The 129057-nt window shown below is 42.3% G+C and overlaps 9 protein-coding genes across 17 annotated transcripts in view; 2 read left to right on the forward strand and 7 right to left on the reverse strand.

Annotated features, from left to right (window-relative positions):
* Positions 1-9631: 9631 nt before the first annotated feature.
* Positions 9632-15339, reverse strand: LOC139537620 (protein phosphatase 1 regulatory subunit 14A-like). The gene is made up of 4 exons (XM_071339150.1): positions 15026-15339; positions 12681-12761; positions 12525-12557; positions 9632-11713 (listed from the first exon to the last, which is right to left on the reverse strand). The coding sequence occupies exons 1-4, from the start codon at positions 15221-15223 to the stop codon at positions 11537-11539; spliced, it is 489 nt and encodes a 162-aa protein (XP_071195251.1). The 5' UTR covers positions 15224-15339; the 3' UTR covers positions 9632-11536.
* Positions 15340-18354: 3015 nt separating this feature from the next.
* LOC139537619 (delta-like protein B) lies at positions 18355-25040 on the reverse strand. The gene is made up of 7 exons (XM_071339149.1): positions 24778-25040; positions 24450-24689; positions 24289-24346; positions 23919-24176; positions 22304-22665; positions 21722-21938; positions 18355-20147 (listed from the first exon to the last, which is right to left on the reverse strand). The coding sequence occupies exons 1-7, from the start codon at positions 24826-24828 to the stop codon at positions 19426-19428; spliced, it is 1908 nt and encodes a 635-aa protein (XP_071195250.1). The 5' UTR covers positions 24829-25040; the 3' UTR covers positions 18355-19425.
* Positions 25041-41495: 16455 nt separating this feature from the next.
* adad2 (adenosine deaminase domain containing 2) lies at positions 41496-49190 on the forward strand. Of its 3 annotated transcripts, none has more exons than XM_071339153.1 (9): positions 41496-41734; positions 42176-42655; positions 43136-43276; positions 43459-43609; positions 43857-44024; positions 47602-47816; positions 47917-48154; positions 48394-48526; positions 48739-49190. In XM_071339153.1, exons 2-9 carry the CDS (start codon positions 42196-42198, stop codon positions 48847-48849), a joined length of 1617 nt encoding a protein of 538 aa, XP_071195254.1. In that variant the 5' UTR covers positions 41496-41734; positions 42176-42195; the 3' UTR covers positions 48850-49190. The 3 variants fall into 3 exon arrangements, with proteins under 3 accessions (XP_071195254.1, XP_071195255.1, XP_071195252.1); XM_071339154.1 differs by having other exon boundaries at positions 41596-41734; positions 43148-43276; XM_071339151.1 differs by lacking the exon at positions 41496-41734 and adding an exon at positions 41799-41919 and having other exon boundaries at positions 48394-48528; positions 48739-49123.
* Positions 49191-53070: 3880 nt separating this feature from the next.
* LOC139537622 (putative nuclease HARBI1) lies at positions 53071-56846 on the reverse strand. Of its 3 annotated transcripts, XM_071339156.1 has the most exons (10): positions 56055-56846; positions 55791-55967; positions 55639-55700; positions 55470-55556; positions 55099-55382; positions 54984-55019; positions 54331-54885; positions 54146-54261; positions 53938-54049; positions 53071-53843 (listed from the first exon to the last, which is right to left on the reverse strand). In XM_071339156.1, the coding sequence occupies exons 7-10, from the start codon at positions 54800-54802 to the stop codon at positions 53473-53475; spliced, it is 1071 nt and encodes a 356-aa protein (XP_071195257.1). In that variant the 5' UTR covers positions 54803-54885; positions 54984-55019; positions 55099-55382; positions 55470-55556; positions 55639-55700; positions 55791-55967; positions 56055-56846; the 3' UTR covers positions 53071-53472. The 3 variants fall into 3 exon arrangements, with proteins under 3 accessions (XP_071195257.1, XP_071195258.1, XP_071195256.1); XM_071339157.1 differs by having other exon boundaries at positions 54331-55272; positions 55341-55382; XM_071339155.1 differs by having other exon boundaries at positions 54331-55382.
* Positions 56847-62509: 5663 nt separating this feature from the next.
* Positions 62510-69628, reverse strand: LOC139537656 (myb-related transcription factor, partner of profilin). Its single transcript, XM_071339226.1, has 4 exons — positions 67448-69628; positions 66663-67190; positions 66490-66543; positions 62510-63578 (listed from the first exon to the last, which is right to left on the reverse strand). Exons 1-4 carry the CDS (start codon positions 67572-67574, stop codon positions 63136-63138), a joined length of 1152 nt encoding a protein of 383 aa, XP_071195327.1. The 5' UTR covers positions 67575-69628; the 3' UTR covers positions 62510-63135.
* Positions 69472-73707, reverse strand: LOC139537662 (calpain small subunit 1-like). Of its 2 annotated transcripts, XM_071339240.1 has the most exons (11): positions 73557-73707; positions 72814-72889; positions 72319-72355; positions 72119-72211; positions 71802-71859; positions 71513-71578; positions 71302-71369; positions 71047-71125; positions 70690-70806; positions 70195-70244; positions 69472-70017 (listed from the first exon to the last, which is right to left on the reverse strand). In XM_071339240.1, the coding sequence occupies exons 2-11, from the start codon at positions 72858-72860 to the stop codon at positions 69991-69993; spliced, it is 642 nt and encodes a 213-aa protein (XP_071195341.1). In that variant the 5' UTR covers positions 72861-72889; positions 73557-73707; the 3' UTR covers positions 69472-69990. The 2 variants fall into 2 exon arrangements, with proteins under 2 accessions (XP_071195341.1, XP_071195340.1); XM_071339239.1 differs by lacking the exons at positions 72319-72355; positions 72814-72889; positions 73557-73707 and having other exon boundaries at positions 69472-69923; positions 71302-71370; positions 71486-71578; positions 72115-72211.
* A 4804-nt stretch (positions 73708-78511) lies between these two features.
* LOC139537654 (RNA-binding protein Nova-1-like) lies at positions 78512-103667 on the reverse strand. 2 transcript variants are annotated; one of them, XM_071339221.1, is made up of 4 exons: positions 102909-103667; positions 96229-96372; positions 88296-88462; positions 78512-87055 (listed from the first exon to the last, which is right to left on the reverse strand). In XM_071339221.1, exons 1-4 carry the CDS (start codon positions 103063-103065, stop codon positions 86039-86041), a joined length of 1485 nt encoding a protein of 494 aa, XP_071195322.1. In that variant the 5' UTR covers positions 103066-103667; the 3' UTR covers positions 78512-86038. The 2 variants fall into 2 exon arrangements, with proteins under 2 accessions (XP_071195322.1, XP_071195323.1); XM_071339222.1 differs by lacking the exon at positions 102909-103667 and adding an exon at positions 99388-99734.
* Positions 103668-104554: 887 nt separating this feature from the next.
* On the reverse strand, positions 104555-116732 carry kptn (kaptin (actin binding protein)). Of its 2 annotated transcripts, none has more exons than XM_071339224.1 (12): positions 116370-116732; positions 116126-116208; positions 114610-114694; positions 114307-114361; positions 112226-112304; positions 112067-112140; positions 111882-111988; positions 111507-111626; positions 110450-110513; positions 110015-110150; positions 107937-108110; positions 104555-105064 (listed from the first exon to the last, which is right to left on the reverse strand). In XM_071339224.1, the coding sequence occupies exons 1-12, from the start codon at positions 116578-116580 to the stop codon at positions 105047-105049; spliced, it is 1206 nt and encodes a 401-aa protein (XP_071195325.1). In that variant the 5' UTR covers positions 116581-116732; the 3' UTR covers positions 104555-105046. The 2 variants fall into 2 exon arrangements, with proteins under 2 accessions (XP_071195325.1, XP_071195324.1); XM_071339223.1 differs by having other exon boundaries at positions 104555-105069; positions 116370-116711.
* A 12176-nt stretch (positions 116733-128908) lies between these two features.
* LOC139537657 (homeobox protein otx5-like) overlaps positions 128909-129057 on the forward strand; it is a 3200-nt gene continuing 3051 nt past the window's right edge. For both annotated transcript variants that reach the window (XM_071339227.1, XM_071339228.1), the window contains exon 1: positions 128909-129057. This exon is cut by the window's right edge and continues 364 nt beyond it. The gene's annotated coding sequence lies outside the window, so the exon portion shown is untranslated.

Consider the following 129057-nt stretch of genomic DNA (forward strand, 5'->3'; position numbering starts at 1 on the left):
GCATCCTCTACTGACGGGATGAGGTCAATATCCTTCCAGGATACCCGGGTCAGGTTGATTAGAAAGGACTGCTCGCTGAAGTGTTTTAGGGAGCGTTTGACAGTGATGAGGGGTGGTTGTTTGATCGCGGACCCATTACACACGCAGGCAATGAGGCAGTGATTGCTGAGATCCTGGTTGAAGACAGCAGAGGTGTCAGGATGAAGGCAAGTTGGTCAGGATGATATCTAAGAGGGTGCCCATGGTTACGGATTTAGGGTTGTACCTGGTAGGTTCCTTAATAATTTGTGTGAGATTGAGGACATCTAGCTTAGATTGTAGTACGGCCGGGGTGTTAAGCATATCCCAGTTTAAGTCACCTAACAGTACAAACTTTGAAGATAGATGGGGGGCAATCAATTCACATATGGTGTCCAGGGCACAGCTGGGGGTCTATAACAAGCGGCAACGGTGTGAGACTTGTTTCTGGAAAGGTGGATTTTCGAATTGTTTGGGCACAGACCTGGATAGTACAGTCGTGGCCAAAAGTTTTGAGAATGACACAAATATTAATTTTCACAAAGTCAGCTGCCTCAGTTTGTATGATGGAAATTTGCATATACTCCAGAATGTTATGAAGAGTGATCAGATGAATTGCAATTAATTGCAAAGTCCCTCTTTGCCATGCAAATTAACTGAATCCCCCAAACATATTTCCACTGCATTTCAGTCCTGCCACAAAAGGACCAGCTGACATCATGTCAGTGATTCTCTCGTTAACACAGGTGTGAGTGTTGACGAGGACAAGGCTGGAGATCACTCTGTCATGCTGATTGAGTTCGAATAACAGACTGGAAGCTTCAAAAGGAGGGTGGTGCTTGGAATCATTGTTCTTCCTCTGTCAACCATGGTTACCTGCAAGGAAACACGTGCCGTCATCATTGCTTTGCACAAAAAGGGCTTCACAGGCAAGGATATTGCTGCCAGTAAATCAACCATTTATCGGATCATCAAGAACTTCAAGGAGAGCGGATCAATTGTTGTGAAAAAGGCTTCAGGGCTCCCAAGAATGTCCAGCAAGTGCCAGGACCGTCTCCTAAAGTTGATTCAGCTGCGGGATTGGGGCACCACCAGTACAGAGCTTGCTCAGGAATGGCAGCAGGCAGGTGTGAGTGCATCTGCACACACAGTGAGGTGAAGACTTTTGGAGGATGGCCTGGTGTCAAGAAGGGCAGCAAAGAAGCCACTTCTCTCCAGGAAAAACATCAGGGACAGACTGATATTCTGCAAAAGTTACAGGGATTGGACTGCTGAGGACTGGGGTAAAGTCATTTTCTCTGATGAATCCCCTTTCCGATTGTTTGGGGCATCCGGAAAAAAGATTGTCCGGAGAAGACAAGGTGAGCGCTAGCATCAGTCCTGTGTCATGCCAACAGTAAAGCATCCTGAGACCATTCATGTGTGGGGTTGCTTCTCAGCCAAGGGAGTGGACTTACTCACAATTTTGCCTAAGAACACAGCCATGAAAAAAGAATGGTTCCAACACATCCTCCGAGAGCAACTTCTCCCAACCATACAGGAACAGTTTGGTGATGAACAATGCCTTTTCCAGCATGATGAAGCACCTTGCCATGAGGCAAAAGTGATAACTAAGTGGCTCGGGGAACAAAACATTGATATTTTGGGTCCATGGCCAGGAAACTCCCCAGACCTTAATCCCATTGAGAACTTGTGGTCAATCCTCAAGAGGCGGGTAGACAAACAAAAACCCACAAATTCTGACAAACTCCAAGCATTGATTATGCAAGAATGGGCTGCCATCAGTCAGGATGTGGCCCAGAAGTGAATTGACAGCATGCCAGGGCGGATTGCAGAGGTCTTAAAAAAGAAGGGTCAACACTGCAAATATTGACTCTTTGCATCAACTTCATGTAATTGTCAATAAAAGCCTTTGACACTTATGAAATGCTTGTAATTATACTTCAGTATTCCATAGTAACATCTGACAAAAATATCTAAAGACACTGAAGCAGGAAACTTTGTGGAAATTAATATTTGTGTCATTCTCAAAACTTTTGGCCACAACTGTATGACAGAACTCTGCAGGCTATCTCTGCAGTAGATTGCAACTCCGCCCCCTTTGGCAGTTGGCTAAAATACATACAGATCTCCAGGCCCGTATTCATAAACTGTCCAAGAGTAGGAGTGTTGATCTAGGATCAGGTCCCTCTGTCAATGTAATCTTATTCATTATGATCTAAAAGGCTAAACTGATCCAAGATCAGCACTACTACTCTGAGATGCTTTATGAATACTAGGACCAGGCTAGGCATGATGTTCCTTTAAAACCTTGTCTAAGCAGTCTATCTACAGTACCTTTGTGAATAACAACAACGACAACACAGGTCCTATAGCGATTTACATATTTTATTTACTTATATTTTTTATATATTTTAAAATCACTCAAAAATCAAGTTGGCAGTGCAAACCAAGAGGACAAACAGTTAAACACTAAATACATTAATGAAGGTATTTGATGACAATTCATCTCACTGTAGTTGACGTATGTGTATATTCACTGCATAATATTTAGGCAAAAAAACGAGGAACAGGTAAACAAACTCAAAACTGTTATAATTATAGTAGCTTGGTTACAGGAATAATCAGTGTTACTCTGAGAGGGATACCTCAGAGACAGAGCTGGATTAAGAAATCTTCGGCCCCGGGGGAGGTAGCTAGTATGTACATATCTGTAGGGGTAAAGTGACTAGGCAACAAGATAGATAATAGACAGTAGCAGCAGCATTTGTGGTGTGTGTTTGTGTGTGTCTCATCAGTATGAGTGTGTGTTCATGTTATGTGTGTGTGGGCATATGTAGTGTGTGTTGGGGTGTTAGTGTAAGTATGTATGAGTACAGGAGGGGACAAAGCACACACCCCTGAGGGGCCCCTTTGTTTATGGTCAGCATGGCAGATGTGTTGTTGCCAACCCGCACCGGCTGGGTGTGGCACATCAGGATGTCCAGAATCCAGTTGCAGAGACATTACATGAATAAAATATTGTTTAATACCACACAAATGACCAAAATGAGTGGTTACTCTGACACTGACAAACTGAGATCAATAAAAATGATCTGGTCTTGAATTCAAACAATAGCCTAGGCCAATGAAGCGACACACAGATTGTAAAATATTAGGAGGATATATAGTGCCTTCGAAAAGTATTCAGACCTTTTTTCACATTTTGTTACATTACAGCCTTATTCTAAAATTGATTAAATGTTTTTTTCTCCCTCAGCAATCTACACACAATACCCCATAATGACAAAGCGAAAACATATTTTTAGAAATGTTTGCAATGTATAAAAAACAGAAATACCTTATTTACACAAGTATTCAGACAGTTTGCTATGAGACTACAAATTGAGCTCAGGTGCATCCTGTTTCCATTGATCATCCTTGAGATGTTTCTACAACTTGATTGGAGTCCACCTGTGGTAAATTCAATTGATTGGACATGATTTGGAAAAGGCAAACACCTGTCAATATAAGGTCCCATTGTTGACAGTGCATGTCAGAGCAAAAACCAAGCCATAAGGTCAAAGGAATTGTCCGTAGAGCTCAGAGACTGGATTGTGTTGAGGTACAGATCTGGGGAAGGGAACCAAAACATTTCTGCAGCATTGAAGATCCCCAAGAACACAGTGGCCTCCATCATTCTTAAATGGAAGAAGTTTAGAACCACCAAGACTCTTCCTAGAGCTCGCTGCCTGGCAAAACTGAAAAATAGGGGGAGAAGGGCCTTGGTCAAGGAGGTGACCAAGAACCCGATGGTCACTCTTGAGAGAGCTCTAGAGTTACTCTGTGGAAATGGTAGAACCTTCCAGAAGGACAACCATCTCTGCAGCACTCCACCAATCAGGCCTTTATGGTAGAGTGGCCAGACGGAAGCCACTCCTCAGTAAAAGGCACATGACAGCCCGCTTGGAGTTTATCAAAAGGCACCTAAAGACTCTCAGACCATGAGAAACAAGATTCTCTGGTCTGATGAAACCAAGATTGAACTCTTTGGCCTGAATGCCAAGCGGCATGTCTAGAGAAAACCTGGCACCATCCCTACAGTGAAGCATGATGGTGGCAGCATCATGCTGTGGGGATGTTTTTCAGTGGCAGGGACTGGGATACTAGTCAGGATCAAGGCAAAGATGAACGGAGCAAAGTACAGAGATCCTTGATGAAAACCTGCTCCAGAGCGAAGGTTCACCTTCCAACAGGACAATGACCCTAAGCACACAGCCAAGGCAACACAGGAGTGGCTTCGGGACAAGTCCCTGAATGTCCTTGAGTGGCCCAATCATAGCCCGGACTTGAACCCGATCGAACATCTCTGGAAAAACCTGAAAATAGCTGTGCAGCAACGCTCCCCATCCAACCTCACAGAGCATGAGAGGAATGGGATAAACTCCCCAAATACAGGTGTACCAACTTTGTAGCGTCATACCCAAGAATACTCAAGGCTGTTATTGCTGCCAAAGGTGCCTCAACAAAGTACTGAGTAAAGGGTCTGAATACTTATGTAAATGTAATTTCTATTTTTTATGAATACATTTTCAAAAAATTCTACACCTTCTTTTGCTTTGTCATTATGGGGTATTGTGTGTAGATTGAGGGGAAAAAACGATTTTATCAATTTTAGAATAAGGCTGTAACCTAACACAATGTGTAAAGAGTCAAGGGGTCTGAATACTTTCCAAATGCACTGTGTGTATATATATATATATATATATATATATATATATATATGCACACAGTACAAGTCAAAAGTTTGGACACACCTGCTCATTCTTTATTTTGACTATTTTCTACATTGTAGAATAATAGTGAAGACATCAAAACTATGAAATAACACATACGGAATCATTTAGTAACCAAAAAAAGTGTTAAACAAATCAAAATATATTCTTAAAAGTAGCCACCCTTTGCCTTGACAGCTTTGCACACCCTTGGCATTCTCTCAACCAGCTTCATGAGGTAGTCACCTGGAATCCCTTTCAATTAAGGTGTGCCTCGTTAAAAGTTAATTTGTGGAATTTCTTTCCTTCTTAATGCGTTTGAGCCAATCAGTTGTGTTGTGACAAGGTAGGGGTGGTATACAGAAGATGTCTATTTGGTAAATGACCAAGTCCATATTATGTCAAGAACAGCTCAAATAAGCAAAGAGAAACGACAGTCCATCATTACTTTAAAACACCTCTACAGGATCGCCCCCCCCCCCCACCCCGCGGTTGAGATAATGTAGGCTAATGTGATTAGCATGAGGTTGTAAGCAACAAGAACATTTCCCAGGACATAGACATATCTGATATGGGTAGAAAGCTTCAATTCTTGTTAATCTAACTGCACTGTCTAATTTACAGTAGCTATTTCAGTGACGGAATACCATGCTATTGTTTGAGGAGAGTGCACAGTTATGAACATAAATGTATTAATAAAACAATTAGGCACATTTGGGCAGTCTTGATACATTTTGAACAGAAATTCAATGGTTCATTGAATCAAACTTTGCACATACACTGCTGCCATCTAGTGGCCAAAATCAAAATGGCACCTAACCTGGAATAGTACATCATGGCCTTTCTCTTGCGTTTCAAAGATTATGAGAAAAAACCCCACAATAAAGCATGTTTTTTCCTTTGTATTATCTTTTACCAGATCTAATGTGTTATATCCTCCTACATTAATTTCACATTTCCACAAACTTCAAAGTGTTTCCATTCAAATGGTATCAAGAATATGCATATCCTTGCTTCAGGTCCTGAGCTACAGGCAGTGACATTTGGGTGTGTCATTTTAGATGAAAATTTTAAAAAAGGGTCCCATCCTTAAGAGGTACTTTAAGACATGAAGGTCAGTCAATACGGAAAACTTCAAGAACTTTGAAAGTTTCTTCAAGCGCTATGATGAAACTGGCTCTCATTTAGACCGCCACATTAAAGGAATAACCAGAATTACCTCTGCTGCAGAGGTTCATTAGAGTTACAAGTCTCAGAAATTGCAGACCGAATAAAAGCTTCAGAGTAACAAACACATCACAACATCAACTGTTCAGAGGAGACGGCATGAAATCATGGTCGAATTGCTGCAAAGAAACTACTACTAAATGACAACAATAAGAAGAAGAGACTAGCTTCGGCCAAGAAACACCAGCAATGGACATTAGACCGATGGAAATCTGTCCTTTTGTCTGAAGAGTGCAAATTTGAGATTTCTGGTTCCAACCGCCGTGTCTTTGTGAGACGCAGAATAGGTGGCTACCACAGAATTCTGCAGCGATACGCCATCCCATCTGGTTTGCACTTAGTGGGACTATCAATTGTTTTTCAACAGGACAATGACCCAAAACACACCTCCAGGCTGTGTAAGGGGTATTTGACCAAGGAGAGTGATTGAGTGCTGCATCGAATTACCTGGTCTCCACAATCACCCAACCTCAACCCAATTGAGATGGTATAGGATGAGTTGGACCACAGAGTGAAGGAAAAGCAGCCAACAAGTGCTCAGCATACGTGGAAACTCTTTCTCAAGACTGTTGGAAAAGCATTCCAGGTGAAGCTGGTTGAGAGAATGCCAAGTGTCCAAAGCTGTCATCATGGCAAAGGGTGGCTACTTAGAAGAAACTTAAATATATTTTGATTTGTTAAACACTTGTTTGACTACTACACAATTCCATGTGTTATTTCATAGTTTTGATGTCTTCACTATTATTCTACAATGTAGAAAATAGTCAAAATAAATATTAAACCCCTTGAATGAGTAGGTGTGTCCAAACTTTTGACTGGTACTGTGTATGTATATATAAAAACAAATATATTAATATTAGTTTTTAATAGGCTACAGTAGGCCAGTGGCGGAAAAAGTACCCAATTGTAATACTTGAGTAACAGTAAAGATACCTTAACAGAAAATGACTCAAGTAAAAGTGAAAGTCAGTAATACTACTTGAGTAAAAGTTAAAGTATTTGGTTTTAAATATATTTAAGTATCAAAAGTAAATGTAATTGCTCAAATATACCTCAGTATCAAAAGTATATAAAACAAACCAGATGGCATACTTTTCTTGTTTTTATACATTTATGGATAGCCTGGGCACACTCAGACATAATTTATAAACAAAGCATGTTTGTTTAGTGAGTCTTCCAGATCAGAGGCAGACCAGGGACAAGTGCGTGAATAGAACCATTTTCCTGTCTAGCTAAGCATTCAAAATGTAACGAGTACTTTTAGGTGTCAGGGGAAATGTATGGAGTAAAAAGTACATAATTTTCTTTAGGAATGTAGTAAAGTAAAAGTAAAAGCAGTAAAAAAATATATAAATAGTAAAGTACAGATACCCCCAAAAAGACTTAAGTACTTTACACCACTGCAGTCGGCTACTAAACAAACTTTCCAGTGGTAAACTGACTCACCCAATCACTCCATAGGCTACTCACCGGTGATGGCTCATAGGAGGCAATATCTCATAGGAGGCAATATCTCAAGATGAGCTACTTCGAAAAACAGTGCTGCTGTTCTCTCAAAAAGGGAGTTTAGGGGGAAAAAAGTATATTGGTTCCACAGACAGATGTGTTTTCTTTTCAGCAGTCGTTATTTGCTTTCCAAACTATTGTATTTTGAAAAGGTGCATTGAAGCTGTTCTGGCAGCTCGTGGTGGCCCAACAACCTATTAAGACGCTTTATGTTGGCATTTCCTTTTATTCTGGCAGTTACCTATATGTGCTTGTGATATAACTGTTGTTATTTTTTTTTAAGAAACTATTGATCCTTTGTGGCAAAATTATGCTCTTTGGTGTATTTTGAACATTGAGAGCAGCCTCCTGTGGTAAAAAAATAAAGCTGATGAATGTTTTTCTCTGCCTCTCTGGCCCCCTAAGGGCTTGGTGGGCCATTAAGCCAGGCCTTCTCAGAGATACAGTTGAAGTCGGAAGTTTACGTACACCTTAGCCAAATACATTTAAACTCAGTTTTTCACAATTCCTGACATTTAATCCGAGTAAAAAGTCCCTGTCTTAGGTCAGTTAGGATCACCACTTTATTTTAAGAATGTGAAATGTCAGAATAATAGTGGAGAGAATGATTTATTTCAGCTTTCATTTCTTTCATCACATTCCCAGTGGGTCAGAAGTTACATACACTCAATTAGTATTTGGTAGCATTGCCTTTAAATTGTCTAACTTGGTTCAAACGTTTCGGGTAGCCTTTCACAAGCTTCCCACAAAAAGTTGGGTGAATTTTGGCCCATTCCTAGTGACAGAGCTTGTGTAACGGAGTCAGATTTGTAGGCCTCCATGCTCGCACACGCTTTTTCAGTTCTGCCCACATATTTTCTATGGGATTGAGGTCAGGGATTTGTGATGGCCACTCCAATACCTTGACTTTGTTGTCCTTAAGCCATTTTGCCACAAATTTGGAAGTATGCTTGGGGGTCTTTGTCCATTTGGAAGACCCATTTGCGACCAAGATTTAACTTCCTGACTGATGTCTTGAGATTTTGCTTCAATATATCCACATAATTTTACTTCCTCATGATGCCATCTATTTTGTGAAGTGCCCCTGCAGCAAAGCACCCCCACAACATGATACTGCCACCCCCGTGCTTCACGGTTGGGATGGTGTTCTTTGGCTTGCAAACCTCCCCCTTTTTCCTCCAAACATAACAATGGTCATTATAGTCAAACAGTTCTATTTTTGTTTCATCAGACCATCAGGACATTTCTCCAAAAAGTACGATCTTTGTCTCCATGTGCAGATGCAAACCGTAGTCTGCCTTTTTTTATGGCGGTTTTGGAGCAGTGGTTTCTTCCTTGCTGAGCAGCCTTTCAGGTTATGTCGATATAGGACTCATTTTACTGTGGATATAGATACTTTTGTACCTGTTTCCTCCTTCACAATGTCCTTTGCTGTTGTTCTGGGATTGATTTGCACTTTTCACACCAAAATACGTTCATCTCTAGGAGACAGAACATGTCTCCTTCCTGAGCGGTATGTCGGCTGCGTGGTCCCATGGTGTTTATACTTGCGTACTATTATTTGTACAAATTAACGTGGTATCTTCAGGTGTCTGGAAATTGCTCCCAAAGATGAACCAGACTTGTGGAGGTCTACAATTTTTTTTCTGAGGTCTTGGCTGATTTCTTTTGATTTTCCCATGATGTCAAGCAAAGAGGCACTGATTTTGAAGGTAGACCTTGAAATACATCCACAGGTACACCTCCAATTGACTCAAATGATGTCAATTAGCCTATCAGAAGCTTCTCAAGCCATGACATCATTTTCTGGAATTTACCAAGCTGTTTAAAAGCCATAGTCAACTTAGTGTATGTAAACTTCTGACCCACTGGAATTGTGATACAGTGAATTAATTATAAGTGAAATAATCTGTCTGTAAACAGTTGTTGGAGAAATTACTTGTGTCATGCACAACGTAGATGTCCTAACCGACTTACCAAAACTATAGTTTGTTTTAACAAGAAATTTGTGGAGTGGTTGAAAACGAGTTTTAATGACTCCAACCTAAGTGTATATAAACTTCCGACTTCAACTGTATATATACACACACATACGTACACACATACGTCAACCACGTACACACATACGTGGTTGAAAAACAAGTTTTAATGACTCCAACCTAAATGTATGTAAACTTCCGACTTCAACTGTACATCAAATCCCATCCTCATTTCTTGTCCTGACAACAACAAATAATAATGAAGTACTCAAGAATCGCTTTACTTGGTGGATGCAACTCGGACATACATTACTCAAAAGTGACCTGATCGATATCCCACTGGGCACAAACTGCTTAAATCAACATTGTTTCAATGTAATTTGTCAACGTATTGTGAAGTGGAATCTATGTGGAAAAAACATAGCATTTCTTTCGAGGGTAACATTTCAACCACAGGATTTCAACATAGAGAAACCTTGAATAAAATATGTTGAATTTGTACCTTTGAAACAACAACAGATCTTCAATGTAATATCCACTATAAGAAAAAAACTAATCGGCTGGACAGCACCTCCTACAGTACTAGAGTTGATCAGTCTACAGCTTTTATGTTTTTTATTCTAGATATCATTTTCTTTGGAAAAATGCACCAAAAATGTCTTTAGTATTTTACAAATAGAAAGATGAAAAAGTTATTTATCTACTCTGGACAAGTCCAGTCCTGGAATGTCTTAAAGTGATACTTTGGGATTTTGGCAATGAGGCCCTTATCTACAGTACTTCCCCAGAGTCAGATGAACTCGTGGATATCATGAAGGAAGTTCCTAACTACCTTCAAACTGCCCGCAGAGACATAAAAATGGTATCCACAAGTTCATCTGTCTCTGGGAAAGTACTGTAGATAAAAGGGCCTCATTGCCTAAATAAAGTCTCTCTTTAACAAAATGAAAAATAAATATTTAGGCCTACTTCATCCGGTGTGCAGAAAAATTGATTTGCGCGACATGCAAGTGTGTCATATTTAATGCGATATTGCCTCATTTGCACATTTTAATAAAATATTTCAGAAACATTATATTGTGTGTACATTCAACTGGTAAAAGTTGATTGTAATATGATTAAGTGGGGAAAACTACCCTATGAGGGTGTGGTGCCTGGCCTTAATAGATTCACTGTTGCTATTGAAGTCATTCCAAAGGGTGGTTCAACAGAGCAAACGAAATGTGACCATACTTTATCAATCATATATCATCAATGAGGCTATTTAGGCCTGTATAGCATTTGGGAAGTGATCAAGAGCTATTATTTAAATTCAGCCCAGGATTCAACTAAAAATAGACAATCTTCACAATTACTATAATAATCTGCACAGAATCTCAAATGGCATTTATCACTTGCAACGTGTACTTTAATGTAATCAACTGGAAATCAGGTAATTTGGTTGAGCTATTAGATGAAGCACAATGATAACACATTAAGTTGTTTTATAAATAAACTATTTTAGCTTTGTTGTGCTTTTAAATGGTTAAAAAGGAAGTGATAACACATTTAGGTGACAAATAAACTAAAATAAATACATTTGGTTGTGCTTTTAGATGGGAATTCAAACTTTTGGCTGTCTTTTTCAAAATAGTTTGAAAGCTCATTGATCAACATATCTAGCAAATACCCAATTCTCCATGTTGAAATGACGAAGTGTGCCCAGTGGGATGTGATCCAAAGTGCTGTGACAACATGGCAACAGATGTTGTTCATGTGGCATGTTAAGATCAGTGTGTGAATAGAGTCCGAGGGTGGTCCGAGGGTGTGTGTGTTGGGGGAGGGGGGAATGGATGAAATGGGGTTGCTGGGAAACAAAATTCCAGAAACGTTCCCCAAATTCCCAGGTTTTTCAGCAATCCCGATTGGAAGATTCCCGGGAACAGTTGGAGGATTTCCTCCCTGCTTATTCCCTCCTGATTCCAGAAATATTCCAACAGGAATTGATGGAAAACCAGTTAATTTAGGGAAAGAATTTTACGCCCCTAGTCAGAGGTCAGCTGTGTGGTGAGGTCAGAGGGTCTGGTGGGTGTGGGTGTGGGTGCGGGGGCAGTGGGGGTCGTTGAAGTGGTACGGCTCATGGCGGTGCTGGGGGTGGTTGCAAAGGGAGGGGTGTTCGATGCCCTCTGTAGCCAGCTCCTCTTGCTTGTGAAGGCCTTCCAGCTTGACCAACAGCTCGCCGATGAAGGTCTGGCAGGGAGGGACACACAGTAGCATCATATAGCTAATGTTTTGTATTTTTCCCCTTCACATTAGATACTACATAGACAGAAATAAGTGGGGGAGACTGAAAATGGAGGACTCTGAAGCCTCAACCCCAGTCGCTCTAGGTTTGGTCTCTAGAACACCTGGATTTAAGCCCAGTCCTAGACTAAAAAGCATGTTCATTGGGACATTTCGGCTTAATCCGTGTCCAGGAAACCAGCACTTAGTGTTCTTCAATCTTTTGTGATATTGATTTGAAACCAACATGTGTCCAACATGTGTGTGTATGTGTGTCTCAGTGGAGGCTGGTGGGAGGAGTTATAGGAGGATAGGCTCATTGTAATGGCATAAAGGAACAGAGTCAATCATGTGGTTTCCATATGTGTGATGTGTTTAATAGCATTCCCTCAATTCCATTCCAGGCATTACAATGAGCCCGTCCTCCTATAGCTCCTCCCACTAGCCTCCTCGTTCGTTCGTTCGTCCGTCCGTCCGTCCGTCCGTCCGTCTGTGTGTGTGTCTGTCTAAGCAAGCCACTGTGGGCCCTGTCCTTTGTCAAAAGAGGTCCTGCAGCAGGGAACAGAGGGAAAGAGAAGAGAAAGGAGAGGGAGGAGAGAAGAACGAGAGAAGGCCAGGACAGACGGCCATTGTAGGGCATGTGGCGTGACAATGGAAGGTGTCAGACACCGCTGCCTCCTATTGGAGGCCAATACAGTGTGTGTGTGTGTGTGTGTACAGCGACTAAATAAAAATGTATGACTTAATATGCATCATTATAAATTATGGTAAAACATACCTCAGTGTTGATGCTGCATGTCTGAAGGATCTCCTGATGATGAACAGAGTTTAGAGAAGAGAAATCATTGTATCAAAATTCCAGTAGTTAAATTCTCTGGCAAAGTCAGGTTGGTCTGAGTACATGTTCAGAACAACTTGGGTGGGCGAGGCCTACCTGTAACTTTTTCACTCGCTCCCCATTGCTAGGCAGATCTATCAGGTCATCAATGTTTACCTCGTCTGGCACGTCTTCCTCCTGAAAAACACAAACACAGTAAAAACACACACGTATACTGTATATTATTAGAGTGGAAAAGCTTGTGCAAATCTCAATACATGACTTATACAAAAGTTTGAGTTATGTCTGTACATATTAAGTTGAGCTTTGAGTCCTAATACATGTCATTTCCAAATGGAACAGTTGACAGGATTCATTCAGAGGGCTTATGGTTGGATAATAACAACACTGGCCATGTATTCAACTGGATCAGTTGCCTGGCAAGTCAGAACCGAGCTCCAGACCAGTAGAAGATCAGCCTCCTCCTCTCTCTGTCGTCTGAAGAATCACACTGCCTGCCTGGCACACATTCAACTTCTGGTGGGTTGGATTTTGAAGACAGTTCCTAAAATGATCGGACTGGTTCCCCTGTCGTTGGTGACGGTTATTGATCTTCTGATCAAATGCTCAGCTGAGATCCGCCACAGGTGGCACAGGCCACCATGGTGCATTTGTCGCCCTATAGGGTTGAGTCTCCTGCTTTACACTGGTACTGTACTACAGTATATCAATGCAGTATTGTTACAAAGGTGTATCCAAAATGGCACTCTTTTCCCTACATAGTGCACTACTTTTGACCATAGGGCTAGGGTGTCATTTCAGATGCAGACAAGAATTGGAAGCAGTATGTGTTCCCAAAGATCCCAGGAGAGCAGAACATCTAGCTAGTGATATCACATGGACAGCTGCAGTATGTTTACCCCCCTCAGGGAGTATTAACCCCATCACCCATTAGCCCCACCCTGGGCCCTGGAGTACTCTCCCTTCTCTGCACACATCACCCATTAGCCCCACCCTGGGCCCTGGAGTACTCTCCCTTCTCTGCACATCTTCCTTCCTGTTTCTCATCCTTCATTCTTGTTCCATTCCCTTTTTCCAAGTGGCCATGTAAGGCAGTGAGTTAGTATTCCCCAGCCACCATGTCTCTGTCAGGAGGTTGCTGCAGTGGCTGAAGACTTAGGCTACATCCGGAATGGCACGTTATTCCCTAGTGCACTACCCATAGAGCCCTGGTCAAAAGTAGTGCACTATATAGGGAATAGGGTGTCATTTCGGATGGAGCCTAAGTCCACAGTGTACCTCACACCTTCTCCAGTCCTTTAACGGACACTGTGCACTCTCATAACATCCATATTGTATACACCTTTTATATAAATCTCATCGCACACTGTCTGTTTAGTCCTGTTAAGGAGGACTACGCAGAAGAGTTGGTTTAGAAATCCCTCTGTAATTTCGACAGAGTGCAAGTTATTGTGTTGATATACACTACAGTATTTATTCTACATTGTTTGTGTCTCACAGGTGTTCATCTGTAATGTTAAGATCCATGTATCATGTACAGTGTCTTAACAGGCCTTTTCTACATGAATATCCAACTCAAAGCTTAAGCCTCTTTTTTTCTTTTTTTACATAAAGTTAAGCCTTTCCCCAATTCTATTGATTCAGGCAAAGGTTAAAGAGCAAAGTTCTCATTCTTAAAGGAAAGGAAACTTTCAGATAGTATTGCCTGATTAAAAAGTTAAGAACTTGCCATATACCTAAAATCTCTTTACTATCTGAAGCCTATTGCCTGAGCACATGCACAACACTTTAGCCTTGTTTACACTTTGCGCTAACATGCGCGTTTCATGATCTGATCGATATGATCCAATCAGTATCTGATCAAGGTATGTCACGTCTACACATTGTATTAAAAAGTCTCTTTTACCCATCCACATTGTGTCCAGATTAGCTAGTGTCTCCCTGTATGCAATTTATTTAACAGATATTCCTTCAAAATAATATGAATTTATTTATTTTAGGACAATTACTGATGCCATAATTGAATGGTGCTACCTGGGGCCGTTATGAGTATGATTAAATGGTTTGACCATCCAGATCTGTTTGATATCCAGACAATGTGTGCCTGACTACCTCCGGATGTGTTCAGGAAGATCTAATAATACTAATAATTCATTATTAAAAACGTTTATAGCGCATTTCATTAGACATAATCTCAAAGCACTTGTTAAGCAAAATAAAAATTAATTTAAAGATAAATTGAGCCTACAACAATAGATAGATCAGCTAGATCAAGTATGTTTGAGTGCTTCTTGAGTGTATTCTTCAGTATATTTTAATTGTCTAGACCGGTTTAATAAAAATGTGGGCACAATCGGAATACGGAAAAATACAGGACACAGGTATAAACGGGGCTTTTGTGTGGCCCTCGTTATGGTCCAAGAGGATACGACGGCACTTACCTTGCCCAAGTACAGCTCGTTCAAACAGTCATCTATCCATTTCTCCACGTCTAGTCGTCTCTGCAGCTCTTTTCTGTTGTATTTCACAGTAACTCGAGCTTGTCTCTTCTGAAGGTTGCCTCCGTGTTCCGGAGACGTTCCCAAATCTGACGAGTGGACTTTATCTGTGTGCGTCCTTCCGACCCTGTTGGCAGCCATGTCTGGTTCTGACTGGTTCACAAGCTAAATGGAGTCCGACTCACTATGTCAATCCCAGCTCGCTCAGAGCGCCCTCCGTTGTCACGTGTTGCTGACTAAACTCGGAGGGTGACTTCCAGAGATCGACTTCCCACCCAACACATGACAATATGTGATTGTCTGTAAACAATCCAATGAGGTGCAGACGTTTGTATGCGATGGGACAAGACTGTAACAACCAATTGGATATCACGAAATTGGGGAGAAAAGGGGGTAAAAAGTACCCCAAAAATTATTTGTTAAATGAATGTTGGTATGATGTATTAATTGGGTCGGGGGCCTTCTTTCAGGAAGCAGAGCAACTTGAGCACATGGTAAGAGCATGGTGTGAGCTTAGGGTGAGATACATGTCATTATTTTGCATGTTTAAATATATAACTTTTTATATATACTACATGACCAAAAGTATGTTGGATGCCTGCTCATTGAACATCTCATTCCAAAATCATGGGCATTAATATGGAGTTGGTCCCCCCTTTTGCTGCTATCACAGCCCCCACTCTTCTGGGAAGGCTTTCCACTTATGGAACGCCGTTTGGGTCTTTGCGTGTCAAAAAGATACACGTCAAATAACACTATTTGACACGTCAAATAAGCTTCTTTACCAATCAGGACCTGAATATGACTCCACGTCACACAATAATTTAACACGTTCATTAATTTTGTACGTAGTTATTACACATTGATTACACTCTGACTCGTATTTCATATGTCACAACGATTCACCGATACGTATGCTAGTGGAGGAATTCGATGGTCGTGGTGTCCTCAAACCCAAGGGGTGGCACCATCGTTGCCACAGTAGCAAACTCCAACACCATCGCCACTGTTAGAGGACATTCTCCATCTGAGGAGTACACAGTAAAACATTTAAAATACATATTTAAATCACAAAATGGAATAATATGCAGTTACTGATAAACTTGAACATTTACTATTTTACCTTGCACCTCAGCCAGCCAGTTGAACCAGTTAATGGTTCAGTTTAAAAAAATTGGAGTCTTTTAATACTAAAATCAGTTCTTTAAAATCCATTTTCAAATGTTCCGAGCTAGCCCTTCTGATGTCGTTTGACCCCAAATGGACTACGACAGTGTCAGCTCCCAGCATCTGTGGTAGAACACTCGGAAGCAGCCTTGTTATGTCCCGAACTCTTACTCCTGGGTAGCACAGGGTTTTTGCCTTGGGGACCGAGATGTTTCTCACCATAGAGCTGCCTATAATGACAGCTGGTGATGTTGAATGGGCCGGTCTCTCACGGTCTGGTGAGGCTGGGAGCTCCGAGGATCTGAACCCGAGGTAGCAGCCACTGGAGAGGGAGACAGAGCCAAGGACGAAGACGCAGGTACCTCCGGATCCGATCTTGATTGGGAAGCCACAAAGGACGAAGGTGCCGGAACCTCTGGATCCAGGGCGGCAAAGCTGTTTCTGGTCTGTGTCAGTTCCGGGCTCAACATCTCCATGGAGACCCCTGTTGCCAGAGGACGACTGCTTTGACTTCCACGGCAGGTGACGTACCTCCATGGCTGGTTGGTTGGGTCGAGATCAGCTCTGTTCTCCAGGGAAGTGGGAGACCCTGTCGGGGATGGAACCCTGCCTAGCACTGGCCAGTCGGCTGTGGAGAGCCGACACGGCGGCGAAACCTCCACCAGACCAGAGCGGCATCCGGCTACTGGGGTGGAAGAAAAAGGAAAAGTAGGTGGGCGTGGGTTCCCCAGTAGCTTATGTAGGTTTTCTTCTTGCTTGCTAAGAGTAGCTACTTCGCTCCTGTAGTCCTCCGCCTAGCAAGCAGTTGCTACATTGAAAGTCAACGTGGTCCACATTGTCCCAGAACAAAGCAAAGTAAACACAGCTCCTGCAACGCTGGAAACATTCAATAGCGGCCTCCATTTGAGACTAGGCTAGCTGGGCTTTCGCATCTCTTCCCCTATACGGAATCTGGCAGGATCCCAGGACAGATAGCAGCGCTCACAGCAATTTAGCCCAACAGAGCCGCAGGATTCAAAATAAAATAAAAAGTATATTAAAACACTGTCAGCTTTTAAATTGAGGTCTTTAGTTCAGGTTTCAGCTTTCGACAGGTTTCAGTTTCGGCGTTCAACAGCTTTCAACAACAAACATACGTCGCGCTCTGATTCATCACTCCAGAGCGTTTCCACTGCTCCAGAGTCCAATGGCGGCGAGCTTTACACCACTGTGTGTGGCTGCTTGGCCATGGAAACCATTTCATAAAGCTCCCGAACAGTTCTTGTGCTGATGTTGCCTCCAGAGGCAGTTTGGAACACGATTTTTATGCGCTTCAGCACTGGGTGGTCCCGTTCTGTGAGCTTGTGTGGCCTACCCCTTCGCGACTGAGCTGTTGTTGCTCCTAGATGTTTCCACTTCACAATAACAGCACTTACAGTTGACCGGGGCAGCTCTAGCAAGGCAGAAATGTAACGAACTGACTTGTTGGAAAGGTGGCATCCTATGATGGTGCCACGTTGAAAGTCACTGAGCTCTTCAGTAAGGCAATTATACTGCCAATGTTTTTTCATGGAGATTGCATGGCTGTGTGTTTGATTTTATACACTTGTCAGCAACGGGTGTGACTGAAATAGCCAAATCCACTAATTTGAAGGGGTGTCCACATACTTTTGTATATATAGTGTATACCAAAAAAATGATATATTTTTGTTGCCTCAGGGCAACGTTGTGCAGTTAGGTTACTTTACAGGGCAATATCATGCTAAATGGAAGACATGTAAAATGATGGCCATGATCAATGTTTTTGCCAACATATCCACTAACATTCTCAGGCAAATGGACACAGGGAGATTCTATGGTTGAAAGTAGCCTAATGTGGCAGTTAGGATCATACCCTCTGATAGTGAGGACAGCAAGGAAGAATGGGGCCACAGATTCAGGTTTGAGAGGCGGTGAAATACTAGTTCATGCCCAATTTGTATTTTCTTATGAAAATAGTGCTCGTTTCTACTATATTGTCTTACGTAAACCCCTATGAAAACAACCATTTTAACTGAATAACATTTAATCCTATATCATATGGCCAACGTACTGTATGTTGATAATCGATAGGCTAGAAAAGCTGATGATATTATAGTCTTTATTCAACACATTACAAACACAACATTTTTTTGAGAGCAAATGCCAGACTAAACACAAACTTTGGCATGAACATAAAATTACACTGGCTGTTCTTCAGAAACAGCAATACTTATGTCATGATCTGTGTATCAAAGTTACATGTTCATTGATTTCAGGTCATAAATCAATTTTGTGTTTCTTCCTGGAGTATTCATGGGCTATTTAGAATACACAGCAACACACAAAGATGCAGAACATCCATTACAGGTTGTTCATTTAGGATCACATAAATATATCTCTGGATTTGTGGCAAAAAAGGTGAAGATTTGACAAACATTTTACACATAATAAATAAATAAATAACAAATAAAATGATGGTATACCAACTGATGTATGTACTACTGTATGTTAGAAGAAATCACAGTACATTTTTCAATGAAAAAAATATATGTTTTATCTTTTGGAATTGCTCAAAATTGAGTTCTGGTGAAATGTGCAAACAAACAAAAACACAGTGAAGTCAATCCAGAAAATATATCCTCTCCTTGAAGGTCATTGATAAGTCTTTATTGTGCGCTGGTCTTCCAAAAACATACAGGTCAGAGAATTAGGTCTTCCTGTATTTGGTTTAAATGGTTCTTCGAGTCATTTGGTGAATATGACTATGTTGAAGCAAGGGCAATGATAGATCAGTGTCAGTGTCCAACGCAAGTGGTCATGTGGTATTGGTAGTCGTCTCTTTGGGTTATTTGACGTTGAAGACCTTTCTCTGAGGAGATTTCCTAAAGTTCCTGAACTTCATGAGGTCACTTACTGTTGTTCTTCATGATGAGAGGTTGTTTTCCAACATGTTTTTTTCTTTGTTTGTTTAAATTTGCAACGTAAAAATTATGACAGGAATCCAAACATTCATAGCATTTGTCCTTTTCTTCATTCACTTATCATTTCATAAAAAGAGAAAAAAGAAGTGCTAACGATCCCCTGTTCTTCCTCCCCATTTCTGTCCCGCCCTCCCTTCTCAGGTGCGTGGCTGTCCTGTATCCTCTTTCTGTCCTTCTTGAGTCCAGACCAGTGGCTCATCTTAGCCCAGCCCCACTCTCCCCCCTCCAGAGGTAGTCCTGTCCAGGGGAGAGAGAATGGTGCTCCCCCCCAAGTCCCCGGCCTGTCCTGTCGTCTGGGGGGCTCAGCGATACAAGCGATGCCAAACTGAGGCGCGGGTCGCTATTGCTGATCTTAAACAGGCCACTGGGCCCCAGGAAAGCCTCTCTCTCGCTGGGGAAATGGTTGATCACCGTCTCCAGGTCGTTAAACACCGCTGTGTCGCTCAGTTGCTTCCTACTACGCAGCCGGTGCCGCCGCAGCACCACGATGCCCGCCGCTAGGCCAAGGGCAAGTAACGCCAGGATGCAAGAGGCGGTGAGGGTGGCGGAGGAAGGCTTATTTGTCAGTCGGGATGCAGGCTGGAAGCTGAGCTGCAGCGTGAACTCACAGCTAGGTCCCATGAAACCTGTCGGACACTGACACACAGGACCCGTGAAGTGGGTGAAGCAGGTGCCGCCATTCTGGCAGGGCTGGGCGCTGGCACCGCGGCCACAGGCGTCCGAACGCACACTGCAGTTCTTGCCGGCGTAGCCCAATGTGCACGAGCATGTGTAGTCGTCCACGCTGTCCTGGCAGGTGCCAGCATTCTGGCAGGGTACTGAGGCACAGTCGTCGATGTTGATCTGGCAGTTGGCACCGGTAAACCCGGAGCGGCAGCGGCATAGCACGCTCTGACCCAGGTCTAGACACTCACCACCTATAAGACAACATATGACATGGCTCCACTTAGTACAGTGCAGCCTACCACATTCTGAAGTAGTACAAGATGGGGTACATGGGATATCGCGCTGTTGCCACTTCTTAAGTCTTCATGACTTCTGTCTTTATCAAAATAACATGATTCTGTCAACAGATTGGGATGCGATGACTAACGAGGAACTTTTGTTCCCATGTCACTAATAATTTGGACAAATCACAATTTCGCAGGTGCTCGCATCTTTCAAATTTCAGAAGGGGAGGGAACATTTGGCCCATAGACTTTCCCCGAACATGTAGAGAGCGAGTGGAGCTTACGCTCCTCGCTCTAGTAACACATCTCCCCCCAGAACTTAATCAACCATCTGATGAAATTACACAAGATTTTAGTTCTGTGTTTCCGAGAATAACATTTGATTGACTTTCTCTAGGAAGATGTGCTTAGGTTGTGTGCATTGATATACTTTGAAAACATGTATTCATTCATTGTTCAACCAGCCAAGTCCAGTACTTCATTAGCAAGTACTACCAGCAGGTGCATACTTGAACCAATAGAGGTCATCAGAACCAAGACAAGCTCCTCTCCATCCACTTTCACCTGCTTCCACATTTTTTTGGAGCAGGTGAACTGTTTTAAGTTCCTGAGCCTAATCATCTCGTCCGATCTGACATGGTCAGCCAACACAAATGCCTCTATTTCCTGAGGCGCCTGAGGAAGTTTGGCATGAGCACACGCACTCTAGTCAACTTCTACAGAGTCACGGTAGAGAGCATCCTGGCTGGATCCATCACCGTGTGGTATGGTAAAACCAACACACAAGACCACAAAAGGCTTCAGAGGGTAGTGTTCAATGCAGAGAGACTCATTGGCACTACCCTCCCCTCCATCGAGGCCATCTATGCTGACAGATTCCGCACTAGAGCCCAAAAGACAGTATGGTACCCCAGCCACCCAGCCAGTGCACTGTTCTCCCAGCTACCATCTATTCTAGGCGGAGATAGGAGCATCAAGACCTCCACTGCCAGGTTCAAGAATAGATTTTATCCCGGTGCAATCCGCCTGTTAAAACAAGGAACCTGCCTGCTGTTTGTATCCTACTTTTGGCACTTGAGCACATATGACTGGACTGTTTATGATCTTACCACGTTTAAAAAATGTGTGACGTTTTGTTTTATGTAAACAAAGTCAGATCCGCTGCGTTGATAGGCAGGTCTGTCTCACCGTCTGTGTTCTGCTGTAGAATTGAATAGAGCGCAATCACCGCTGCTTTGTATCCTTTGTTAGTGGTCAAGAGAGCATTGTCGAAATCAAAACCCAACCCTTAAGTGAGTCATGACGAACTCACTTACAAAACTCTGTTTTAGACAAGACTGACTTTATGAACAAAATTATACTATTTACACTTTGTAGTCAATTTAGACACTGGAATAAATGTTTCTGAATAACATCGATGCCACAGGCTTTTTTTTCAGATAAGTTGTTTATTGCCTTCAGTTGCACTTTAATACTTGCAAATGTAAAAAAAAAAATAATAATAATAATACTTGAACTTGATACACTACAGTCAGACTCACCATTCAGACATGGGCTGTTGCTGCAGCGGTCCAGTTTCTTCTCGCAGTTGGAGCCGGTGTATGTGGGAGGGCAACGGCAGGTATAGCCCCCCGTTAGCGTCTCAATGCAGGTACCCCCGTTGAAGCAAGGCCCGTCGGCACACGTCATGGCAATGATCTCACAATTCTTCCCATAGAAGCCCTGGGGGCAGGTGCACGAGTAGTCGTTCTCCAGGTCCTAAAGAGAGAGAGTATTGTCATTAGAGTATTTTCGAGTACTGTCGAGAGTATTGTTGTTAGAGAGACACCTAGACTGGGCGTTTGGCTTTTTACAATCCATAGATGATCCATGATTACTGATCATGTTTCTGACATTGTCTTATTTTAACATATTTATTACTAGAATGTGTTTGTTACACTGTGTTTGTGTCAAGGACACATTTCCATTTTACCCTCAAATGGACAATTAAGTTAAGTAAAAAAATTAAACATGGCATTCCAAGTTAATTAAAATAAAAGTTTGTTTAACACACAATTAAACATTCAATTAAACTAGCCAATATTGAACAACCTCTATTTCCTGCAAGCAGAAATATTACTCACATTGCAGCTGCCTCCGTTCTTGCAGGGGTTGCTGTCACACTCGTTGGTCTCCAGCTCACAGTTGGTGCCGCTGTAGCCCGAGCGGCAGGTACAGGTGTAGCTGCCCTGGCCTGTGTTGGTGCAGGTGGCATCGTTGGCACATGGCCGGTGGTTGGTGCAGTAGTTGAGGTCCTGGTCACAGAAGAGGCCGCCCCAACCCTCCTTGCAGTCACACTGCCATGGCTGGCCGCAGGTGCCATGGAGGCAGCCTGGGTAACGCACACACTCATTGCATGAGGGCCCCTGCCAGCCCATCCTGCACTTGCAGTCCCCAGGGGCCTCGCAGTAGCCGTGCCTCTCGCTGCAGTCCGCCGAGCAGATGGCTGGAGGGAGGAGGGGAGAGATGGGAGGGTGATTACAATGAATGGGCAGATTGGGCACCCCCCCTGCGCTTTACATCACAGAACATACACACACACAACCCTGTCTGCCCCCCCCCCCCAGCCCCGTCTCAGACTTCAACTGTTTAAGTATTAAACCAAGCAGCTGGTGAGCACACAACCGCAGGAACAGAAGCCAGTTCTTTATTTTCTCCCTCTGCCTCACGCACACCCGCAACACACAGACACACAGCATCTCCAACATGTGTCCCTGGCAGTCACGGTTCTTTCTCCCTTTGTTAAAGGGGAACAAAAGGCAGATTGAACTCCACAAGCATTCGAACTCCACAAGCAGTCAGCAGTTAAAACAATAACAAAGCCACTCCCTGCCACTGTTTCACCAAAATGGAGCACTCTCAAATCCATAGACAGAGCTATAAATGCAAGGACTGACCATCCATGGTATTACAATTATAGGTTACATTTTTTTAGGCTATACAGTGTTTGTTTACATTTACTTTGTTTGCAAACATTGGAGTAAAACAAAGGTGATATTTTGGTTTCTGATGGGACACAATAGTTGATCTAAGCTCATGGGGCATTTATAAGTTATATTCTTCAAGAATCAATGGGTACAAAATGGATGTAGTTACTGCAGATTGCCCCTTTAAGACTCCTGCAATTATGCCTGTCTAAAATAATAGAATGGCTGGTTAAAGGATTAAAGTGAAATTCTTTAGGGAGACGTAATCTTAATTTAGAAATAACTTGACACAAACATTTTCATAAAACAAGGGTGAATTAATGTGTTGCACATGCTTCATTGTTGGTGTGATTGTGTAGGCCTGTATGTAATAATTATTGTGATTAGGCCTGTATGTAATAATTATTGTGATTAGGCCTGTATGTAATAGTTATTGTGATTAGGTCTGTATGTAATAATTATTGTGATTAGGCCTGTATGTAATAATTATTGTGATTAGGTCTGTATGTAATAATTATTGTCACCAATCATTCAGGTCTAAATGCTGCCTATATGCTGTCCTTGTGATACCTTTAAAAAGTATTAATTGTGTTTTCACCAAGGAGAATGCCAATTATAACATCAGCCTCATTGATCAATTAATAATTGCGTGCACTGTGCAGTCTATCCACAATAGGCCTATACAGTGCAGTCCGTCCAAACTGGTTGACAACATCTGAGTCTGGACAGTAACGTAGCCTAAAGTCATTGACGTTAACTCGATTGTACTTACGATCAGAACAGTAGTTGCCCTTCCAGCCCTCCAGACAGTGTTTGTTCCCCTCCTCGTCACAGGTGTAGTGGCCCAAAGTGTCGTCGCGGGGTCTGCAGTACTCCGCGCAGCTATCGCCAAAGTAGTACTCGTCACAGAATACGTGGTAGGAGTAGCGCAGCTCGCTCTGCTCTCCGAAGTGGACGTCTTGAGACCAGTCCTCGCCGATGGCCAGTCTTCTTCTGGTTGCCAAGCGGCTGACAAGGTTGTTTTGGTTGTCTGAAATATACAATAACATGTGTATTTTAGTAGCCTATTGACATACTGAATGTTTGAACTTAGGTAGGCTGTTAAGAAAGGCTATAATATGTCTACTGCAACAACACCTTACCTGTGTATTCTGTAGGGGTTTCTGCGTTCCATGCTTCAATTATCAGCGAAAATGTTCCCTGGAATAGAGGTAAATCCTGGGTTAAAGTTTACGCAATAATGATATACAGTAACATCATTTATATTTCCATGTCTAACATTTATGTATAAAGGGTTATTTACCGGCCACTTGAAATGGAACGGTATTCTAATTGGAGCGCTGCTGGAAATCGAGGTCTGATCTGCGCGGATGACGTTGGTGTGTCCCGTTCCAAACGTGCATGGTGGCTCCGCATGGATAACGTCCTCCGAGTGTTTTAGACAAATTCGGAAAAATATGTGGCAGTCTCTATGCCTTCTGCATATGCGGTGGGCAGTGTTGAACGAATGGACTTTCAGCTCGAACACACCAGAGGACGATACCTACCAAGAGAAGAACGAAATCATATTTAAGCTGTGTGTAAAGCAAGGCAATATTGAATGGTTCCTTATTGTTACGTTTCGTACTTACCACTTGCATTACAACCAAAGCCAAGACACATCTAAAAGGTAGTGAGGCCATTTATGGCAGTTGTTTGGTTGGTAGCTATACAACAATCCGCAGGTGTATGCATTCGTTGTGTCCAATAGAAGTGACACGCGCTTATTCCCAAAAAATCTAATAGCTAAAGCTGTAGAAACATATCCTTGCAGTCACACCATAAAATAAGTGTGAAAAGGCATTAAAAAGTCCTCACTCGTTCCTTTTCCCTGGTCTTCACTTGTTTTGGTTCTGGTGCTTAATGAGATTGATTGGGTTTTATACCCCTGATGCGCCCCCTTCACGCGTTAGGAGGCGGGAGAGGGAAAGACCCAAGGGACAACCAGTAGATGTGGGATGCGTGTGGATTTGGTGCTAATTAAATTTGTCAGCAAAATTTTTTAAATAGTATGAAACCTGCATCTAAAACGGCATGTTTAAACCTACATATTTAATTATTCAACTCCTATCAGACATAAAAAATAAATACAAAATTGGAAACATGTAAAGAGAAAGTTGTTCATTTAAGAACTTTAGCCTACCGGTATTAAATAAATTGTTTATTAATTGATAGACAGTATCACCTGACGGACTAGGCTACATTTGTGGTTATAGGTGGTTATAACCTATTATTTGATACAGCCTATATACTTAGGCTTATAATTTATATTCCAAATAAATTGTTTTCACAAAACGTTGGCATAATAATTAATTGCCCTTATTGTTTTTTTGGTAGGCTAAATATCGATCTGAAGGCAGTAGGGAAGAATTGCATGGTCTGTCCTTTCTTCCGTCCAAAAATAATTGCTCAGACGCGTGGTAGCCGACAAAAGCAGACAGGTTACGGATAAGACCTTTCATTGTGCGCCTCGGGGATATTCGGGGGTCTATTGTTAAGTGGTTGAATTGGAGTTTTGGATATCATGGCAGTTGCCTTTGTGTGAACTCCATGCGAACAGCTGTATGGTAATCAATGGCACATGGTCTACGGTGCGGTGTCCCCACACACTATTGTTTCCTCGAACCATCCTTCCCAACTGCGCACTACTTTCTTAATGCATATTGATTTAGGGGGCACCAACAGTGGTATTTCCAGCATCTGTCGTGCATGGGCCTTTTGCCAGTATAGCCTATAGGCCTACATCATTATTTCATAAACTGTATTAGAGGGGTGAATGAATCAAATGCATACCACAGGCTATCAATAATGATCATCTGCCCAATAGCGTCTATTAACATTGGACATTTGCAAAATATTGAGTGGCAGTAGCCTGCCACTGGGCAAAAACAGGTTGAATCAATGTAATTTCAACAAAACAATTAAATGTGATGACGTTCAATCAACGTGGAAAACTGATTTAGCAAAAAGTCCTCAAAGTAAGGGAATTTCGTATTTTTGTCATGCAACTTTTAACCTAAATCCAATGACAGGGTGACATTTTTGGTTGATTTCAAGTTGTTTGACAACTCAACCAAATAAAAAAAACAGACGTCTGTGCCCAGTGGGCTAGTTAAGCTATACGTTACTTTAGACCATGCACTTCAATAACCTTAATATTCAAACAGTTACTATGGGATGTTGTACTATATAGTCCATTTAACTGTTAGCCTACTATATAATCTCCTACCAATAATATGGGTAGCCGAGTGCGTTTTATACAGAGAATAGATTCATTATTTGTTCTTATAAATTGCGCAGAGATGTTGAAGTAACCAGTTTATTGAGAACAAACCCTTCTTTCAAGCAGAGTCATAAAAATTGCTTCACTCCAAAGTGTGTGATTTAGAGGGGGAAGGGCCACTGCTGTTCGCTCGTACATTCATATTCTAACGAGCGAGGGGCGCGTGGCGTCAATGAACCACACATTATCCCTGGCACACTTCTATGCTACAACACTAATTCACGTCAATCCGTGAAGTTGGGCACAGATCAGTCAACAGATGTAGCATAATGAAAGGAGTTCTCAACGGCATAGAAATATAAAGAAATGTTCAACAGAAATAAATATGAAAAGCTTAAAAAGGCCATTTGTCGCTCAGTTGGTAGAGCATGGCACTTGCAACGCCAGGATAGTGGGTTCGATTCCCGGGCCGTAAAATGTATGCACGCATGACTAAGTCGCTTTGAATAAAAGCGTCTGCTAAATGGTATACACTGAGTGTACAAAACTTTAGGAAGACACATTTCAGTTGAAGGCGTTCAGTTGTACAACTGACTAGGTATCCTCCTTTCAAATCAATCAAATAAAATGTTATTGATCACATACACATGGTTAGCAGATGATATTGCGAGTGTAGCGAAATGCTTATGCTTCTAGATCTGACAGTGCAGCAGTATCTAACAGGTAATATCTAACAAATTCCACAACAAAACTTAATACCCACAATCTAGTAAAGGAATGGGATAAGAATATAGAAATATAAAATATATGGATGAGCAGTGACAGAGCGGCTCAGATGCAATAGATAGTGTAGGATACAGTATATACATGAGAAAAGTAATGCGAGATATGTAAACATTCTTGAAGTGGCATTATTAAAGTGACTAGTGTTCCATTTATTAAAGTGGCCAATGATATCAAGTCTGTAGATAGGCAGCTGCCTCTCTGTGCTTGTTTATACAATCTGATGGCCTTGAGATTGATAAACAGCTTCTATCTCTCTGTCCCAGCTTTGATGCACCTGTACTGACCCTTGCCTTCTGGATGGAAGCGGGGTGAACAGGCAGTGGCTCGGGTGGTTATTGTCCTTGATGATCTTTTTTGCCTTCCTGTGACATCGGGTGTTGTAGATGTCCTGGAGGGCAGGTAGTTTTCCCCCGGTGATTCGTTGTGCAGACCACCCTCTGGGTTGTGCAGACCACATCTGACACCAGTCCCTCCTGCAGCAAAGCACCCCCACAACATGATTCTGCCACCCCCGTGCTTCACGGTTGGGATGGTGTTCTTCGGCTTGCAAGCGTCTCCCTTTTTCATCCAAACATAACGATGGCCATTATGGCCAAACAGTTCTATTTTTGTTTCATCAGACCAGAGGACATTTCTCCAAAAAGTACGATCTTTGTCCCCATGTGCAGTTGCAAACCATAGTCTGGCTTTTTTATGGCGGTTTTTGAGCAGTGGCTTCTTCATTGTTGTGCAGCCTATCAGGTTATGTCGATATAGGACTTGTTTTACTGTGGATATACAGTGGGGCAAAAAAGTATTTAGTCAGCCACCAATTGTGCAAGTTCTCCCACTTAAAAAGATGAGAGAGGCCTGTAATTTTCATCATAGGTACACTTCAACTTCAACAAAAAAATAAATAAATAAATCACATTGTAGGATTTTTAATGAATTTATTTGCAAATTATGGTGGAAAATAAGTATTTGGTCACCTACAAACAAGCAAGATTTCTGGCTCTCACAGACCTGTAACTTCTTCTTTAAGAGGCTCCTCTGTCCTCCACTCGTTACCTGTATTAATGGCACCTGTTTGAACTTGTTATCAGTATAAAAGACACCTGTCCACAACCTCAAACAGTCACACTCCAAACTCCACTATGGCCAAGACCAAAGAGCTGTCAAAGGACACCAGAAACAAAATTGTAGACCTGCACCAGGCTGGGAAGACTGAATCTGCAATAGGTAAGCAGCTTGGTTTGAAGAAATCAACTGTGGGAGCAATTATTAGGAAATGGAAGACATACTGGGGCTCGATCTGGGGCTCCACGCAAGATCTCACCCCGTGGGGTCAAAATGATCACAAGAACGGTGAGCAAAAATCCCAGAACCACACGGGGGGACCTAGTGAATGACCTGCAGAGAGCTGGGACCAAAGTAACAAAGCCTACCATCAGTAACACACTACGCCGCCAGGGACTCAAATCCTGCAGTGCCAGACGTGTCCCCCTGCTTAAGCCAGTACATGTCCAGGCCCGTCTGAAGTTTGCTAGAGAGCATTTGGATGATCCAGAAGAAGATTGGGAGAATGTCATATGGTCAGATGAAACCAAAATAGAACTTTTTGGTAAAAACTCAACTCGTCGTGTTTGGAGGACAAAGAATGCTGAGTTGCATCCAAAGAACACCATACCTACTGTGAAGCATGGGGGGTGGAAACATCATGCTTTGGGGCTGTTTTTCTGCAAAGGGACCAGGACGACTGATCCGTGTAAAGGAAAGAATGAATGGGGCCATGTATCGTGAGATTTTGAGTGAAAACCTCCTTCCATCAGCAAGGGCATTGAAGATGAAACGTGGCTGGGTCTTTCAGCATGACAATGATCCCAAACACACAGCCCGGGCAACGAAGGAGTGGCTTCGTAAGAAGCATTTCAAGGTCCTGGAGTGGCCTAGCCAGTCTCCAGATCTCAACCCCATAGAAAATCTTTGGAGGGAGTTGAAAGTCCGTGTTGCCCAGCAACAGCCCCAAAACATCACTGCTCTAGAGGAGATCTGCATGGAGGAATGGGCCAAAATACCAGCAACAGTGTGTGAAAACCCTGTGAAGACTTACAGAAAACGTTTGACCTCTGTCATTGCCAACAAAGGGTATATAACAAAGTATTGAGATAAACTTTCGTTATTGACCAAATACTTATTTTCCACCATAATTTGCAAATAAATTCATTAAAAATCCTACAATGTGATTTTCTGGATTTTTTTTCTTATTTTGTTTGTCATAGTTGAACTGTACCTATGATGAAAATTACAGGCCTCTCTCATCTTTTTTAAGTGGGAGAACTTGCACAATTGGTGGCTGACTAAATACTTTTTTGCCCCACTGTAGATACTTTTGTACCTGTTTCCTCCAGCGTCTTCACAATGTCCTTTGCTGTTGTTCTGGGATTGATTTGCACTTTTCACACCAAAATACGTTCATCTCTAGGGAGACAGAACGTGTCTCCTTCCTGAGCGGTATGTCGGCTGCGTGGTCCCATGGTGTTTATACTTGCGTACTATTATTTGTACAGATTAACGTGGTACCTTCAGGTGTTTGGAAATTGCTCCCAAAGATGAACCAGACTTGTGGAGGTCTACAATTTCTTGGCTGATTTCCTTTGACTTTCCCATGATGTCAAGCAAAGAGGCACTGAGTTTGAAGGTAGGCCTTGAAATACATCCACAGGTGCACCTCCAATTGACTCAAATTATGTCAATTAGCCTATCAGAAGCTTCTCAAGCCATCATTTTCTGGAATTTTCCAAGCTGTTTAAAGTCAATTTAGTGTATGTAAACTTCTGACCCACTGGAATTGTGATACAGTGAATTATAAGTGAAATAATCTGTCTGTAAACAATTGTTGGAAAAATTACTTGTGTCATGCACAAAGTAGATGTCCTAACCGACTTGCCAAAACTATAGTTTGTGAACAAGAAATTTGTGGAGTGGTTGAAAAACTAGTTTTAATGACTCCAACCTAAGTGTATGTAAAACTTCCAACTTCAACTGTACATACCCCAACCAGAAGCCATGGATTACGGGCAACATCCGCTAAAGGGTAGAGCTGCCACTTTCAAGAAGTGGGACTCTAACCCGGAAGCTTATAAGAAACCCGCTATGCCCTCCGACGAACCATCAAACAGTCAAAGCATCAATACAGGACTAAGATCGAATCGTACTACACCAGCACCAACGCTCGTTGGATGTGGCAAGGCTTGCAAACTATTACAGACTGCTAAGGGAAGCACAGCCAAGAGCTGCCCAGTGACACAAGCCTACCAGACGACCTAAATTACTTCTATGCTCGCTTTGAGGCAAGTAACACTGAAATATGCATGAGAGCATCAGCTGTTCCGGACGACTGTGTGATCACTCTCTCTGCAGCCAATGTTTTTTTATTTTACCGTTATTTAACTAGGCAAGTCGGTTAAGAACAAATTCTTATTTTCAATGATGGCCTAGGAACTGCCTTGTTCAAGGGCAGAATGACAGAGTTTTACCTTGTCAGCTTTAAACAGGTCAACATTCACAAGGCCGCAGGGCCAGACGGATTACCAGGACGTATACTCCGAGCATGCGCTGATCAACTGGCCAGTGTCTTCACTAACATTTTCAACCTTTCCCTATCGGAGTGTAATACCAACATGTTTCAAGCAGACCACCATAGTCCCTGTGCCCAAGAACACTAAGGTATCCTGCCTAAATGACTATTGACCCATAATACTCACGTCTGTAGCCATGAAGTGCTTTGAAAGGCTGCTCATGGCTCACATCAACACCATTATCCCAGAAACCCTAGACCCACTCCAATTTGCATACCGCCCCAACAGATCCACAGATGATGCAATCTCTATTGCACTCCATACTGCCCTTTCACACCTGGACAAAAGGAACACCTATGTGAGAATGCTATTCATTGACTACAGCTCAAGCTCAACACCATAGTGCCCTCAAAGCTCATCACTAAGCTAAGGACCATGGGACTAAACACCTCCCTCTGCAACTGGATCCTGGACTTCCTGACGGGCCACCCCCCAGGTGGTAAGGGTAGGTAACAACACATCCTCCATGCTGATCCTCAACACGGGGGCCCTTCAGGGGTGCATGCTCAATCCTCTCCTGTACTCCCTGTTCACTCCTGACTGCATGGCCAGGCACGACTCCAACACCATCATTAAGTTTGCCAATGACACAACAGTGGTAGGCCTGATCCCCGACAATGACGAGACAGCCTATAGGAAGCAGGTCACAGACCTGACCGTGTGGTGCAAGAACAAAAACCTCTCCCCCAAAGTGATGAAGACAAAGGAGATAATTGTGGACTACAGGAAAAGGAGTACCGAGCACACCCCCATTCTTGGCATCCACATAACCAACAAACTAGTGTAGCAGTGTGATGTTGTTCCCCTAGATTATGCACCAAGTTGCACACAAGGACCAATTCAAATAGGCCAGGTCAAGAGGGGATGTTAATAATTTGATAATAAAAATAATAATAATTCAGTGTATTTTTTTATTTAATTACAGCTGCATAGCTAATGTTTTTATTTGGTGTACAAACACTTTTTCATATCAATATTGTACATACATGTGATTGTAAAAGTTTTGTATATTTTGGTTTGGCCCATCGCGGGTTATCTGTATTTCCGTACCCCCTTATTGTTTTCTTTTGCCTGACCTTCGGCTAGCAAGGTATGTTGTCCTTGGCTCCGAAATTGTTTAATATAAAACCGTCATAATGTTACACAATGTACTGTTATGCAACCATAAGTTTGTTACAATGTGGATAATATAAAGATTTATGTTAACAAGTTTCACAAAGCTCGCTAACTAGGGTATCTATTGTAACTTGTCAGTACTTGGGACAGTGTTTGAGTGAGTGTTCATGTGCTTGCGCAGGTGCCTGAGAGCTAGGACTGCACCAAGGGTTAACATAATGTGTGTTGTCTCTTCGTGTGCAGGTATGTTTTTTATTTTGTCCAAATTATGTTCTGTATCATTTTACTTGTATTGTATGGTGTGCTGTTGTGCATTGAATGTGTGCACGCAGCACCTGTTATTTCCTTTTGCCGCTCTTTTGCCTGACCTTCGGCTAGCAAGGTGCCTGAGAGATGTGACTGCGCCAAGGGTTAACATAATGTGTGTTGTCTCTTCGTGTGCAGGGCAAATAAAAAGATTTAAACTAGCAGACCGTCAGTTGTGGCAGCGTCCTAATTAAAAGTACACAACGCAGAATGAACCACGCTACACTAGCATGGTCCAAGCACACCAAGACAGTCGTGAAGAGGGTATGACAAAACCTATTCCCCCTCAGGAGACTGAAAATATTTGGCATGGATCCTCAGATCCTCAAAAGGTTGTACAGCTGCACCATCGAGAGCATCCTGACGGGTTGCATCACTGCCTGGTATGGCAACTACTCGGCCTCCGACCGCAAGGCACTACAGAGGGCAGTTGCGTACGGCCCAGTACATCACTGGGGCCAAGCTTCCTGCCATCCAGGATCTCTATACCAGGCGGTGTCAGAGGAAGGCCCTAAATTGTCAAAAAGACTCCAGCCACCCTAGTCATAGACTGTTCTCTCTGCTACCGCACGGCAAGCAGTACCGGAGCGCCAAGTCCTGGTCCAAGAGGCTTCTACCCCCAAGCCATAAGACTCCTGAACATCTAATCAAATGGCTACCCAGACTATTTGCATTGCCCTCCCCTCTTTTACACTGCTGATACTCTCTTATCTATGCATAGTCACTTTAATACCTCTACCTACATGCACATATTACCTCGACTAACCGGTGCCCTCGCACATTTACTCTGTACCGGTACCCCCTGTATATAGCCTCGCTATTGTTATTTTACTGCTGCTCTTGAATGATTTGTTACTTTTATTTATTTATTTTATTTTTTAGGCATTTTTCTTAAAACTGCATTGTTGGTTAAGGGCTTGTAAGTAAGCATTTCACTGCAAGGTCTACATCTGTTGTATTCGGCGCATGTGACAAATAAAATTAGATTTGATTTACACAACCTGAAGTGTATTTAACAATGACATCAATAAGAGATCATAGCTTTCACCTGGATTAACCTGGTCAGTCTATGACATGGAAAGAGCAGGTGTTGCTAATGTTTTGTACAGTAAGTGTATGTCAAATTTGATGGTTCTTTAATAAAGATTAGCTGCCAATGCCTTAAAACATAGCAACTACCTCCTAAAAAAGCCCCAAAACTAGTGCTGGATATTAAAACCAGATAAGACTAGCCTACTTTGATCTATGCTATAGATATCTGAACATCATTGATACTGAACATTGCCAATCAGGTGCATCCCTTCATGGCAGTAGTATATCCATCTGCAAATTGATTTCTTCAGCAGGATAATGTCCAATGCCACAAGGATAGGATTTTGTCCAGGAATGGATCCACTTACATGACAGTAAATTCAGCTTACTGCAGTGGCCTGCCCAGTCACCAGATCTCAAACCAACTGAACATCTGTGGGATGAGATGGAACGAGCTATTCGGAGTAGAGATCCACTACCAGCCAACTTGACACAACTGTGGGAAGCATTATAGTCAACATGGGCCAGCATCTCTGTGGAATGCTTTTAACACCTTGCAGAGTCCTTGCCCCAATGAATTGAAGCTGTTCTGAGGGCAAAAAAGGAAGGTGTTCCTATTGTTTTGTAGTTCCTGGAATACAAGTTAGGCTTCCAGTTAGTGTCTTTAACTCCAGCTTTTAATACATTACCATAACCATTTCTATATCGTTTTCTCTGGTTATTATTTCTCTGGTTATTACATAGTCCTATTGTCTTCACATACAGTAATGATGGTTGTATTTTACTCTTTCTCATACCATGTTTTATAGCTACCTTTTCATCATATACAGTAGTAGTAGGTCAAATAATCTTATCTCAATATCGCACTCTGTTCCTCAGTAAGTTAGCATACCTGTTGTCTTTGTATGTGGACCAATGCTGTGCATATCTATAGGTATATCTGAGAGGTCTTTGTGTCAAGGAGCAGATGGACTGTGTGCCTGGTCTCGCTCCCTCTCTGGTGCTGTTTCATTTGTATCCCCTCGAGGGGTGTGACACAAGCCTGCCATGGGGCATGGGAACCTGGGAAGAGGATTCACAGAGTTACCCCTGCCCTCCCATCAAAAGGACAAGCATCTGCCTGGTTCACAATACAGCTGCCCAGAGACCCTTTCCCTAAAGGGAGAAAGGGAGAGTTGGGGGAGAATCAGGCCAAGTTCCCCAGACCCTCAGGGGAAAAGCCAGGCTGTTCTGGCCACTACTCCTACCTCCCTTCCCCAGACTGCAGTCTGACTGTGGGACGGGACAGAAGGAGGGTTGGGGGTTGTGCTGGAGCATGTGGCTGGGTGTGGTAGGTTGTGTTCATTGATATGCTGCTCATGTGCAAGCATGTGGGATAAGTGTATGTAGGGTAAGTATGTGTGTGTCTATGTGATGTTATAGCTATTTTTCATGTGTGTGTGTAAGGACATGGTACTTGTCTTATGATACTGTAATACAAGGTCCCTTGCGGGCCACAAACTCTTATTGCTTGGCCCAAAGACGAACACCCCAACCACAAACCCAATAAGAATATCTCTATTGTCAGATATTGTAAGGTGTGTATCAACAAGGGTAATTTGTGTGTTTGAGGCAGGGATGTGCAAGTCTCTCGTCTTTTCATTTTGCATCTGCCATGTCCAAGAAAACAATGGCTAAATACATTGATATCCCTCCCCGTCTTTAAATATTTTTATCCTAAACTATCCGTTTCCAAAAAGTCTAAACTTCCACAAACAAATCACTTCCTGGATATAATTGTTATCATAAACAAATGAGGTGAAATACATAACATTAAATGGTTTATCAGCTTGAGGAAGAGATGTCAATTTTACAATGTGACTCACAATCCTCTTTGTCTCATGTGGTAGCATGATGATAATTCAATACAGGATAAGCCTATAGCGAGATCTGCCAGTCTTCACTCCTACCTCTCCTCCTGTCCCTCGCTCCCCATATCCCTCACTCTCTCCTCCTGTCCCTCGCTCTCCCCATATCCCTCCCTCGCTCCTCCTGTCCCTCACTCCCCATATCACTGCCTCTATCCTACTGTCCCTCGCTACCCATATCCCTCCCTCTATCCTCCTGTCCCTCGCTCCCTATATCCCTGCCTCTCTCCTCCTGTCCCTCGCTCCCCATATCCCTCCCTCGCTCCCCATATCCCTCCCTCGCTCCTCCTGTCCCTCGCTCCCCATATCCCTCCCTCGCTCCTCCTGTCCCTCGCTCCCCATATCCCTGCCTCTATCCTCCTGTCCCTCACTACCCATATCCCTCCCTCTATCCTCCTGTCCCTCGCTCCCTATATCCCTGCCTCTATCCTCCTGTCCATCACTCTTCCCATATCCCTCCCTCTCTCCTCCTGTCCCTCTCTCCTCCTGTCCCTTGCTCGCTCACTATATCCCTCCCTCGCTCCTCCTGTCCCTCGCTCCTCCTGTCCCTCGCTCCCCATATCCCTGCCTCGCTCCTCCTGTCCCTCGCTCCTCCTGTCCCTCGCTCCTCCTGTCCCTGCCTCGCTCCTCCTGTCCCTCGCTCCCCATATCCCTGCCTCTATCCTCCTGTCCCTCGCTCCCCATATCCCTGCCGCTATCCTTCTGTCTCTCGCTCCCCATATCCCTGCCTCTATCCTCCTGTCCCTCGCTACGCATATCCCTCCCTCTATCCACCTGTCCCTCGCTCCCTATAACCCTGCCTCTATCCTCCTGTCCCTCCCTCCCTCCTCCTGTCCCTCGCTCCCCCTATCCCTCCCTCGCTCTCCATATCCCTGCCTCTATCCTCCTGTCCCTCGCTCCCCATATCCCTGCCTCTATCCTCCTGTCCCTCGCTCCCCATATCCCTGCCTCTATTCTCCTGTCCCTCGCTCCCCATATCCCTGCCTCTATCCTCCTGTCCCTCGCTCCCATATCCCTGCCTCTATCCTCCTGTCCCTCGCTCCCTATATCCCTGCCTCTATCCTCCTGTCTCTCGCTCCCTATATCCCTGCCTCTATCCTCCTGTCCCTCGCTCCCATATCCCTCCCTCTCTCCTCCTGTCCCTCGCACTCCCATATCCCTCCCTCTCCTTCTGTCCCTCGCTCTCCCCATAACCCTCCCTCTCTCCTCCTGTCCCTCGCTCCCCATATCCCTCCCTCGCTCCTCCTGTCCCTCACTCCCCATATCCCTCCTTCGCTCCTCATATCCCTCTCTTTCCCCATATCCCTCCCTCTCTCCTCCTGTCCCTCGCTCCCCATATCCCTCCCTCGCTCCTCCTGTCCCTCGCTCTCCCCATATCCCTCCCTCTCTCCTCCTGTCCCTCACTCCCCATATCCCTCCCTCTCTCCTCCATATCCCTTCCTCGCTCTTCCTGCCCCTCGCTCCCCATATCCCTGCCTCTATCCTCCTGTCCCTCGCTACCCATATCCCTGCCTCTATCCTCCTGTCCCCCGCTCCCATATCCCTCCCTCTATCCTCCTGTCCCTCCCTCTCTCCTCCTGTCCCTCGCTCCTCATATCCCTCCCTCTCCTCCTGTTCCTCGCTCCTCATATCCCTCCCTCTCTCCTCATATCCTTCCCTCTCCTCCTGTCCCTCGCTCCTCATATCCTTCCCTCCCCATATCCCTCGCTCTCCTCCTGGAGCTACTCTGGCAGATGGGAGATGAAAGGCAGGGCAGGAGGGACGAGGGAACAGGAACAGGTGGGGGTGAAATGAGAAGAGAGAAAAGGGCAGAGGTCAACAGGGGCTAAAAGAAACGGGGGAGGGTACTTGCGGAGGAAGAGAGATCGATCGGTCAATTTTACTTTTCTTTTGGCCTCTCTAAATCCACAACTCCTTTCACCAGATGTCAGTTAGGTCTATAGCCCAGTGGCGAACTTCTTTTGAGAGGTCAACTGGAAATCTACGAGCACACACACAACGTTGTCTTGGAATGGTAAAGTTAATGTAACATATCTTAGGTTCAGGTTGCAATGGCCCTCACCAATGTTTTTTGATTCTTCCTGTGACTATAAAGGTTGTACATTTGTTATGCCAGTGCAGACATTACCTCCTGCTGCATGTTTGACTTGGCTGAATAGGGACATCATTTAATCCCTTCATTTGAATGAGGTTCGGCCCCATAATGCTATCAGCAAGACCAGAGTAGTGAATTTTTTCAGGGAAATTTCTTGGCAGGAAGGAAGCATCCATTTGGAACCCATAACATGTTCAAAGTAAATAAGTATTGAACATATTTTCTCAATCCAGTTTAGGAGAACAAGTCATGAATCTCCGTTTCACTACTCTGATCGGATGTCTAAACAAATAGCCAGGAGGAGAGATGTAAAAAGGCTAGAATACCGATGCCAAGGTTGACAAGCTGTATTTCATCAGTGTATTGCTTTATAAACATGCCATCCAGGGACAGACATGTTTACCACTCTGGCTTGAGTTATCTTACTAAAATTAAAGGAGAAGGGATCCAACAACAGTGATGAATACAGCTGCACATTCAGAGGCCCCTGTCAGCCCCCCAGCAGACTCCCCCTCCCCTCAGCTATTAGAAATAGAAACCCCCACCACCACATCCTCCAGACCGGACCATCCATACTATACTACTCCTCCCTCCCCCCCATAAGCCAGCCCCAGCAGCTGTTTACTAGCCCACTGAGACAGACAAGAGCTGTAGAACAAGGCAATGCTGTGTTAACTGCCGCTGTGTGTGGGGGGGGGGGCCTCCTATTTCTAATAGTTAAAACTAATTGACTGACTTGAAGTTGATAATTAACTTAAGGAACAAATTACAAAAATGATTTCCAGGAATTTAGCATGAGGCCTGGTTGTTCGACACAAAGGCAAGCTGTGAGCTAGAGTTGGATATAACAGTGAACCTGTTTATGTAGGTTGCATTTTTTGGGGGGGGGGGGGCAATGTGTGTTAAAATGCTCGTGTACAGGCTGCAACATTCAGCACCATTTTCGAATTGTTTATATAGTTTCTTAATCTTTTGATGGGGTGATTGCTGAAATGAAAACCTACACTCTTGCAGAAGAGCCTACACTGCAGCTCAGGCCTCTAATTTACGTAGTATCTTTGCTGCCCTCTAGTGTGCAGACGGTGTTATGTCATCTTCACCCCTGCCTTGACAGCAGTATGGCAGTGGGCCACAAAATCACATGCTACCTCTAAACAAACAATGTATCTACTGCTTAAATACAAATCTTAAGACACATTCACAACGTAGAATAAGAGGTTAACTGTCTGGGTGATTAAAATATCGACTGGCCTTCATCAGGCTGCCCACTCAAGATAAAGCTTCAAACTGTAACTAGTGCCTGCAACCTGGTTCAGGTTATCAATCAACCTACCAGTGTAGTTACAAACAGTACAGGAATGAAATCATCAACACGTATTTATCATATCTTTACTAATGCTGCAGAGATTTGTTTGAAAGCAGTATCCAAATCCATCAGATGTAGTGATCACAATATAGTAGCCATATCTAGGAAAACCAAAGTTCCAAAGGCTGGGCCTAATATAGTGTATAAGAGGTCATACAATAAGTTTTGTAGTGATTTCTATGTTGTTTATGTAAAGAATATTTGTTGGTCCGTGGTGTGTAAAGAGGAGCAAAGAGACACTGCACTTGACACATTTATGAAATTGCTTATTCCAGTTACTAATAAGCATGCACCCATTAAGAAAATGACTTTAAAAACTTAAATCCCCATGGATTTATGAGGAATTAAAAAAAAAATGTATGGTTGAGAGGGATGAGGCAAAAGGAATGGCAAATAAGTCTTGCTGCACAACCGATTGGCAAACATACTACAAATTGAGAAATCATGTGACTAAACTGAATAAAAAGAAGAAAATACACTATGAAACAAAGATAAATTACAAAGAATGATAGTAAAAAGCTTGAGCACCTTAAATGAAATTTTGGGAAAAAAGGCAAACTCATTGAATCAGATGGCTCATTCATCACAGAACCCACTGATATTGCAAACTACTTTCATGATTTTTTCATTGGCAAGATTAGCAAACTGAGCCATGCCATGCCAGCAACAAATGCTGACACTACACATCCATGTATATCTGACCGAATTATGAAAGACAAGCATTGTAATTTTGCATTCCGTAAACTGAGTGTGGAAGAGGTGAGAAAATTATTAGTGTCTATCAACAATGACAAGCAACCGAGGTCTAACAACTTGGATGGAAAATTACTGAGGATAATTGCGGATGATATTGCCACTCCTATTTGCCATATTTTAAATTTAAGCCTACTAGAATGTGTGAACCCTCAGGCTTGGAGGGAAGCAAAAGTAATTCCGCTACCCGAGAATAGTAAAGCCTACTTTACTGGCTCATATAGCCGACCAATCAGCCTGTTACCAACCCTTAGTACACTTCTGGGGAAAAATGGTGTTTGACCAGATACAATGCTATTTCAAGTAAACAAATTGACAACAGAATTTCAGGATGGACACTCAACAAGCACAGCACTTACACAAATTACTGATAATTGGCTTAGAGAAGTTGATGATAAAAAGATTGTGGAGGCTGTTTTGCTCGAATTTAGTGCAGCTTTTGACATTATCGATCATAGTCTGCTGCTGGAAAAACTTGTGTGTTATGGCTTTAAACTCCTGCTATATTGTGAATAAAGAGTTACCGGTCTAACAGAACACAGAGGGTGTTCTTTAATAGAAGCCTTTCCAACATAATCCAGGTAGAATCAGGAATTTCCCAGGGCAGCTGTCTAGGCCCATTAATTTTTCAATCTTTACTAATGACATGCCACACTGGTTGAGTAAAGCCAGAGTTTCTATATATGTGTATGACTCAACTCTATACATGTCAGCTACTACAGCGACTGAAATGACTGCAACACTTAACAAAGAGTTGCAGTTAGTTTCAGAGTGGGTGGCAAGGAATAAGTTAGTACTAAATATTTATACAACTAAAAGCATTGTATTTGGGACAAATCATTGACTAAACCCTAAACCTCAACTAAATCCTGTAATAAATAATGTGGAAATTGAGCAAGTTGAGATTACTAAACTGCTTGGAGTAACCCTGGATTTTAAACTGTCATGGTCAAAACATATTGATACAACAGTAGCTAAGATGGGGGGAAGTATATCAATAATAAAATGCTGCTCTACCTTCTCAACAGCACTATCAACAAGGCAGGTCCTACAGACCCTAGTTTCGTTGCACCTGGACTACTGTTCAGTCGTGTGGTCAGGTGCCACAAAAAAGGACTTAGGAAAGTTGCAATTGGCTCAGAACAGGGCAGCACGGCTGGCCCTTGGATGTACACAGAGAGCTAATATTAATAATATGCATTTCAATCTCTCCTGGCTCAAAGTGGAGGAGATATTGACTTCATCACTACTTGTATTTATGAGAGGTATTGACATGTTGAATGCACCGAGCTGTCTGTTTGAACTGCTGGCGCACAGCTCGGACACCCATGCATACACCACAAGACATGCCACAAGAGGTCTACACAGTCCCCAAGTCCAGAACAGACTATGGGAGGCGCACAGTACTACATAGAGCCATGACTACATGGAACTCCATTCATATCAAGTAACTGATGCAAGCAGTAAAATTAAATAAAAATAAAAACATAAAAATAGACCTTATGAAACAGCAGGGACTATGAAGCAACACAAACATAGGCACAGACACATGCATACACACACGATAACATGCACACTATACACACACATACATACACATGGATTTAGTACTGTAGATATGTGGTAGTGATGGAGTAGGGGCCTGAAGGCACACAGTGTGTTGTGAAATCTGTGAATGTATTGTGATGTGCCTTCATTTTGCTGGACCCCAGGAAGAGTAGCTGCTGAATGGGGATCCATAATAAATACAAATATAACCATAATCAATAAATGAACCAATCAATGTATTTGCATCGGCATGCATTTAGATTTTGTACACCACTTGCATGCAAATTCAAACACATGCCAGAGATGCCACTCCCTGCAGGCCAGCCTCAATGATGGGCATGGGATACATCTTATGTCAGAATTCACAACTTGTAGCAGGTTAGGAGAATTAACGTAATAGGTGAGGAGAATTAGGTTAATGTTAGGAAAATAGTTGAGGTTAGCTAAAATGCAAAACAATTCAACTTGACAAGATGTACGCCATCTAGCAATAGCCCAGCTCCAACGCATGCAGGAGCCTACATTTCTAGACAAACACAAAACGAGAAGAAGAAAAAAGTTATTGTATTGAACATAGAAACGCGCAATTTTCATATGTTGATGGGGTGGAGATTATGAATATGAAGTAGAACATTTTTGACATTTCCCTTTCAACGACGACTCACCATCAAGATTGTAGATGTGTGTAACGTTAGCTAAACAGCAACACTATTGTTTTATCCCAAACACGTCATAAGCTTCTGCTCGTGTCCAAATCCATCGAGGGAACGTCAACCTTCAATTGACATTTCGGGGTGACGGTAACAATTTAAGTTTTATGTTCACAGCTAGAACCTTTAATGTGAAAGTAACGCTATGTGACTAAATAATTGAAAGATTCACGGTTGCTATGTATTAGGAAGCCAAACGAGGCTTGTTACAACTTGTCATTGCAAAACTCTTGTGCATATAACGAAAGTGAGTTTATCCTGCTGGATAAGGACAGGTAAATGGTTTAGCTTGCAAATTCAGTATAGAGAACATTTCGACCTATCTTGCTTCACAAACTTAACTGAGTTACTAGTTAGTTTTTTTGCTGTGGTTCCTGTAATGTCCAAGGACGATTATTAACAGTTCCGACCTAGGTCACTTTCGTTATATGGGCATTCATCATGCATTGATCATACATGGTAGGGCTGTAGTCAGAGAAATCCTGCCCTAACTTGGCTGATGTGTGAAATATTTTTGGCGTTACCTTTCAGTCTACAGCAGGTCTCATACAATGGTGGACCATAACGTTGTGAACAAGCGGCTGCCGAGAATGGCGGCCTCTCTGCTGAATCGTTTTCCCTCAGAGGGCGAGCCCGGGATGGAGATGCACCACCGGATCAGCAGCAGTGGTGGGGCCATGGGGCGAGATTTCGACTGTGATGTCGGTGACCCTCTGGGCTTCGACAAAACCCTATGTATTGATGGTGGTGGTTCCAGGACCCCAAACCTGCTGGGGCCGTTGCTGACAGAAGACTGCATGCCTGTCCAGAGGTCATCTTCCCCCAGGCTCCCTCTGCAGAGCCACATGCTGATGCCAGCTGACCTGGAGGATTTTAGCGATGACTGTGACGGGTACTCTCTCCCAGGCACACCGCCCCGGTCCGAGGGGGACATCAGCTTCCTCAAACAAGGGGTCCTGGACCAGTTGGACAACCTGGAGAGCAGCCCAAAGAGAGGCAAGCGGGTTGGAGGTGGGTGAGGGGCCAGGTGTCCCTTGTAAAAGAGGTCTTCTGACCTCAATGGGACTTCCTGGATAAATAAAATTGAGGGAACAGGCTACTTTCCCTGTAAAGGCACACATACTTAGATACTTCAGGATTTTGGAAATGAGGCCCTTTATCTACTTCCCCATAGTCAGATGAAATTGTGGATACCGTTTTTATGTATCTGTGTCCAGTATGAAGGATGTTAGAGGTAGTTGCGCTAACACTGGAAGTCTATGGGTATCTGTATATCAGATACCCATAGACTTCCAGCGATTGCGCTAACGCTAGTTAGCATTGGCTCGTGAAATCTCTAACTTCCTTCATACTGGACACAGAGACATATAAATGGTATCCACGAGTTCATCTGACTCTAGGCAAGTAGCTAGATAAAGGGCCTCATTGCCAAAATCCAGAAGTATTCCTTTAAGCACACTTTAGAAAGATCTTAATGAACATCTCCTCTAGCTGTGTTTCCAGTGGGTTACACAGACTGGCATAAACATCGAATGGCAGCAGTATGCAGCGAGAGGTTTGAGCGCCTCCTGAGGGAGTGTCCAGAGTTCCATAACTGCAAAAGCCACCTGGCTGCCTTTGTCTTAGAGAGAGGTGAGTTCTCCCATACTGCTCACTATAGGTCTCATTCCAGACCCAAAATAAGAATTCACCCCAAAATAGGACCCACTGCATTTTTCACATTGGGTAAACGTATGCTCAGTGTGAAACACTGTTCAGCCTAATCTTACATCGACAGTGTGTGTCTATGGGGTGTATTGTTGGTGTATCCTCAGAGGTGATTGACACCGGGGGCCAGTCCTGTGAGCGCTATGAGGTGGTGGCATTGGGCACAGGCCAGTCGAGCTACAGCGGCTGGCTTTGCTTCAGTGGCACCGTGGTGCATGACTGTCATGCCATCGTCATCGCCAGACGCGCTCTCCAAAGGTAGACTACATCCTGGTCGTGTTCATTTGGCACCAAATGGAATAAACAAACTGAAACAGGGAGGGATTACCTGGACTTGTCCAATTCGAAATGCTAATTTTTCTTTTCTGTTTTCCATTGTGCCCAAATGAACACAACCTTAATAGGATCCTTCTGATAATCCATTGTCTTCTCTTTTTGAGTTCAGCGTTGCCATTATTACTGGATATCAGGAAATAATGTGTAATATTCCTTTTTTTATGTACAGGTATTTGTTCAAGCAGCTGCTGCTGTTCTTCAGCCACGACCCCAAGCACAAGGAACGCTCCATCTACCAGAGCACCTCCGACAGCCACCTGCTCCAGCTCAAGCCCCAGATTTACCTGCACCTCTACACCAACCAGACCCCGAAAGGCGCCGCTCAGTGCATCCTCATGTAAGTGTGTTGTTCACGTCAAAGTGCGTGTATACATTTTTGGGTACTGTATGTGGGTCTTTTTATAAGCTAGGGTACCAGTGACAATTTCCTACACAGTACAACTTGTTACAGCTGCTGATAAGTCATTGATAATAATCTGCCAATTTTTTCATGTCATTACATTAAGATATAAAGGGGATCATAGCTATATTCAATCAAATTCACGAGTTTAACCTGTTATCATGGTTGGTGTCTTGAAGGATTTGTTCAAAATTGTGACATAAAACAACTTTTCTGTCCTTGCGTTTAATCATTAATCAGCTAAATTAGACATTGAACTTGAACCTTGTAAGAATCCTGGATCTAGCTGTCAGACAGTTTTTTTTGTATGGAGATCTCAGAAATGCAGTGTAACTACCTAACACAGGGGTAGGCAACCCTGGCCCTGATGTTTTTGGTTTAACAGACCTGGAAGACCAGGTGTGTTGAATTTAAGGCAATCACTGAACTGATCAATTATCTCAGTTGGTCAGGTGTGGTACCTAGTTGGAACAAAATCCTGCGGCTATCCAGGAACAGGGTTTCCTTCCCACTGACCTAACATTTTGTGTCTCCTTATGTTACGGGGTGAAAACAGTTTTCATGGGCACACAAATACAAAATTATAAATGTGATTACAAAATCGAATGCTTCTAACCGAAAGAGTCACCGTACCTTGATACTTAAATTGATACTGTCATTATTAACGTGGCTCAATTATGCATAATACTTGTTGGATGTGCAGGCACTTGATTCCAGCTGGTTAGTTATGCCTTGATATTTTCACACATCATCTGCTCCAGGAAGGAATTTTCTTAATGACAGTCAAGTGACGAACAGCTGTTGTGATAGCGCATGCGATGCAACAACAGCCAATGTGCTGCAAAAAAGGTATTCACCAGGAATGTCCAGAATATTTGTGTATCATTCATTACTCCGGTGAAGACAGTTGTGATTGGATCCACGTTGATCTATATCCCTAGCGAATTGATGTTGATCATCTGTAGTCTGCTTGATTTACAGCAGGATCTCATTAAATTTAACAGGAAAGCATTAAGGTAACAAATTCATATTTTCATATGTATTTGTGCCTCGGATTGGACAGTCTGCAGTGCTTAATTTTGTAGGATAGGCTATCGCGCAACACCCAATGCTATTCCTATACATTATTCAGGATATAATGACAAATTACATGGCCTAGTGGGCTTATTCACAATATGAATAAGTCCACTAGGCCATGTAATTTGTTGTCATTTATATATGATCAATATGATCTTATTCACAATACAAGGGCCTTAAAGTAGCCTACTTGAATTTGGAGCTCAGAAAATCAAGTACTGGAATAGGCTGACCTTGAAAATCAGACATTTCCTCAATTTGGTGCTTGAAAAGTCCTTGTAGTTATTGTAGCCAATTTATAAGTTCTCCTGCTCCCTTCATTTTTTTATCAGATTTTGTGAGAGATGTGGCCCCTTCACATCAATTGGAGGGCGGTGTGGTTATTTTGAGGACGACAACTTCTAATGTTGGCGTCAACTTGGCTTTCCAATACAAATCCTTCTATTAAAAAATTTACCTGGGTTTTGGTCACTTTCCCATTATAAAAACAACGATGGTGAGATTAATGCTACTGCTATTCTTGGCTTTATTACTTGTGCCTGCGTTGGCCACATAGGCTAGAGAAAAATCTATTTAGTCAGGCAATGTCCACATTATTCTCATATTTTAGAATGTAATAATAAATTGAATATCAATGTTTTGGCAAAAAAAAGTGGTAATGGCCTACTTTTTTTTACACTTTGGGGGCGGGGGGGGTTCTATATTAGGCCCTATATGTACAATTATATAAATGACACAATTGTATAATCTTGAGGTCCTTGAAAATTACAATTAAGTTCTTGAAAAAGTACCCATTGACATATTCCCCATGTTGTTACAGCCTGAACTCAATGTATTAAATGTTTTTTTCTCACCCATCTATACACAATACTCCATAATGACAAAGTGAAAACATGTTTTTAGACATTTTTGCAAATGTATTGAAGTGAAATACAGAAATATATAATTTACATAAGTATTCCCACCCCTGATTCAATACATGTTACAATCACCTTTGGCAGCGATTACAGCTGTGAGTCTTTCTGGGTAAGTGTCACGTTCGTTATAGCGATGAGACCAAAGCGCAGCGTGATTTGAATGCATCTTCTTTTAATAAAGAAAGAACACGGAATGAACTATACAAAAACAACAAAACGAACGTGAAGCTATATAATCATAGTGCTGACACAAGCAACTAAACATAGACATAGATAATTACCCACAAAATACTCAAGGAATATGGCTGCCTAAATATGGTTCCCAATCAGAGACAACGATAAACAGCTGCCTCTAATTGAGAACCAATCTAGGCAACCATAGACATACAAAACCCCTAGACTGGTGACAAACCCATAAACATACAAAAACCCTAGACAGGACAAAAACATATAATCACCCATGTCACACCCTGACCGAACCAAAATAATAAAGAAAACAAAGAATACTAAGGTCAGGGCGTGACAGTAAGTCTCTTAGAGCTTTGTACACCTGGATTTTACAATATTCACACATTATTCTTAAAAAAAATATTCAAGCTCTGTCAAGTTGTTTGTTGATCATTGCTAGACAGCCATTTTCAAGACTTGCCATTGATTTTTCAATCTGATTTAAATCAAAACTAACTAGGCCACTCAAAAACATTCAATGTTGGTAAGCAACTCCAGTGTATATTTGGCCTGGTGTCAATGTCTGCTTTTTATTTTTACCCATCTACCAATAGGTGACCTTTGCGTGGGATTGGGAAGCCTCTGGTTGAATCTGTGTTTGAAATTCACTGCTTGACGGAGGAACCGTACAAATAATTGTATATGCGGGGTACAGAGATGAGGTAGTCATTCAAAAATCATGTTAAACACTATTATTGCACACAGAGTGAGTCCATGGAACTTATGTTACTTGTTAAGCTAATTTTTACTCCTGAATTTATTTAGGCTTGCCATAACAAAGGGTTTGAATAATTATTGACTCAAGACATTTCAGCTTTTCATTTTTAATTAATTTGTAAACATTTCTAAAAACATATTTCCGCTATGACATTAGGGATATTGTTTGTAGGCAAGTGACACACAATCTACATTTAATCCATTTTAAATTCAAGCGGTAACACAACAAAATGTGGAAAAAGTCAAGGGGTGTGAATACTTTCTGAAGGATCTGTATAGTCCTAGGCCTATATTGTTGTATAGGTGGAGTCCTGGGTCAATTTGCATATTCACTTTTATTTCTCTAAGTATACATGTGGAACTGCATGAAAATAATTTTTTGTTTCAAACCATTTAGAATTTTTAATCCAAATGTCACACGTCGGCCCCATTATTTATAGGAAGACATAAGATGATCGTTACTTGGAGTAATATTATTTGACAATATATCAATACTCTCTTGATACTCTAATGTATCGATTCCCCCCATCTCTATTAACTATGTCCTGTACATACTCCTATCTGTCTCTCCACAGGAAGTCTCTGAGCAGCAGCTACTCCTCTCTGAAGCTGCAGTGCCACGCCAAGGGCTCCCTGATTCCTGTGGCCTTCCTCCAACCCAGTGTGTGGGGCGCCCGCGTCTGCTGCATGTCCGACAGCGACAAGTTGTGCCGCTGGACTGTCACTGGGATTCAGGGCGCGCTGCTTAGCCACTTCGTCCAGCCACTGTACATCACCAGTGTGGTGCTGGGTAAACATTTCGCTACTGAACAAAGCCAATGGCTTTAAAATTGAAAAAAGAAAGACCCACAGAAATGAAAAACTTAGATATACTGGTCTCTATTATTCAGGTGACTCCAGCCAGTACTCTGAGAAGGTGTCGGAGACCATCAACAAGCGCCTGGGCGAGGGGGGCTGGGAGGAGCTGCTGGCCCCGCCATTCAGCAAGAAGAGGATTTTCTTCCTCAGCAGTGAGGGGGTGGGGCCTCCACTCAGCACTGCCCACTGCACAGACCTCAGCATCAACTGGTGCCTCGGGGACGCCAGCATCGAGGTCCTAGACAGCACCAAAGGCTTCACTGTGGACGGGTAAGTCAGAGCAGAGCAGGTCCTGGGGCCTGGGATGTTGGTTATATCAGGGCAAAGGACACAGAAATGGGGCTTGTTCAGTAGGGTGCAATCTTACAGAATACATCCCCTTGGCTTGTATATTTACATTCTACTACTTACTAGATATAGATTAGTACTTTAGACATCGGCATTGTGGTGAGAGTTTTCTTTGGTGCCTCAGGGATGGTAATGTTTTTAGACTTCTCTCTGTCCCTCAGTTCCCCATTTGTGAGTGGCTCTGGCTTCTCCAGCAGGCTGTGCAAGAGGGCCCTCTACAGCAACTTCCGCAAAATTGCAACTCTGGGAGGATACCGCTGCCTACAGGATCTCCCCACGTACCACAGTGCCAAAGTGTGTGTGTGTTAATTGCTAATCATTGAAAATGTAACCTGAATTGTGTAAGCTACTCTGTCAGTTTGAATGAACAGATTTATAATTGGCAGGGATGTGTCATTTATCATGTAATGCTGGATTATTTGAGTTTTTCTTTTGAAGGTATGAATGTGAGCCATTGATATGTATGTAGTCTGTGGTGAATGATTTGTGTAACCTTGTTGTTGCAGGTCGAGGCTCACTCCTACCAGAATGCCAAGACCGTGGTCAACCAGCAGTTCCTGTCCAACAACGCAGGTCCATGGAACTCTAAACACCTCGTGGACAGCTTCAGTCCCTGAGCCGCTCAGAGTGGAGGGTAGCACGGGGGTTCATTAGTAAGGGTTTCTTTGGAAGGACATAAGCGGTTGGAGTCTGTTACTTTCTGCATTAAAGGTATTCCCCCTGAGTTTTCCTATGTTCAAATAAGCAGTATTGCACGCTCTGTGTGCCAAGTTTGACAGGTATGTCTACCCGTTCTGTTTTCATCAAGTATTCAATAATGTGCAAAATAAAGAGAACTCTGAAGTTAATCAGATTTAAATCTTGAATTAAAGGTGAGCATGAAAACTAAAACTAGGCCCTGTGATTGACTAAAGTCCTGTCCAGGGTGTGTACTTGTGCATTAAGCTGCTTCATGCTACAGAATCAGGGAAATCGCAACTGCCCTATGAGCCGTTCTGGCTCGGACAAGACTTACTTACAGGTCCCATGAATTTAAGACCTTTTTAATGCCTCTTTGAGTGCAATTGAATACCAATTTTGGGTCTCCGCGTACCACACACCTGCTAATATTCCTCTCCAAGAATGAGCCCGTGTTGGCAAAAAGTTGGATTTTTAGGGCTATAGCCTAGATGGCTCATATTATCAGGCAGGTGTGCTATTTTAGCAATGAGCATAATCCTGTAGCCTTACGGATGTTGTAGGATAGTGGCTAGGCTATAGATGGCTGAAGCATGGGGTTGCCCATCTTCATTTGTTTAGGCTACCCCAATGGGCTGATCAATAGCTAGATCAAACTCAAGTGTTCAGAATTTTGGCTTCGATACCAATACCAGCTTAGTGTAATGATACTCCATACCATATCAGTACCACTGTCGGAAAAATGCCTTAGTAAAATATACAGCAGTGTTCCTGTATAAAACATGTGGTCAACTCTATTTGGAGAGCTAGGCCACTGGGTATGCAGCCTTTTGATCCAGCACTACTCAAACACATCGGAGTCCGCTTAACAAAGTCCTGTTGAGTTGTAGAATCTGGTGTGTTGGCGTAGGGCTGGAACAAAAGTCTGCACACCCAGTAGCTCTCCTGGAGTTATTATGCTGTAACATTAGAACATTAGCATACAACAAACAAGTCTAATAAAATAATTCCCTCATTCAATGAATCAGGTATAAAATGGCTATACTTCAAAGCAAGGTAGCTAAACAGGAGGGCTCGACTGACTTTATCCAGTCCAAAGTAAGACATTAAAATACACAAAACAAAAATATAAACACTATGTAAAGTGTTGGTTTCATGAGCTGAAATAAAATGTCCCATAAATGTTCCATATGCACAAAAAGCTTATTTGTCAAATTCTGTGCACAAATTTGTTTACATCCCTGTTGGTGAGCATTTCTCATTTGCTAAAATAATCCATCTACCTAACAGGTGTGGCATATCAAGAAGCTGATTAAATAGCATGATCATTACACTGGTGCACATTGTGCTGGGTAAAATAAAATGCCACTTTGAAATGTTGTCACACAATGCCACAAAATTACTTCGGTAAGAGGATGGCAAAGTCACTGTCGGGAATTTTCTGTTTATCAACCCAGCTCTAGTTAGTGTTGTCGTCAATCAAAATGTATAGGCAGGGTTGGGTAGGTTTCTTTCTAAATGTAATCCGTTAGTTACCTGTCCGAAATTGTAATCAGTAATGTAACTTTTGGATTACCCAAACTCATTAACGTAATCAGATTACATTCCATTACTTTTAGATTACTTTCCCCTTAAGAGGCATTAGAAAAAGACAAAACTGTATGCTATCAATTGAATGACATCTATTGCAGGATAAATCAATGTTAAAGTTTACATAGCTGGCCATACACTACCGTTCAAAAGTTTGGGGTCACTTAGAAATGTCCATGTTTTTGAAATGAAAGCACATTTTTTGTCCATTTTAAAATAACATCAAATTGATCAGAAATACAGTGTAGACATTGTTAATGTTGTAAATGACTATTGTAGCTGGAAATTGCTTTTTTAAAATGTAATATCTACATAGGAGTACAGAGGCCCATTATCAGCAACCATCACTCCTGTGTTCCAATGGCACGTTGTGGTAGCTAATCCAAGTTTATCGTTTTAAAAAGCTAATTGATCATTAGAAAACCCTTTTGCAATTATGTTAACACAGCTGAAAACTGTTGTCCTGATTAAAGAAGCAATAAAACTGGCCTTCAGACTAGTTGAGTATCTGGAGCATCAGCTTTTGTGGGTTTGATTACAGGCTCAAAATGGCCAGAAACTAAGAACTTCGTTTCTGGCAAAATAGCCAGAAGCTAAGTGACCCCAAACTTTTGAACAGTAGTGTTTATGGATGTAAACTTTTACTTCATGGGGTGGTTTTTATTTATTTAACCTTTATTTAACTAGGCAAGTCAGTTAATAACAAATTCTTATTTACAATGACAGCCTACCAAAAGGCAAAAGACCTCCTGCGGGGATGGGATACATTTTTTTATTTTTTATAAAACGCATCACAACAAGAGAGACCTAAGACAACAACACAGCATGGCAGCAACACATGACAACACAGCATGGTAGCAACACAACATGGCAGCAGCACAAAACATGGTACAAACATTGTTGGGCACAGACAACAGCAAAAAGGTAGACAACAATGCATCATGCAAAGCAGCCACAACGGTCAGTAAGAGTGTCAATGATTGAGTCTTTGAATGAAGAGATTGAGATAACTGTTCAGTTTGAGTGTTTGTTGCAGCTCGTTCCAGTCACTAGCTGCAGCAAACTGAAAATACGAGTGACCCAGGGATGTGTGTGCTTTGGGGACCTTTAACAGAATGTGACTTGCAGAACGGGTGTTATATGTGGAGGATGAGGGCTGCAGTTGATATCTCAGGTAGGGGGGAGTGGGTCTTGCGACGGGTATACAGAGATGGCCAGTTTACAGAGGAGTATAGCGTGCAGTGATGTGTCCTATAAGGAGTATTGGTGGCAAATCTGATGGCCAAATGGTAGAGAACATCTAGCTTCTCGAGAGCATACCTACCAATCTATAAATTATGTCTCCGTAATCTAGCATGGGTAGGATGGTTATTTGAATCAGCTTTGATATGTGCTTAGAGAAGGACAGTGTACCGTCTACCCATACTCCCATGTACTTGTATGAGGTGACTACCTCAAGCTCTAAACCCTCAGAGGTAGTAATCACACCTGTAGGGAGAGTGAGTAATGTTTGGTCTAATGCTATTTTGAAAGTCAAGAAGCAGAAAAATAAAGTACATTACAATGATATATTTTACTTTATGGGGACTGAATGCTAAATGAAGGCTGCCAAGCTTCTTCTAACCCATCGCTTTCTACATATAATAATACGATTAAATTATACCTTTACATTAAAAACCGAAGTCTATCAGAATTCCAGTCATTCCAATACACGTTATACCCCTTGATCTTCAAGAATAGGACTTGGAAATATGGAAGTATAGATTAGCAAAATTGTTTTACCTGAGCATGACTGCAAAACTAAGGACTTATTAGCCACTGTTGTTTATGATTTTGGAGGACTGGGGCCTGTTGCACAAAACTAGGATAAGGGATTAAGCCAGGATATCTTGGTGATCCTGGCTCAATTGATCCGTAATCCGGTTGCACTAAAGATGGATAGGGGGCAGGAGGATATGTTATGGTATAAATTACCATGGAGATTTATTCTGTGGAGCTAGCCTGCTCCAGACCAGGCTAAATTCCAGGATCTATTTAATCTCATCCCTAATGTCAGTCAGCAGTCACCACAAATGGAAACCAATAGTTATTTCACTGCTCACTATACATTGTTATCACATATAACTAGACCCACTGTTATTATTTAAACGTTTGTGATCATTAATTTCAATGATTTTGGATAAAAAATGATTTTTAGATGATGTTGCTATCATTAGATAATTTACAGTTTCCCATAGACTATAAGGCTATATATAAAATGATAGAATATTAGGGCCACAGAGGGGAAAAAAACACAAGTCATAATATTGTAACCAGTTGTTTTAAAGGAGGACAGTTGTTAAAATGACAGATGTGGGGCATTTCGTGAAATTGTACTTCAGTATGGTTTCATAAACAAAGACATGCTGATGTGCCAGAATATTAAGTATCACATTGTCATAAGTATCAAAACTGTAAAAACAATATGTAGCTTTTCTGCAGAAAGAACCAGCCTCATAAATTTATGACTTTATCCTTTTTCTTCAGTGTGGGCCTAGTACTCTGTCATATAAACAAATACACATTCCATATGAATATAAAAACACAATGTGTAACATTATGTTCCTTTATTGAATAAGGACAAAACAAAGCAGGTAAACCATCAGCTCCTTTCGAAACTGAAGTCACAGTGACTCTACAAGATGGAAAGCACAGAATCCAAGCATATTATACAAAATGATACATACACATTCAAAGGTCTGTATATAACACACCCTGCATGTCTGCACACTAAAATAAATGCAGGACAAATCCATACACATCAACTGAACAGACAAATGAATGGATGCAGTAGCCTCCCTGCAGCCTTGTATTACACACAGTATACCGCACAAACATCATAAGAGGCCAAATTCGTCAAAAAACGAACCCAAAAAAACCCAAATTCCTCTGCCACCGCAGGACATATTTAACCAAAATTGAAAGCACACATACTAACTAAAATAATTCAACACATATTGGTCCCTCAGCAGCCGACCACTGTCGTCATCAGGGAAGATTGCCAGATTGTCCCAGTCCATGGCTGGTGGCACTCTGGGGGCCCTCTCCTTCCTCAGGCAGGCCACATTGTGGAGGACAGCACAAGCCACAGTAATATCACATGCCCTAACAGGGCTGACCCTTAATTTGTGAAGGCAGTGAAAGCGTGCCTTCAGGAGGCCAAAGGTCATTTCAACTCTGGCCCTGGTCCTGGCATGGGCATGGTTGTAGGCCTGCTGTGCTTCCTGGGGGTCTGTGAAAGGTGTCAGGAGAAAAGGCTGGCAGCCATACCCCCTGTCTCCCAGCAACACACCAGAGAATTCACCTGTCAACACAAAATCTCATCATTACTACCTCATAAACACAGTGATATTCTTGACACAGCCATGATGGTTATAAATAGGGGTTGTGTGGCTTACCTTGTGATAGGCACTGATAGATTTCAGAGGCCCGAAAGATTCTGGAGTCATGGACTGAGCCAGGCCATTTTGCCACAACATTGCTGATCACACAGTCAGCATTGCAGACCATCTGAAATCATAAGATGAGGAATATTACACCAATCAATGCACATCACTGGCAATGCAGAGTGTTCGTCAATGGACAATATCAAAAAGTTATGTTCACCTGAACATTAATGCTGTGAAAGGATTTCCTATTCACAAAATCGGCCTCATGGGCACCTGAGGGGGCTTTTATCCTTATGTGTGTGCAGTCCACTGCACCAATGACATTGGGGAAACCTGTCACACAAAGTAATGAGTATCCTACTATGTGTTAACAGTTGTCCTGTAATTTGTAGATCCTCTTACCTGCAATCCTATAGAACTCCTCTTTGATGTCACAGAGTCTTCTGTGGCCAGGGAAGGAGATGAAGACATCTGCTAATGCTTTGATAGCCAGACACACACTCCTTATTGTGCGGCAAATTGTGGCCTTGTTCAGCTGTTCTGCATCCCCCACTGAGTACAGGAAGGCTCCACTAGCAAAAAAGCGCAAGGCCACACAAACCATTTGCTCCACACTCAGTGCATGGCTCCGTGCAGTGCGGTGCTTAATCCTGGGACCCAGTAGTCTGCATAGATACCTGATGCCATCTGCAGAAAACCTGTATCTTTCATATAGATGGTCATCAGGGAAGGCCAGTGGGTCCAACCGGTCCCTGAAGACCCTTTCTCGCCTGAAGGCTCTCCTCAGCACAAGTGCTTCTTCATCCACCACATCTCGCACGAATGGGCATGCCATTGTCAGAGCAGAAAGGAACACACAATTTTGGGCCTTCATATAGGCTAGTGGCCACACCTGGTGCTGGGGGGGTGGGCAAAAGAGGGCGATGCCTTATAACGATGACTTGGTTGTACTGATTGCTGGGAAAATAAAAAAAACCTTAGAAAGATGCCACCGTCCTGTGTGCTCACAATAAGAGCTCATATGTCATGGCTCACTTGACTTTACGAGAATATACCTAATTTTTATTTTGAGCTGTGTCATCTTCTTGGAGCTGGGGGAGGAAAGAAAAATAATGATTAATACATTTGTGTTACAGTTAGCATACAGTGTACATTGAAGGCATATCTCACCTCCCTCTCAAGTTTTTTTATTTCAAGGTCCAGTTTCCTAATTGTCCTCTTTTTTATTTCGGACTCCAGTGCAAGATTTTCCATCTTTTTCTTCTTGTACTGAATGTCTATGTCTGCCAGTTCTATTTGGCGCCGGAGGTGGTTGCCATACAACTTTCTGATAGCTTGTGAGCTCTGTGAACACAATACAATTAGCGCAGCTGGAATTTGGCAGGATGTGGTGTCCTTTTATTAATACGCACTATGTTGCCAGGCTGGTTTTCCCACTGTATAGCATCTGGGTCCTGTAAAAGAAATTAGATTTTTTGATTTTGATGAGGACTCCTCACCATTGTAGAGTAAATAGTACTTTCACAGTCTTAACATGATACCTCATGCCTTCTGGAATCCAGAGAGATGGTCTCCTCCTCATCATCGTCTCCATCATGTGCTGTTGCTGCTGCACTGGGGCCTTCACCCTATCACATTTAATCGGATTCATATTGAAGCTAGTAGACAAGACATGCCAGGCCTACAGTATGCCTTTGATGGAGTACTCACTGGATCAGCATCGTCTGGTGCTTGTGCTGGTGGCTCTAACAGGAACACAGTGCTGCCAGACACTGCAAGGCAATAGGTAAACCAAAGTCAGACAGTCCAAATTGATTCAATATGAATGTGGTTGTATCCCATGTAGAGATGGAAGGACATACCTTGAATGAAGCGGGTGGCATCTTGGGAGGAACCTATGCTCGTCTCTTTCCCCCCAGGGATCCCCTCTAAGACGGGCCTGCCTTTATTTAGCTCCAAGGCCATGTCCTCTGCTGGGGTAAGGTCAGCCTTTGGTGACCCACCACCCGTGCCTTGTCTGTGGGTATTCTTTTTCACTGCTAAAACAGTACAGACAATGTGTGAGCAGGCACCTTCTGGGTACAATATATGCTTGTGCTTTGTTAAATATTAGTCAGGGACCATACCATTCTGCAGAATGTTCTTGTATTTGATTTTGACCTGCTGCCATGTCCGTTTTGGCCCGTTCATGTTTAATCTACACACACACACACACACACACACACACACACACACACACACACACACATTTAATGGAGTCACACTGCAAAAAATTACTTGGTATTTTTGTCTTGTTTTCAGTAAAAATATCAAAAAATGTATCATAGCTTTATACAGTGTGATGGAGTTACTTTACACAATTTCACTCATATCTGCAGTGCATTTCAATTAAAAATTTAACCGTTTCATAATTACAGTACAACTGCATTTTTGGAGATGTGAATTAAATATTTGAATTGTAATTGTGATGTTTCAGCGGAGCGGTGAGTGTGTAATTGTGCACTACTTACGCATTCAGGCGGTCTGCAATACTTTGCCACGCTTTTTCTCTTTGCTTTATCACTGTGGCGGTGTTGCCTTTCTTCTTAATTATATCTTTTACCTCCTCGTATGCCTCCATGAGGATTTGTGCTTCCGACGGGGAAAAGTACGCGGCTCTAGTTGCCATGGTAAATCAGTTAATCTGTGATCTGTGGCGGGGTCTATTTGAGTGAGCCGTGAGCGCGCACCTATCCAGGATTGGTTTCACCTGGCTTAATGAATCCGTGTCTGCTCATCCTGGCTTGGTCTTTGTGCAACCAATTAAGCCTGGACGCACATGTTTTGGCTTCATTGAGCTCAGCTGAGTCATTTATCCCGGATGTCTTAATTCTACTTTTGTGCAACAGGCCCCTGATTGGGCTCATTGATTCGAGTTGAAAAATAAATGATGCGCTCATGGAATGGCATGCTTTGAGCACTACTGAAAAGTGCTATTTACATGTGAAAAATTAATGCCATATGCTGCATTTGCTATAGGCCTATTATTTACTTTTTTGTTGGTGATACTTTATCTTGATGATATGCAGCTGTTTAAAGGGCACATTTTACAGATGAAACAATAAAACGGTCACCCCGCCTCTGTTTTGGTAAAAAGCTGAGGGATGTAACCACTGTCAGATTAATAGACAGAGCTATGGATGCAAGGACTGACCATCCATGATATTAACATTATTGTTTTAACCATGTTATGAGGCTATACAGTGTTTGTTTACATTTACAATGTTTATAAACATTGAAGAAAAACAAGCTTATATTTTGGGTTCTCATGGTGTGTGACTGACAGTTGAACTAAACTCATGAGGCATTTAAGTTATATTCTTCAAGAATCAATGGAGATAAGTCCAATGGATGTAGCAACTACAGATTGCCCCTTTAACTCTATCAAAAGTGTGCAAGTTTGAGCATGTATCCATTAGGCCTATGGAATAAAACAATTATCAGCATGAATTAAATTGAGCAATAAAAGCCCCACTTTTATTCCATAGGCTTGGATCCGCAATATGCAGCTGTTGCAAGAGCACGTTTTTCACTGGCTGTCCACTGGTTTCAAAAACAATGATTGATAGGCAGCTTAAACTTTATTGAATTCAACCATTATTGGTTTGAAATGCATATTTAGATTTGTGAACAGCCATCCACAACAACCACAATCCGTAAAGAGCAAATAGCTAAATGAGAGAGTAGCAGTGTGATTCACATCAATGCGCAATGTAGAAAACAATTATAAGTGATATCCGTATCGCCGTAGACTACACGACTACTGTCAGTTTACCAAGCGTTTATTCAAATTGGATAATCTTTGGATGCCGACAGCAATAGCACAATTGGAAGACATAGCTTGGACTGTGGCCTAAAAAAGTATATTCCTGCTCTTTTCCTGCTGTCCATCAAACACATGTGGTGTATCATCATAGTGGTCCCTGTATATAGTCTATTTTGCGCTCTCCTCTCCCAGTGTTGCTAATTTCTCAGTAAGGAAAGTAGCTAGAATCGCTAAATGACGTCATCGCCTAATTTGCATAATTGGCCATGTGCAGGTAATTGTGATGGACACTGTAGGAGAGAGGAATAACGTAGTGGGAGAGACCAAAAGTGAGTAAAAAAAACACCCTAAATATGTTTAGAACTACAAATGAACTTTCTTCTGTCGATTCTTGTTGTTGTTTTTTTATGTCACAATTACAACCCTCCTCCTTTATCCGGGCTTGGAACTGGCAAAAGTGACCCAAAAGAGACACTCTGGGCGGAGTTACTTAGTTTTTAATGTAATAATTTTTTTTTTTATTAGTTTCGTTTTCTTAATTTGGTTTGGTTTTTAACCTTATGGTCCACTTAGGAGCCTACAACAAGTCACAGTTAAACATTAACATTTTTAACCATTATTATTTTTTATTTTTTTGTATACAATCTAAATGGACCAAAAAGAGACAATAGAAAAAACTGTCAATGGCAATGTGAGAAAATTATGGTAACTAGTCTGGCCTTAATTCAGTTTTTTTTCTTTCTTTTTTTCTCCAGACCCCCCCTCCACACACACACAGGCTGTGCTGGCTCACAGAAAGAGTGGGTCATTGTCGTTTTGGTCAAGGCTCTCTATGGCAGGTTCAGCAACTGAGGGAGCTGACTTAAATGAGTAAGCAGCTGATGTGCCAAAAAGCTGCAAAACATTATCAGGCAGCTGGTGCTTATAGCAAGCCTCACCAGACAGCTTCAGTCCATATCGAATGTACAGGATGGAGTTAAGGGTCTGCAAGGATATCTGATTTCTAAGTTAGATTTTTACCACACCCATCTGGCTGAATAATCTCTCGACTTCAGCATTTGAGTGTGGCAAGGACAACACAGACACAGCAGCCATGGCAAGTTCTTGAAACGGGTTGATATCAGCTGCATCCCTGAACTTCCAAATCTCACTCCAGAAGCCCAGTGTGTTTTTTGTCTCATTCCATTTACTAAGATGGATGGCACGCCATTGCTGGACAATCTTGTCTATCCCTGCAGGAGCTTGGCAATTTTTTCTATTTCTCCAGGGTTCTTATTGTGCTTTAGAGTTTCCTCCACATTGAAAACTGACATGTACTGCAATGCTTCGATGTTGTCCAGCAGTCTCACCCTCAACTCATTAGTGAGGGAGATGGTGAAGGCTAGACACCGCTTTCGGACATTGTTTTCATCCTCAGGCGCAAGGTGGAGCTCAGCTGCCTTTGACTCAAAAAGGTAACCAAGGTACGGTTTGGGACTGATGTATCCATCTATTGGCCCTTTGAGTACATCAACATTTGCCAGTGGATTCAGCACCTTGCTGCTCACAGACTTGATCAGGCTAGCCAAGCTGTCAAGTAGCTTAAGAGGATCTACTTGCTCTCCCTCAAAAGCCTTGATGGCCAACTGTACCTCACCCAGCACTGACTTCAAAAAAGTCAGATACAATATGTTTTGAGGATCACTATACATGGAGTATAAAACCTCAGCCATGTAGCAGTGTTCACTGGACTTGGTGACTGCGAAATGCAGCCTCCCACTGGTCCAAAATGCATGAACCACTGGTTCAATGGAGAGCCAACGTGCGGCACACATCTTGGTTATCTGTAAAGGTTTCTCCCCACAGTTGATGGTCTCATATATGGCCTTGTAGGCCTCCCTGTGCTTTGGAGACACTGAAAACCAGTTATAAGTCTCTCGTACCAAGTACTCCACACTACGGGGGATGGTGTCATTGGAAGCATGACTTACAGCAAGCTGCAGAGAGTGGCACACACAGCGAATAAGAACCAGATATTTGAGGCCATACTCCTCCTTCAGCACTTTATGGACCCCATTGTTAATCCCCGTCATAACAGAGGCATTGTCAGTCCCTATCCCCAGGAGTTTCTCTTTTTTTAAGACAACATTTCTCGACGAAAGCCACAACAGCACGGGCTATAGATTTGGCATCTCCTCCCTCCAACTCAACAAGCCCCAGAAATGTTGATACAATTGTCTGCTTGGTGTCACTAAAGTACCTTATCACAACCCCCAGGTACTTAACACTTACATCCGTGGACTCATTGAGGGGGCTGAAACGCTGGTCACCCACATCTGCGACCAACCTTTTCAGAAAGTATGGTGCTAGAACACCATTAATCATTTCTGTGCATTTTGAAGTGGGTAGCAGCAGTGGAGTCTGAGAAAGCAGCTCTACATGCTTCTCCAATGTGATCACATGCCAGCATGGAACAGTGTTCAGCGATAGCTAATGCCATGGTGGCATCAGCCTTTTTTGCTGAGTAAATTTTTTTAACCATAAATTTTAGGCTTGTTTTGGGTGGAACTGTTATAAGGCTTTGCCTTTTGAGTATGTTTTTGAGTTGTCATGTGTTTTTTTACATCACTAAGTTTGGCATAGAAATCAGCCTTTACAATACAGGCAGTATGCCCGTGTATCATCTCCAATAAACAGCTTAAACCAGCCTTTGAATTCAGGGTTTGATTCCCACTCCTTTCTGTATTTTTGAGTGTACAGTTTAGACTGAGACATGATGAGCTAGCCAGCTAGATGTTTAGCTTATGTCACAGAGAGGCACACACACACAATGGACAAGGTGAGTAAGTGACTGAGGCTGTGTGAGTCAAATGCAGTGAATTATTTTAGACAAAGAACATTTTAAATTTACATCCCGCCCTGAATGTAAGCCAGGGCGGGATCAGCCAGCGGTGGCTTCCCGCATGTGCGATTCATTTGCAGTCTGGACGCAGAGGGGTGAACATCTCCTGCTCTGACTGCAGCTGGGAGGGACTGGGCCGCCTGTGAGTCCTTTGGGACATGGGTGGGGCCCACGGCAGCACCCGCTGCTCGCTGAGAAGTGTAAGAACGATACATGCTTTCACGTCAGTCTCCAAAAGTCTCCAATAATACCAGAAAAAGTCGGTAGATTTGTCGCTAGTCGATTTTTTGAAAATGTGTCGCAAGAGGGGTCTGCTAAATATAGCAACAAAGTCGCTAAGTTGGCAACACTGCTCACTCCCTTGGCAACAGTCCGACTCACACTGGCACATGACGTGTACACACAAAGGCGCACGTGGTTGGATTTTATGTACAGTAGAATGTCAAAGATACGAACCTAAGAGTTAGACTGACCGGAGTTACGGACTGACCGTTCAATCGAACGGGCAATATCAAACCAGGATATGCAATAAAGTAAATGAATTTTGCCTTTTAAACATTGCCTACATGTGCTAAAGGATCAAAAAACAAATATGCAATCGAAATTGTCCATATGGATTTTAAGTGAATGGCAAAGGTGCATAAAGATACTTTTGTATATAGTTTATGTGGACACCCCTTCTGCTATTTCAGCCACACCCTTTGCTGACAGGTATATAAAATTGAGCACACCGCCATGCAATCTCCATAGACAAACATTGGTAATAGAATGGCCTTACTGAAGAACTCAGTGACTTTCAACGTAGCACACCGACATAGGATAGCTACCTTTCCAACAAGTCAGTTTGTCAAATTTCAGCCCGGCTAGAGCTGCCCCGGTCAACTGTAAGTGCTGTTATTGTGAAGTGGAAACGTCTAGAAGCAGGCCACAAAAGCGCACAGAATGGGACCGCAGAAGCACGTAGCTACGAGTTCTAAACTACCTCTGGAAGCAACATCAGCACAAGAACTGAATGCAGTGCCAACTATAAAGTTTGGTGGAGGAATAATGGTCTGGGGCTGTTCATGGTTCGGGCAAGACCATACCACTTAGTTCAAGTGAAGGGAAATGTTAACACTACAGCATACAATGACATTCTAGACAATTCTGTGTTTCCAACTTTGTGGCACCAGTTTGGGGAAGGCCCTTTCTTGTTTTAGCTTAATACCCTGTGCACAAAGCAAGGTCCATACAGAAATGGTTTGTCGAGATCGGTGTGGAAGAACTTGACTGGCCTGCACAGAGCCCTGACCTCAACCCCATCGTTCACCTTTGGGATGAATTGGAACGCCGACTGTGAGCCAGGCCTAATCGCCCAACAATATTCCCTGACCTCACTAATGCTCTTGTGGCTGAATGGAAGCAAGTCCCCACAGCAATGTTCCAACATCTACTGGAAACCCTTCCCAGAAGAGTAGAGGCTGTTATAGCAGCAAAGGGGGACCAACTCCATATTAATGCCCATGATTTTGGAATGAGATGTTCAGGTGTCCACATCATTTTGGTCATGTAGTGTATGATGTCTCAATATGTCATGGTTTTACTACAATCCATCAAGTTATCTACAGCGTGCGACATGGTTCAATGTGCCAATAAATCGGCACCATTTACTTTTTCAAATTGCCTACGTCTTGAAGCCAAAATTGGCATCATGTATACTGTGCTAATGACTTCACAAAAAATGTGTAACAGAGCAATGTACAATACAGAAATTTGGGTAAACAAGGCATTTGCCGGCACCTTTATGAACCTCCGCTATTGGAAAGTTAGACATTTAAGGCTTCTGAATGACCTGCATTCCCAATACGTTTGTATCTCCGAAGTCCTACTGTATAATAAGAGCAATTTAAAGTCAGTTTACAGCAGTTATCAATCATATTTATTTACATGTTCTACAATATCTCCGTACAATAGTACATAAGGAGACTACATCAACATAGTAGACAAAATGAGAATTTGTTTAAAACTGTCTCACATAAAAAAGACATACAGAAATCAGTCCATAATCTCAAGAAGTATGCACACCTTTACAAATGACGGGGCCTTATCGCTCTAACATGTTTATCAGATAGAACCTGTTTTCAACATGATACAACAGGACACTTTAGAAAACATTTCACATTATTACCCCACTCTAAAATTAGGCAAGTTTTAGAATCTTTCTGAGCCTTAAACTAGACTCCATTTTAATGATCTGAGAAATGGGGGAAGAAACAAATAGGCTCTTAATTTGTGCAAGAAACCCCTAATTCTGCTTTGAGTTTCTGTATTTCCCTTGGAGGGATAACACACAGTTCATAATTTAAACATTTACGCAGACAGTATTGTTACTCCTATAAAATACAGTAACTCGGAACACAACCCACTAAAAATGTCTGGAGTAAATGACTCAATGAAAGAAATGGAACAACCTTGTACCCAGTGTAAAGGAACACACCCGTCCAGCTCCACAGGAGGGGCAGATAGTGCAGCAACGTCTGGGCTATAGGGCCGGGCGTCCATTGAGCTTGTCATGCATGAGGGCCAGGGCCCCACTGGTGAAGTCTCGGAGTATGTGCATCGTCTCCCGCTGCAGCTGCAGCGACTCACGCACAAACTCCTGCTGTGTCTCGGCCAGCTGCTGCACTGACTCGGACAGCAGTTCCAGGGAGCGCGAGACCGTCTCTAGCGCGGTGTTGGTGGCGTGCTGCTCCTGAATGCTCAGCGAGGCGCTCTGCAACATGCTATCCCTGGCGTTCCGAGGTGGCTGGCCTGCTGTAGGTGGTGCGGCGGAGAACGATGAGGGCGAGGGCTGGGTGCCTGTGGAGGGGTGTGGGCCGCCGCCGCTCCCCTGGTTGTCCTCCGTGAGGCTGGACGTCTGTGAGGTGGAAGGGGGCAGCTCGTCCTGACGCTCATCGTCTGTCTGCCCAAACTGGTTCTCAGTGTCTGGGGAAAGGCAAGAGGTGACACTGAACTTGTGCGTGTGTTTGAGGTTACACATACCACATAGTGATGGGGGGGAAATCGATAGTTACACATCAGGATATACATTTTACGATATCGTATTGACACTATCGCAATATTTTTGCGCTAGTTGGCTGTAACTGCACCAAAACTCCGGTATTTTTTATTCATAGCTTGTTCTCCATCTTTTTAAATAGGTTTTCAGCACTTATTTCCATGACTGATAAAAGTAGTTCTCATGGCTCTTGTCCCTCCGCAGCAGACATACAGTGCCTTCAGAAAATATTCATACCCCTCTACTTATTCCACTTGATTATAGCCTGAATTCAAAATGGATAAAATAGTTTTTTTGTCCTCACCCATCTATACACAATACCCCATGACAAAACGAAAATATTTAGAATTTTTTGCAAATGTATTAAATACAGAAATAACTCTTAAAAAGTATTCACACCCAGAGTCAATACATGTTAAAAATCACTTTTGGCAGTGATTACAGCTGAGTCTTTCTGGGTAAGTAACAGAGCTTTGCACACCTGAATTGTACAACATTTGCACATTCTTTTGAATTCTTCAAGCTCTGTCAAGGTGGATGTTGATCATTGCTACAAAGCCATTTAAGTATTGCTATAGATTTAAGCCGATTTAAGTAAACTGTAACTAGGCCACTCAGGAAGATTCAATGTCGTCTTGGTAAGCAACTCCAGTGTATATTTGGCCTTGTGCTTTAGGTTGTCCTGTTGAAAGGTGAATTTGTCTCCCAGTGTCTGTTGGGAAGCAGACAAACAGGTTTTCCTCTAGGATTTTGCCTGTGCTTAGCTCTATTCCCTTTTTTCTGTGTTATCCAAAATTATAATTTAAAAAAAAATCCCTAGTCCTTGCCTATGTCAAGCATACCCATAATATGATGCAGCCACCACCATGCTTTAAAATATGAAGTGGTACTCAGTGATGTGTTGTGTCTCAATTTAATCCAACTAAAATGCAGGCTGTAAATACAATGTGGAAAAAGTCAAGGGGGTGTGAGTACTTTCTGAAGGCACTGTATGGTGAGCAGTATGTTTGGAACATCGAATCTCAATACATATCGTATCAGCACATACAGTGGGGAGAACAAGTATTTGATACACTGCCGATTTTGCAGGTTTTCCTACTTACAAAGCATGTAGAGGTCTGTAATTTTTATCATAGGTACACTTCAACTGTGAGAGACGGAATCTAAAACAAAAATCCAGAAAATCACATTGTATGATTTTTAAATAATTAATTTGCATTTTATTGCATGACATAAGTATTTGATAACCTACCAACCAGTAAGAATTCCGGCTCTCACAGACCTGTTAGTTTTTCTTTAAGAAGCCCTCCTGTTCTCCACTCATTACCTGTATTAACTGCACCTGTTTGAACTCGTTACCTGTATAAAAGACACCTGTCCACACACAATCAAACAGATTCCAACCTCTCCACAATGGCCAAGACCAGAGAGCTGTGTAAGGACATCAGGGATAAAATTGTAGACCTGCACAAGGCTGGGATGGGCTACAGGACAATAGGTAAGCAGCTTGGTGAGAAGGAAACAACTGTTGGCGCAATTATTAGAAAATGGAAGAAGTTCAAGATGACGGTCAATCACCCTCGGTCTGGGGCTCCATGCAAGATTTCACCTCGTGGGGCATCAATGATCATGAGGAAGGTGAGGGATCAGCCCAGAACTACACGGCAGGACCTGGTCAATGACCTGAAGAGAGCTGGGACCACAGTCTCAAAGAAAACCATTAGTAACACACTACGCCGTCATGGATTAAAATCCTGCAGCGCACGCAAGGTCCCCCTGCTTAAGCCAGTGCATGTCCAGGCCTGTCTGAAGTTTGCCAATGACCATCTGGATGATCCAGAGGAGGAATGGGAGAAGGTCATGTGGTCTGATGAGACAAAAATAGAGCTTTTTGGTCTAACTCCACTCGCCGTGTTTGGAGGAAGAAGAAGTATGAGTACAACCCCAAGAACACTCATCCCAACCGTGAAGCATGGAGGTGGAAACATCATTCTTTGGGGATGCTTTTCTGCAAAGGGGACAGGACGACTGCACCGTATTGAGGGGAGGATGGATGGGGCCATGTATCGCGAGATCTTGGCCAACAACCTCCTTCCCTCAGTAAGAGCATTGAAGATGGGTCGTGGCTGGGTCTTCCAGTATGACAACGACACGAAGCACACAGCCATGGCAACTAAGGAGTGGCTCCGTAAGAAGCATCTCAAGGTCCTGGAGTGGCCTAGCCAGTCTCCAGACCTGAACCCAATAGAAAATCTTTGGAGGGAGCTGAAAGTCCGTATTGCCCAGCGACAGCCCCGAAACCTGAAGGATCTGGAGAAGATCTGTAGGGAGGAGTGGGCCAAAATCCCTGCTGCAGTGTGTGCAAACCTAGTCAAGAACTACAGGAAACGTATGATCTCTGTAATTGCAAACAAAGGTTTCTGTACCAAATATTAAGTTCTGCTTTTCTGATGTATCAAATACTTATGTCATGCAATAAAATGCAAATTAATTACTTAAAAATCATACAATGTGATTTTCTGGATTTTTGTTTTAGATTCCGTCTCTCATAGTTGAAGTGTACCTATGATAAAAATTACAGACCTCTACATGCTTTGTAAGTAGGAAAACCTGCAAAATCGGCAGTGTATCAAATACTTGTTCTCCCCACTGTAAGTATCGTGATATCGTATCGTGAGGTCCCTGGCAATTCCCAGCCCTTATACCACACATCCGGCAGTATTTCACAAGCGTATTTCTAGTACTGCAATACCAGACAAATCAGACCCTGTAGACAAATAAACAGAGTTGAATGTTGGGTCAACGTGCCACACTGCATGCATGCAAATACACTCTTACCTTCACCAGTGGGTATCTCGTACTGCATTTCATAAGAGGGATGTGACGAATCTCCTGCAACAAAAAATCTAATAAGTGAATATGCACCCTTGATAACCCCTCACATTGAAAGGTGTGTGTGGTGTATAAATTGAACAACCCAGACCGTTCCAGTTTCAAAGTAGATAACTCACTGGACGAGCCACTGTAGGTTGGCATAGAATGGTCATCTTTGGGTTGAACCGGGGGTATGGGTGTGTGGCCAGGGCCCGGCATCCCCATGGAAAAGGACATGGGCATGGCAGAGGAAAGCGTGGAGGGTGGTGGCATCGAGACGTCTATTCCTTCATTGGGGTAACTGTGTATCCCCGCCATGTCCTCTTCCTCGTCCTCCTCCTCTGGTCCTTCATCATCATCTCCCTCCTTGAAAGCCCCATAATGGAGACCTGGCACCCGGCTTCGCTTCCCATCCAGCTCCAAGATCTGATGCACAATGTTCTCTGTGGGGCTGAGGTCGCGGGACAGCCGCGAGTTGATCCCCTTGAAATTGGCCCCCGACCGCATGGCGGCCACCTTACGCTTGGTGTCGCACTTAAGGTCGGACCACTTCTTGATGATCTCGATGACCTCACGCTGGCTCTCCCCGATCTCATTCACACTGGCCGTGATCTCCGCCCACACGCGCTTCTTCACATCCGTTGGTACACCGCGGTTAAACTTCCCTGTAAGAGTCAGAGGGACAATTAATAAGAAAAGGATCAGATGCTGGTGTTTGGTTGGCCATACATACGAGTGTCTAAGAGGAGCCGGTACTTGAGCATAAGACAAGAGTTACTGTGCATCTGCAAAATTAAAGCATGACCACGTGTCTAAATTCTGAAAAGAAACACAGGCATGAGCCTGGGATGACACCCAAATTGGGACAAGGTTTTAAATCATCACATCAACATGAAGTGCTGCAGGGTACAGAGGTACATACCGACAACGATGTGCCGATTCTTCTTCACTTCATCCAGGAGGATGTGGACCTCACTGAAGGTAAAGCGAGCTTTTCTCTTTTTGAACCGCGTGACACTGTCCTCATTGAAGAAGTGCGAGGCAGACATCTTCCACAATACCTCTTATCTCTGGTCTGCTTCTTTCTCTCTGGTCTCTGCCTTCAGTCCTCCTAGTAGGGATACTACTAGCTCTTCTGGAGCCAAAAATGTAACTCATAATAATACATCACTGGACCTCTATCTAATACCCAACAGCGTACAACTAAAAGGAAACATTTGATACTGAATACAAATATCAGATTACAAAATAACATAATTTGAGTAACTGTTGATTGATAATATAATAAGGTGGATAAGGTGAAGAAGATCAGCAAGTGCATCTAAATTCAGCTACAGTAAAGTGTGTCCGCGAATGAGCGTCTGTACTCATTAGCTAGTTAATTGAATTCAATTTGGTTCCCCCAATCACAACATTGCATGACAGAATCATGAATACAAACCTTGCACCCTAGAAATTACTTGCACAGCTGTCTGAAAGTCTAGCGCAATCCCTTTGTTGACCAGTCATCAGCCTGTCTTGCCAAGAAGACAGACGCAACCCAATTATCATCGTCAGACAGCAGTCAGTGCTCTCTTGATTTAGCTCGGTTTACGGGCTAGACTGCTAGCTAGCTACATTAGTTCACGTTAACTTACCCGTACCCCCAAAAATGTACTTGTTAGTTAACTAGCTATAGCTAACTAGCTATAGCTAACTAGGATGTTATCTATGCGATAGCGGTGAAACCGGTTAGTAACTGCGATATGGTAACATATATTTGCACTTTTTAAAAACACAATGCCTTAACATCGAAAATGCCGTTACTGCTCATTGTTCACATTTTGGGCGTTTTTTTTCGTGAACAAGTAAGCTAGCTAGCTAATGTTAGCTAGTCACGTCTTAACAAGATTGTAGCTAGCAAACGTTTGCGCACGCATTGTTGCCTCTTCATTCATTTTACGAGACTGAAAAATACCACCAAAATAGGCTAGATATTTGTAATATTGCTATGCAGTATAGTTTTACCTTTGATGGAAAGAAAGGTTGTGATTTCTGCGATTAGTCCGAAAACTTCGTAGTTAGCTAGCCACAGTCCGATGTCTCGCGCTAGTTTGTACGCAAGCTCAGTACGTGTTTTTTCTGGTATGAGAAAGAAGTCCTGCGACTGACCACAATGCGCGAGCTATGGCGCTGTTGCAATCATACGTTGAAAGGACAAAAGCACGGAATCACTTGAAACTTTCCCAAGCACCTAAAAAAAATATTAATATAAAAGTAGCTAATATGCTTTTCATCATAATGAAGAAACAGTGGTCAAGTTAACCACGACGGGTGATACACATGTATTAATCCAGCCATCAGGTAAACGCATCAACCCTTATTCCCAGAGCATGGGTGAAACAAAATGATGAAATGTTAGCCATCCAGGGCATCTAACGTAACTCAAACGAAAGCCCGCAGCATCATCAAGGACCCCACACACCCCAGCCATGAGCTGTTCACTCCCTTACTGTTGGGCATATGGTATCAGAGCATGAAGTCCGATATCAACTGGTTCAGACTGCCGAACACTTGAACTGGTTGACCACCTGCACTTTGGCACATACATTCACGCTACACACAACTGCTGCTACCAGATATGTTATTGCTAAATACCGCACAATTAAAAAAAAAACTTAAATATTGGACTATAAATTGTGCCTTCCTGTATTATGCTAAAATGCTTATTCTATTTAACCATTTACTTTATGTTCGTATTTTTTTATTGTTGAAGGAACCCGTAAGTAAGCATTTCATTGGACAGGGTATACCATGTTTATCCTGTACATATGACTAATAAAACTTTGTAGATGAGTAGGCTTGAGGTGTTGAAATAACACACGCACTACATTGTTAGGACTACTTAATTCCATACAAAATGACACTGGTCATTTCAAAGACAGTAACAGTTCAGTGACTTATGGCAACAGTTACCAAATCCTTTAATGGCATCTGTTGGTTTCATGAAGCAATGGCACAAACCACATTTTTCTTGTTAGACATAAAAACTAACATTGTGCTGGCATTATTATGTGTCACAGTTATAGACTATTTCAGAAATGGCTTGTAAATGATTACCATTTGAGAGCTATTGGAAAGAACCTCTACACAGGCTATGGCTGTCTTTTCTTCAATTCAAAAGGAAAACAAGCAGATACTCTTGGTTGAATGCAAGACCAGCATCGAATGGCCCAGAGGTTCTCAATGTCAGCCCATAGAACCACTGTGTGTGCAGCTTTTAGTTCCCACGTTAGTCTACAACTCCCCTTTTGTTGTATGAAAAAGCTGTATTCACATTGTGTAGTTTGCAAATAATGTAGAGAAACCTGCATACACTGGGGGACTGGTTGACTGGCACAGGGCGTCCATGGAGTGGTCTAAAACACAGCATGAAGTAGAGAGAAATGGAGTGGTATTTTAAACACCTGTAGGCATGTCCTAAGCTCAGGAGTACATGGTCAACTGGAGCCACTGCAAAGAAACAAATTAAAACAATTGTTTGACATCAACCCTGTACAATGGTGGGTTTTGACCTCGTGTGATAGGAACACATTGTACAGTGATGCCGATAACCAAAGTAGCTTTGCTAGGCTAATTACATTCAGAAAACCATCTCATTGGTACAGCTTGTAAGTGTGACATGCTTACCTCTTGAACATTGACCTTGATGGTTCCATTGTCTAAGGTGTTGAAGGCACCTGAAATCAGGAAGATACAACAGATGGTACTCCTTTGAAAATAATGGGGTACATAATCATTGGAATATTTTATTGGCAAAGCTGTTTTCTCTATTCAAAAGGTAGCTCTAATGAAGGCCTTGAGGTCAACACGTAAAGCTTAAGCTTATTAAAGAGCAGTGATACTATCAAGAGCAGTGTGCAGGGTTCTTATCTTATCAACTGTTACCATGTACCTGCAAAAAAAGGTAGCTCAGATGTGCGACTGCCTTTTGAATAGAGAAAACTGCCAATAAAATATCCCAATGATTATGTACCCCATTATTTTCAAAAGGAGTACCATTAGTTGTGCTGACACATGTACCAAAAGGTTAATGCATATGGTTTTTATATCTAAACCCTATACAGAGCTAAAAGAACCCCTACCATGACGACGATATGGAAAAGAGCAGGGGATCAGACTTACGACACATAGCATCCAGTCTCACAAGACAGCCAATGTAGTTGTCAAAGTCCAGGTCCCCATTCTCTTCGCTGTATCTGCGGATGATCATCTGGAACAGCTGGTCGTTGAGGCGGAAGCCTGGGTCCAAACCATAGACATACATATTTAGGTTTTATGAATATCCTTGGTCAAAACTGAAATCTAAACCTTTAACCATGAAGCTGGAAACAGAGGATTGCAATCTCAAACACCACTTAAGAAGTTTTGACATTCAAAATGTATTCATATCACAGTGCAATGTTTTAAGAACATATGAGCTGTAACAAGTGTCTGCCAAACAGTGATATAAATCTTTCTGTGCTGTATGATATCTCTAACCTGCAACCCTGAAAGCGTTGGGAAGCTCATCTGCACCAATAACCCCGGAGCCATCAGTGTCATAAGTCTTATACACACCCTGAAAACAAAACAAAAACCTTTATATGTAGTATAATACATATTTGATTCAATTTCCATGGTTACACATTATCATACTTTCTAATAGTGCTAATACTCTCAAACTACTTTATTATTCAAATCAAGAAATAATGAGACAAATCGTTTTTACCAAGCTGGTGGAAATTAAATACTCACCTGCCATTTCTTGATATTGTTCCAGAGGTGTTTGAACTCATGAAATCCAAGCTTTCCAGTGCTGTCACTCTGCAACAGAGTTAAGGTTAACAAAAACCTGACGCTTACAGTGCTTTCGGAAAGTATTCATACACCTTCACTTTTCCACATTTTGTTAAGTCACAGCCTGGACCCTGACCCCCACCACAAACATGGATGTATCCTTCCTGTCATGACCTGACTGCCACCATGCTCCTGCAGGACTCTATGCTAAACCCATCTGTCTTCAAGTCACCATCTGAAATTAAAAAGCAGCCAGATCACTCAGCGTATCATCCCCTTACTCACAAATACATATCAGCCTCACTGAGAAATTCATCAAGAATATTACATCTCAAACATGGCTTTCTGGGATAGAAAAGGATTGTCAATAAACAGGCATACGTAGACTTGCTTAAAGCACGCAAGCGTGTACATCCAGGCAGAGCCACACAAATAGACAGAATAGAACCCTGACTTACGTTTGGAAATAATTCTATTCAGGATGTTCATCAGTTCGATGGCGCTCACCTCCATGTCCTGAAGGAAAAGTTATTCATTTTAATTATTCCCAACATCGAAGCATAGCATGCATAGTGCATCTATTCACACTATTCAGTAATGAATTTGAGCCATTAAATGAAGATCATCCTGCACCAAAGGCATTTCAGCAGTCAGTGCCTTTTTAATGGCAATGTGTATGGTTGCCACAAGGTGTTTACTTTTACAGAGGTACTATGAAGTTAAACCAAAATAGGAATATGGTGAGGGAGTAGTAGCAAGGAAATATCGTACTGACATCTCCAGCCAACTGCTGGAAGACTTTGCGAAACTGTCTTTCCTCATCACTCTCACTCTGCTCTGCATATGCAAGTGGCCTTCGTGGTGCGGGCTGCAGGATAACAACGTTAGGAAATTAGGAATTTATTGTTCAGGTTACTATTATCCATAACAACTGTGTATTCTGGTGATAAATTATGAAACAGCAATGCCACTCACTGGGTCAGAGGGCACAAAAGCAGCTGGATCAATATTGCTGAAGGGGACACAGGGGAGATGAATAGGTTAGTCACTGGGTAGCATTCCTAAGAGTGATAGCTATGCAGAGATATAGAGGCATTGATTGACTTGGTCAGTGGTAATAGCTGCAGTGACTACTAGCTGAAGAATCATGCTCCTGTCCAATATAGCTTAAACAATTAACACCTTGTATTCTCTCTTGATTCCTAACTGATTAAAACAGCACAGTGATAATATATTATCCATACATGAAAGTCTATGCAATGATAGAACCAATTTAAGCAGTGCCAAATTCCTAAGATTAGACAAATTTCATTCCCCTTGCACCCACACAACCTAAAACGCCTCAACCCCCTTCCCATTTGGCAAAGCCCAGAAAACACTACTGACTACATTCCTGTGGTCAACGTTGTTTATACATAATAAGCGCTAATGATTTAGAAGAGGTCCTTAGTACTATAGCCAGATCCTTACCTTACAACATCAAGAATGCCACCAATGAGTCTTTTAGCCAGAAACATCTTTAATCAATTTAATTTAATTTGTCAACCTGTAGAAGGGAAAAAACAGATTAAAAACGTATTCGTTTCTAAAGTAGTTTGAAATAGCACTATTAATTAATAGAGTCATAAATAACCATAATGAAAATCATATGGCAATCTCAAGAATAACGGAAGCCTAACAGTGTAGGCTAATGACTCAGTGTTGACACATAAGGACACACCCACTGCAAATATTTCACCCAACGACGCCTTGCCAATAAAATGCCCTGCAGACAATTTTTACGTTTCCAAATTGGCTGGTCTGCTTAAAAAGTAAAATGATCCTAAATTAGATACCCCAGCGAATTATACTTTATTTTATGTTAAATCAACGACAGCTAGTTAGATGGCTAATTGGCCGACCATTATACTATAGCCAGCTACAGTAACGTTAGCTTACAAAGTATGACAGCTACTGTAGGTCGGTCAAATGCCTAGTAGCCACACAACATCAATGCTACGAATATATTTTGTAGGATGGATGTCGGTTTAAAGAAAGGTATGTCCTTTTTTGCAAGCCTACAAACCAGCTAGCTTGCCTGGACAGGAAGCAGCTAACGTTAACTAGCAGTGCGCTAATCTACTGTTAGTAGGCAAATCTTATATTAGAAAACGAGGCTACACTAACACTATAATAACACTGACGTAATCAACATGTTAGGGGTATTTACTTACCAAGACTTCGTGGTGCCAGTGAGTGAACTTGTAAATAGAAAGAAGGATGTTACCCAAATTAACCAAGTTAGTAAAAGCGCCCACTGACGCTGTCAATCAAACGCGCTAGACGTGTCCCCCCGACCCTGAGTGGATAATGAAAAGAAAAGGGATGTCTTTACCGCCAAGCATAACTTGACCACAAGAAGAAAATCTTTGCCACAAGCCTGATAAAACCACAAATTAAATACTATCATCTCTAACATATCTATATGGTTATCTGTACAAAAATATGAAAAACAAAAAATTATGAAGAACAATGGAACATTTATCTCGAAACATGTCAAATACTTATCTACACAACATGTGAGCAAGTTTCTAGCAAAACCTGAAAGGATGATTTGACATGGGAAATTGTCAGCAACATTTCACACAACGTTGACAATGTGAGAGCTAGTGATTGATTATAACTGCAAAGTGTGGACCAAAACGTCACTATATTGACAGGCTGGCTAAAGATTAGTACATTAGTACATTCAACAGCATCCCTTGCTCAATAAGACATATTCCTCATGTGAAAGTGAGGAATTATATTTTTTTAAGACAAAGAGAGCTAGAAGTGCAGAAAATGTGGCCTTGCCGCATGAAGCCTTGGATAACACTTCGCCTGATCAAACACACTGTACTGTACATACAATAGGTTACCATGAATCAAGGTAACCAAGGTTAATCAGATCTTAGGGTTTTGTATTTTGTAGTGCCTTTTGGCATTGTAATTCATACATTTTATAAAGGATCCAGGCAATGAATGACATAATCAAATCAGTGAAATCAGTCGGTATCATGGTGTAAATTTTTTCCCAAGTGCAGAACTCCAAGTCCTCAAATGTTACTTCCTTAGGTTGGCCCTCATGACTTTGGGCACTGGCACATGGTGAGGGTCACCCTGGTGTTTAGGGTTAGTGTGGCCACTGTCAAGGCCCCAGCAGCGAGACTAAAATCACCAGGAATTTAGCAACAAAAATGTTTTATTTAGGAAATCTGTTCCCAAGTATTCCCACAAATAAAAATAGACATCCCACCGGGAATACACTGGATGAATCAACGTTGTTTCCACGTCATTTCAATGAAATTACGTTAAACTAACGTAGAATAGAGGTTGAATATATAAAGAGTATTTGTTAGCGTTTAAGCATTTTTTCTGATATCAGATTCTTCTTCTGAAGATTGAACATCTGACTGGAATCCATATGTAGCGAAATAGTGCTCCCTACGGCACTGGAGTATATTGCAAAAGAGACGGGCTCATGCCCTCGACAGTCAGTTGTTCAATCAGAGATGGGGTCGTTCCTATCTTTTGCTATGAAGTCTACATTTTTATTTGCTCAAGCTCAGTGGTTCAGTACAGTACATCTAGCGCATCTATCTGTTACCTCCTAGAACTAGGCTGTTGTTGTTTTTTATCTCATATTGATTTGCCTGAAAGTTACCATACTATCATTATGCGCAACACACATGCATCATATATTTAGCATCATACATTGCTCATATTAAACAATCAAAATTATATAAATTCAGGACAAGTTTGGATGTATAAAGACAATTAGGGATGATGATATAATACTGTATCTGGACAGAAGTTCAAGTTTGAATAATTTTAATAAGTATTGTGAAGAACCATGTAAAATGTAATGTATTACAATGGCTCTGCAGAGATATCTACCCTTTCAATCGCACTCCAGCAAAGAATCACTCTAACCATGAAATAAAGGTTTCCATGGTTACATCAGGAGCCATGTTAAGGGGTGCCTCTTGATTCTGCAGTAGTTTCTCCACCTTTATTTTCCTTTCACCATGTTGCAAGACAGTGCCATCTTAAGAATCTGGCTGTGTGCTGCAGTGATAAGGTTTGAAATGACACAAATGGGGCCACCAATAATTCTTTGCAATAGCTTTGACCCGAGTCACCTTGCCGTGGGTTTTGAACATTTTGATTGATTTAAATAGAAAATATCACCACAGCTTGCACTTACCTGGTTGCCCTGATGGTGGTGCATTGCAGATCTTGAGTTGTTCAGGAGTTGCCAGGTCTACAAGTTGAATCCTTGCAAGAGCATCCCCAGTGTGACATACTAAAGTACTCGGTATCACCCGTTACCTTGACAACATGATTTTATCATTCTAGCCCACCACTACCTTCTCCCACAGAGGGAATCAAATGCTTCTACAGAGCCAGATAAGACTGCGGATTGCTGGGAATGTCTTGAAATATATGGTACCACACTTGCTTCCTTTAACTTTATGGGGTGTAGGTGGGGAGTTGGGGAGACCTTCTCCTTGATATTATGCCCTAAGCACATGAGATCGGTTTGCACATATATAGTGGCCTAATGGTGAAATCCCTAAGTGAAATCATTCCTCTCCGGCAACTGAGTTAGGAAGGACGCCTGTATATTTGGAGTGACTAGGTGTATTGACACCATCCAAAATGTAATTAATAACTGCACCATGCTCAAAGGGATATTCAATGTTTGCTTTTTTAGTTTTTACCCATCTACCAAGAAGTGCACTTCTTTGCGAGGCATTGGAAAACCTCCCTGGTCTTTGTGGTTGAATCTGTGTTTGAAATTCACTGCTAGACTGAGGGATCTTACAGATAAATTGTATGTGTGCGGTACAGAGATGAAGTAGTCATTCAAAAATCATGTTTAACACTATTATTGCAAACAGAGTAAGTCCATGCAACTCATTTTGTGACTTAAGCACATTTTTACTCCTGAAATAGCCATAAGAAAAGGGGTTGAATACTTATTGACTCAAATAGATTATCTTGGCAGCCCAGCACATATTTATAACCGGTAACAATCATCAACTTTGCAGACGACACAACAGTAGTAGGCCTGATTACCAACAATAACGAGACAGCCTACAGGGAGGAGGTGAGGGCCCTGGCAGAGTGGTGCCAGGAAAATATCCTCTACCTCAACAAAATGAAGGAGCTGATCGTGGACTTCGGGAAACAGCAGAGGGAACACGCCCCCTTCCACATCGACAGGACAGCAGTGGAGAAGATGAAAAGCTTCAAGTTCCTCGGCGTACACGTCACTGACAATCTGAAATGGTCCACCCACACAGGCAGTGTGGTGAAGAAGACGCAACAGCGCCTCGTCAACCTCAGGAGGCTAAAGAAATTTGGCTTGACCCCTGAGACCCTCACAAACTTTTACATATGCACCATTGAGAGCATCCTGTCGGGCTGTATCACCGCTTGGTAAAGCAACTGCACCGCACACAACCGCAGGGCTCTCCAGAGGGTGATGCGGTCAGCCCAAAGCATCACCGGGGGCACTGCCTGCCCTCCGGGACACCTACAGCACTCAATGTCACAGGAAGGCCAAAAAGATCATCAAGGACATCAACCACCTGAGCCATGGCCTGTTCACCCCCTATCATCCATTAGGAACACCTTTTTTACAATGTATCTACAAATATAAATGTAGAATCCTTCATGTTTTTTCTCTGTAAAAGCACATGGATGCATATGAAATGGTAAACACCAACTTTGAATTTGGTCATATATGCAAAACGTGCCTTTTGAATTTTGTGTAACGTTAGTAGCCCATAAAGAAGCATCATGCAATTTTTATTGTCACACTCCACCTTTTAGACTAAGGCAAGGGTTTCAAACACTTACTTTGAAGTTGGAGGTTTTATAATATCCCTCTGGTGGACAAGTTGACCTGTTTAACAAATGCGATTGGATGGTGGCTCTACCCTGTAAGGTCACTGCTCTGTTGATTCGTTATTCTGTTACCGGATATAATTATGTTCTCAGCTGGTCGTCCTCAGCATAGTGGCCTATTGTGCCAGGTTGACCTATGAGAAAAGCTAGCAGCTAGCCATTTTAGACCACACATCCTCGCCTCTGGAATGTGCTCCCCGCCGTCCACCTCAAGGTAACTCGGCTCTTTCAAATCTGACCTCAAAATGCACCTATACAGGAGGTGCCTTCCTAGTAGACCCCTCCTTGTTCTGTGTTGTCTTACAAAATCTTCACGCGCCAGTAGGAATTAGCACTTTGAGATGTAATGAAAACCGCTTTATAAATCAATTACTGTTATACTCTGGTTTTAGAAGTTATTGTTAATGGAGGCTGTCACATGGTGCAGGAGGAATGATGTTGGAGGGACAGAGATGGATTATGGCTCTATCCCAATTGTATTTCCGTGAATCCTCTTCGTATCCTATCTCCTTAACTCCTTTATTTTTTATTTAACCTTTATTTAACCACTCAAGTCAGTTAAAAACAAACTTTTATTTACAATGACGGCCTACCCCGGCCAAATCCTAACCCGGACGACCCTGGGCCAATTGTGCACCGCTCTATGGGACTCCCAATCACGGCCGGATGTGATACAGCCTGGAATCAAACCAGGGTCTGTAGTGATGCCTCTAGCACTGAGATGCAGTGCCTTTGACCGCTGCGCGACTCAGGAGCTTCTCAACTATATTGGAGAAGGTCCCCGGTCCCCCTTCTCCAATGGGTTTTGAGAAGGAGGCAAGAATAGAGGATGCAAAAAAATCAAGGAAAGATTAATTGAACTTCCCCAACTGGTTCTGGCCTGTGAAGAACTTCACAGGTTCACAAAACAGATAACACTACAACATTCTGCCCACACGCCACTGTACTAGAACTACTAATTAGCTTAGACGCTCGCTTTGGCTTTTACTCAAGACCTTGAACAACAACTAGAACAGCACTCAGACAGAACATGCACAATAAAACCGCAGTCATGATTTGGAGAGTATTGTCATATTAATTGTTAATGGACTACCTCATAAGCTAAGATTCAGCACCCCATTTAGAAAATGAACTTTTCCGTGAGCATATCGCATGCACTTTAATCAACTCAAGACCTTTCACTCCAATGAGACAGAGAGTAGAGGTGGAGGAGAATAAAGGAACAGAAGACAAGTGATGCTAAAATGAACATTTATAATGACTCTTTGTTGCTGTCGCAAAAATAATCTTTAAAAAACAATTCAATATATTAACACTGAAATGCTGACTTCACTGGTAGTCCACGAGTCATCAAACACAACTCACTGATTTTTTTTTTTACAAACACAATACTACAGTTACATTAAATAGTCATTACCCTTAAATCTATTAATGAATGATGCTCAGATAAACTGATAATAAAAATACACTTTCATTCCCTTTTGATAGTTGCTGTTGTCATTGATCAACAGTGTAATGTTGTAAAAGGAACTGCTTCTGAGATGTTTCACTGAGGAAAGCAGGAAATTGACTGGCAGCATAGAATATAGTGACATGTCAAGTCAAATGTCAAACAATTAAGTGTTTTGGGGGGGATATGGGATTGGGAAGTGAACCATCCCATTGCTACCACAGCTTCAGTGTGTAGGCTGGCTGGCTTTTGGCTCAGTGCCGATTTCATTTGGCACTCGTATTGGCAAACAATAAAAGGCTCTCACCCGTACTTCACTGACATGGCACAAGGAAAGACAATGTTGCCTTTGTATCTTTAAGATTGAGACTGTCTGTGTAAAGGCATCGAAGCAAATGCTTCAGTCAAAGGACAAGTGAGGCCTGGACTTTGAAATGGCATCTTCTCTGTCTCAATATAGACACTAGAGTCATTCCAATTGACCCAACTCTTTTTAGTTTAGGATAACATATTACATATGCTGACAGTCCATTTCTTAAGATGGAAAAACAAAAATAGTTTTACAAAATGAAAAACCTAACCCAAAATAATATTTACAATGGAGCCGAAGAGGTGTGCAGGGCATTGTCATGCTTTTTTCAGACAAGATTTGTTAGCTTTCAACCCTGCAGAATTGTCCGGATGACAAGAAAACAAACAAACAATTAAAACCAAATTACAATTCATACAGTTGTAGTCTCAGAAAATTTTGGCAATAAACCTGGGGTCAAAATAATCCAAACACGCAGATGAGCACGCAAAGGGTGGATAAGGTCAACTTAGTTCATGGGAGGGTCAAAGATAAGAGATGGCGTCGTGGCTGGTTGGTACAAATCCTGTCTTTCTCCCACTATTCAGAGGAATGGGCTCAGAATATTTTTCCATTCAATGGGTGAATACAATGACAGGTGCCAGACACAACAGCACACATAATCATAATGTCATGTAGGCTGAAAAGATGGAGAGAGTTGAGGAGAAGAGGGGGCAAGCAGCCTTAACCGGCTTAGTCCTGTCTGATAGTTCGATAGAATCCCCCTTAGGAAGATCCTGGAGGGTCAGATGCATGTTCAGACTACATCATATTTAAAACAACTGAAGGTTTGGAATGGTGTTGACTTAGTTTGGCACTCAGTAGTGGAGGGGTTAGAAGGGTGGTGGGGGTTAGTAGCAGTGCATGGCAGAAGGAGGAGACAGAAAGTCATAGCATGCAGTGGTAAAGTAGTTTTAGGTTACACCGGGTTCTTACGGGTTGAGTTGTCCAATCCACCAACACTGACAGCGGTATGACCGAGGCAATCGAATTTTGCTGGTGCTGTATTTGTCTCCCATCTAAAATTATATCAGCAAGACCTTGGGATTGCATTCTGTAGCGTAACAAACGTGTACTCTCTGATAACACCACATAGAGACATTGTATGAGGTTTACCGTGCTTTCAATGCCAATTTGTTCATAAAAATACTTCCGCCCTCTAGACTTCAAGGCAGCAGAATGCAACATGACAAGATGGAACAGCTCCACTCTAAATTCCCTCTCCCTCTTTTAAAGAAGATTCGCTCATTGTGATTTACACAAATATTTTCAAAAGGAAATGGATAAACCATATTATGTGGACTCGGGTGCCACCTTTTCAGAGAAGTCTGATACACAGAGACCCAAAAAGACCAGAAAAAAACCCTCAACAAACTATATCAGAGCAACAGCAAAGAATGACAAAAACGGCTGAACGTTAACATGGTTTGCTTTGTTTCACATCCAATAACAGGAGATGGAATTTTGTAAAAAGGTATGACCTATTGATCAGTAAAGTGCATTTATGCAACACCAAACAAACAGGACAATGTTGACAGCGAATCGGAAGTGTCGTTAAAACATATCTGGGTTATGACTATGGCCTACCCGACTATAGCTGAAATTGGTTCTTGACATAATATGTTAACTCTACATGTAGTTGAAATTCCAGCCCTGAATTCACATTAAAAGACTGATAAACATTCAACTGAAAAAATGAGCAAATGGGATTACATTCATAGATTAGATTTGGGCATTCAAACTGTGTTACAAAAAATCTTTAAAAAATATTACACAGGTTTTGTGAGGTTAAACCTGATTTAAAAAATACCTGGTATTCTAGAAAGCAAAACTCAAGAATAACACTGAATAACATTTTCGCGTTTGCTTGTTTCACATTTGTAATACTCCTTATGGTACCTTAAGAAAACAAAACCTGGTCTGTTAGAATATAAAGAGATGGACTGTATGAGAATTTGATCTGAAATGTGTTGTATTTGGGCCAACATGAAAATAATGGGCTCCCTCCCAACTTACGACATGAAACAACATTTAAAAAATGAGGTGATTTTAACTTAAGTGTTCTACAACTGACTGCATGCAACTTTATGTCTTTGAATGTTGCGAGAAAACCTCACCATTTTTTTTCATTTAGTTTTTTCCCTCAATTTTTCACTTTGATACCATGCAATAGAAGACGTGCAAAAAGATAACACCTAACTCCACGAAACACATTTTGTCTGATTGTTAATGACTATGTTATGAATGCTTATAACATGTTATGCTTAGTCCATGCTGGCCTATAGAGACATTTGTGAAAAACAGCAGTGCTTAAGCCACAGGTCAAACGAACACACAGGGGATGCATGGAGTGTAAAACAACATGGATCCATAAAAATCACAATCTTTATCTCTTACTCTATGTTGCTATGGGGTAAAACAATGCACAAAATAGTTATTTGTCCATTATTTTCCTAAGTAATGTATATGATAATCTTTTCTTAACTGAAAAACATTGTTTGATTGGCACTTGATCAGCACTTCTAAACAAGTTATTGATATCTAACATTTGATCGCACATCTACAATTTCAGAAGCTGCAGAGGTCTAGTTTGGCACAGGTACAATTATTACTGTTACTATCTTACCAATACTGTATAGTATTCTATACACCTCGTTTTACGCCCCTGTCTTTTAGAGCATGTTTCTTATCAACAGACCAGACATATTTTCAACTAAAATATTTTTTATATTTTACTTATCAAATAGCAGCATTTTCATAACTTACAAAAAGTACATGTAAACCTATTCATTCAAAATCTTAGTAATTTCAAAGGTTCATACAATAGACATAATAAAAACACAAAACAGGACAACATGCTACTATATTGCTTCCAATATTCTTTAAATTTTTCTTACGGTCAAATTAAATCATCAATAACAGAAATATGGACGCCACCTGTCGATGAAGAGTCATCGTAATGCACAAACAAATCGCAAAGCTAATCTTAATCAGGGTTAGTTGGCACTCTTCATCATCCACACAAAGATAACATAGAGTTTCACATTGTATCGACGACGCTGGACTGCATTTGGACTACAAACTAGAATAGCTACAATTAAGTACATATAGATCATGTTGACATGACATATTCCACAGAAATGAATTTCTAGTCATTTTTCAGATAAGAGGATATGCATAAAGGATGTCACTGTTTCAGCATGAGGTCACGAACGAGTTCCCACCTTTCTCTCTCTCATTTACTTTTTTAAAAATAAACTCCTGCTTTCTTTTGTTATGAGGATGAAATAGAAGCTCTGTTTAGTCAACCAACAGACATTTTCTCATTCAACCAAGATTCGCCTTCCTATTTTGCTTTCCCTTCCCCTAGAAGGTCATAGATCACTGTGTAAGCCTGTCTAAATCCTACTTGTTCTTCTTTTAGTGGGGAATTTGATACCGAAGTTTGAACCAATGTTGCTGGTTGGTCTTTTGGGTTGTCACAGTTTGGAGGCAGGTGTTATCTGTGCATTTTTGACTGGTGAACTCTATGGGCTGTGAAAATATTTGCATACCCTATGACCTATAGTGCATAACTCCTATCAATCACTTGGGCACTCCCCGCAACTCCCAGACGTCAGCGCCTATGAGTAGACAAGACAGAAAGAAGGAGAGAGGGGGAGCAGTGCAGAGGAGAGAGAAAAGGTAATCTCTATATAGGAGGACTTTAAAATAGACCAAAAAGAGCATATGTAGGGTGGGGAAATGTCTAAAGAAAGAGGAGGAAAAGTAATGAATGGAGAGAGAGGAGTTGGTACAATGTACAGATCAGACAGCTCTGGAGTAGTCTCTCTCTAAACCAAGCGTAGTTGCATTGCTTCTATTATTAAATCCACCTTGATTTGTGCTTATATTTTAAAATCAGCATTAAAATGTGAAGTTGGGGCTAATATTTGAAGGTTTTGAACCCCACAGGTGAAAGAAGTTACAGATATTTTAACTGGAGTGCCATTTCATTTCAAGTAACTAGTGTACCGTTGACTACTGTTAAAAGTCACAGCACATCCCGTCAGAAATACAATGAAAGGGAAACGTGTATTCAGTGAGTCAAGGTAATGGGGCTCGTGGCTGGTGCCATGCCATGCAGAGCGCTCAAACATAGAGTTGTTAGTAAGGTGGGGTAAAGGTAAATTCTTCCTCAAGAAGAAGCCTTGTCATTTCACTGAAAAGGGAGTGCTGCTGTTTCTTTCTCTGACACTATCGTTCCCGGTCCTGTATTATTGGAAGCCGATCCCAGAGCTCTGGTTACATAAGTCTATGGATACATTTGTGAAATGGAAAAGAGGGTCAAAATATGATTCAGGGACTGCTATGCAGGAAAATAAATGTCATAGGAGTCATTTGGGTTAATAAAAGGGTCAATGCTATCCGGGATCCTTGGGATGTCCCTACCCTAAACCGTACACTTACCTTAACCATTTTGCATTTCAGCTTCAATGGGGTAGGGACATGCCAAGGATCACGGATAGCACGGACCTTAATAAAAGACAATATGGTTGACTGATGACTCTGGACTGATCAGTAGAAAAAACGTCCATTAGCAGCTCTCTGTTGTGCAATATTATTGGTAAACCAAAATATCTCCAAGACATCACATTATGGATGTTCTTGTGGAGATGTTCCTTATCTCGCTGCTCAGCTGGTTTTGCTCTAGAACAGGGATGGGCAACTCCAGTCCTCTGGGGCCTGATTGGTGTCACACTTTTGTCCCAGCTAACACACCTGACTCCAATAATCATGATCTTCAGTTTACAATGTAATTAGTTTTAAAAGCTGTGTTTGCTGGGGATGGGGAAGAAGCGTAACACCACTCCGGCCCCCGAGGACTGGAGTGGCCCATCCCTGCTCTAGAACAAGCGATGCAAGTGCACCAGCTGTAGGCCTACATCCTGGATATGTACTTCAAAATATGATCCCTTGGCTCAAGAAGGGACAGACACACTTTGCGTTGTGTCTTTGTTGTGTCTCACAGTGCAGTCATAAGAGACCCAGTGTACTCGGATGAAAACCAATGGATAGCAGCGCAGAAGCAAGCAAGGTTAATCGTTGTGTTTGAGAATGTTCTAGAAGACAATTACCCTCCCTGCGTTTTTGCCAAACAATTATCCTTACAGAATGTCAGATAAATGTTTGGGCAACGCATTATGCACTACTGCCAATGTCAGCTAGTGTCAATGTCTGCTTTAGGCAAGATAACAGGTTGGACTAACAACCTGCATAAACTGTTTGACTCCATATTGGTATTGACTCTGGTTGAGAAAAATGGTTCACAGAAAACTCCAAATGTGTTTCATGGTGAGTCCATTTCTTTCTCATTAGTGTCTCTCTTGACTACCAGCCATCCTGATATAAAGCAAATTGTCTCCTCGCTCACAGATAACGTTCAATACTGCTTTTCTTAACAAGACTGCTTTGTAGTGCTTCGTTCCCTTCGGGACTCTTCCGGTTAGATTCTTCAATTGAAAAGGTAATGTAAGATACCTCAAGCTGTGTATAGTGCTGTCTTCCCTCTCGGGTATGATGCGCCGTCCCATGGGGGCTTATTCAAATTTCTACATAGGAGCATGTCCCAAGGCGCAATATCGGCTGGCGAACTCAAAGTACAGGGCTAATTCCTGACAATAGGATTAAAAAAATGTTTTACCAGTAACTACGTTATTGGGATCTAAACTGTCCATGGTGGCACAAGATACAGTTTGCCATGGCAGCTGAAGGAGAACTAGCGGGGTCAAATATTAAGACTGACCTGCAACATAGCATGAAATCCAGTCTTTGCTTACATAAAGGCAGAACTAGATCCCGTAAACTACAGATAAGTGAACAATGCTTGGCATCTTACAATCAAGGAGGGAGAGCAATCTCCAAAGGGATTTTCAATTTAGGTGATACAGGTAATATAGGCCTAGCTATCTGTAGTTATGTTTTCGTAGCACCAAAAGTGGTGTGTATGTGGGTGGCGGTAAACATGTATGAATGTGTGTCTGTTCCTGTGTATGTGTACATTCCTGCGTGTCTCCTCTATCCTCTCACATTGAACATTTGACCCCTGATCTACACTAGTTACTGTGCAGTTCTGGGTTAAAACTATACATATCTGTCACTGCAACTCAACATTTGATCCTCGTTAATAACAAAATAACAATAATAATGTCTTTACATTCATATCAACCCGAATTCACAGGTTTAAATAATCTATATGTGTTTGAATGAGACCATATTTCAATAAATAATTGAGGAAAATAAAAAGGATAACAACCGAATTGTTAAAACCTCAATTTTGATATGAACCATACAGTGGCATGTCATTAATATTCTGATATCCATTAAGAATTTAGATTAAAATGGTTGCCTAATGGTCTTGGATGACCTCTGGTGCTCGTCATTTTACCTCTCTCATGTAAACAAGGCCTTTTGCTTTCTTCACATGGAGCGATGTTAACATCAAAGCAAAAAGGCATGAGCAAAATGCTATCTCTGCTCTTTAAGCCTGTCCGGAACCTCAACTCACCGGGAGCGGAGATCTACAACTGAAGCTGAAAAATCAACACAGCCAAAGAAAAGAAAAACGGAAGAGAACGAAACCCAAAACAAACCCAGCTGTGAGGTTTTTGAAGGGGGTGAAATCGTGTGGACTCACCCCTGACTCTGCTGCTTAGCAGTGGACCAGTTCAGCTTTACTCGTCATCAAAAGGACTCGACACCACTTTTAAAAAACATCACAAACTCAGTCCTAAAAACACAATCACATATCACACACACGTATCCTGGTTTTCTCTCTGCCTCACCTCCTTCTTTGTCACCTTCTCTTTTTAATACTGAAATATTGAATGGATATTTGGACGTTTTTTCCCCTCTCCGTGACCCTTGATTCCCTTTCTTTTCTCTGTCTCCATCTTTCCTTTATTACATCCTTTTTTCCCCATTTAGCCCACCTTCTGTGGGTTGGTGGCACGCACACCCTGCTCATACGTGATCCTCTGGCTGATCAGATACTGGGCGGCTTGCGTTGCCGCGGGTGACCCTGTTATGGTAACTTTACGGTTCCGCGTGCCGGGTATGAACTCTCCCTTTTTGGAGATCTGGATGCGAGCGCCCGTCAGCTCCTGGTACTCAACCAGCGTTTTCCCGCCTTTCCCCAGGATGGCGCCCACCAGATTCTCGGGCACAGCAATCTCCACCACGTCCTTGGCCCCTTCTCCCAGCTTCTCTGCGGCCAGCAGGGAGGAAGCCATCAGTGGGGACGAGGCATTCAGGTAGCCGTTGGAGGCCCCCGCGGCGGCGGCCAGCGAGCCCAGGGAGAAGCCCCCCAGGCCAACAGCAGGATGGCCGGAGCCGGAGGCATCGCTGGCATAGGAGGCCAGGAGGTTAGCGGCGGCAGCAGCAGCTGGGTTAGCACTAGCAGCCACAGCGGCCAGGACCCCGGAGGCAGCGGCGGGGTTGAGGCCCAGTCCCAGGGTGTTGGTGTTGTAGCCATAGCTGGCCAGTGTGTTGAGGGCCGAGGTGATGGCCAGCAGGTCATTGCCAGAGAAGCTGGACATGGTTCCCGGGAAGCCGCCCATTCCTGCCAGGCCGGCCTGGCCTAGAAGGCTGGAGGCAGTGGCGGCAGCCGCAGCGGCGTTGGGAAGGACCTCAGCCGAGTTGGCGTAGGGGGAACCGGTGGGGTTGGAGTTGGCCACGGGGCCCGAAATGTTGGAGTAGCTGATGTTGAGGCAGCTGCTGCTCTGAGGGTCCTCCTGGATCTTCTGGACAATGATCTCCACGGCTTTGCGGTTCTGCTCGGGCTCCCCGCTGATCGTGACCACGCGCTCCTGCAGGTTGATGCCTTCGGGCTTCTGGGACAGCTGGACCCAGGCACCCGACTGCTCCATCACCGCCTTGACTGTGGCCCCGCCCTTACCGATGATCAGACCAGCCGTGCTGTTGGGCACTATTAACTTAGCCTGCAGAGGAATAGTGGGAGCCAGAGAGAAGGAGGAAGGGAGGGAGAGAGGCAGAAAGAGAGATTGAAAAGTAGGAAAGAGAGAGAGAGAACGAGAGAAAGATATCGCTCACTGAGTCATTCTACTATCCCAGCCCTCTGCTTTACTCAGCGATGTGTTAATCCCAGGGGTTAAGGCTGCAGCTGCCGTCCAGCTCTGTGGCACTGTGGAGGACCTAGCGAGCAGGCGGCCGGTAAAAATAACCCCATGCCCTCACATTTTCCTGACCCTGCCAGGGCTCAGGTTGTGTGGCAGATGCCCCTGTGAGACAAAGTGTGACTGTGTTCTTGCCATGTGCTGACCACGTGCCCTTATGACTCTGCAGGTCTACACTATTGACATGTCAGACAGATCATCGTAGGTAGGGAGGTAACATGCTTTGATCGGTCGTATTCTATATCTGATAGGTCATTGTCCACGCCATGGTTATGTTAAGTATGGTGGTCGGTCATACCCTGACTACACCGCTCGCGCACGCGTTGCAAAATAAATTTGGAAATCTATATTATTGCGCGCACCCACACTGCTCGCACACGTCAACGAGCGCCTGCGTTGCCAAGGGCTAAAATAGAAGTCAGTTCTATTTGTGACGCAGATCGCGCTGCAAGTCCTGCCTCTCCCATCTCCTCATTGGTTTATAGAAGCAGATAACCAATGAGGAGATGGCATGTGGGTATCTGCTTCTATAAACCAATGAGGAGATGGCACGTGGGTATACCCACGTGGGTGATTGAAAGATGAACTGTGTTGTCGGTCGTCGTGGTAATACTATGAAAGTTTAGATGCCAATCACCATATAAATTCAAAGAAGAAAAAGCCTGGAAGGAGGAGAGATTACTAGAAATGATTTGGTTGTGGATTAATTGTCGGAGTATAGAACCTTGAGCATTTCAGGTAAAATAACAACTCAATGTTTATATTCCAGGACAAATTAGCTAGCAACAGCAAGCTAGCTAAATAGGACAAATTAGCTAGCAAGTGCAAGCTAGCTAGCTAGCTAAATTGCCATAAATGTTTAATGCTTTTCGACCTGTCCCCAAACAAATGTAATTGGTTCAGAGTTTGTTTTGATATTTTAACCTGCGTGTCGTGATCGTGTTTGGTGTGGGGGGACAAAATAAATGTATGCACGATGTCGCGCGTGCGCAGCCGGTTTGGGTTCCGTGTCAGGGTTGGCTGACTGTAATGGACCGTGTCTCACCTGTTTGACGCGATCGGGGTTGACAGTGGTCTGTGGTTGCAGTATGCTGACTGGCTCTGTTTTCTGGGCGCTCTGGGGCATCTCGCGGACTTTCTCCGCGATGAAGCTGTGGACGCCATTTAGCGCCTCGACCGTACCCTGTATCAGACACACCCGCTCTGTGGTTCCTGTGGGGATAGAACAAAAAAGAAACATCACAGTGTATCAGTACTACCCACATGAAAAAAATACTACAGTTTACTATAGAATACTACAATACTAAATCATTCTATAGTAAACTCTAGTATACTGTAGAATACTATACTACACACTGTAGTATAGCTCAATAATGTGTATTTTTTCTTTAGATATTTTTTTCCTAGTTTTATTAGTCGTATGTATGGGATACGCATGTTATACGCATGGTATAAATCGTCCAAGGAAATGCTTACTAACACTTTCTGTAGAATGTTGTAGTATACAGTATACAACAGACCACAAAAACATTACAGTAAATACTTAATTTACATATACCCTGCCAATTCCCCTCCCATATATCCCAATTTGTGTCACCCATAAGTGAGAAACTGACATGCCAAGTATCGAACATATATTGTGTTCCCTACAAGTTATAGAAAAGAGTAAAAGCTCTAAACTGTCGGATTTGACTCCAGTCTTACCAACCTACAGTTTATGGAAAATGTGGTTTCCTCAAAGACAAAGCCCTCATTGCTATGTCAAATATAATACATTTTAAAAAACACTATAGTAACGTCACAAAAACCCTAGAGTAAATACTACAGTATATGACAGTCCGCAAAAACACTACAATAAATACGACATTATTATTACTCTGCGTTGCGTCGTGCCAAAGAACAGCCTTTAGCCGTGGTATATTGGCCATATACCACACCTCCTAGGGCCTTATTGCTTAAGTATACTATAGTCCGCAAAAACACTACAGTAATTACTAGTATATACTACAATTTTTTTCTTACAACAGTATTTATACTTAAGTAAGCTGTAAATACTACAGGGTACAACAGTCATGTCCACAAAACTACAGTAAATACAGTAAAGTCTGTAAAAACCCTACAGTGAAAACTATAGTATATAACTATAGAATACTATTGACTTTTTTTAAGGGTAGGTAGTTTCTATCCTAGCGGTTAAGAGCGTTGGGCCAGTAACCGAAAGGTTGAGCAGGCAAGAAATCTCTGAGTCGGCAAGGTGGAAAAATCAGCCGTTCTGCCCTTGAGCAAGGCAGTTAACCCCCAACAACAACTGCTCCCCGGGTGCTGTGGATGTCGATTAAGGCAGCCACCACACCTCTCAGATTCAGAGGGGTTGGGCTAAATGTGGAAGACACATTTGGGTTGAAAGCATTCAGTTGTGCAACTACTTCGGCATCACAGTCTTGTGAGAACGTAGATTATTGTGCCTTGGGGTCAGCGTCTGCTGTGGCTGTAGCATATCACTTACAAGAGGCTTCCTTGTTCAATTTAATGAACAGGATTTCTTGGATGAAACATGTTTTTGCCAAGGACAAAAAGTATTGTTGCAAAGCAACCCCATTTATAACTGAATAGCTACTTATGCAGTGACTATTTGCAGAAAAAAAATTATGCTTGAGTTTTGATAAGTTTCTTTATGCAGTGGTGTTAACTGCCAACCTATTCAATAATACTCCCCCCCATATAGGAGCTCAAAAACAGAGCAGCTGAAAGAGAAGCTCGGGTAACAAACCACTGGGGGGACAAAGGATTCCTCCTAAATGATGTAACTCTTCCAGGGCCCTGAAATTCTGGGCCTGTCCTCGCCCCCCTACCTCCTCCATAGACTCCACACATCCTTCCCTCATTGAGGCATCTTTCTACACCCCCTTTGTCGGCCCTACCGGAATTCTGTTGCCATGGTTAAGGAGCTGCGCCGTAGGAACAGGTGATGCAATCGCATGTCCTTTCTACAGCCTGCATCTTCTCTTCCTTTGACTGTTTATCTTTCTCTCTCTCTTACTCCCCTTGTCTGCCTTGCTCTCTTTCTTTCATTCCTTTGCACATTTAAATACTTCTATACCCACATTATTCATTCAATCTCACAACACCAGCCTTACAATAAACACTACATTGTGTTATGTCTATCAAAACACAAATACAAATGAATTGATCGAATCGTGAAATGACAGCAATCTGATCAAATCCAACAATCCAATAAGTGAAACATTTCTTCAATGCTAGTGACAACTAAGAGTTATCCAAACTTTTTAACTCAGGGGAGTACCCTCCTATAAGGAAGACCTGCTGATTGAGACTGGCCTGTTAGTTTTGTGGGCGACACTGCTCCACTCAAGCCAGCCCGAGTATTTGTGTTCCTTTTAATGTGATTCCATCTCCTCTTACAGGATTGGGTGACACACATCTGCCCCTAGAAGCACCTGTTGACATTCAGGAAATATCCATCAAGAGTTATCAAAACACACAGCCCACAAAGTCTGGGGACGGTCCAGGATCTCACTCGAACTCAATCCAACTCCGAACCCTGACTGGTCGCCACTGTTCCCATCTTAGAGTCCAGAGCAAAGACATTCAACTTTATTGGCTTTTACTAGTTATGTTATGCAGTATGGACAGAGTATAGCCCGTATGGAGCTACTACTGTAAGTTGCATTGTGCGTTTATTGTTACCTGTGCCTCAAAGTGCTGTCATGCATTCAAGACTGAGACTGATTAAGAACTGCAATTGTTTCTGTCCAGGCAATTTGGGTGGGATTGAGGTTCTCTGGGAGCTTGGTTCACTTGACAGCGTTATTAGGAGCAGCTATAATGTAGGTTCTGATGTGTGTAATACAAATTTTAATAACAGTCTGTTTAATCTTAGAGGGAATTCTGCCACACAGGGCAGCAGTTCCTGAGGCAGAATGAAGAAGGACCTTGATTCTGTAGTCCAGTTGCGTCAGTCCAAAGCCTTACCCTGCAGATCTTTAACTGCAGAGGGCTATAAAGTGGTAACAACCATCTTTATTTCACTCTGAATACTAAAAGCCTGTCTTCAAAGCATTTCAATGAGGTTACTTAATTTTGTAACCTGCTTTTTGATGGAACTACCTCACACAAAATGGACTGACTTGGTGTAGTTTTTCAGGGTGAGGTCAGTCTATGTTTTTCAGCTAATCGAAAACTCCTATGGTATATTACATCATATCAATTTTATCTGTTCATGCAGCACAGTGTGTAACTTTATATGCTAGCTGGGCTGATGGCCAGCTGCACAAAGCAGGGAGTCTGGATTTTTGGTTGTAAGATCTTTGCACCCTTACCAGGGACTCTCAGCTTCCTTTGCAGCTGCTGTGAACAGTGTGTGTACGTGACTGCGTACACACGTGTGTGTACAGTATGAGTGAACAGTATGTTGTTTACATACTGGTGAAGGGTAATTTTGTCATGTAAGGTATCAGTAAGGATGCGATCGGATCACAAAAAGGAGTCTGGGGCTATTTTTTACTATCCAAACAAAACTCTGTAGAGACAGCACGATGCCATCTAATCTGGATCAAACCTACAAACTTTTAAGAACAAATGCTATGAGAAAAACCGACTCGGGAGAGAGGGGAGGAGGAAACTTGGCGTAGTGAGAGAGCATCTTGAGTACAGCTGGAGAGAGAGAGAGAGAGGTTATTTCTGGGCCTGCCCTCCTGTCCCCTCCCCTCACACACAATCATGCATCATCCACACCCTTCACTATCTCCAGTCATCTATCTCAGGCCGCCACAGCAGGGCCTAGTCGTACAGATCCCATTCCCATCGAGGCCTTCCCCCATTCATGATTTCATGTCTTACACTGGCGGATGGGAGACGGGAGGTGCTGGGATTGTTCTAACCGCGGCTATCACTATTGAGTGGATTGCTAGGGGAAATAGCTCTGTCTGTCTGTCTCCTCGTTGTGCTGTAGGAAGGGTAAGCCAAGGCAGCTGCAGTGTTACAGGTTAAGAGGTGATCTGTGCGTATTGGTATTAACATGACATGTCAGCACAGTCCTCTCATAGCTGAACACAGAATGGACATAGAAGGAAAAGTCATTGCAATGGTATAGCCTACCCTTTTCATTAAAAACACATGTTAGATAAAATATTGTGGCCTAATTTACGATGTGTTTGCACTTAGTTCAGTAGGGAATAAATCACAAAAGGTAGAACAAAAATTAAGGTTATAGACTTGCGGTAACAAAAAATGTTGTAAAAATTACATTCAATTGATTAGCTTTGTTTGTTGTCTTTTAATTCCTTAGGGAAATAACAGGTGTAAACTTTGTACAGGTGCAAATGCCTCGAATATTGAAGTTTCTGGAAGAGAAATTCTGGACTATTGTGTGAGATGGTGTAGTCGTTTAATTTCACTTTGGAGGGCCCTAGCAGCACCCAATCAAATCACTGCCAGTACCATCTCCCTGAACTCCTCACTCATCGCAATAATGAGGAGGGGGAGGGGCAGAGCAGGTGGTGCCCCAACGACCCATCCACCACTCAGAGAGAGGAGGAGGATATAAAAGCACAACTGCTTCAATGTGTGTTTTCTAGGTAGACAAAGAAAGTAGTGCTGATACATTATATGCAACAGTAAGACATTACTAGAGTTCATTTTCAGCGTGTCATGGTTACCATCGATGAATGAAGTTTTTCAGATATTGCAGAAGTGGGGGAGGGCAAGGGACAGGAGATTGTCTAAGAAATGGATACCCAAAAAATTACATTTTATTGTACTTCTATTCTTTGACAAGGTTCATTCATCTTTGCCAATGTTTAGTCAAGGTGCAGTATATCACACCTTCCGTTTAGCAGAAAATAGGCCATATTTGAGCCATATTGCCTTTTTGTTTTCAGCAGGAAGTTTAATCCTTATTTTCTACATGTAGCTCATCTATAATTGGTTGCTTGAGGCAATCACATAATTTAGTATAAGCCATATATTGTAAAAAGGAACAAAAGCCAGTACATTCATTTCTTTCCATTTATGCATCTGTATGGTACAGAAATGCGTTCAGTTTAACAATACCACAGTCCATTGCCTATGTGTTGAAAATAGGCGATCAGTACAAAAGAAATATGATCATTTAGTTCAATTAGTTATTACAAAAGAGATCTGGACTTAATCAAAAGTGAGCCTCTGAACACCTGTTATTTTTCAGCAGGTTGAAGCTTCCTTAACCATGAAGGACAAACGCAGATACTTTTCTGTGGCTCGGGCATTTCTCTTCCGAGGACAAGATGCTTCAGCACCAACCAGAGAGTGCAGTGACCTCCATCAGTGTGGGGTCATTGGGGAAAACATGAGCATTTCTTTTCCATGTTGACATGTTTTTTAACAAGGCCCTATTGGGCGACTAGTGCTTTCAGTGTACCTTACATGTCCTTGACATTAGACAATGTGCTCTCTCCATCTTGGAGTAAAATGGCAGCCAGGCAGCTAAGAGGGAAATTGATTAAATGCGGTCATTGCATTGTAGCAGAATGAAGAATGATAGTACTTCTGGGGAATACAGACTTTACACAGAAATGGGATCAGCTCCCTGCTAAGAGCGCAGCCAAACTGAAAGAGAAATTGCTTGCATCTTTAAATGATACTCCTGCGTCATTAGCAGCTGTATCATCTGCATGGCTCTTTTGTCTGGGTACAAATACTGTGCATTTGGAAGGTTAGATCAAACTGGTTGGGTACCTCAGTTGGAATTCAAACTGCAGCATAACCAACGAATAACAGAGTCTTCTGCTGAACTTGGATTCAGAGAGTGCCATGGGTTTGGTGCTCTTACTTGTGTGTAAGCCTTTTAGGGCTGTCCCCAACAACAACAAATATTGTGGCTCTACCGAGAGTTGTCTTTCGACCAATATATTGTTCAAAATGTTAAAACTTGTATTTTTCCCATATAAAGACACACCCTGTGTGTTTTAATAAAATAAACTATATGCACTGAGCTTGTCTGATGATTTAAAGCTCACTGTTTGATGAAATAATTTAGACACACATGACTAAAGGGATCCGACCGCAATTGATTTGATTGCGCTGGGCCAGGCTCAGACAGCAAGTGCCTGTGTGACTAGCACCCGTTGTCTCTCTCCTCCCTGCTGCAGTGACCACCACAGAAAATCAACAGTGTTTATCGCGCTGTCCGTGTTGCTGAAGCTGCAACATAATTACAGCCATTTCTGACTGAAAAGTTCTGCTACCAAAATCCTTACTTTGTTTAGGAAAAACATTCCATATTCTCTCAACCCTTGCTCTCTTTACGTGACACATGTATGCATCAATGCACGTGACCAATGGGGCCTGACCTTTAGCATATCATGATCACATCAATAAATTGTTTATAAACTCTTAACACGTGACAGCAAAATGGATGCAGAGGACGTGAAAAAGAAACTAAAAAACAGAGGAATGTTTTACTGGTTGCTCAGGAAGGAAATGGGAAGTCAGTTGTGTGGGGGACATTTGACTTAGTTGTGGAAACTACTAGAGATCAAGGAAAATAAGGAAGGTAAGGAGCAAGTTCTGCGTGCATATTGTGTGTGCCAAACAGGTGCTGTTAGATTACAATATTATTTTTTTCTGACTATTTGGAACAGTGTAAACAACACTAAATACATTATAAGCTTACCTTTTTTGTAAAGACTTTATTACAGGCAAGACTAAAAACAGTCCCATGCATTTGTGAATGCAATTGCCAACGTGGAACGGTTTATTTATAGTTTAGGCTAATTATTCAATGCTCCCTTTGTTATTTCATTTTAAAACTAAAATGCTTGATTGCATTTCAAATCATGAATGACTCGTATGCTGTGTGATGACATTAACTAATTAATGATTGGTTGATACAGTAGCCTGTATCAACCAAGACAACTCTCTCGGTTTAGCTGTCTTAATACAGTAACTTCCCTAGGCCTATATGTGTATATATATATATATATTCACATACAGGCCTAAGGAAGTTACGGTATTAAGACAGCTAAACATGATGCGCTCTTAGGCCTAAAGCTCGATGATGGTTATACAAGGCTGCTATGCTAAGCCTACTAATGATAATGACATTACTATTTATTATAATGATGATAATAATAATAATTGTAATAATAACAATAAGGAGATAAAGAAAAGGAGGGTATAGGAGCGAGAGGCTGCTCTAACAAAAAAAAGTGTAAACCCTTTATTACAGCATAGCAAAGATTAAAAACAGACAAATTTGTGAAATTGCTTTATCCGACATGTTGTGGTTGAATGAGGCTTGGAGCTCACAGAATCAGTACGCTATTAAACAAACACTCAAATAGGCAACAGAAGCAGGATCTGTCTTATTTCTGTAGAAAAATATGGATGATTTATAAAGCCAGGCACATTCAACAGTTAGGCTATTGATTATAGACCTAATTAAGATGGGGTTTCCTCTCTCCTTACTTTTCTTAGACAATTAAGTCAAGGGCTGTTTCCTTATCCCCTGACTCCGCTGGTGCCTCCGCGGCATTGTTCTCGACACCAATATACTGGATAACTTTGCTATTATGCACATAGCAACATGGTCGAGGAAAAGGCGCCAACAACAGCAGACTGATGTTTAAGAACCACAGACCGCAACGCGGGAGAAAGCGCATTTGTTATAAAATTATATTATTTTTCTTAGTGTTGCACCATTGTTCTTACATAATATAGCCATATACAATTTCAGTAGTACGTCTTACAGTGATGGACTGTGCCATCCCCACGGCCTCCACAATGGATTAGTCCACTGAGGCAGGTGTCTTGTGCACCATGAAAAGAACTCAAAGATTTGTGACTGACTGTTCGACTAAAGAAATCTCAGTCGACCAACAGCCTATCGACCAAACAATCGACCAGTCAACTAAATGGGGTCAGCCCTAAAGCCTTTACATTTGGACAATGTGATCATGGACAAAGTGAGGTCCACTTACCTGGGTAGAAGTCTTTGGATTTGGACAGCTTGATGGTGGCGCCCGTCTCTTTCTGCAGCTGTACGATGGTCTGGCCACCCTTGCCAATTATAGAGCCGGCCGCATAGCTGGGGATCAGCACCTTCAGGAAGTACTCACCCTCCTCTGTAGGGACAGAGACAAACAGACAGGAGGTCAGAGCTAGTAAAGAGGCTCTAGTCTACACACATTATATACACCATACTGAAAGTAACCCATTCACCTCAGCCGATACACGCCTGCAGCACGGAGTAGACAACAATTCACATTCACAATGTATCGCTTCTGGGTCCATTCAATCATTCACAATAGGAACATGTACATTTCAGATGCATACACTTGAATAGGTAGCTAGCCACATATCTTCTTGTCAGACTGGCTTTGGTAGGTAGGAATCTAGAGTAGGGGTTTTCATTTCGGAGTGTGATTCTTTTGTATTCCCTAGTCCCACATTTCATCAGAGTTTGGTGACACGTTCTGTATTCTGTCCCAGATTTCCTGTTGAGTAAATGCTGACCTCTTTTCCAGTTTGCAGAGGTCTAATTTTAACTGTTTTCAAGGAGTTTTAGTATCCTTTATCAGAATCTTCGGACAAAATATCTAATTTGCGGTCCAATTCAAGCCAACTCCTACATAATGTTAGCAATCCAAGAGACAAAGGAGAACATAAACAATATCAGAATAATGTGAAAATTATAGAATGTAATAACATTACTCTGAATTTGACTCACACAGGACTATGTCAAAACACTTAAATCATATGCTTGCAGTGCATGAAATCCAACCCAGTGATCCTGAGTAATGAATGTTAGGGATGCAAGCTTAAGGGACTGAAATCCCTCAGATTTGATCAAACTGGATACTTCCAAGAAGACAAACTCAATATCCTCCCATTTAAAAGGGGGTTCAGTGGCTTACAGCACTGTCTTGTATCAGTCAGTGATTGATATCGTGTTCGCTGAAAGAATTGACGGACCAAACCTTTTGTTCTTCAACCTTTTAATTCAGAATGTTCCCCTCCATACACGTAATGGCTAATCAAAAAGACTTACTGTAACCATCACCCAGGTGAGCACTAGCAGTGTGTGTCAATCCAAACAAGTCCAGATTGGGTAGGCTAAATTCAGACAAGAGCAATCAACCTAATGTTGGGATTGGACACAGTGCCAATTACTGTGAATACCAACCCAAAGATGGTGGATAAATGAAGATGTCCCACTCAGGCAGTTTACCATTGGAAAAAATGGTCACAGTACCGGTCTGCTTAAGGGGTAGCTCTCCCATAGACACCAATGCGATAGCAGCTGGGTTTGGTCTGTTTAGTTCATTGACTGTAGGCCTATATTAACCAGAATAAATGAGCAACTGGGATGACTCACATCCTCTTCCATCTCTATACCAACCAACACCTGGTTGTGCTATTCCAGACATAAGTAATCAACAGGGGAGACAGACATGTGACCTATGTATGAACCTGTGGGCACAATAAGTACCCAATCACCCCTGAAATCAATTAGATAATAGTAGCCTACATCATTCTTCACATATCTGTGCTGGTATGACCCAAAAATGATCTAATATGTTTTTTTCAGATATCTATTATTTTTAACATACGTTTTTCAATGAATGACGTCACTTTGGGACCTCTTCAATGCCTCAACCAGCAACAAGGGTGACGTCACTCTGTCAAGAAGGCACGTTCAAAGAACTGTTCATATATGCATACAAATGTGTTTCCAATACAGACCAGCACAAAAATATAATGACGATATCACAACATTGTTGTTAGTTTTAGGGGTGATTTTGGGTGCCAACACCAAGATGCGTGTTTGCCTGTGTCGTCGTTGTCTAGCTTCATGCAGGGGGATGGATCTGCAGGCTTGTCCAGGGAAGATGGATGGATAGAGCTCTGCACACATCGATGTCACTGTTCTAAGACTGACCTTCTGTTTGCCTCCAAAATGGGATCATTAGATCCTGATCATAAGGAAGGTGGCACTGTGACATCCCGGGATTTCAGTCCCTCTACGTGTCAGCTCTCTACTGATTCTTTAACATGCCCCTCATGTTCCATTTGGGTCTCTCAATACAGTCATGACATGTTGATTTCTCAAATCCAAAGTCAATTAGATTTCATTCTGTTACCTCGGACACACTACTAGAACTACTAGAACCAACATCTACATTCAACATGTCTAGTCCGTCAACACATCTATATTGTAAATCACACTGATGAATGATTTAGCCTTTCTGAGAACATCTGCCATTCCTTTATCAATCAGAGAGAAACCATTATGACGGCATTACACTCTTGACACAAACCATATCATTAGCCAAGGCCCTTTTTCTGCTTGGATTTCTGCTTTCTACTCATCTTCCCCTTTCAGAGAAACATGATGATAGATGACCTTGATGAAAAAGTAAAGACCATTGCTCAGACATTGACATTGTCTTCATGGAGCTACAGGCTCTTTTTTTACTGTCAGTCAGAGGACAAATGTTACTACATCTCTCTACACAGGGCAAACTGAACAATAAGAATGGAACAGTGGAAATGCCCTCTATTAGACCTGTGTTGGCAGGAGTGTACAAGTCCCCGTTTCTATGTGTCTTAAAACCAGGGTGAACCCAGCATGGGAGAGCATACCATTGAGATTCCCTCCATTGCCCTCACAGCAGCGTTTTGTCATTAGTCAATAATTAATTCCGTCCTAGTGTCTGAAAAATCACAGTAACAGGTTTCAATGGTGTCATGTGGTAGAGTAAACATGGCAATCTGTTGCTGCAATCCGCCAGGGGAATGGGAGCAGTATGGGGCATGTTGGGGAGCTAACGTTAAGCCAATTGAGGGTGTTGAGTTCAAACCCATGCATCTAATACTGGGGGGACAGCTTGGAGACACAGACAACGAGCCAAACGTGTTTAGTGAAGTCACTCAACGGGGGTGGGCCCCCACCCCCCCACTACCCCTCCAAATACCCACTCTGCATGTCAATGGACCAACCTGCCGCTAACAGGCAGCAAGGACGATGGAACAAAACGGGCAATAATGAGCAGATGAGATTTCAGGTAATCAAATATAAAAAGTTGAGTGTGATAAATGAATTCAACAAGTCATAACAAAAACAGTTAGGCTCTTACCCATTCTGAGATCTGCTGGTAAAATCCTCTGTCAGATCGCCATCAATGCCGCGGTACAAACTCTTAAGGGTACCTTAACGTTAGGCTAGTCATAGGTGAAATGGTGGCGTTGAGGAATGCGGCCAGTCAACCTTTTTCACCGAGGTCTAATACATCAGTGGGTTAAAAAAATGATTTCACCGCAACATCCAAGCCATGCTTGCAGCTGGCCAGAGCCTCAATTGTCTAAGAAAATGCTAATGCAGGCTCTCAGTGTTTTCAGTGAAAGACGCCACGCATTGTTCAAGCCTGCACCGGTTTGAAGGGGGGGGGTCTTCCCTGCCGCATCACCCTTTTCACTGCTCTCATCCATATTCATCGAGTGGCCCGTCCGTCTGCAGCAGCGTGGACGACTGACAACTCGTCTGGCCAATGGGCAGCCTCCTCCCCCAGCACGTCATGCCCCCACCCCCCAATGCCTGTCCCAAAAAAATCAGATTTTCTCCCCCAGTCCGCCTCTTTTGACGCAGCACTATAAAGCGTAGCGGCCCATTCAATTTATTTTTCCGTTGAAAATTACAAAAGTGAAACAGGTAGTGGGGTTGGTTTGTGCGTTTCATGGGAGAGAGCGTGGGGTTACCTTGAGTGATGATTGAAAAGGTGTGTGGATGCAGTGAGTGGATGATGAAGGAGGTGGAGGAGGAGAGGAGTGATCTGAGAGTGTGCTCTGTACAACCCCTCTCCAATCTCTCCCACCCCTCTTCCCTCAGACGGCCATGTTTGAGCGGGAGGGGGGGGGCTCATCAACCACTGCAAATGGCAGTGCCGCAGAATGGTCTAGGTGGGGGGAGGAGGGCGACGAAGCCAATCACTACGTCTATAAATCGTATAGACTATAGAGAGCAGTATCCTATGTGTGTGTGTGGGTGGGTGGGGGGGGGGTGGCTCCGCTCAGTAGTAATTTCCAGGGAACCTCTAGAAATACTAGTACCATTTGCCTAGCCGCTTTGTTCATTTTCTAGATACATTTCCAATGTCTTTAAATCATAGAGCAAACTGGGGTAATAACTGAGGCAGATAAACATCTTTGCGACCGTCTTCCAGTAAATGATACCAATAAACCATTAATTGTGTCACCAGGACTCACTGGTGTGGCTACATAAGCATTGTCTCTCTGTAGGCTCCCCCCTCTCTCCCTCTGCCACCTGGCAAATTCATAGTCCGCTCACGTCACATTGCTCTGCAAGGGCACCTGTGTCCTTCTCCCCCCCAAAAAACACAGCTCACATTCCTCTGCCAACCTTTCCATTAGCAACATTACCATATCATACCTAATCCAGGACATGGGTAATTACAGGCTAAATTAGCATGAGCGATGAATGAAAAATGTTAGTTTTGAGGAGAGGGGTGTTGCTGATTTTAAAAAAGGAAAAAGAAATAAGCTACCTCCTCCTCCTCCTCGAGTTAAGCAGTAATTCTCCAGCAATCCTAAATGCACAATAAGCACACAGCAGTAAAATCTCCAGCATCTTACTCCTTTTTTATGGTAACTGGCAGTCATGTTAATGATCAACAAGAATGATGTTATAAATATCAGATACAATGTGTAATGTAATGACCAAGATGGCTGAGAATCATCAAGAAAAAAACGTATTAAGTATTATCTATTAAATAGCCTAAATGACATGAAACCTGATGATAATACAACCAAGATCACATTAACCTTAAAACTCGATATACATTCTGACTGTTCTATGGATAATGGAAAAATGCAATGTGGACATTTTGTGTTTGAAATTATTGCAGTGAAGAAAATCACAGATAGTCTAATTATCTCGTGGAGGAAAATATATTTTCTAAATTCTACTTAAACTTAATCCCGCGATTACATTTTATTTTTACAGATTGACATTATTGGTTGTAAGATATTACATTATTGGTGCCTTACACGGTAACATCCAAAGATAGCCTACCAATTGGCTTTGTCTACCCCAGCTGGTGAAAAGTAAACAGCCTATTCTCTGCAGACATACTGTACTATTACCATATTATTCCAACTAATGGAATAAGTGGTCCCTGTGTGCTGGTCTAGAATAACCTTTTCTATAGGCTACCTCATACATTCATTATAAAAAATTGGGGGGGGGGGGAGACTTGCCTAAACAAGGAGTAATGTTTTTGCCGTCACCAACAGCATCATCCTCAATGATATTACTGAAATGTCACTAGTGTTTTAGATGAGTCATATTGCAAACGTGTGAGCAACACATTGCAGGCTATCTATTTCGGGTTTGCTATTTGTTTTACCCCTGAACAAAGATTCAAATTAATGCTTTAAATGCTGTATCAACATGCTGCAATCACATAATTTTGTGTTTTCACAAGAAAACACAAAAGTGTGTTTGAAATGTTGTCGATCAGTTCCGTTTGTTTTTCCATCCTCTATGTGGTTGTCTACCAGTTTACGACTACGTAGGTAACCTATTTTAGCGTGTAGCCGATAAGTGAATTACATTGGGTGCTCTGGGGTGTAAAGATTTCATTGTGTTCTATGGAGTGGTTGGTAAATTGTGTTAGTTTTATTGAGACTATTTCTGCAGAAACAAACCGTGGCTTTCTAAGTAACTGGCTATGACAGGAACATAATGTATTAGAAGTTGTTGTTCACTGATAGTCAATTGTGACAGTTTCAAATTATGGATGATCTCAGATCACATTTCTAAAGAAAAACATTTCAATTATTTTCCTTAGTGGTATTTTTTCTGAAGTGAACTATCAGCGACCATCTCATTTACTATGTTTCTGAGGTCCCATGAGTCTGCAACATAAATGTTCCACTCAATAGAAAATGTCATAACGACTCTCCAGATGTGCAACATGAAGGGGTGACTGGGTTCAAACCTGACAGGTTCCAAATGGGTCACTGTATTTTATGTAATTATGTAAGTAGCGAGACCAATAGCTAGGCTACAATAAGTATTTATATACATTGATGCAATGTGCTTTGAAACTTAAGTCAGAGCATGCTTGCGAAACATAGGCTACAAAAGTTGTATAATCTTATGCATTCAAACATTGGGATCCTATAAATACATGGTATGACATCTGATTGACATACTAGAAAATAGTTGCCATAGATAAGCAGTTTCTAAGTTCTCTGTCAAATGTAATGGGCTGATGACATGTTACATTCACTGAGGGCCTTAGAAACTGCTGATCTATGGCAACTATTTTCTACTATGTCAATCAGATGTCATTCCATGTATTTATAGGATCCCAATGTTTGCGACTGGTAGCCTAGCGGTTAAGAGCGTTGGGCTCTGAAATGTCGCTGGTTCAAATCCCCGAGCCAACTAGGTGAAAAATATGTCGATGTGCCCTTGAGCAAGGCACTTAACCCTAATTGATCCTGCACGTTGCTTTGGATAAGAGCGTCTGTGATCAAGCAGTAACTAAAACATTAGTTACTGCTTGATCAACATAAGTTACTGCTTGATCACGCTGAAGACAATGTAGCCTACGGTGGGTGTGCAATGTCTTACCTCCCGTGTTTGTGCGCTTGGTACAACAGTCCTCCTCCGTCGGAGTTAGTGGTCGTTTACGAGAGTCGGGGGGATCTGACTCCATGTGGGGATGTTGATTGTGATGAAGAGGATTCAAGAATATCCCGTTTTGTTCAACTGCTCCACCGGCCATCATTCTGACCAGTTTGTATAGGCCTATTTGCGTTATTCCACAACGCCCTCACCACATTACATGTATGCGAGTTCTCACAAAATGATCCAAGTTTTCCTTCTTGACTTAAAATGTCTCCGATTTCCTCTTTGAGAACACCAAAATGACAGGAAACACAGCGCATTCGGTCCTGCTTGTTCTTCTCGACTCTGCTTGCAGTTGGCTGATAGAGCGTCACAGAAAGCTAAATATAAAAATCCATTGAGCGAAATGCATTCATTAGCCTGTCACTTCATAAGCTTTGTGTTCAGTGGTGGTGTCCCCTTGCCCGTGATTCATACGCAATAGTCCACCAAGGTGCATTAAAATAATGCCGTAAGTCAGTAGTGACAGTGATGAACTAGCCTATCAAAAATATAAACATTTTAAAGATTTGCGAAGAATAGCCCGGGAAAAATATATATTTTTTTAAGTCATCTTCACGCCATCTTCTGGGATAAACATGTACAGTAAGTCCACGGCAGTTCAGCTGTTGTTATTGTCTTTGAAGTACATGAGGGAAATATTATTTGAAAGCTCTGAAGTCGACCACACTGCCGCTGACCGGTGAGATGAAGCAAACGAGACACCAGGGCATCTTCTTCCACCGAAAGGTTGTCAGAAGAGAACAAGCTGACGTCACGTGGTTCAGCATCCACTTTTTTAGTCCTATGGCCTTTCTGGTCCAAAAAGGCAAGAAGCTTGCAAAATTTGCACATTCAAACAAAATGCAAATATCAGCCAAATGATGCTGCTTTTAATTGATTAAGTTTTAAAAAATCATGCGACTTTGTAAATAGGCCCTAAAGCTACTTATGAATTAGGCTACCTGATAGTGTGATCCTTCTGATAGCCAACTCGCGCATAGGATAAATAAAGCACATTTTGACCTGAAACATGAAAAGTTCACATGGAACAAGTTTGACTACTTTCTAACCGGAGTGGAGCAAACACACTTTTACCAACAAAATAGCCGTACCCAAGGTGGTGAAGTTCATCGTGCAGTTTGTCAGGTGCAGGTGAATAAAATATGTACAAATAAAATGGAGGTACGCTTTTGTTCACCCCAGAAATGGACCAAACCACTTTAAATTTACTGTCTTCATACTTTCTTACACCAACTTTCATATACCAAAATGACAGGTGTGAACTTGCATTGAGTTTTGAAATAATGTAACTACATACTAGGTATAAGTCAATACAGGATTTAATTAATTTAGGACTAATAGTGATTTTACTTAACCATTTTTTATACGTTGACCCATTCCAGGTGAGTGCATGAAATTCTAGGCCTAGTCATTAAAATGATCTGCTTCAATGTGCTGTATGACACCGTAAAATTACTAAATACTTACTTCATGAACAAAATGAGACCTTGTCAGTGAATTTGTTGTTTTAGCTCTTTTCAGTCCTGTCAGGTCTTGACAAAATTACGGAGACCTTAATGCAAGCTTCTTGACAATAATGCAAAAAACATATTTAGTTAATTTATTGTGTACATATATGGACAATATTACATGTTAGGCAACATCAAACAAAAAATGCATGATGTTGTAAGTGTAGATACTTCATGGTAAAACTGTCATTATTGGCACAGGTAACCCAGGTGGGACAGCATCTCAGTGCAAGAGGCGTCACCCCAGTCCCTGGTTCGAATCCAGGCTGTATCACATCCAACCATGATTGAGAGTCCCATAGGGCGGCGCACAATTAGCCCAGTGTCCTCCGAGTTTGGCCGTCATTGTAAATAAGAATTTGTTCTTAACTGACTTGCCTAGTTAAATAGAGGTTAAAATAGAAATAAAAAAAACAAACAAAAAAAACAGCTGGCTCTCACTTTGATGGGGCACTCTGCTCCTCATTGGTCACAGCATCCCTCTCTTCAGTGTTCCGTTCTGGGATTGGCTGAACTTCCGAGCCAGGGGTCAGCTTTGACCCCCTGTCGGCCAGTCGCTGAAGGACCAAGTCAGCAGTGCTGGTCAGACTGTGCTGGAGAGAGGACGAGAGGGGAAAAGATGGAAAGAAGAGAAAGAGAGAAAGTGGGAGAGAGAAAGAGATTACACAGTCAGTGGTGACTCGTCATTCAGGGCATGTGGGGCAGAACCCCACCTGTTTTGAGCCCCACCTGTTTATAATTTTTTTAGCATGTTACTTTGGCATTAATACGTGTCACATATCAGTTTGCAAACAATGTAAAACCATTTTTTTTTAATAATAATTGACTTAATACAGTCGCATTACAAACTGATTTCTTGAGTAAGGCAGCTCCAAAATGCACGTGTTTCAACCTTGCTCAGTGCCTTCTGTGGTAGTGGGGCAACCAGCGGAAAATACGGAGTGTAGGGGTTGGTAATGTTCTCTAATTGCGCCGTGATTGGCTCAGTGTTGTCACTCATGGGGACACTACGTCACCGCAAAGTCTACGGGTAGAGCTGAAAAATTCAAGCCACTTAGGTACTGCCATAGAGTTACATTAGAAGTTCCCATCCAAGAAGGCTCAAGGTCATTGGCCACAGATAAAATTACATCAAATCACGTTATATCTACAGTAGCTTTGATTGGACTGATCATGTCAACAACATACTTTCAAAATCTTAGCTAGCAGTCATCATCATGAATCAAGTTGACAATCTACTGGCAAATCCTTTTCAATCCTTGTCATATGAAGATAAATAATGACGAGAAATTATAGATAAAACGTATCGGTGCTCACACCATAAACATTACACAAGTTGGAAATCGCAATTTCAACAATGAGGGGTTTGGAAGGAATCAGTGGCTAACTGCAAGCATTGCAAAGCAATCACTAGCCTGATATTCCGTGGAGTGGGTGTGTAGTCCAAGTCTGGGTTTAAGGGCCTCTTTTCCAAACTTAAAAGGATAAACATTCAACATTGGCCATGATTTCAATCCAGCATGACTTCTGCCGCGCTCAAAACAACTGGAAACTCGGAAATCTCAGACTTCAGTGAGTTCAAGACAACTGGGAACTCGGGGGAAAAAAACAAGCTCTGACTGAGAAAATACGTTTTGAACGGTCATCCGAATCGGAATTGCAAGTTTGGGCAATTTTCCACTCCTAATTTAGCCGACTGTTCTGACTTGGTGGTGCACATGTAGCCTATAGCCTGTTTTAAAGAAATGTAATTATCAAATATTGTAAGAGCTTTCATTGTCTGCTTATATGCCCCCTTTATTTATCCTACAGTTCTGACTTGGTGTACAGGGAGAATACTGTAAGAACGGCCCATGTTCTGAATTCTGTCGCTGTATATTTTTAAAAAGTGCTGAACAAATAGTTATATTGACTATGTCTATCCTAGCTCACTCATTAATGTCTTAATCAAAATTACGGATCGCCTCTTATCCGCTCATCATCCACTTATGCCATAGTTTGTACATCTCAATTGTCAGTAGAAACCACATGTGTTTAAGCAAGTCAGCCATATCAGCTATGTTTTTTAAAAAGTCAGTAAATAAGACTAAATGAACTGTTTCGCTGCCAAACAAGGCTCCGCTCATAGCCAGGTGTAGCAGTGGTAAGATGTTGGGACTGCTGTTGGGACAGCTTTATGTAGGCCCTAACAGTTTGTGGGAACTGTTGGTCAACATTATAGTGCAATTAATGTATTGTTTAGTGTTGTGGCTTTGTTGGCATGCATACCCCAATGTTATTTTGTTTGCCCCAAGATTTACATGCTAAAATCGCCACTGGATACAGTACATATATTTCTGTAATAACATTTGCACATCCTGTTGTAAAACGCCAAGCTATCTTTAGATGAATGCAATAACAGTAAGTCGCTCTGGATAAGAGTGTCTGCTAAATGACTACACTACCGTTCAAAAGTTTGGGGTCACTTAGAAATGTCCTTGTTTCTGAAAGAAAAGCACATTTATTGTCCATTAAAATAACATCAGATTGCAACTCTGCCTAGAAGGCAGATCAAAGAAATAGCCATATGTCAGACTGGCCAATAAAAATAAAAGATTAAGATGGGTAAAAGAACACAGACACTGGACAGAGGAACTCTGCCTAGAAGGCCAGCATCCCGGAGTTGCCACTTTACTGTTGACGTTGAGACGGGTGTTTTGTGGGTACTATTTAATGAAGCTGCCAGTTGAGGACTTGTGCGGCGTCTGTTTCTCAAACTAGACACTCTAATGTACTTGTCCTCTTGCTCAGTTGTGCACCGGGGCCTCCCACTCTTTCTATTCTGGTTAGAGCCAGTTTGAGCTGTTCTGTGAAGGGAGTAGTACACAGCGATGTACGAGATCTTCAGTTTCTTGGCAATTTCTCACATAGAATAGCCTTCATTTCTCAAAACAAGAATAGACCGATGAGTTTCAGAAGAAAGTTATTTGTTTCTGGCCCATTTTGAGCCTGTAATCGAACCCATAAAACGCTGATGCTCCAGATACTCAACTAGTCTAAAGAAGGCCAGTTTTATTGCTTCCTTAAATCAGAACAGTTTTCAGCTGTGCTAACATAATTGCAAAAGGGTTATCTAATGATCAATTAGCCTTATAAAATTATAAACTTGGATTAGCTAACACAATGTGCCATTGGAACACAGGAGTGATGGTTGTTGATAATGGGCCTCTGTACGCGTATGTAGATATTCCATAAAAAAATCTGCCGTTTCCAGCTACAACAGTAATATACAACATTAACAATGTCTACACTGTATTTCTGATCAATGAGGTTATTTTAAATGGACAAAAAAACGTGCTTTTCTTTCAAAAACAAGGACATTTCTAAGTGACCCCAAACTTTTGAACGGTAGTGTAAAATGTAAACGTAAAATGTATTATAGGGACTACACTCCGTGCTATGGCACTCCATGATAATGCACCTGTAGTATGTGTAGCCCCTTGAGTGTTAGAATCGCCAGCTCTCTCAGCCCATCTCCAGTCAAATCCAAGTAAATGATGGACAGCAAGGGGCTCTTGAAGCTCCGCCTCCACAGCAGTTGGAACTGTTCCTCTGTCCCTCTCATTGGTTGCTGGAACTTGTAGCAAAGCAGCTCCTGAGTTATAGGAGCAGAAGCAAAGGAAACCCTCAGCACATCAGCTAACCGGTGCCCCCACACAATGACTGTAATTGTACTGCTGGTCTATACTTGTGACTTTTATTTCTTATTCGCATTTTTTAAACTGCATTGTTGGTTAGGGGCTTGTAAGTAAGCATTTCACTGTAAGTTCTACACCTGTTGTATTCGGCTTTTGATTTGAATCATGATTTGGATGAGTAGTTTTAAAAACACACCGACTAACATCCAAGAGTGGAGCAAAAGCAAAAATATAAAAATTGACAAATGGAGTAAATCAATGGAGTAATCAGTCAATCGTTTTCGGTTATGATCAGGTTAGATTTTTGTACTAATCTCATCAAGGGATATGTACAGTGCAATCGGAAAGAATTCAGACCCCTTGACTTCTTCCACATTGTTACATCCTTATTCTAAAAAAAAAAAATTTTTTTTTAAATGTCCTCATTAATCTACACACAATACCCTATAATTGTATTTTCTTTTATTTAACTAGGCAAGTCAGTTAAGAATAAATTCTTATTTAAAATGATGATGGCCTACCCCTGCCAAACCCTAATGACACTGGGCCAATTGTGCACCGCCCTATGGGACTTCGAATCACGGCCGGTTGTGAGCGGGAGCCGAATGACAAAGCAAAAACAGGTTAAGAAATTTTGTACATTTATAAATAAAATAAAAACTGAAATATCTTATTTACATAAGTATTCAGACCCTTTACTTAGTAATTTGTTGAAGCACCTTTGGCAGCCATTACAGCCTCGAGTCTTCTTGGGTATGATGCTATAAGCTTGGCACACCTGTATTTGGGGAGTTTCTCCCATTCTTCTCTGTAGATCCTCTCAAGCTCTGTCAAGTTGGATGGAGAGCGTAACTGCACAGCTATTTTCAGGTCTCTCCAGAGATGTTAGATCGTGTTCAAGTCCGGGCTCTGGCTGGGCCACTCAAGAACATTGAGACTTGTCCCGAAGCCACTACTGCATTGTCTTGGCTGTGTTGTCCTGTTGGAAGGTAAACCTTCGCCCCAGTCTGAGGTCCTGAGTGCTCTGGAACAGGTTTTCATCAAGGATCCCTCTGTACTTTGCTCTGTTCATCTTTGCCTCTACCATAAAGGCCTGATTGGTGGAGTGCTGCAGAGATGGTTGTCCTTCTGGAAGGTTCTCCCATCTCCACAGAGGAACTATGTCAGAGTGACCATCCGGTTCTTGGTCACCTCCCTGACCAAGGCCCTTCTCCCCCGATTGCAGTTTGGCAGCGCGGCCAGCTCTAGGGAGAGTCTTGGTGGTTCCAAACTTCTTCCATTTAAGAATGATGGAGGCCACTGTGTTCTTGGGGACCTTCGATGCTGGAGAAATGTTCTGATACCCTTCCCCAGATCTGTGCCTTGACATAATCCTGTCTCGGGGCTTTACAGACAATTTCTTCAACATCATGGCTTGGTTTTTGCTCTGATGTGCATTGTCAACTGTGGGACCTTATATAGACAGGTGTGTGCCTTTCCAAATCATGTCCAATCAATTGAATTTACCACAGGTAGACTCCAATCAAGTTGTAGAAACATCAAGGATGATCACGGAAAAAAGATGCACCTGAGCTAAATTTTGAGTCTCATAGCAAAGGGTCTGAATACTTATGTAAATAAAGTTTTTATTTTTTATTTTTAATAAATGTGCAAAAAAAAAAAAAAAAAACAGTTTTCAGTTAATCATCATGGGGTATTTGTTAGATTTTTTATTTGTTTTATACATTTTAGAATTAGGTTGTAACATAACAAAATGTGGAAAAAGGGAAGGGGTCTGAATAGTTTCCAAATGCACTGTATTTTATTTATTTATTTTTGCTCATAGCCCTTCTGCCCCTTATGAGAAGCCCCACAAACTCACCTGTCCATAGGTTCCCAGTAACAGCTCCTTCTGTCCATCAAAGTCCAGGTCTGTGACCAGCGCACAGAGCACTGCGTCACACTGGTCACTCTCCGAGAGGCACGCATGGCAACTCACACCATACTCCTGGACATCCCTGAGAGCACAATGTACTGACCATTCTGACCATAGAAACCTAACTGACCACACATTGACCCGAAGACTAGAAAGAGCACCCACCACACAGGGAACACAAAACACTGACCAGTACAAAATAGAATATCCTTACTGACCACGACAGAGGTCAGTATGAACAAGCTTTTTTCAACAAATGACTGGCATTCTACCACTGCAATAAGATTTCTGAGGTAATGTTCCATTAGTAAGCACCTCTCGCAAATGGCTTGCATTCTTTATTCATGTATTCTTAGTCTCTAATAGGCCTGTGATACTGACCTGTACACAACGGCCATCTCTATACTGCTGGTCACCAGGAGGTTGTAACCAACGATCTCAATGTCTGAGAAAAGTGTGGAGACAAAAATTGTGTTTCTTATGGTTGTGGCGGTCATGAAATGTTGTCAGAGGGTAATTCTATTACAAATGGAGCAAATGTTTAGCATATACGGGCTTCCATGCAAACAAGCTGCGTGCCTTTGGAACAGCTACATTTTAAAAAGTTGAACAAAATCTAATAATATAGCCTACACCATCACAATAAAATCCATTGTTGATTTACTTGTGTTAGGCCTGTAAAAAACTGGAAATGTTTTAGAAATCAAAACATAAGGGCTGCATGATGTGACTCTATATTGATGATTTGGAAAAAGTTGCAAAAAAGGTACGTGCTCTGATCCTTGCACTTGACGCAGAGAGAGAAAGACAATTGCATTGCTGCTCTGCTTGTGTGGCAAGCAAGTTAGGGGATATCTAATCAATGGAAGCTGGAATTAAAATAACAGAATGAAAAGTGAAATGAGAAAGAAAGGCTACAATGACCAAAAGCCAACAGGTAGGCTGCTATTTAGGGTATAATCTGAATGGATTTGTTGTTATGTGTAGGGTAACTGTAGGACGGTGCAACATCTGCATAGAATTTGCAATATACCAATAGCTCCACCTAGTCCACTGGTAGGCTAGGGAATGGTTCTGACCAAATGCTCTCTCCTCCTATCTAATAATTTTGTCACACGGAGCATAAACACGGATCTACAAATCTCATTGCATCCAAAATAACTGCTTGTTATTATAGGTAGATCAGTCAGTCTGCTCAGTCAGTCGGTGATTAGCGACTGAGCAGAATGATGCTCTTGAACACATCCAGAGTTTTGGAAGGAAAGTACAGCCGCAAATCATAGGTTATGTCGCAAATGGCACCCTATTCCCTATATAGTGTACTACTTTTGACCAAAGCCCTATGGGCACTGGAGAAAATTAGAACACTACATAGGGAATGTACTGCCATTTGGGTACAACAATATCCAGAGGTCATATCGGTGCTGCTCATCCATACCGTCCCCTCCCTTCTCTCCTGCCCTTTCAGGGTCCGCCGGCTCTGCCCGGGAATGCAGAGGGAAGAGCAGCACGGTGGAGATGGGACTGTCCTGCTGCACCCGCCAACTCTGCACAATCTCTAATCCACGCGGACGCATGTGAAGACACAGAAAGGAAAGTACATCAGCAAATCATAGGTTGTGTCGCAAATTGCACCCTATTCCCCATATAAACCCTATTCCCTATGTACCCTATTTCCTAAATATAGTGCACTACTTTTAACCAAAGCCCTACGGGTTGTGGTCGAATGTAGTGCACTAAATATGGAATTGAGTGCCATTTGGGACGCAATCCTATAGTGATTTAGTGTATGTTGTGTATAGGCCGTCCTCACCAGGTCCAGTCTGGTCCACCAGAGCCAGCCCAACGCAGCCGTTCTGACAGCCAAAGGCTGAGAGACGACGACCGCCGGGGATACTCAGCACATCAAGCCACAACACACTGCAAAGAGAAGGAACAGTGATTACACACACACACGCACAACTGAGAGAACAGCAGACAGAGGATACACAAACTAACTTGCTGGGCAGCTCTTGTAGCTCAGGGAAGAGTCTCTCGACTGGCTGCTCTTCAAATTGGTGAAGGGAGGCGTTCTATTGCAGAGAAGATACGTTTACTAGACTCCCACACCAAACATTACAAATCTCACCGCACACACACACGGGTACATAGGCTTACCTCCTTGTAAAGATGAATCCTCTGATCATGACCACTGAGCAGAAACACTGTCTCACTGCATCCATCTTCGCACTGCACTCTGGAACAGTTACATACTGTTGTTATTCATGTCATTAACAATGTAAGGAAGTGACAAACACTATCGTCATGCCAGGCTTTTTTATACATTAAATTTTAAAATCTCGACTCATACATTGGGTCGTTCATGCACACACATTTATACTGACTCCACACACACGCACCACATACAATCATCATATCCGCTGCTGCTAGTCTGTTTATCATATATCCTGATGCCTAATCACCTTACTCCTGTACATGTCTACCTCTATCACTCCAGTATCCCTGCACATTGTATGGTACTGGAACTGACCCTGTAAATATAGCTTACTTACTGCTCGTGTTCTTCTTATTTCTGTCTTAGTTTTGTTCTACTTTGTTATTTTTAGTACTGCATTGATATTGATTACTACATTGTTGGGGTTAGAGCTGGCAAAAAAGGGATTTCACTTTTACTTGTGCGCATGACATTAAGCTGCAATCCCGCTAACGGGATCGATATGACAACAGCCAGTGAAAGTGCAGGGCGCCAAATTCAAACAACAGAAATCTCATAATTAAAATTCCTCAAACATACATGTGTCTTATATCATTTTAAAGGTAATCTTGTTGTTAATCCCACCAAAGTGTCCGATTTCAAATATGCTTTTCAGCGAAAGCACTACAAACGATTATGTTAGGTCACCACCAAACCACAATAAGCACAGCCATTTTTCCAGCGAAATATAGCAGTCACAAAAAGCAGAAATAGAGATAAAATTAATCACTAACCTTTGATGATCTTCATCAGATGACACTCATAGGACTTCATGTTACACAATACATGTATGTTTTGTTTGATAAAGTTCATATTTATATAAAAAAAATCTCAGTTTACATTGGCGCGTTACATTCACTAGTTCCAAAAACATAATGTGATTTTGCATAGCCACATCGTTTCAACAGAAATACTCATCATAAATGTAGATGATAATACAAGTTATACACATGGAATTATAGATATACCTCTCCTTAATGCAACCTCTGTGTCAGATTTTTTTTAAACTTTACGGAAAAAGCAGACCATGCAATAATCTGAGACGGCGCTCAGAACAATAGCCAAATTAGCCGCCATGTTGGAGTCAACAGAAACCAGAAAATACATGATAAATGTTTCCTTACCTTTGATGAACTTCATCAGAATGCAGTCCTAGGAATCCCAGGTCCACAATAATGTCCGTTATTTATGTCCAATTAGCTACTTTGGTTAGCGCGTTTGGTAAACAATTCCAAAGTCACAAAGCGTGTCCACTATAACGTGACGAAATGTCCAAAAGTTCCATAACAGTCAGTAGAAACATGTCAAACGATGTATTGAATCAATCTTTAGAATGTTGTTAACATACATCTTGAATAACGTTCCAACCGGAGAATTAGATTGACTTCAGTTGAGCGATGGAACGGAGCTGCCTATCACGTGAACGCGCGTGGTCAAAGCATGGTCAGCTCGTGGCAGTGGTGACTAATTCCTGTCTCCTTCGGCCCCCCTTCACATTAGAGTCATCAGACAAAGTTCTATTGACTGTTGACATCTAGTGGAAGCCGTAGGAAGTGAAAACTCATCAATATCTCGCTGTAATTTCAATGAGAGCTTGGTTGAAAATCTGCCACCCCCAGAAAAAATCCAAACAGGAAGTGGAACTTCTCAGGTTTTTGCCTGCCATATGAGTTCTGTTATACTCACAGACATAATTCAAACAGTTTTAGAAACTTCAGAGTGTTTTCTATCCAATACTAATAATAATATGCAAATGTTAGCAACTATGACTGAGGAGCAGGCCGTTTACTCTGGGCACCTCTGTGCACCTTTCATCCAAGCTACTCAATACTGCCCCTGCAGCTATAAGAAGTTAAAACTTGAAACTGCATTGTGCACCTAAAATGTGTGGTAGGCCTTGAAAGGAGTCAAAGAAGTATAAACTATGTCTAAAGTTGTGTAGGCCAGTTAGATAGGTGCCCACTGTAGTGTGTACAGTACTTACTCTGTGTGGTAAAGCTGGAAGGGGGTGAACTGCAGCTCCAGGTTCAGACAGCTCTCTAAGAAGAGGATAAAGAAACAAGCTCTAATCAGGGTCATGTTCACTAGGCACGAAACAGAAGAAACTGGTTCATAACAGGGTGAAATTGGGAGGTATAATCTGAACTATTTTGTTTTCCACCGTACAACATTTTGAAACACTTTACTACGTGGTCCTAATGAACACTACCCTGTAAAACCATGTGAATACAAGAAGGGAATGTGTGTTCTATGTAACTCTACTGCAGCAGGTGATGCGATGACTCACGTGCAATGGACTCCAGGTTGAATTCAGACCCTGGCTCGTAGTCACAGTAGATGTTGAGGAATGGAGTGGCTTTGTCACCTGAGTCCTGGGGGGGAGGAGTGAAGACAAGTGTTATGGATACAGTGATGTGTGAACACACTTTCATCTACCAAAGAGAGAGAGAGAGAAAAGTGATCCTAGTCGTATCATTCTGTAGACACGAAACGTAAGAAAACATCCCAAAACAGAGAGGTACTATCTGAACTTTCCCATGAAACACTAATTTTCAATTTTGCTACTGTGTGGCCTAATGCACACGTCCGGAGTCTGGCTGGACCACTCAAGGACATTCAGAGACTTGTCCCAAAGCCACTACTGCATTGTCTTGGCTGTGTGCTTAGGGTCCTTGTCCTGTCGGAAGGTGAACTTTCGGCCCAGTCGGAGGTCCTGAGCTCTCTGGAACAGGTTTTCATCAAGGATCTCTCTGTACTTTGTTCCGTTCATCTTTGCCTCAATCCTGACTAGTCTCCCAGTCCCTGCCACTGAAAAACATCCCCATAGCATGATGCTGCCACCACCATGCTTCACCGTAGGGGATGCTACCAGGTTTCCTCCAGACATGACGTTTGGCATTCAGGCCAAATAGTTCAATCTTGGTTTCATCAGAACAGAGAGTCTTGTTTCTAATGGTCAGAGTCCTTTAGGTACCTTTTGGCAAACTCCAAGCGGGCTGTCATGGGCCTTTTACTGAGGAGTGGCTTCTGCCTGGCCACTCTACCATAAAGGCCTGATTGGTGGAGTGCTGCAGAGATGGTTGTCCTTCTGGAAAGTTCTCCCATCTCCACAGAGGAACTCTGTCAGAGTGATCATCGGGTTCTTGGTCACCTCCCTGACCAAGGCCCTTCTTCCCCGATTGCTCAGCTTGGCCAGGCGGCCAGCTTTAGTAAGAGTCTTGGTGGTTCCAAACTTCTTCCATTTAAGAACAATGGGGGCCACTATATTCTTGGGGACCTTCAATGCTGCAGAAATTTGTTGGTACCCTTCCCCAGATATGTGCCTCAACACAATCCTGTCTCGGAGCTCTACGGACAATTCCTTCGACATCATGGCTTGGTTTTTGCTCTGACATGCACGGTCAACTGTGGGACCTTATATAGACAGTTGTGTCTTTCCAAATCATGTCCAATCAATATAATTTATCAGAGCTGGATTCCAATGAAGTTGTAGGAACAGCTCAAGGATGATCAATGGAAACAGGATGCACCTGAGCTAAATTTCAAGTCTCATAGCAAAGGGTCTGGAATACTTATGTAAATAAGGTATTTCTGTTTTTTATTTGTAATACATTTGCAGAAATGTCTAAAATCCTGTTTTCACTTTGTCATTATGGGGTATTGTGTGTAGATTGGATTAAATATTAATTTTTTTCAGCAACGTAACAACATTTGGAAAAAGTCAAGGGGTCTGAATACTTTCCGGAGGCACTGTATGTGTACAGATGTGTACACTAGGAGAAGGGTAGGGGATATAAGCATACCTTGATGAACGTTATTCCCACGACCAGCCCCCTGTTCGGTGAAGATTTGTTGAAAGCGTCAATTGATACAATCTCTGCATCAACTGAGGAGACAGAAAACGACAGACAGACACACATTAGCAAGTTCACTAGCAACACATTTTGTACACACATACACAACACATGAATCGTTGCAATGCATGCAGCCATAACAAGAATGCAACCGTAGCAGGTTAAATTCTGTAGCTAGTTATCTTATCCTCACCTGGTATGTAGGTGAACTGTACCTCTTTAGCAACAGGTCTGATTTTCTGTTGGATGTCTTGGTACCTGAAACAGACCACTTTGCCTTTCAGAGTAGCGGCGAGTAACTCTTGCTCTCCAGCCTGACAGAGTCCGTACATGTTACTCTGGGACAGAAAGCGGCTGAAACTGTCCTCCACGAATGGACACGCTTCTTTCCCCTCTCGCAGCATCCTCGTGACGTAGTAAATACAGTTAATTTAATCCGAATTTGCCTTAAACTTGTGCAAAACACCAGCCTATGCCAAGAATCCAAAATCCTCCATCACCATTCAAGCAGCCCAAAAACACAACATCCGGGTGTGGGAGGAACTACGAGTAAAATGATCCAATAGGGAAAAAATGTCACGATTTCTAGCAAATCAGCGTGGATGTCTTCAACCAATCACTTCACTTCGCCTTTCAGTCGCTGCAGTGCAGTACGTAAACGTCAACCACTAGGTGTCAGCAACAACTCTGTAAACAAATCCATGATATTCCTGTCTGCGCCTATAAATATGAACATCCATAAGCAAAACAACGGCATGCATACTAGTCTCTTGGCTTGGAATATAAAAGTAATCTGTTTGTGTGTTCAGTTTATATATTGATTTTTGGGATTTAGTGTCCTCAAATACTGTTCACTTGTGTGGACACTTACTGGTGTTGTCTGTGCCCAATAATGTTTCTACCATGTTTTGTGCTGCTACCATGTTGTGCTGCTGCCATGTTGTGTTGCTACCATGCTGTGTTGTCATGTGTGGCTGCCGTGCTATGTTGTTGTCTTAGCTCTCTTTATGTAGTGTTGTGGTGTCTATCTTGTCGTGATGTGTGTTTTGTCCTATATATATATTTTTTTTTTTTATCCCCCCCCCAAGAGGACTTTTGCCTTTTGCTAGGTCATCATTGTAAATAAGAATTTGTTCTTAACTGACTTGCCTAGTTAAATAAAGTTTAAAAAAATATTATAATAATGTCCGCTGCGGGTCCTCTTCTGAGCAGGCTTCTTTCTTTCTTTTTATCTCACTGGCTTTGTTAAACAGAGCATACCTCACAGGTCACATCTAATCTACACATTGTTTGGTTATTCAGTAGTATCTCATGCATTCACCTTGGATGCAGTGGTTAAAACTTGAGACAAATTTGAAACAATATTTCATGATCAATAGTATTGAAAGCTCTTGTATCTTGTATATACTACAAAATATATCTTATATCTACTACACAACCCTCTGTGTGTATGTCTCTTTAGGAGAGATTGGGATAAAGCAGGAAACAGATGTTGGACATTGGACAATTCCTGCTGAGAAAATGTGTAATGTGTGTCATTGGGTCTTGTAGGTATATTGTACGTACAGACAGTGATATCACATGTGGTAGTATATTCTCCCAGTTCAGGAATAGCTTGTGCCAAACTCCCAGTTCCCATAATACCACCTGGGGAATCTTCTGGCAGGATTACTGTCCACTGTAATCAGTCAACCACATTGTCACCTCAGACAGCAACCTCTGACTCATCACACACACACACACACACACACACACACACACACACACACACACACACACACACACACACACACACACACACACACACACACACACACACACACACACACACACACACACACACACACACACACACACACACACACTGTCACTTTTTATTTAAGGGTATTTTCATACATATCTGTTTCACCATTGAAAAATTAAAACACTTTATGTATCTATTCCCGCCATTTGAAGGTATCATAAGTATTTGGACAAATTCACTTATAGCGTGTTAAATTTAGTCAAAAAGTTTAGTATGTGGTCCCATATTACTAGTATGCAACTTCTACATCAAGCTTGTGACTCTACAAACTTGTTGGATGCATTTGCAGTTTGTTTTGGTTACATTTCGGATTATGTTGTGCCCAATATAAAATAATGGTCAATAATTTATTGTGTCATTTTGGAGTAACTTTTATTGTAAATAAGAGTCTAATATGTTTCTGAGCACGTCTACATTTAATGTGGATACTACCATGATTACATATCATGAATAAATCGTGAGTAGTTGTAAGTGAGAAAGCAACAGAGGCATAAATATCATACCCCCCCAAAAATGCTAACCTCCCCTGTTATTGGCAATGGTGAAAGGTTAGCATGTTTTGGGGGCATGATCTTTGCGCATCTGTAACTTTCTCACTCATCATTATTCACGATTCATTCATGATTATCCCTAATCATTGTAGCATCCACATTAACATAGAAGTGTTCAGAAACATATTCTATTCTTATTTACAATAAAAATTACTCCAAAATGACACATTGATTGAAAGATTGACACACATTAACATGCGTGGGGTAACTGGGGTCCAAATGTAGGGGGGTGTAGGGGCAATTCCATAGTAACAGAGTGACGCTTAGACTCACTTTTTCACTTTAAAATGTTTATGCCAAGCAAATAACATTGATTTCAAACCACACACCTACACTACATGAACAAAAGTACGCAGACACCTGCTCATCAAACATCTCATTCCATTCCAAAATCATGGACATTAATATGGAGTTGGTCCCCCCTTTGCTGCTATAACAGCCTCCACTCTTCTGGGAAGGCTTTCCACTTAATGCAGGAGCATTGCAGCGGGGACTTGTATTCCAATCAGCCACAAGAGCATTAGGGGGGTTGGGCACTGATGTTGGGAAATTAGACCAATTCATTCCAATGGTGTTCAATTGGGTTGAGGTCAGGCCAATCAAGTTCTTCCACACCGATCTCGAGACAAACCATTTCTGTATGGACCTCGCTGTGTGCACAGGGGCATTGTCATGCTGAAACAGAATTGTCTAGATTGCCATTGTATGCTGTAGTGTTAAGATTTCCCTTCACTGGAACTAAGGGGTCTAGTGTAACCGGTGTGAAATGGCTAGCTAGTTAGCGGGGTACGCGCTAATAGCATTTCAATCGGTGACGTCACTCGCTCTGAGAACTTGAAGTAGTTTTTTCCCTTGCTCTGCTCGGCTTTTGCTGACGTTGCTTCCAGAGGCAGTTCAGAACTCAGTAGTGAGTGTTGCACCTGAGGACAGATGATTTATTTGAATTTTTTCAGCACCCTGTGGTCCCATTCTGTGGTCCCTGTGGTCCCATTCTGTGAGCATCCTCTCTATCCTCTCTCTCTCCCTCTACCACTTCACACCTGAGCCATTGTTGCTCCTAGAGGTTTCCACTTCACAATAACAGCATTTACATTTTTTTTATTTAACTAGGTAAGTCAGTTAAGAACAAATTCTTATTTTAAATGACAGCGGGTTACCTGCCTTGTTCAGGGGCAGAACAACAGATTTTTAGTTTGTCAGCTCGGGGATTTGATCTTGCAACCTTTCGGTTACTAGTCCAACACTCTAACCACTAGGATACCTGCCGCCCCAGGGGCAGCTCTAGCATGGCAGGTACGGCTCTAGCAGGTCAGAAATTTGAGGAACTGACTTGTTGTAAAGGTGGCATCCTATGATGGTGCCACGTTGAAAGTCACTGAGCTCTTCAGTAAGGCCATTCTACTGCCAAAGTTTGTCTATGGAAATTACATGGCTGTGTGCTCTATTTTATACACCTGTCAGCAACGGGTGTGGCTAAAATTGCCGAATCCACTAATTTGAAGGGATGTCCACATACTTTTGTATATATTGTCTATATGAAGAAGTCTACTTTGAACAACTGACACTGGAAATTTGACTTCAACACATTCACTTGAGGAATAGTGCAGATGGAAAGTTTGGTAACAGAATGACATTAAAATCTCCCTCAGTTTTTTATTTAATTACGTTTTCCAAAGACTGTTAAATATTAACTCAGAATTAAGATTCTGTCACGTTCTGACCTTAGTTCCTTTGTTTTGTCTTTTGTTTTAGTATGGTCAGGGCGTGAGTTGGTGCGGGATTGTTTGTGGTAACATTTGTGTATGTTGGAGACGAACGTGTTTGTTCCTGTTCGTGGGTTTTGCTGGACTGTTTTAGTCCCCATGTTTGGGGCATTTGTTTTTCAGCACCCAGTGTTTCGTGAGGTGGCCTATGTCCGCCGTGTGTGCATTAAAGAGCACTATCTTGAACTCTCTGTTTCCTGCGCCTGACTTCACACCCACGACACCCAGATCGTTACAGAAACACCCACCAAAACCGGACCAAGCAGCGTGGTAAAGGACAGCAGCAGCAGCGGCAAAGAACACAGGACTCCTGGGCATGGGAGGAGATTTTAAACGGAGAAGGACCCTGGGCACAGGCTGGGAAATATCGCCGCCCCAAAGCAGAGCTGGAGGCAGCGAAAGCTGAGCGGCGGCGATATGAGGAGGCAGCACGGCAGGTACGAGAGGCAGCCCCCAAATTGTTTGGGGGGGGACTAAACCAGGTAGCAGACCTGAGCTCACTCCTCGTGCTTATTATAAGCAGCACGTTACTGGTCAGGCACCGTGTTATGCGGTTAAGCGCACGGTGTCGCCAGTACGTGCCCATAGCCCGGTGCGCTATAGGGCAGCCCCCCGAAAGTGTCATGCGAGTGTGGGCATCCAGCCAGGGCGTATGGTGCCTGCTCAGCGTGTCTGGTCTCCGGTACGCCGTTTCGGTCCAGGGTATCCTGCGCCGGCTCTGCGTGCTGTGTCTCCGGGGCGCTGGGAGGGTGCAGTGCGTCCTATGCCTGCACTCCGCTCGTGCCGGGCAAATGTGGGAGTGGAGCCTAAGGGAGAGGTGCCGTAGTAGGCACTAGATCTCCAGTGCTTACCCACAGCCCGGTTCAACCTGTGCCTGCACTCTGGAGGGTCCGGGCTAGAGTAGTTATCCAGCCTGGGGGAGTGGTGCCAAGGCTGCCAGAGCCGCCCGCCAGTCAGGAGCTGCCAGAGGCGCCCGCCAGTCAGGAGTTACCAGAGCCACCCGCCAGTCAGGAGCTGCCAGAGCCGCCCGCCAGTCCTGAGTTGCCCCTCAGTCCGGAGCTGCCCCTCAGTCCGGAGCTGCCCCTCAGTCCGGAGCTGCCCCTCAGTCCGGAGCTGCCCCTCAGTCCGGAACTGCCCCTCAGTCCAGAGGTGCCTTTCAGTCCAGTGGCGTCCCGCAGTCCTGTGAGCCCATTTATTGGGGTTCCCAGGCCAAGGTCGGCGGCGAGGATCGCCACTCGGAAGAGGCCACGGGGGCGGTTAAGGAGGCGGACAAAAACTGTGGTGAAGTGGAGTCCATGTCCCGCGCCAGAGCCGCCACCGAGGACAGACGCCCACCCAGACCCTCCCCTATAGGTTCAGGTTTTGCGGCCGGAGTCCGCACCTTGGGGGGGGGGGGGTACTGTCACGTTCTGACCTTAGTTCCTTTGTTTTGTCTTTTGTTTTAGTATGGTCAGGGCGTGATTTGGGTGGGTTGTCTATGTTCGTTTTTCTATGATTTTCTATTTCTGTGTTTGGCCTGATATGGTTCTCAATCAGAGTCAGCTGTCAATCGTTGTCCCTGATTGGGAACCATATTTAGGTAGCCTGTTTTCTGTTGGGTTTTGGTGGGTGGTTATTTTCAGTCTTTGTGTGTCTGCACCAGATAGAACTGTTTCGGTTTTCACTTTGTTGTTTTGTAATTTGAAGTGTTCAGTTTTGGATTATTATTAAATAAGATGAACACTAACCACGCTGCGCATTGGTCCTCTGATCCTTCTCGCTTCTCCTCGTCAGAAGAGGAGGAGGAATGCCGTTACAGATTCAAAGATGTCTGCAGAAATAATGGGGTGCCAGGCCAGCTAAGATATGACACCTTGAGTTGTTTAAAAATCTATCAATCTAAAAGAATGACTGTAACAGAATGATATCATGGGTCCTTGATCTGTACTATACAGAGATGCATAATTATCAATGTCACTCTCACTCTCTACATGAGCCCTGCCTCCAAACAAGAGCAAATTTGGTTGGTCCAGACCGGACCAAATCTGTACCAATCATAGATGTCTATGTTTCACAAGTTTGGACATCACAGTACAACACAGTAGAGCACAGTATAGTAAAAAAAAGTAGAGTATAGTATAGTATGCTATAGTTCAGTACAGTACATTACAGTAGAGTAGATTAGATTATACTGTACTCTACTCGTGTGCTCCACTGTACTCTACTGTAGGGAACTATATTCTACTCTATTTTTATTTACTGTACTGTACTCTACTATGCTCTACTGTACTGTGCTCTACTGTGCTCTACTGCAACTGTGGTTTGTGACTACTATTATTTCCCATTGTCCCATGACTTTACTTCAACACATTTTTTTGTTTGATGTATTTCTAATACCGTTTAAGACATTTTCTATACATGTTTTTTAACACCCCTTTTTCCATCTGTGTGACGAGAAATCAAAGCATTTGCCTATTCCTAATTAATGAAGTCATAGAAAAACTTATCTATGCCTTCATTTCTTAAAAAATAGACTCCTAGCTTTCATTTGACACCAAATTTGATATGCTCCTATAAAATTCACATGTTGGTGCTCATGGTCCTTTTACATGGAAATGACCAGGGACAGAGGCTCTGACATGTTGCCATGTCCCAGTGTTTCTAGAAGAGTCTGTAGGGCTCCTGGGTTGGTGCCAGCTGGTACAGTATATCTCCTGGGTGCAAGGGTAATGGGGGGTTGTTGTGCTGAGCTACTGGTGGCTGAGCACCAGGTCTTCACGTATGAGATTTGTGTGTGTGTGTGTGTGTGAGTGATTGGGGCTGACAGCAGTCTCTGTATTACTGGTTTAGGCAACACGTTTTAGACAGTGTAATCTGGATTAACCACTGCAGTGTGTCAGTGGGGACATGGCCCGCACCCTCCTCCACCATCTCTACCCCTTCACCTTCTTGCCTCTCTCCATCCCTCCCTCCATCTCCCCTCCTCACCCCATCTCTTTCCTACCCCGCTTCCCTCTGTCGCCTTGTTCTTCCTTCCTCCAACTCTGAATCTCTCAGAGTTAGCCTGTTTTTTTCCTCCCCTCCTCTCTCTTGTTCTCTTTCTCGATCGCTTTACCTGATTCTCTTTGATCACTTTTGTCTACCTGTCCCCCTCCCTCTCTCTATCACCTCATTCCCTCTGTCCTCAATCTGTTTCCATCTCCCTCTCTCTATCACCTCATTCTCTCTGTCCTCAATCTGTTTCCGTCTACCTCTCTCTCTAACTGCACCATCTTTGTATTTAATGCAATTCTTCAACAATTCCATCCCAAAGCTCTCCCGTAGTGTAGTTTGGCGTGTGTGTGTGTGTGTGTGTGTGTGTGTGTGTGTGTGTGTGTGTGTGTGTGTGTGTGTGTGTGTGTGTGTGTGTGTGTGTGTGTGTGTGTGTGTGTGTGTGTGTGTGTGTGTGTGTGTGTGTGTGTGTGTGTGTGTGTGTGTGTGTGTGTGTGTGTGCATGGGGGGTGTGGCACATAGCAGCATGTGACCGAGGATTACAGGGGCTCAGTCCTCAATTCCCTAATTGCTCTTGAAGCTGCAGAACTATCTGTTCCACAATCTAACATGGCTGCCTGTCTTACCATCTGTATGGCTACAGTATAGACACTGAATATATGCTAATTGTCAATAAAAAATAAATGTCAAAGTTTAAAACAGAAGTGGTTTACTATTGGATTTTATCAAATGTTAATTTAGCAAAAACACATTTTTTCTTCACAAAATATCCTGCCTTAAAATGATTGTTTTGTCCAAATATTCGTCCACCATGATCTCCAAAAAGACAAAACCCACAACCACGTAGTTAATATTTTCTTGGATTCAACTGTTGACAAACGCCTTGGCACTGACACACACACACACACACACACACACACACACACACACACACACACACACACACACACACACACACACACACACACACACACACACACACACACACACACACACACACACACACACACACACACACACACACACACACAAACAAGGCTCCCGAGTGGCGCAGCGGTCTAAGGCACTGCATCTCAGTGCTATAGGCATCACTACAGACCCTGGTTTGATCTCGGGCTGTGTCACAACCGGCCGTGATCGGGAGTCCCATAGGGTGGCGGAACAATTGGCCCAGCGTCGTCCGGGTTAGGGGAGGGTGTGGCTGGGTTAGGCTGTCATTGTAAAATAAGAATTTGTCTTAACTCTCTTGCCTAGTTAAATAAAGGTTACAAAAAAATATACATCAACATAAAATAGACATAACAAAATAGCAAACTAAATCTCTCCACCGACACTTAACTAAGTTCTCCCAGTTCCATAAGTCAATGATGTTAGTCCACAAAAACATGGTGGTTGTTCCGTCTTACTCGTTCCATGAGATTGGTGATTAGTCTCGTCTGTCTCTGTTAAATATTTTCTTGATGTAACTTTTCTTGTTTTGAGTTGCAGGTGCAAAATATATATATTTCCTTAATTTCAGTCTGTCTGTCTGTCTGGATGGCTGTCTGTCTGTACATCTTAACACCTGTCTGTCTGTTTGTCTTTATACTTACATACCATTATGTCTCCTTGTCTCCCTGTTCAAGTTGTCTGTAGACTACTTCTCTTTTAGCTGATAGCTCATTCTCTCTATCTTCTCTCTCTCTCTCAGCCACTGAATGGATTGCTCTCTCTTTCCTGCCTTTATCTGGAGATAAGATACTTTTCAGATAAAGCATATTATGATAGCTAAATCAAATGAGCTTTGTGGGTGTTTGTGAATCTGTGTGTGTGTGTGTGTGTGTGTGTGTGTGTGTGTGTGTGTGTGTGTGTGTGTGTGTGTGTGTGTGTGTGTGTGTGTGTGTGTGTGTGTGTGTGTGTGTGTGTGTGTGTGTGTGTGTGTGTGTGTGTGTGTGTGTGTGTGTTTGTTTTTACACTGGTTTATTACAGCTCACTGTAATCTTTTGCTGATGGGTCAATGAATATGTGAAAGGATTGATTTTATGAATAGCATTTCATTGTTTGATGCACCTGTTCAAGAACTGATTGAAAACCTTGAGATTCAATTTAGAATCAAAGTTGAAGCCACAATCCTGAGTTTCAGCCAGGCTATAAACCAAAAAATATACTTTGGATATTTGGGTGACAAGTTGTAATATGCTCATAAAGCATAGGTTATATTCCCTCGAGAATGGGTATATAATTGAAATGACAATTTAACAGAATAAAATATTGCAGATTGTGCCACAATCATCTTCCTTTTTAAATTAGGGACTCAGAACATTTTTATATGACTTACATTTACATTGAACCTTGTGTCACATGAAGGTACATGTTTTGTTGTGGCTTAATCTGGTCAAATTATTGTAAAAATGTTCATTGTCAACAATATTCAAAATTAAAATGCAGTTTAGGGAGGCCCACATAACTCTACCAAAAATATATATCTCTCTTGAAAACCCCGCAAAAATACGTGTTTGTGACAGAACAAACTAAACGAATATTAAATCATTTAACAATGTTGGCCCATAACAAAAAATCGAAGGTCGAAAGAACTGATCAATAAAATCTTGGTTCTGAGTATAGTTATTACATCAACGTTGTAATTGGAGGCCAAAGTAATAGAAATATGTGTATCAACTTGAAATCATTTCTCATTGAGTTTCAAATTTTAATTAGAAATTGAAAAGTAACATTTTATGATGAATTTCTGTCTTCTGAAACCGCTTTCGACATTTATCCAACATTTTAGCCCAGCACATACATTTCTGAAATCTTCAAGATGTTTCCTAATCACACAAAAAAACGAATGTTAATATCATATTGACAGGAGTCATGACACACCCATTTGTGTACACTGATTTAAAACCATATTTTCCGTTCGCATTTGGTAGACTGGGACAGCAGATTAGATAAAGTGGGCCATTTTTATAGCCCTAATTGTACACCAATGAATGACAATTCAAGTCAATTTATGTGATTAGGAAACATCTGAGGATTTCAGAAATGTATCATGTGTTGGGCTAACATGTTGGAAAGATGTCTGACAAGGTTACAGAAGACAATAATGCAAAAAGTGTCCCACTTTTTCTGAATTCACTCTAATAACAGTACAAATAACAGTAGTCAATGCTTGACTTGGACTGAAATAGGTTCTGGTACTCATTTTGGGTGCAGGTACTGTTTATATTTAAGTGCAGGAGCTCCACAATACTTTTGACCTATGAAGAGGAACAGGAGTTCAAGCAGTAGAACATTTGAGGTGCCGGGTACTCAGCGCTGGTGAGTTCCTGCCAAAATCAAGCACTGACAGTACTACAAGAAAAAATGAACAGGTTATAGTACTACAAGAACCAGAGCCGGGGGTCCCAAATGTAAACTGGATCTCTTTCCTCCATTGGAAAAGCATATAAGTCTGTCCCAATTTAGCTACTCCATGCTGTCCTACTTTAGCTAGCTATGGTTAGTAAAGCGGGGCAACTAAAAAAATGACAGAATTACAAAATGTAAACATAGTATTGGCAACTTGTTTTATGTATTTTGATGCACCAGTATAAGTATCCACATTTACATCACAGTTTGGCACAGTGCATTATTTATGACAGTTTTATAACGTTTAACGTCAAAATTGATAAAAAAGCTGTCACTGATCTTACTGTGTGCTTCAGGGGCGAGCTTCCTGTTTTAAGCTTACTCTGCCCCTCTCTATGATGTCACACCAATAAAGTGAGGCGATTTTGATCATGTGGTTTCTCTGCAAGGGCTTAGTAATAATGGTTTTGATTTTCTCTTGTCAGACCAAGAAATAAACATGTCAGGATTAAGCTGTCACAGTTCTTATGATGTCCCCCTCTTCCTGAATTGACCCTATCTTAGAATTTAATGGGAATAGTATTTTTGATTCATGCAATATATTAAACATGGACTCAATTCAGTCATTTTTATTTCAATATTATAGGCCTATAGGCCAAATATACTACATTACCAAAAGTATGTGGACACCTGCTTGTCGAACATCTCATTCCAAAATCATGGGCATTAATATGGAGTTGGTCTCCCCTTTGCTGCTATAACAGCCTGCACTCTTCTGTGAAGGCTTTCCACTAGATGTTGGAAAATTCCTGCAGGACTTGTTTCCATTCAACCACAAAAGCATTAGTGAGGTCGGGCACTGATGTTGGCCGATTAGGCCTGGCTCGCAGTCTGCGTTCCAATTCACCCCAAAAGTGTTCGTCAGGGTTGAGGTCAGGGTTCTGTGCAGGCCAGTCAAGTTCTTCCACACCAATCTCGACAAACCATTTCTGTATGGAACTCGCTTTGTGAACGGGGGAATTGTCATGCTGACACAGGAAAGGGCCTTCCCCAAACTGTTGCCACAAAGTTGGAAGCACAGAAACGTCTAGAATGTCATTGTATGATGTAGTGTTAAGACTTCCCTTCACTGGAACTAAGGGGCCTAGCCCGAACAAGGAAAAACAGCCCCAGACCATTATTCCTCCTCCACCAAACGTTACAGTTGGCACTTTTCATTGGGGCAGGTAGCATTCTCCTGGGATCTGCCAAACCTAGATTCGTCCGTCGGACTGCCAGACGGTATGGCGTGATTCATCACTCCAGAGAATGCATTTCCACTGCTCCAGAGTCCAATGGCGGTGAGCTTTACACCCCTCCAGCTGACGCTTGGCATTGCGCATGGTGATTTAAGGCTCACGATGCTCACGATGAACAATTATTGTGCTGACATTGCTTCCAGAGGCAGTTTGAACTCGGTAGTGAGTGTTGCAACCGAGAACATACAATTTTTCCGTTCCATTCTGTGAGCTTGTGTGGCCTACCACTTTGCTGCTGCACCATTGTTGCTCATAGACTTTTCCACTTCACAACAACAACATTTACAGTTGATCGGCAGCTCTAGCAGGGCAGAAATTTGATGAACTGACTTGTTGGAAAGGTGGCATCATATGACGGTGTCACATTGAAAGTCACTGAGCTATTCAGTAAGGCCATTCTACTGCCAATGTTTGTCTATTGAGATTGCATGGCTGTGCGCTCAATTTTACACACCTGTCAGCAACGGGTGTGTCTGAAATAGCCGAATCCACTCATTTGAAGGGGTGTCCACATACTTTTATATATACAGTATAATGTATGTCTGAGACTATAATGGATAATCTTATGCCTTGATTTCAAATGTTAAAGAACGAATGTTTATCGATTGTTGATAAATCGACAGCATTTAAAAAAATACACGGCTAAATATTATTTTTTGCTACAGCAATGAAAATGATTAGTTTGAATAAAATTGACAGGTTGGGTAAGATTTTTTTATTTTCTTTAACCAACCCTTCAACGATTACATTAACTGTAGCCTATACATATAATGCTTATATTGTTTGATGAAAATGTGATAAATGCTGTAAAAATTTGATGCCTCTACATGGTGAATTGAATAAGTAGACGTAACTGCAAAATTGTTTCTAAATGTCTCTCGGAATAAAAGGAACATGTGTGGTGGGATGGGCAGAGACGAAAGAGATAGCGGGAGGAGGGAAAGAGATAGGGAGCGAAAGAGAGAGGGGGGGAGAGAGAGGAAGGAGGGGTTTCTATGAGTCCACGTCGTCCCTCTAATTAGCTCACAGTGTCTGTAAAATAAATCAGTGTAGCGGCTTCACCCCGGCTCAACTGCAGCACGCGCCTCTTAACCTGCTCCTGGCGCGTCAAAAAAGAAGGGTCCGCGCGATCTACCTTGACATAAACTGAGGCGCGCAATTGTCA

Source organism: Salvelinus alpinus, chromosome 13 (genome assembly GCF_045679555.1).
Source record: "Salvelinus alpinus chromosome 13, SLU_Salpinus.1, whole genome shotgun sequence".
Classification (NCBI taxonomy): Eukaryota; Metazoa; Chordata; class Actinopteri; order Salmoniformes; family Salmonidae; genus Salvelinus; species Salvelinus alpinus.

Bases quoted from the DNA above. Each gene is read 5' to 3' on its own strand.
- LOC139537620 (XM_071339150.1), bottom strand. From the start codon at position 15,223: ATGGCTGCCAACAGGGTCGGAAGGACGCACACAGATAAAGTCCACTCG. The intron at 12,762-15,025 runs GTAAGTGCCGTC...TGTGTTTTTCAG, and splicing joins ACGAGCTGTACTTGGGCAAG to GAGGAAGACGTGCCAGACGA. The intron at 11,714-12,524 runs GTATGTTTTACC...CCTCCCTGCCAG, and splicing joins CATGCAGCATCAACACTGAG to ACCTTCATCGGCGAGCTGTT.
- LOC139537619 (XM_071339149.1), bottom strand. From the start codon at position 24,828: ATGGCCTCACTACCTTTTAGATGTGTCTTGGCTTTGGTTGTAATGCAA. The intron at 24,347-24,449 runs GTAAATAACCCT...CCTCTATTCCAG, and splicing joins CGTTCCATTTCAAGTGGCCG to GGAACATTTTCGCTGATAAT. The intron at 20,148-21,721 runs GTGAGTCTGACT...GTTGTCTTATAG, and splicing joins CAACAGCCCATGTCTGAATG to GTGGTGAGTGTCTAGACCTG.
- adad2 (XM_071339151.1), top strand. From the start codon at position 42,196: ATGGTGGACCATAACGTTGTGAACAAGCGGCTGCCGAGAATGGCGGCC. The intron at 42,656-43,135 runs GTGGGTGAGGGG...CATCTCCTCTAG, and splicing joins GAGAGGCAAGCGGGTTGGAG to CTGTGTTTCCAGTGGGTTAC. The intron at 44,025-47,601 runs GTAAGTGTGTTG...GTCTCTCCACAG, and splicing joins GCCGCTCAGTGCATCCTCAT to GAAGTCTCTGAGCAGCAGCT.
- LOC139537622 (XM_071339157.1), bottom strand. From the start codon at position 54,802: ATGAAGGCCCAAAATTGTGTGTTCCTTTCTGCTCTGACAATGGCATGC. The intron at 54,262-54,330 runs GTAAGAGGATCT...TTTGTGTGACAG, and splicing joins GGAGTTCTATAGGATTGCAG to GTTTCCCCAATGTCATTGGT. The intron at 54,050-54,145 runs GTGAACATAACT...TTATGATTTCAG, and splicing joins TTCACAGCATTAATGTTCAG to ATGGTCTGCAATGCTGACTG.
- LOC139537656 (XM_071339226.1), bottom strand. From the start codon at position 67,574: ATGTCTGCCTCGCACTTCTTCAATGAGGACAGTGTCACGCGGTTCAAA. The intron at 67,191-67,447 runs GTATGTACCTCT...TGACTCTTACAG, and splicing joins GAATCGGCACATCGTTGTCG to GGAAGTTTAACCGCGGTGTA. The intron at 63,579-66,489 runs GTAAGAGTGTAT...GCCTTTCCCCAG, and splicing joins CGAGATACCCACTGGTGAAG to ACACTGAGAACCAGTTTGGG.
- LOC139537662 (XM_071339240.1), bottom strand. From the start codon at position 72,860: ATGTTTCTGGCTAAAAGACTCATTGGTGGCATTCTTGATGTTGTAAG. The intron at 72,212-72,318 runs GTGAGTGGCATT...GTTATCCTGCAG, and splicing joins CTTTTGTGCCCTCTGACCCA to CCCGCACCACGAAGGCCACT. The intron at 70,245-70,689 runs GTAAGTCTGATC...TCCTGATTTCAG, and splicing joins GAGACTGGATGCTATGTGTC to GTGCCTTCAACACCTTAGAC.
- LOC139537654 (XM_071339221.1), bottom strand. From the start codon at position 103,065: ATGATGGCCGGTGGAGCAGTTGAACAAAACGGGATATTCTTGAATCCT. The intron at 88,463-96,228 runs GTAAGTGGACCT...CTATCCCCACAG, and splicing joins ATCCAAAGACTTCTACCCAG to GAACCACAGAGCGGGTGTGT. The intron at 87,056-88,295 runs GTGAGACACGGT...ATTCCTCTGCAG, and splicing joins ACCCCGATCGCGTCAAACAG to GCTAAGTTAATAGTGCCCAA.
- kptn (XM_071339223.1), bottom strand. From the start codon at position 116,580: ATGCTGCGAGAGGGGAAAGAAGCGTGTCCATTCGTGGAGGACAGTTTC. The intron at 114,362-114,609 runs GTGAGTCATCGC...TCCTCTTCTTAG, and splicing joins CAACCTGGAGTCCATTGCAC to AGAGCTGTCTGAACCTGGAG. The intron at 108,111-110,014 runs GTGAGTTTGTGG...CCTATAACTCAG, and splicing joins TACTGGGAACCTATGGACAG to GAGCTGCTTTGCTACAAGTT.